The sequence below is a fragment of the Sminthopsis crassicaudata genome, chromosome 3 (assembly GCF_048593235.1).
Source record: "Sminthopsis crassicaudata isolate SCR6 chromosome 3, ASM4859323v1, whole genome shotgun sequence".
Lineage (NCBI taxonomy): Eukaryota > Metazoa > Chordata > Mammalia > Dasyuromorphia > Dasyuridae > Sminthopsis > Sminthopsis crassicaudata.
In genome coordinates, this window is record NC_133619.1 from 569,584,480 (window position 1) to 569,722,848 (window position 138,369).

General features: G+C 35.4%; 2 protein-coding genes across 5 annotated transcripts; both read right to left on the reverse strand.

Annotated features, from left to right (window-relative positions):
* Nucleotides 1-4,511: 4,511 nt before the first annotated feature.
* NEK5 (NIMA related kinase 5) lies at nt 4,512-92,220 on the reverse strand. Its single transcript, XM_074304803.1, is given in 24 exon segments — nt 4,512-6,055; nt 7,717-7,831; nt 21,373-21,510; nt 23,436-23,561; nt 25,869-25,995; nt 27,971-28,039; nt 28,260-28,340; nt 34,486-34,581; nt 35,171-35,257; nt 46,306-46,419; nt 46,934-47,000; nt 56,179-56,378; nt 60,460-60,590; nt 69,387-69,468; nt 69,557-69,757; nt 72,670-72,723; nt 78,569-78,628; nt 78,630-78,657; nt 79,646-79,716; nt 79,798-79,881; nt 82,013-82,110; nt 84,597-84,693; nt 89,534-89,655; nt 91,784-92,220. Coding segments are annotated over 23 exon segments (2,433 nt in total). The 5' UTR covers nt 89,651-89,655; nt 91,784-92,220; the 3' UTR covers nt 4,512-5,865.
* A 2,831-nt stretch (nt 92,221-95,051) lies between these two features.
* Nucleotides 95,052-126,126, reverse strand: NEK3 (NIMA related kinase 3). Of its 4 annotated transcripts, none has more exons than XM_074304804.1 (16): nt 126,001-126,126; nt 123,654-123,788; nt 120,655-120,748; nt 120,459-120,556; nt 119,147-119,230; nt 115,761-115,828; nt 115,582-115,668; nt 112,683-112,737; nt 108,268-108,468; nt 108,017-108,089; nt 105,728-105,771; nt 103,020-103,122; nt 102,053-102,196; nt 100,555-100,689; nt 97,537-97,660; nt 95,052-97,065 (listed from the first exon to the last, which is right to left on the reverse strand). In XM_074304804.1, exons 1-16 carry the CDS (start codon nt 126,004-126,006, stop codon nt 96,981-96,983), a joined length of 1,536 nt encoding a protein of 511 aa, XP_074160905.1. In that variant the 5' UTR covers nt 126,007-126,126; the 3' UTR covers nt 95,052-96,980. The 4 variants fall into 4 exon arrangements, with proteins under 4 accessions (XP_074160905.1, XP_074160906.1, XP_074160908.1 ...); XM_074304805.1 differs by having other exon boundaries at nt 123,654-123,834; nt 126,001-126,098; XM_074304807.1 differs by lacking the exon at nt 126,001-126,126 and adding an exon at nt 125,554-125,985.
* Between the last annotated feature and the right edge of the window lie 12,243 nt (nt 126,127-138,369).

Consider the following 138,369-nt stretch of genomic DNA (forward strand, 5'->3'; position numbering starts at 1 on the left):
AGCAGAATAATTAAGAACAGAAAGGTAGGCAGGAGCCAAATTGTGGAGGGTCTTAAGTGCTAGATTGAGCAATGGGAAACAATTTGAGTTTAGAAGGGGGGAGTTACCTATATCTTGTGAAGATTATTCTTTAGATTCTATCTATGCAAAAAAGTAAGGAGCCAAGCTTTCCCTCAATTCTCCCATATACTCAAGGTTAGCAGCTTCAAAGAGCTGGGAGAGGAGGGGAGGGGAGGTGCACTCATAGGTGCAAATTCTGAAGATTTTTAGCATGCTATATGACTCAATATTATTAAAATATGAAAATATCTATCATTCTACCCTCTGACTAGCCTCTGGGAGATTTCCTGATCCCTGTTCATCTTATAAATTGATAGTTCATAGGCAATTGACTTTTTGTAACTACGTGGTTCAATAAACATATAAAATAAAATTGCAAAAAGGCTGTCACAGATTCCACCAGAGTGGATCAACATGGTTCCCTAGTCACCTCCAAATCTCTTCCTGCTTAGCCTCCTCCCATTTTGGGGAGCGTGGGGGTGGGGAGGGAGCCCTGAGGAACAATCCCACACTCCTGGCTCTCAGTATAACATCAGGAATTAAGGAGTTGGAAATTAAGGCTCTCTCTTGGGGTGAGGAACTATAACCAACACTGGAAAGCAGGGTAAATGTGATAACTAGTACTGGAGAACAGGGTCTCCTGATCTTCTTTTAGGAAAAGGGCTCTCCACCCAGTCTGAACTCAGCTCTCAGAACACTAGGCCCACTATTTTAAAAGCAAACTTCCAAAATTTGTCAACAAATTCATTTTGATCTCTTAGGTTCCATAGTAAAAATTCCAGGTTTTGTGATCTAATCCAGTTTTCCTGCTATTCCTTCCAGTTTCCACAGATGGGAATTCAGGTTTGGGCATCTACTCAGTTGTCCGGGAGTTCCCAGCCCGATTTCTGCAATTTTTCTTGCCCGTGTAATGGCTTGGCAGCCAGAAAGTCCCCCTGAGATTGTAATTCCACAGTTCCACTCCCCAGAATCATTTGTGGTTAACTTGCCTGGCAGTCAGTCACCCCAGCATCACTGGGCAGCAATCAAACTCGCCAACACTCCCCAGCCTGAATTTCAGAGCCAGAGAGGGAGACAGCATCCAAGATGGTACACACATGCATGATCTTGTCACCAGAGTTTTGTATACAGCCTCCTACCCCAGAGTGAGCATGTATTCCCCAAGGGGTAGAAAAATAGCAAGTCAGAGATGAATAGGACCATAATGAAAGTGGAGAGGAAGTGATCCTCTACATACTTCATCAGTCATATTTTGTTCCTCCCCACAATAAATCATAAGATAGATGGGAAAATTGGGAGGAGCACCTTAGCACAGGCAAAGGTAATAATTATAACTAATATATAGTGCTTTAAGGTTTGTAAAGTACGTATTATCTCATTGATCCTCACAACCACTTTGGGAAGTAAGTGCTATTATCTACATTTTACAAGAGACTAAGGGTAAAAGAGATTAAAAATAACTTTTCCAAGATCACACAGGTAAAGTAAAGTATCTTGGGCAGGACCTGAATCCAGATCTTCCCTGATTCCAAATCTAGCATTCTATCCACTGTACCACCTAGATGCCACATGTACTTATGAAAGTTGACAAGCACAGATGTTTGAGTTATCTAGTTCAAATTAGACCATCTATGGATGGTCTGGGGAGTACAGGACAACTGAGAAGAGCACAATTAATGTGTAGAAAGATGAAGCTATGGAGAGAAATGCAGCACTACTAAAACTAGTTGGTCCTGTCTGCAGTCTTGAGATAGTTGGCAAGAGTGTCAACTACTTTTAGCATTCCAAAGAATACTCTTTCAGAAATTTTTTCATGAGAAAATTTCAGATCACTCTATGTGGAGTCCAAGTTATTTTTTTTAAATAAATGCTTCATGTTTAACATATATTGGATTACTTGCTGTTTAGGGGAGAGGAAGGAGAAAAAGGGAGGGGAAAAATTGAAACACAAAGTTTTGCAAGAGTGAATGTTGAAAATTATCCATGAATTATGCCCAAAGGGTTATCAAACTGTGCATACTCTTTGCTCCAGTAGTGTTTCTACTGGGCTTATATCCCAAAGGTATCTTAAAGGAAGGAAAGAGACCCACATGTGAAAAATGTTTGTGGCAACTCTTTTTTGTAGTGGCAAGAAACTGGAAACTGAGTAGATGTCCATCAATTGGAGAATGGCTGAATAAACTGTGGCATACAACTATTATGGAATATTATTGTTCTATAAGAAATGACCACAGGATGATTTCAGAAAGATCTGGAGAGACTTACATGAACTCTTACTAAGTGAAATGAGCAGAACCAGGAGATCATCATACACAGCAACAACAAGACTATATGATGATCAATTCTGATGGACATGACTCATCAACAGTGAGATGATTCAAACCAATTCCACTTGTTCAATGATGAAGAGAGTCATCTACACCCAGAGAGAGGACTATGGGAACTGAGTATGTATCACAACATAACAAACATTGTCTCTCTTTTTGTTGTGGTTTATTTGCATTTTATTTTCTTTCTCATTTTTCTTCCTTTTTGAGAAGATTTTTCTTGTGCATCAAGATAATTGTATAAATATATGCCTATATTCAATTTACATATATTTTACCATGTTTTACATATATTGAATTACTTGCCATCTAGAGGAGGGAGTGGGGAGGAGAGAAAATTGGAACACAAGGTTTTGCAAGAATCAATGTTGAAAAATTATCCCTGCATATGTTTTGAAAATAAAAGGCTTTAATTTAAAATATGCTTATTGAGATCTTTGGTTTCTGTATAACAAACATTTCCCTTCCCAAAAGTCATCTCTTAACAAAGAATAGAAAAAAGGAGGAGAGGAGGAGAGGAAAAAATTACTAAACCTAATCAAAATATTTTTAAAAGTCTGACATTATATTCAATGTTCCACACCCATGATCTCATACCTCTCCAAAAAGGTAAGTGAAATGCTTTCTTATCATTTGATTATTATAATTTTATATCCTCCAGAATCATTTTGTAGTGGTAGTTATTTCTACTTATGTTACTATGGTCATGGTGTATAGTGTTTTCTTAAAGCTTACTTAATTTTTCATTTGTCCATATGTCTTCCTATGCTTCTCTGTATTTGTCATGTACATCATTTCTCATGGCACTGTAGTATTCAGATTTGAGCCTGAATTTAGCTTAATCTGTTAAGAATTGATAAAGTGCTTATTATGTGCTAGGTGCTAAATAGAAGGCAAAGGTAACAATGAAAACAGTACTATTTTATAGAACTTACATTTTGCTAAAAGTAAACCAAAGCAGTACTACCTTTTAAGATTTGCAAAACACTTGCTATATAAATCTCATTTGACTTTCACATCAGACCTATGAAAGCAATACCATAAATATGATCATCATCTTTTTACAGATAAAGATTCAGATAGAGGAAATGATTTGCCAATGGCCACAATACTGACAAAGTGCCAGAGGTAAAATATGAATCCATTTCTGACCTGAATCCAAGACCAGAAGTCTTTCCATTGTACCACACTGCCTCTCTAAGACAATAGGACTCCATGGTCATGACTAGGGTTTCCCAAAGATTTTCCTAGAAATGTTTCAGGATGTTAGGTCAATTCTTTCAAGTAGTAATTCTAATAAGAATCAATGCTGAGGAAGAAGAAGAGATAGAGAGAGATAAAGATAATTGGCTCTATTTACTTTTTGGTATATCTCTTTTTAAGGTATATTTTTATTTCTTTTATTAAATGCAATTACACATATGATTTTTTACATTAATTTGTAAAGTCTTTCCATTTCACCCCTCCTTTATCACTTGAGAAGGCAAGCAGTATAGATATAAATTTTTGAGGAAAGATGGAGCTTTCATTTATATGTGTGTATATGTTTGTCTATTTGTGTGTATATATATATATATATATATATATATATATATATATATGTATGTATACATACATATATGTGTGTATATACATATATATGTATGTATAGTTTATAGAGATACACATGAGAGGACAAGATATCTGAATTAGATATGAGGCTGGATGGATACCCATGTGGATATCCCCTGGATATTAGAGAGGACTGGAAGCACTAATAACAAGGTAAAATCATGGAAATAAGATGCATATACTCATGGTATAGACTGTTGGATAGCTGTATAAACAGTTGGTTAGCTACCCCTTATTTTTGTGTTGTTGTTGCTAACAATATTTGATAGATCAATATATTATTGAATATTTTGAATTCTGCTTTGGCTTCTAAGATCTGACCCCTGCCACAATTTTATGTCATCTCCAAAAGTAAATACTCCTTGTCTTGCCATATTTGATTAAAGATAAATTTCCATTATATATGAGCATTTACTTATGTTTTTGGACAGTTGTTTCGACAGGATCCTGCTTGTACTAATCCAACAATTAAAATCACCAACCTCATTCTTTTCACCAAACTTCACAACTTCAGACAGAAACATATATTTATTTAGCCTCTGTTATCTAATCAGGAGTTTTAGACAAGAGCTGAGTACTGTAAAGGTATTGCAGGGAAGAGACAAAGAGACATAAAGGCATGTTCCCTGCCTTCACAATGTAATGCTGGAGAAACTGAAGAAAGACAGAAATTAGGTTTTTGGTATTTTAATAGTGGAGAATTTGGGCTAGCAAAAACTAGCCTACTGGATGGGACTCTTGTCTCAAAGCATCCAGCACCGAGCAGTTAATTCCAGAGATGTTTATAGGGCTCCAGCTATTAGGGTAACAAAGGCAAGAGGGCAGAGCACTGGGTGAGTGGATGAGCTATAATTTTAGGAAAGGATCATAATTCAGTTCTGACAGGTTGGGGCTTAAGAAGGTAGGGGGCAGGAGACAGAAGTCTGGGGCAAAAGATATCCAGGCTTTTGAAATAAGCCATCTGGAGTTTTGTGACTCACTGGGATTTGAGAGTGACCAGAGCTTAATGGGGTACAGAAAGGGGAGGTGGCCACAATATTTTATTCAGAGTACAACATAATAATTTAGGGAAATTGAGTCAGGGAAACTGAGGCATTACAACAGTGTTTACAATCTAATAGGAGAAACAAGATTAACACATAAAAAACCCCAAACCAAACAGAAAACACTATGAGTATCTGACAAGGAGTTTTATAATTAATGTGTGGGTGGCAGGTGTATCAGATATATATCAGATAAATATTGACCTCATTTCTAGCCCAGCTGACCAAAATATTTGTTCATTCCCAAAGAATCAACCCCTCCCTTGGAACTGACTTTGGTGACCCACATTAGCTGGTTGTCATTATATTAATTAGAATTTATCATATTGTCTGAAGAGAATTTTAATCTGAAAATTTCTAAACTACAAAGGTGTGATTTTCTAGATTTTCATCTGATAGAAGAAGGGAAATAATCTCCCATTTAGGATTTATAGATAATTAGGGACTATATTTGAGATCTCATGGATTTAAGGAGCTCCTGGTGCTTAACCAAGAAAAATCAGTGGGACTTCTCTCCTCCTTATAGAATTAGAGAAGTGGCCAAAGGTTGAACAACTTGCCCTAGATCTCATTGTCAATAAGTGTCAGAGGTATCTGAACACAAATCTTCCTGATCCACAGATTGGCTCTCTATATACTACTCCACATTCTCTTTTCATTAGAGAGCTAATGAAGCAAAAATAATGTCTGTGACATACATTTCAAATTACATAGCAGAATTGAGATGCTAAATATTATTTCAGAAATGACTCTGTCATCACTATATTCTTGGGTTAATTGTTCCTTCCTTCATCTACAATTCAAATTTTGGCAGTAGATGGAACTCAGGTCTCCTCAACATGTTGATTTGGGGTCTCTGATGTCTGGTCACTCACAAGGTCTCCCTCTGACTTTTCTTCATTCTTAGGGGGATCTGCCGTCTTTTCTTTCTCTTCTTCATCTCTGGAAATTGCAAGCTTTTCTAGAGATGCCATCACTTCATTTCTCAACTCATCTTCAGATTCTTCAAAATTTCTGAAGTGTTCAAAAGAAAAGATAATTTTATCATGTTAAAGCATTGAGGAATAAGTATCCATTCATACTTGAAAGGAATGAGACACTTCTTTTTTTTATTTGAAGGAGTTGCTTCTATTCACTCTCCTCCCAATTTGGAAAAACCCTAATCTTTCCTCCAATTAGAAATCAGATTACCTAATTTTGTATCCTAATTAATTTTTCCTTTGAATTAATTGGTCTTATTTGATTATTTTTAATGTATAAACGTGTCTCTTCCTGTAATGGAATTCAGTGCCAAAGCTAAGGAAGACTACTGGTCCTAATTTGTTGGTCAGTTACTTGCATTGTTTTGTAAATCTAAATTTTCAGAAGCCCGAACCTTTGTTTTCTTAATCATTTTATCTTTTACCCATCATACTACACTAAGACTTTTGAAATACCTTGTATACATACAAGATATATTTAATTATTCCTTTGAGAACTTCATAGCATTCCTCGACAGAACTGGAAACATGCCAGAATATCAAAAACCCAGCCTGGGAATCACTTAGCTGGGTTGAAAGTTCACTTTACTAAATGACACACAAATGGCTCAAATTAATTTTTTAAAATTTCCAACCATACCTAAGCTCTATTCATGGTAATGACAACAGCAACAATAATAACAATGGCATGTTTTTACATATATACATATATATATATTATATATGCCACTGTTGTTAGTTTATATATTGTATATATATATATAATATAATGTATATTATATATATATATCACTACTTAAGGTATGCAATGTTTCATCTATATATTTGATTCTCACAATAGCTGGGTGGTGTGGGTATTATCCTCACTTTACAGATGAAAAAAACTAAGGGTTATAGAGATAAACTGATTTGCCAAAGATCAGAAAGTTAACGTCTTTGGAAAGTTGTCTCAATTTTCCCAACTTACAGATAGGGACAATAATGCTTATGATACATTTCAAGGGGTTTTCTTCGAAGGCTCAATGAGATAATCTGCAAAACACTACATAAATGTTAGTTTTTGCTATTGTCCATCAGAGAAATCATCTGTAGTAATGGATCAGCTACTAATTAGTTGCATAGTCTTAGATGAATCACTTTTTTCTGGGTCTGTTTTTTATCTATAAATTGAAGAATTGTATTAGGTAAACTCCAAGGTCCCCATTTTCTCTTTTAAAAAATTCTTTTGCATATATTTAACCTATATCCTATATGCTTGCTGCTGGTCACAGAAGGAAGAGAGAGAAAAATTTGAAACACAAGGTTTTTCAAAAGTGAATTTTGAAAACTATCTTTGCATATATTTGGAAAAATAAAATACTATTAAAATTTTTTTAAACCTTTGAATTTTGATTCATAAAATGTACATTTTGGAAGAGGTGAGCTTTCCTTCCTCATTTATCAATGAATCAGTATTTTAAATTTAGTCATTAAATAGGCAAAGACCCAACTATTCTTACATTTTTCAGATGTGCAGTAAAACTCCTTGAAACAATGTACAGACTAATCTGGGTAACAATGTTTAAAATTACTAAATGGATGTTTTTTTAAAGGGAAAGGAAAAGAGGAAAACATTCCTTCAGTTAGAGGTATTCTTTTCTCTTCCAAAGATGTTGATTTAACTTTTTATAGCAGTCTTTCATTTCATTCACTTACGTGTCATCATCATCGGATTTGGGCTCCAAACGTTCTTCATCTACATCTGTAGCAGAGATTGGTTCCATCTTTCCCTCCTCTTCATCAATGGGAAGCCAGTATTTTAATGTTTCCACTAATTAAACATACAAGGAGATTAAAACAAGGGAGATTCTCTAAGATTTCCTATTGTTCGCATAATTTTACTGATGACATCATATTAATTAATGACCAAGAAGAGTCTTCCTCTCTCTCACCCAGATCCTGGCCATACTATTTTTTCTGTGCTTATTTTGTAGATTTTTAAAAAGCATTTCTTTCCAACTAGCAAAGATAGGAAAGTAAGTAATGGAGACTAAAAGCAACCCAAAATGCAATTTTCAATAATTTGTAAGAAGTATCTTGGCTACCACCATTTACTTAGATTAAAGCATTTCCATAAGAGGTAGAATGTTTATCACAGAATCCCCATTTATCAATTTATTAGATTTTATGACAGCATTTTTAATCAGCATGTTGCATTAGAAAAAAACACTAAGGTAAAAGGCTCCTTGCAAAGAACTTAAGAGATGCTATACATAAAACACTTCAAGACACTTTTAACAAACTATAGAAATATGAGCTACTGTGATTTTGTGTTAGTTTAAATATTAATATTTTCTATGAGTCAATCACTGTTAAACCCCATGTGACATAATCTTTATTTGGTTCTTGTAGTAGGTAGCAACTATTACAGCACTTCGATATCCCAAAGCAATATTATTGGAACGTTAATATTCACATGCAGAACCTCCCCTGAACGGGTTAAATGTGTTAGACGTTTAATCCCACGGTAGTTCTGCCACCAAACAAAAGTGCAAGTCACTCTTCCTTATCCTTAGATATTGTGTGCTCAGAAAATGAAGAATACTTTTAATGCACTAATTAAAATCAATTTGAAATACGAATCTGGTATAGAAAAAACTTTTCCGAGGGTAAACGTAAATTATGGCTTAACTATCTTCCGTACTTGTCTCAATCTGTACAGTTAGTCAAGAGCTGACAACACCTCATTTAAATACATTTTATGTAGAAAGGCAGTTGTTCTGTTGCTGGGAGACAGGGGGGGAAGTAGAGCAGCTATGACTAACCCTTTCAGTCTCCTCCCTCTATCCCCTGCGATTTGCATAGAATCCAAGGGGCAAGCTAGGGGTTTGAGAGGAAAATCCTGACTTCATTCAACTTCATTCAACTGTTTCGCTGTTTTATTAAATGAATCACGCTGGGAGTGATTCGCCAAGACCAGATCATGATAGAAATGGAAAGGAATTTTCTGACCATAACTAAGGTATGAATTAGACTAAGAGAGTCCAAACGAATGAGAACACCGCTTTCAGTTCAAAGGGATTGACATGACTACGTAAGCGCTCTGCTAGCTGCATAGCACTCCGTGTGACAAAAATAGTCTGCCAGATAGTCTTCCGCTGTGTCCCCGCTAAGATTCCACCTTGAGTCTGATTCCTAGCGGGGCCAACAGCAGCTCGGTTAAAAAAAAATAAATTAAAAAAAAAAAAAAAAAGGGGTGGTGTGTGAGGATTGGTGCAACGGAGTAGTTCACTGGCGACTCCTAGTGGCGAAAGGCAACTATGCAAAAAGCAATGTTTAATTTGAAGTACAGAACTAACTACGTATCAGTCAGTCAGTGTACCTTGGAGTCTCTTATGATTAACTTAGCAAGTTTTTTTCTTCCCCTCAAATACGTGTTTCAATCTGTATTTAATATGGTCACCGTCTATGTAAAGAAGTTCTTGCCACTTATTCACTCCCATGGTTATTATCACTCTCATGGTTCGGGCTCAAGGAAAACCTTGGATATTACTTAGTATAGTTCCCACGTTTTCCATGTCACTTTTTAGGACGTTTCTTCCTTCTCTTGAGCTAATTTTGAAATGATGGAGAAAGGAAAGTAAAATGCAATCTCAGGTTTTGAGAAGCACATTGTGATTAAAAACTTTTTTATATATTAACCAATAAGTTCAACACCAACTGGATTACTTTTTTTATTATTATTATTTTATGTTATATAAATTTCCTGAAGTAGAGTGAAAACTCTATAGACCAAGGGAAAGACCAAGGGAAAGGAATCAGACATGTTTCATTTTTACTTTTAGGAAGATGAATTTTAGTGGTTCATGAGATACACAAGTAAATGAACTACTGATTAGCTATAGAAATGCAAAATTCTTTCCTTTTCATTTTAAAATAATTCCTGTTTTTGCTATGTATTCGGGCCTTCATAATAAAAAGTCTCAGTCTTTTTGTGTCAAAAATACCTCTGGAACTTAGACAAAGTGAATAAAATAAAATACAAAGGAAACTAAATATCCTGAAATAAAATTATCAAAATAGTTTTTTAAAAAACTATGCTGGACTCCTTAAAATACCTATGGGCTAAGAACTCATGCTAAGAAAGCAGAATTAGCAGAATTAAAATACAAGTGTGAATATAATTCCTGTTTTAGCTATATATTCTGGCAGAGGAAATAGCTCTGTGGAACTTAGATAAGGTGAATGAAATAAAATACAAAGGAAACCTGAAATAAATATCCTGAAATCAAATTATCAAAATGTTAAAAAAAAAAAAAAAAAAAAAAAAAAAATCCCAGGAGCAGCTAGGTTGCACAGTGGATAGAGAGCACCAGTCCTAAAGTAAGGAGGACCTGAGTCCAAATGTGACCTCAGATACTTAACACTTCCTAGCTGTGTGACCCTGGGCAAGTCACTTAACCCCAATTGCCTCAGCAAAAATAAATAAATAAATAAGTTAAAAACAAAAATCAAAAACAACTTCCTGGATTCCTGAAATGTACCTATGGGTTAAGAACCCTTGCTAAGAAAGCAGAATTAATAGAATAAAAATACAAGTGTAAACTATAATTCCTGTGTTAGCTATATATTATGACAGAGAACATATATATATATATATATATATATATATATATATATATATATATATATATATATATATATATATATATATATATATATTCCACAAGAATAGCTCTGTGGAACTTAGACAAGGTGAATAAACAAAATACGAAAGAAAATAAATATCCTGAAAGAAAATTATCAACATTTTTTTTAAACAGTATCCTGGACTCCTGAAATGTACCTAAGGGTTAAGAACCTCAGCTAAGAAAGATTTCTTTAGCAGAATTAAAACACAGGTGTCAACTATAAACAGCAATTGTCAAGGTTGATGAGTATAGTTATCACCAATAAGATTCAGGTATATAAAAACGGTCCTTGAACATTTAAAAATTATAATAGTAAATGTACAAATAGGATAGAAACAAAGGTGAAAAGCACATGAAGATAATGATGGACACAATCTGAACACCACTGACCAAATATTCAAAATTTGACATTAATAGATAAGTTCTATTTGGCAATCAAATATCAAAATGTCCGTAAAAACATTTTCTGGAATATCATTGGAATTCCCAATATAATTTCCATTTTCTACAAGTACAGAGGCAGGTTGGTGCTCCCCACTGCCCTGTCCTGTCTGCCCCTTCCTCTTTGGTAATTGAAATTATATTCTCAGAACATTTCAAATCTAAATCTATTTGAGCTGTCACAGGAGTAGTTAGCTAGCATTTACATATCGGTTTAAGTTTTGCAAAGAACTTTACATATGCTACTTTCTTTAATTATCATATTCCTGTGAAGTAGATGATATTATTATCTTCATTTTCATATGAGGTAACTAAGACTGGCCAGATTAATTACTTTGCCTAAGGTCATACAGCTAGTGTCTGAAGAAGATTTTGAAATCAGGTCTTCCTGACTCCAAATTCAGAATTCTATCCATTGTACCACCTAGCCATTTGGCAAAGAAGGCCTTCAACTATGGCATTTAAATCCTTTGGCATTTAAAGTTAAAATTTTAAAAGGCTTTTGACACAGAGGTCTGGGAGGGATTTGAAAAAAATCGTAATTCTATATATGGAAGGGACCTCAGAGACCTTTCTAGTCCAATCCCCTAATTTTACAAATGAGGAAATGACTCAGGGAAGTTAATGTGATTTACTCAATCTCACCTTGGTAGATGGATTCTCTGGCATCAGAACTTTTTCCATTGGGCATACTCAAGTTCAGCTGTGAGATTTCACTTTATTAGAAATTCATCAATTCTGATTTGTTTGTTGAACATACTGAGCAATGGAAAACTTTTTTTGTTGTTTAGGTGTTAGTTAGTCTTTGGACCATAGCACACTGGGTCCTTCCATCCCTCACTATCTCTTGAACTCTTTCAAACTTCATATTTGTTTTCCCATGATAGTACTTGTCCTTCTCATTCTTGCCTTCAATCTTTTTCATTATCAGGGTCTTTTCCAATGAGCCTAATCTTCTCATTATGTGGCCAAAAATTTAAGCTCCAGTATTTGACTTCTAGTGAGTACCCTGAATTATTCTTTAAGTATTAAGTGATTTGACCTCCTTGTTGTCCAAGGGACTCTTAAAAGCCTCCTCCAGCAGCACAATTTGATAGCATCAGTTCTGTGGTACTCAGCTTTCCCAACAATCCAACTCTCACAATCATTCATTACTACTGGAAAAACTATAGTTTTGACTATACAGACTTTGTAAGCAAGGTCAATTTCCTCTAACACTCATTTCAGGGCTTCTTAAATGGTCTGCAACTTCCTTTGGTCTCATCAGTTGTCAGGTCAAGTCAACAAGCACTTCTGAATGTATCTACTCTGTGGCAGACACTGTTCGGGGATTCAAAGAAAGAAAACAAACAAAAAACCCAGTTTTTGCTCAAAACAAGCTCTGGAAGGGAAGACAACATGCAAACTACCATATACATCCAATATATTTAGAGAATAACTTGAAGATTAATCTTAGAAGGAAAGCACTAAATTTAAGGAAAATTAAGAGGACTGCATGCTACAAAGTACTTTTGACAGAAGATAAGTCTTTGGCTGAAACTTGAAGGAAATTTAGGAGCAGAAATAAGGAGGAAGAAAATGCTAAGCATGGCAGACATCTAGTAAAAATATGTCTTGAGATCAGGAGATGTGAGGAACAGAAAGGAGGCCAATATCACTGAATTTCAAAGTACTTGGAGGAGAATAAGATGTAAGAAGACCAGAGAGTTAGGAATGGGCCAGGTGTGAAAAGCTTTAAAAGACAAATAGAAGAGTTTATCTTTGATCTTGGAGTTAGGGGAAATTGTGGAAGATGGTGATATTTTAGAACCTAGAAGGAGCAGTTTTCCCACAAATATCCCAGTGAAAGCTCTAAAATGGTACTAAAAGGAACAATTAAAAAAAAAAAAAAAAAAAGAATCAGCTACAATACTCCCCATGCAGTCCACAAAAGGATTCAAAAGATGCTTTTTGAAGTAGAATGGAAATAGAGTATATCAGGTGAAAAAAACAAAGTGGGGGCAGCTAAGTGGCACAGTGGATAGAGCACCAGCCCTGAATTCAGGAGGACCTGAGTTCAAATGTGACCTCAGACACTCAACACTTCCTAGCTGTGTGACCCTGGGCAAGTCACTTAACCCCAGCCTCAAAAACAAAACAAAACAAAAAAAACAAAGTGAAAATCAGCCCAGTTCCACAAGTCTCAGGAACAAACCAGCATCATGAAATGTGACACAGGAGTCTTATCCATTACAAAAGACAGAGCTGGATCATTATTTTGTTTTGTTTTTTCCTGAGGCTTTTGGGATTAAGTAACTTGGCCAGGGTCACACGGGAAGTGTTAAGTGTCTGAGGTCACATTTGAACTCAGGTCCTCCTGACTTCAAGGACTGGGATTCTATCCACTGGGCCACCTAACTGTCCCAGCTGGGCCCTTCTTGATCCAGGGAGAAGGAAGCCAGATGTAGCAATAATCTCAGTCACCTGGCCTTGGAAGTGATGGTTAGAAATGATGTATTTCTTTCCCTAAGCTATCCTTCACTGCTGAGCCCACAAATATTTCCTCTCATCCTCCATCTTTCCATGTTTGTTAACTTCCCTATTGCCTACTGATCTCAGCTCTCCTGTGTCCTAGAAATCTCTTCACTTGGACTTACTCCCCCTCCAATTACCCACCTCTGTCTTTCTTGCCCTTTACTTCTAAAAGTCTCCAGAAGTCCTCTCTACAACCTCCTTCTATTTCCCTCTGCAATCTGGCTTTCCTGTAAATGAGTTAGTGACAGCTGTATGTCACTGGCCTCCAGGGATGACATACTGAGTCAAGTAGAACAAGGAGCTTTCATCCATTAAGAGGTATTAATTTTGGAGCAGGATTCCTGGCATCCTAGTGAGAAATTTGACTTCCTGCTTTCACACAGATCTGGTGAGAACAGAATAGTACCTGGGCTGAACCATAGATTCCAATAGTATAAATAATAATGGATTTGTACTATTAGAAGTTATAATCATGTAAAATATGGTAATTGATTCCAGTCCAATGGAAATATGAAGTATGAATTTGAATAATTTTACTTCAGGGTATTAATTATTCACATTAATCAGGAACTAGTTGTACCATCACTTTTACTTTATAGCCAAAGTTCAACAAGGGCCTAAAGCTCAGTTTTTAATCTGGAGCTTGGAAGAAGGAAAAAAAAATCACATATTTATTTAAAATAAATATTTTCCTTTGTAATTCTATACATTTTTGTGATTTTAAAATATTATTCTAAGGGGTCCATATACTTCACTGAACTTCCAAAAGGGTCCTATAATAACAACAAAAAAGGTTAGGAATCTTTGGCCTACAGGTATATAGACATCCAATTAATTAGGACTTTATCCAGAAAGAAAAAAACTCTCTGAAAATCCTGTTTTCTTCCAGCTTCACAACCCTTGTTATTATTATTATTAAAGATTCATAAATACACACACATACACACACACACACACACCCTGCAGAGAGAAATAGAGAAAATCATCCTAGTAACTGATTTTTAAGAAAAATGCTTTAAGCATCATTTCATCAGATAAATTAGTTTGAATGAAGTGTGAAATTTTCTCTTTAGTTTTTGGGGAAAACTCAGCCTGCAGTTCCAACACATCTAATTAAAGAAAAAGTAAATTTTTAGAAAAAGGGATGCAGATCAGCATGCCTAATTTCAGAAAGATGACACTCTGGTCTTTTACCTGTAGACAATAAATAAAGAGGTTTTCAGGAGTAGCTAAGGATCCAGGAATTAAATATGTACAGTCATTGCTTGCCCATGATGCGCAGAGACTTATAATTATCCTAAGCAGCTATCAAAAAAAATCCATATGGTTGTATTCTTTCATCAAAATGCCTTTAGAGAAATTGTTAGGAAATAATCCATATGAAGATTTAGGATTATTGATTAATTCATTTCATGGGTATCTGATACAAATATGAACACCTGGAATAATGAATCCAGTAGAGATTTTTTTTTCCCCCTCTAGACTTTTTCTAAAAACTATAAGGTCTGGAAGTCAATGGTGAACATTGGGGCAGGATAGGAAATTATTCACATTATCCCTTGAAAGTATGTTGTTACTTTCTCAGGTTTTTGCAAGAAACATGTGCTTTTATGATACTGATTTTTTTCCTCTTTTCCCTATCCCATTGATCTTTCTTGAAACAAACTCGATACTTGATTTTGAAGGCTACAAGTCACCACCACAAGAAAAATTTAATGTTGATCTATCTCTTCTGATTCCCTTATTTTCTGTTCAATCTCTACTCAACACACACAACAAAACATTAGATCAGATTCTAAGAATACTAACCAAATTCTGTCAGTTATAGTTTTGCATTGGAGCTGAAAAGTTACTAATGAATCAAAATTCCTAATGTTTTCTTTTTTAAAAAAATCAAATAAACTGAATGCTAACTCAAGTCAGAATATATAAGAACTTTATATTAGAAGGACAGTTTTTTTTGTTCTAGTTCTAGTAACTATGTATAGCAAGGGAATCAGAATTTATATTTTTATTTATATTATATATATTATATATATATATCATATAATATATATATATATATAACATGTTTTTTATATTTATATATTTATGTACCTACATATTATTATTATTATTATTATTATTACTACTACGCGATATATGTTATGAGAGAGAATAATAATTTAAATTTGCCATCAAAAGATCTGGTTTGAAATTGTAATTTCTGGGCTTACTAGGGATATGATCAGAGTTAAATCCCTTAAATTTGCAGGGCTTCAGTTTTCTTATTTTTAAATGTGATTTGACACTTTCTAAGGTACATTTAAGCTTTATAATTCTCTTTTTTTCTCTGAAAATTCACTCCAGCTATATTGGCTTATTCACCACCCCCAGAGAACACCTGAAGGCAGCCTGGAGGCAGAGGAATGGCTCCTACTTCAGGAAATCTTCCTAACATCTGAGTTGTGATCAAGAATAAGCCTTTGCTATAATAGTTGTTGATTCTTCATGACATAATTTGGGATTTTCTTAGCAAAGATAATGGAATGGTTGGCCATTTCCTTACCCGCTCATTTTACAGGTGAGGAAATTGAGGCAAAGTTAAATGACTTGCCCATGTTCACAAAGTTAATGTCTGAGGCCAAATTTGATTCCAGGCCCAATGTTCTATCTATTCACTGAGCCATCTACTACTTTACTACTACCATTATTGTACTAGTGTATAATATTTACAATATTATTTCAAGATAGAGAGAACTGAGGCTGAAATGTAAGATTTTGTGTGAAATCTGGAAACTAAGGACTTCTCAGAATAATAACCTTGGGTAATTCACGACTCAACACCAGGGATCTGTTAATCATTAGGCTCTGGGAAGAAGAGCAATGACTTGCTCTTCCTGCAGAAAACATCAGAGATAACCCCCTTGACCTCTATTCAACTGCTTAGAGAAAAACCTGACCAATTATTTAATGGCCTGGAGATATTCAAGAAGCCTCCAAACTAGCTTTCTTTATTTGTTGCTTGAGAAAGCCTGAGGTAAAAGAAGTCTCCCTAGTTATTTTAGAAACCTTTAACCTCTCTGGCTTAATTAATTACCTCTAAATGAATCTCCTTATTGTGAGGGATTATGTGGTTTCTCATATAATCATTAACTAAGGTAGATTGAACCTATAACCTAAATTTTAGTATATAAAGGTCTAGTGGGTTTGGGGAAAAATGAAATTCTTTTTACAAACATTAGAATAGAGTGCCCATATCAGCTCAAGCAAGCATTTGTAAACATTGTAACAAACTGACCACAATAAACTTAGGCAAACACATTTGCAATCAGTCAACTATATTGGCTTAACTAGAATTTAGCAAACCTTTGCTACTTCCACTTGTGCAGGCAGTGAAAATTAACCAAATAAGGGGAGGGGGTCATTGGTTCCTGTGGTTTTGACTATTTAAATCACCTCTAAGCTTTTGTAAAATTGGCCTCCTCTGTCTGAGACCCCAGTGAGTGGACTGCCTGCTTTTTGTGAGATTCTAATAAAACTTCTGATCTTCACCTTAAGACATCTCCGAGTATTCGTTTTGAGTAAGGGGTTGCCATCCCACACAATTTCTTTCCCTAGACAATAAGGTTCACAAAAATCAAATACACACATGTGTATATGTAGATATATATGTGTACATATATCTTATGGGTATATGTAGATGATGGGGGTTGAGGTCCCTTTAAGATTCCTCTCTGACTGCCCATGGCTGACCTTGATTCACAAATCCTGATCAAAAGAACACTTTTGGATATCCGGGCCCAGCCCCACTAGCAGCTCATCTTCCCCCAACCCTCACCTGATCTGAGCTAACTAAAAAGCCCGCCAAGAACTTGGGTACCGCCCATCTTCTAGGTATAAAAGAGGTGAGCAGGAATTCCCTCTTTGCAGGAGCCCTCCCCGCCAACACATGGTATGTGTTCTAGCCATGTAAGGGTTCCTGCCTGCCCAGCAGCCACCTTTGGTCTTTCTAACTGAACTTTATTTTCAAATTTCTACAATAAACCATTTATTTATCAATCTAAGTTTTCATGCCTGTAAATTCCTTTAGAGGGGACACTGCACCTCATGGGATTATCTATGCACCAAGAAATGGGGTTCCCCCTTTCTTTTCCCTCTTTATAGATATAATCTATGTATATGTATATAGATGTAAATATAAAATCTGTATCTTTAAAAGAAAACAAAAACTATCAATTTGTAGAAAAAAAAAAACATTCAGAATATTATGAAAGGAAATCAACATCAAAGAAGGGACAGCTATACCGGAAGCTGGTTGGCACATATAGGGCACTGGGCCTGGAATAAGAGTGAGTTCAAATAATACTTCAGATACTTATCAGCTATGTTATCCTCAACAAATCATTTAATCCACGTTTGCCTTAATTTTCTCATTTATAATGTGGAGAAAATAATAGCACCCACATCTGAGGGTTGTTGTGAGGATTAAATGAAATAATTGTAAAGTGCTTGGTACAGTGCCTGGCACATTGTAATGTATTAACTCCCTTAAGTGATTGGCAGCCTGATTTTTCAATAAGACCAAGAATGTGCACTGAGAACAAATATTAGGAATTCCTGAAGCCACTTATCGCTTCCTCAAAATAAATCTCTTTGTATCTTATATCTTATGTATAAGGTTTTATCAAAGAGACCCCAGGAGTAGCATCTAAGGGGGTGATGAGGTACTATGAGTTCTTGGACTTAGGAGTGAACATGTGGACCAGAAACAGGAAGGGCCACAACATGGAAGAGCAAAAAGACCTTAAACTTTACTTTCAGATAGTATTAAAATAAAATTACAGAATAAACAAGAGTTAATTGGACAGTACAGATTTGATGGGAAAAGAATTACCTCTTTACCAACCCCAAATTAATTTTCTTCCTCAACAGGAGACTAAATCACAGGTTCATTCTAATATTCTGAAAGACAATATAAACTCCCTAGGAAGAAGGTAGGATTTAAAGGAAAAGAAAAATAATATATAACCCTGCTTTATTCTCAGCTACAATGTAAAGGACTCAGTCTATTCCCTATAGATGTCCCTTAGAAGCTCTCACTCAGAGACAAGATGATGAGAGGGCCTGTGTTGTTGGTTCCATTGCCACAACAGGGCCTGAAGTAGGACAAGAGGGATTCAGAAGAAGAACTGTGAGGAAATATGAATGAGGAGACATCCCTGGGCCTCTTAATCCACAGAGATCTATTTTTGCATAGGATTAACAAGTAATAAGAGAATGAATATTATAATGAAAGGCAGGCTTATTCTAATGAGGGTCTGAGGGATATGACTGATCACTCTTGTCCTGATCAAAGAGGCCTATCTTTACCCCATTATAGAATAATAGGTAAAGGATAATCTAGACAAAAGGGGAATCTAGGTTTACTCAGACTTATCTGAATGAAACTCAATGGGCTGGAATACATCAATTCACTGAAACTGAAATTTCTTTACTTTTTGAACAGATCTGAGTTTTCTAATTGGGTCAGTTTTGCCCAAAATTTTATCTCATGTGAACCCTACACTTGAAAGGCTGCCTGACTAATCAACAAGAGTTGATTTCTAAATGAGTTAAAAAAAAGGGGAAAAACTTTAGTGCTGATTCAATAATTGGCTATTAATATAAAAGAGAAATAACCATTTCTTTCACTTCAGACATTTACTATGTTTTCTTGACCAAATCACTTGAAAACCTCCTTGGACTCTGCCTCTGGGAGAGGACTCCACCCTAAGCACAAACAGTTTCATCTTTGTTATCTGGATGGGGCTGGCTCAGTCCCAAAACCCATTGAATTCAATTCAAATTCTAACCCTGGCTAATACCAGCTAGGAGCCAATCTGGAACTCTACCCACAAGCCCCCTTCAGCTTGTAGCCAAAGCCCCCTATTATAAAAGAGCCAGACTGGAGCCCTCTCTTTGCAGAGGGTCTAAACATGCCAGCACCATTCCTGGCACCAAAGACTCTCTGCCCATTGGAATCCTATTTCCGGTGCCCTTTTATCTCTACCTTCACCTTTTACTACCTAGACTTTAACTTTACTTCCAAATCCCAAAATAAACCTCTTTTATCAATCTAGGGTTTTGGGTCTGTAAATTCATTTACAGGGGACTCTTGTGCCACTATTAGACCTCATTTAACTCTGTATCCTTGCGCCGAATCCAAAAGGGGTCTGGAGAGCTCTATTTGACTCCCTGTACCCCGAACCTGCCACTAGACCTCAATTAAATCCTAATTTCATTTAGGTACCCCAATTCTAGACCTCATCAGTAGGATATACAGAGTCTCAAAGAGTCAGACATAACTGAATGATTAAATAACAATTAAATCAAAGGTTAATAACAAAGGGCAAATAACTCCAGTAGACTCTCTAGAGAAGAGGCTACAGGAAGATGGGCCAGGAGATAAAAGAAAGGGAGGGGAGGGGCAAAAGTCTGGTTTTAGTGGTGGGAAGAGATAACATTGAAGAATGTTACCTTGGGAGAAGAGAGGTATTCTATAAAGGGAGATGGGGAGTATAATTGGGTTTAATTTGAAAGAACAAGATGCTTAGAAAAGAAAAGAAAAAAAAAAAAAAAAGATGCCTCATGATAAGGGGAATCAGGGCTGTTGGGGATAGTTGGTATTCAGAACGTAGGAAAGCATGGACCCAGGGAGGAGATTCAAGGCAAATGTGGAAAAAAATTACCAAAAGAAGGGCAAAGGTCTGTAAAGAATTACATAATCGGGGAGAAAATGCCTGTAATGAGGTAATAATCCTCTTTATCTTTGGAAGAAATGGTAATTCTAAGAATGAGACACGACCAACAAAAATGGGGTGGATAAGAGGAGCAAGATCTATGAGTTAATAACAGAAACTGTCTAGAAGATGGAAATCAAAATAGATTCCTTAGAAGATTTACTAATTTATGGGCTACTGTGAATCTTTTGTGTTTTATGCATTCAATCTGTGACAAAATAAAGGAATCATATTTGAAATGCAAGTATCTTATATCTTACCTTCAGTATTTATGATTGCTGAGGTCCCTTTACCTATATCTGTAGAGACCTAGACACAAACTTAAATTCTAAAATTCCCAGAAGAAATTCTGCATGTAGGCAAAATGCATCAGTTATGATTTAGGGCACAGATCACTTAGACTGAATTCAGATCATGTAAGTCTTAGAGCCACAGGTTATATTTGTTTACTAACTTGCCTATCCTAAATAAGAAGGGCTAGAATAGGGAATCAAACTCCCATTGTTAGCTGAAATCCCTTTAAACATGGGGAAGGAAAAATTACTTTCCTAAAAATAAATTGAAGTGCTAAATAAAAGCTATACAGAACATAGGCTCAGATTCTTGTTAAGAACTGCTGGGAGAAATTCTGGGCATCATGATAGATTTATTTTGCTCATTGGAAGGTAATTTGAGATCATTCAGTGGCTCCCAGAATATCAATTAAACTCTAAACCATCAAATACAAGATCACCAATTCTATTTATCCTACTAATCATAATCTTGTCATTTTATTAGACAAAAAGGGAAGAAACCCAACCTACTTCTAAATTCACAGGTATATTATACAATGCTTAGCAAAGGACATTTCCATTTTCTCACTTGTTTTTCCACGACATAGATTTTTTAAAAATCACATTATTCTCACAGTACTCTGCCCAAAGTCCAAAAGGGGGCAATTATGAATTTAATAATAAACTTCATACCAAACTCTTGTTCATTTGCAGAAAAGGAGTCACTGGCTAGCTCTGCTGCTGCTAACATATTCATTAGTGTCCCTGGTGATTCCTGATTCCAATGTTTCCTATTTTCTGAAGCATCTTCAGTTATAACAACCTGGCCATCTAGAAGACAAAATGTTAATAAATAAAAAAAAAAAATAAATGACTTTTTTTTGGCTTTTAAATAGAACCACAAAATGTTAGAACTGGAAAGGGTCCTGAGAGAGCATCTAGTTCAACTTTGTTATTTTATAGAATAGCAAGCCAGGTACAAGGAAGTAAAGTGATTTAGCAAAACACACACACACACACACACACACACACACACACACACACACACACACACAGAGTGCTAAAACCCTCTCTCCATTTGTTTGCATTGTAAATTTAATTATTTTTTCATTATAAAAACTTTTCTCATATTTAAATTTTAAAGTAGATGTATTTATTGTATTTATCTTTCTAGTTTATTTACTTGGTTCATTAATCAGCAATAAATTGTGTAGTCCCTTTAATCTCTCCTGATATCCTATTCCAGTGCTTCATCATAGCATGAAAATGAGCCTGAGTTCTCAAGGTATATTGCATTTACACTCTTGCCAATCTTCCAAACCAAAAAGCATTGGATTATGGGTGCTAACTCTTGTCTAAGGACCATCCTAGTTAAGTTCATAGAAGCATAGGGTCATAGATTTATTGCTAACATGAAAGCTCTTTGAGGACAAGAAGTCTGTCACTTTGATATCTGTATTCTCAACACTGAGTAGACAGTCTGGCACATAGTAAGTAGGCACTTAATAAATGTCTGGCAGTTGTTGGGAAGGGATTTTAGAAATTGTCTATTCCAATTCTTTTATTTTACAAATGAGGAAACCAAGGTTCAAAAAAATGGAAGAGTTGACATGTGAACCCAGATCTTCTGTACCCAAATACAGTAATCTTTCTACTTCAGTATTGTTCACTTCCCAGATTGATCATGGAATGACAGACTTATCAGTCAAAAGGACTCAGCAAGACTATGTCCTAAAGCATAGAAGGTTGTGATCTGTGCCAGGGAAAGGAATATCCACACCCACAAAACTACAGATTCTTGATATATTTCTAAATTTCCTTTTTGTGCAGGTATTTTACATACAGGTAGGGTGATGTTTCACTGTAGTATGGATGCAGAAAATTATCCCCTCCCCCAATCTAACTTTAAATTTTCTCTGGAAAACATAGAAAAACAGTATACTATGGTGACAAGACCACTAGAATGGGATCAGGGTTAGATAATGTAGGGTTTGCCCTTGCTCTGTTACTACTTGTCTGGGCAATCTTTGGCAGACTGAGTAATTTCTCTGGACTTCAGTTTCTTTATTTGCAAAATGAACAGATTAAACTGGATTGTTGCTAATATCCCTTTCAATCCTTTTTTTCTATGAAAAATTTAAGATGAGGGAGATAAATAATCTATCTTAGACAATATGAATGATGATTATGATGATGCTAATTCACAGCTATATAGCAATATAAAACATTTTCCTTATAATAAATCTGTAAGATCATGTATGCATTATTATCCCTAAGTTTCAGATGAAGAAACTAAGGACCAGAAAAATCAAATTATCTGCTTGGGAGTCACATGGCTAATAAATAGTAGAGTAGGATCTATAACCCAGTTGTCCTGATTCAGAGCCCACTATATTATCACACTGGGTACAATCCATTATAGAGAGAAAGTGAATAAACCAGATGATACCCTAAAGAGCTAGGATTCTGAACTTATTTTTATGTCATGGACTCCTTGGGCAGTTTAGTGAAACTAGACTCAGAATGTTTTTAAATGTGTAGGATTATGAAGGAAACCAAATATATCGAAATGTAGCAATCAAAATATGAAAATAATTGATAGACCCAAACCTAAGAGTCCCCATCCTGAAGACAGTTTCTCTTCATAATTTTGTATCAGATTCTATAGAAATTCTTCTGAAAAGGATGAAGTATAAAATGTGCCCTAGTAGTTCAGCTTCCCTTGGTTTACTATCCGTGTTGACCACTGGACTCACCTTCAGCACTGGTAGAGCAGACTGAAGTGATGTTTGCTCCCTCAATCATATGTAGCAGTGTCTGAGGAGTTCGAACACTCCAGTGCCTTCTCTTTTCTCCAGTAACAACATCTTGCTTGGGAGCAGCTGAAACAGGAAAATAATAAAATAATTCATTAGCTAAAGTAGCTAAATTGTGGATTTGCATGTCTTATGATATGTTCAAAAACTGGAAACACATCCTAGAGTTGGAAAAACCAGAAATAGGTCTATTCTCATTTTACTTTACATCATGGGGATCTGCCCATAACTCCAATACAACCTCATTTGCTAATACGGCTGAAGCAAGGGAGCCTCCATTAGAGAAAGCATGAGAATTTCAGAATTCCAAGAGACCAATGATTGGACTGCAGTGATTGCATCAAAAGCCACTGGCTAGGTAGAAGAATAGTTACAACAGCAATAGCTAACATATATTGCACATATATAGCACTTTAAGATTTTCAAAATGCTTTGCAAATAATACCACATTTGATCTTCATAAAAACCCTGGAAAGTGTAGAGACAAGGAACTGGAAACTGAGTGGATGCCCATCAGTTGGAGAATGGCTGAATAAGTTATGGTATATGAATGCTATGAAATATTATTGTTCTATAAGAAACAATCAGCAAGATGATTTCAGAGAGGCCTGGAGAGACTTATATGAACTGATGCTGAGTGAAGTGAGTAGAACCAAGAGATCATTGTACATGGCAACAAGAAGATTATATGATGATCAGTTCTGATGGATGTGGCTCTCTTCAACAGAGATGATTCAGGCCAGTTCCAGTAGACTTGTAATGGAAAGGGCTATCTGTACCCAGAGAGAAAACTGTGGGAACTGAGTATGGATCTCAACATAGCATTTTCACCCTTGTTGTTTGCTTGCATTCTCTTTTCTTTCTCATTTTTTCATTTTTGATCAGATTTTTCTTGTGCAGCATGATAAAAATAGAAATATGTGTAGAAGAATTGCACTGTTTAACATATATTGGATTACTCACTGTCTAAGTGGGATGAAGGGGGGGAGAAACATTTGGAACGCAAGGTTTTGCAAGGGTGAATATTGAAAACTATCTATGCATATATTTTGAATATAAAAAAAACTAAAAAAAAACTCACAAAAAACCCTGGGAGGTAGGTGCTATTATTCTGTCCATTTCACAGATGAGGAAATTGAGGCAGGTAGAGATTATATGACTTGGCCAGAGTCACACAATTAGTATTAGAAGTTTACAATCCCTTATTTTGTTCCAGTATTTTCTCCAATACCTTCCTTTATCCCAGGTTGTCCCATACTCCCAGATCCCTTGGACCATCATTTATGGATTCTATATTTTAAATATTCCATGATTAAATTAACATGGGAAAAGCTGGGCTGGGAAAGGAAAATTTAAGGATAAAAGTTGAAATGTGGTCTTTAAAGGTTATAAGTTAGAGAAAAATAATAGCAATCACTGTCAATATGTATATTTATTACATCTCTCTCTAGTTTAGCCAGTATATCAAAGTTAATTATTTTTTTGAGTATCATCTAAACCTCAAACCTCTATACCCTTTTAAAATAATGATATTAACAGTTACTATGTAGAATCATTGACTCTTTAAAGTAGAACTGCCCTCCAGGGGACATCTAGTCCAACTCCTACTCTTTTTTGTAGACCTGAAGTGATGGAGATCTCACTATTTTCTAAGGCAGAGCATTTCATTATTGGATAGCTCTGACTGTCAGTAAAGTTTTTTTTATTATATATCACTCAGCAAATATTTATTAAATGCTTATATGTACTCTAAGTTTGCTACCCTATAATTCCATCCGTTATTGCTAGATCTGTTGTTAGTGCTAAGTAGTACAAGCCTAATTCTTTCCTAACCACAAATCTTCATATTTTTAAGGATTATTATTTAGGAAACACTCATCCTTTTGGATGTCCTATAAAATTAATGTTAGCTGTTTTTAAGTAAATCCTGTCAGGGCTTGTCCTAGCTTATGTGTGTAGAAGGGAAATAATAAGAAAAGGATAAGTAGGAATGTAGGAGACTTTGATACACACTAGGTCACTATTAGGGTGAATGTGAAAAGAGCGGGGATGATCAATCAAAACAGAACTGTGGCCTATTTGGAGATAAGCTTTGTGGAGTGCCTTTGATAAAGTGAGAAACCATTTTCTTGACACCTGCAAAGGACTATTCTCTAGGTTCTAGGGCTCTCAAACAGAAAGGAATGGTTATCCTAAAGGCTAATAAACTCTTTCTTTCATGGGTGAATAAGTAAGCTACACTGAAAATTACATTAATTTCTTCAGGAATTAATAGCATTTTGTTTTAGTTCATTGAATTATTCTCAGTGGATCCATATTTTTTAAAAGGCCAACATACCAATTTCTGCCTGTATTTTCTTTAAAAAAAAATACCTGCTTCTGGATGATATATTTTTTCCAAAAGTTGGTCTGTATCATCTTCAGATTCATTTATAAGCTGCTTTTCCTTAAGCTTCATACCATCCTCAAAAGTCAAAGTTTCATTCAATGCATCTATTTCCTGAAAGAAAACCAGAATTTAATGAGAGACACAACAAATCTTCAGAAAAAAAGTTATGAATCCCTTATCAATATCATTAGGTATATCAAGAACACAGTATCAATCAATTAATAAGCATTAAGTGCTTACTATGTGCTGCACATTGTGCTTAGACATAGACAAAAATGAAATAGTCTCTCTCTTCAATAAGTTTCAAGTCTAATAGAGGAGGGGGAAAAATATATATATATATTTATATTTATATATATATTTATATTTATACACACATGTCCCAGCCACCAGAGGCTACAATCTGTCCTTAAAATGGACAAAGGCAGATGGGAATTTAAGATCCAGGGTTCCTTGCCTTTTTTTAAATTCTTCAGGCATTCAAGTATAATATTCAGATACAGTCCCATTTCTAAGAGAAACAATACCAAAGATCCCAGGAAACAATAAGAAAACATTTGCTACTGTATTCCTACATAGGCCAGTACTATTTAATATGAGTCACAAGTATCTGCGTAAGGTAGGACTGATTATACTGTTTAGAATACAGAATTAACAATCTCATTTTAACTACTGAAATGTGAAAATTAGGTGAAAAGATAAGTTTCAAATAAACAATAAAATCTTAATCAAGTTTGTTTTACTCAAGCCACTTTTCCACTGACTTTTCACTGTTCCACCTAAAGATTAACTTTAGCTAATTAAATCTGAGAGAAGCAGCATGGAATAGTGAATAGAAAGCAGGCCTTGGAGTAATATGGTACCTTGTCTTACTTTTAATTAAATATACAAAGTACTAATTATTCATCCTAACGTGTTTTGATTTAATCTTATTAGAAAACTCATCATAAAAAGAAAATACCTATGTATTGAGTGTGTGTGTGTGTGTGTGGGAATCAAATGAGAGAATTCATTCAAGAAGATTATCTTTTTTAAAAAGGTGATTTTTTTTTGGCACAGAATCCCAGAATTCAACAGGATCCCCAAATAAATTTGTTATAATCATTCTTTTAAAAAAGACAACAACTCAGTTCTACATTAGTCATGTTGTGAAAGAAGAAAAAGTTTGCAAAAGGGAAAAAACACATGAAAAAAATTAAGAAAATGAAAACCAATATGCTTTAGTCTGTATTCAGACTCCATCAGTTCTTTCTCTGGATGTGGTTGACATTTTCCATCATGAGTCTTTTGGAATCGTCTTGGATTATTTGTATTGCTGAGAAGAACTAAGTCATAGTTGATCCAGGCACAATACTACTATTAATGGGTACAATGTTCTCCTGGTTTTGTTTCATTTATATTAGTTCGTGTAAATTATGGCAGGTGTTATATTTATCCTAGATTGCTAGTCCCTTTAGCATATGAGACAAATGGTCATCCAACAATGATGATTTCCATTAAGGAGGAATCATCCATCTCCTAAGGAAGTCTCTTTCATTTGGGGAACATTTTCCCCAAATCAAATGTAAATCTGTTTTTTCAACTTTTACCCATTGTTTTTAGTTTAGTTTTAGTTTAGAACAAATTTAATTCCTTTTCTACATAATAGCCTTTTAAAATTTTCATTTTTTTGTGAGGCAATTGGGGTTAAGTAACTTGCCCAGAGTCACATAGTACAATAGCTTAAATACTTGAACATTGCAATACCGTCCCTTCCTCCCACAAGTCTTCTCTTCTCCAGGGGAAACAACCCCAGCTTCTTCAAATTATTGTCCTAATGTATGATGTCAAAGCTCTTCACCATTTTGGTTTCCTTCCTCTGAACATTTTCCATCTTACAAATGCCCTTCCTAAAATGAGGCACATAAAACTGAATATAATATTCCAAATGTGGCCTAACAAGGGGAAGATATATTTCAATTTTTAAAAATGGGAATTTAAAAAATGTTTTTATTTCCTATATATTGTTTCATGAGAATATTTATCAAAATACTCTTTGTAAGATTAACAGATGTAAAACAGAAGTGTATAATAATTAAAGTCATACCTCTTCCTCTTGCATGATGTTTTCATCAGTAACACATTTGTTTAGATTTATTTCAAACTTCACTCCTCCCTAAAATTAAAAAATATATATATATCTTTACTTTTTAATATTCTATTGAATTTCACAATTATAACTAAAGTAATTCTCTTTGAAGAGAAAGAGTTTAAAGATACTTTCAAACTCTGAGACAACTCCATAATAGCACAGTTAAAAAACAAACAAATCTTTAAGCAAACCAAGCTGTAAAGATGGAAGCCCATGGTGAAAAAGAGATAACAAAGCCTATTACCTTAGCCTTGTATTTCTGTTCTAGCATTTTTCCTTCCTGTTTGCTTTGTAGCCTAATTTGTTCCAATTTTCTTTCAATGTCCTGAAAGGGCAGAGAAAATAGGAGAATTTTAAAAGCACAATTGTATATACACAAGCCCTAAAAGTATAATGCACTTTTAAAATGAACTGCCTTATAGACTGAATCCAATTGTAGATTCCCTGGTAAACAGTGCCCCTTGAAAGTGATTTACTAGACATTTGTGCCTCTAAGTAATGTCAACATCTGTTATGCTGATTGGGAACTTCAGCTTAGCATAACCATGAATAAGTCACTCTAGTTTTTCCTATACAAAGGTCTGTAATAAGATATTGCTAATCCCCTGTCTCCTAAAAAGCTTTCCATTTTATAGATGTGACACACTCTAAGAAAAGCAATAAATGAAAATAAGAATTTATAAAACAGAAAAATTGGGCATGATTATTTGCTTCACAGAACATTCACTGGAGGGTTCAGTTAAAAAGAAAGCTCTTTTAGTGTATTTAAAATACAATTCTCTTTAGAAATATTTGGTTTAAATACACATAATATCATATTAAACCCATTTCTTTTCTTCCTTCTTTCCCTCAAGAATCAGCTGAGTCAATTTCTGTATTAACAGAAATACAGGAAGGTTTCTTAAAAACTTCAATGAATCTATTTACATCTAAAACATTAAATACTCAAATGGATGTGACGATTAAATGAGATATTTGTAAAGCACTTAAGTAGCACAGTGCCTGGCCCATGATGTTTAGTTGTTCAGTCATGTCTGAGTCTTTAGAAGCCTGTATGGAATTTTCTTGGCAATGATATTGGAGTTGTTTCTCCAGTGTACTAAGGCAGACAGTAGTTAAGTGACTTGTCTGGCACCACACAGCTATGAAGTGTTAAAGGCCAGATTTAGCCTCAGGTTTTCTCATATGTAGGTATATATATTCCTTCCAATGACAGATCTTAATTACTTTTGACTGCCCAATCTGTATAACTCTTATCTATGTCCCATAATTCAGTGTGGGAGCTTCCACCCAATGTATTAAGCATCTTTCTCTTCATGTCATTGTAGGACTAGCGATGGAGCACTGGTTATTTCTTGGTCTCTCCACAGGACCAGCCTGTTTTCATTACTTTGATAGTATCCCCTATTCTAGCTGTTTTTTGAGGTTTCAGCATGCTCACTCCCATTGTACATATTTAAGTTATCCTCTGAGTAATATTCATTTTAAACTTTTTTGTGACTATATTTCTTAACTCACAGTTATCAATTCTACCAGTAGAATAATGGTATTAAAATTTTTTTTCCAAAATAAGTTTAAAGTCTTCAAATTTCCCAAAGACAATTCAGTCTATTTTCCTTCTACTTAATTCTAGACCCAAAAAATTTCCCACTTACAGTATCTGTGTATGTGTATACATATCTATGCACATGTATATATATATATACATACAGATGATATATAAACACACATGTGTATATATCAATGAGAAAACTCTGTATGTTGTTCATTTAATATCATGTCAAAGTCTGAACAATGGGCATTTTTCATTCACTTGTTTTTTTTCAGTGTGGATAGTTAGACCAAACTTTTTAAAAGTAGTTACAGATTTCATCAGGGAGGCTCTGCAATGTGCCATGGTTTGATGTCATTGCAATATTATGAGTTGTTTTCCACGGACAAAGACACTTGGAGTACATCACCATCTCTAGGGAATCCTTCACTGCATACTCCACACTGGATCTTCTCAAGGATTATGGTGAATCCTTTTGGCAAGCATTTATTTCCGTTTTATGCCTCACCTAATACAGAATATGGTGAACAAGTTTATCTCTACCACTGTGTTATTGAGGGACTGTCATGTAAAAATTGGCACATTGGTGTACTTTCAATTCTCTTGTTGAAAGGGATCTTTACAGTAGCATTTTGCTCTACCAAACAAAATGCTATTTATGACCAACTAACAAAAATCACAATGGGATTCTGTATTCTCTACCTTTTTAGTCAATTGTATAATTTGTCTACTGCGAAATATTGCTTGCAAAAGCTTGCCTGTTCCTCACTAATACCCTCATTGATAATGGCTTTGATATGAGTACAGACAATCCTCAAAAAATTATACACACTTGGGATAGTCAGTACAAAGGACAGTAGTTATTGGAATTCTAAGAGTCTCCTTTTTAAGGAGTCCTAATATCTTTTGTATCTTTCCTTACTTCAGCTATCATGTTAATTATTTCCTCAGCATCATCACAACTGTTTCAATACAAGACTCTTGGCCTAATCCAGCTGCATTTCCTACCTTTGCTCTCCATGCTAAGCCCACCTCCTTTGTCAGTCCTTTTGGGACAGTGATGCCAGAATCCTACCTGGATTCTAGTACTTCTTCTGTCCACTCCATCAATTCCTCTACTTCCTACAATTCCTCTCCAAGAAATTCCTTTCTATAATTTCCTACAAATTCCTTTCTACAATTCCTCTCTAAGAAAGACTTATGAGCCATCCTTCCACTGAGCTTTCTTTTTTCTTCTGGTTTTGTTTTCAACAAGAATGTCAAACTTGATCCTTCAGTCCTTCAGTGCTATGTCCATTCATTCATTCAAGAGCATTTATTAAACTCCATAGTGATTGCATAAAGATCTAATCTTTGGAGTCCCAGTAGGAAAGCTAAGTTTATAGATTATCTAAAAACTCTGTGAATGATTACACAGAAGTCTCTGCCCCTTTTAGCACTATATACTTTCACTGAAAAAATAGGAAAGGGCTACACAGGAATGAAGGCCACTTAGTTTTTAGTATTTTTCTTTTGCATGTTTGCCATGCCCAAAGAATTCATTATTGAGCAGCTAGCTTACAAGTGATAAGCCTCTCCTGATTTAGCTTTGCTGGTTCTCAGAAAAGTCAAGTCAATCTGTTTCCAGTGCAATATTCAAATCCTTTCTAGCAAGGGAGAGCTTGCCACAGCTGCCACAGCTCTCAAAAACCTAGCATCCCCTGCACAATATAAGACATTACAATAGGACTTTGGAAGTGATTACAGGATTTTCTGGTTTTTTAAATATGGTGTTTTGTTTCAGGACAAGTTCAGGGGACTCTTTAACAGGAAGCTGTGTCAGGACATTTCATTTGCTGCTCAATTTATCAAATTCAATCCAGCCTTTTCGCCCTCATCTAGTTTAAAATTCTGATCCCAACACATTGTCAGTCTGTGTCCCTTATTCAAGATAAACACATTAACAAACAAGCTTGAATGGCTCCATATATGATTGCTTACCATATCCTGGAAGGAAGGGACTTTTCATCCACTTGTTTTTTCCTATGTGGATTATTAGGCCAAATTCCTTTAAGTGATTATGGCTCTTATTAAGATGTTTGATACACAAGATATTGGGAGATATTTCAATATATCATTTATCTGTGATGTCATCAATATGAACACTAACTCATCATGGCCACTCATCTATGCCCTTTTTCCTCTAAATCTTCTCTAAGAGGCTCATTCAGTGTGTGGAACTCCTCCATCTAGACATTTTGCTATTGCGTGGATGCCAGTGGCACACAAAGGCTGCCTTCAATTTTACTACACTAGTCACAGACAGCTTTGATGACATCTATGATCTCACCCTTCCCGTGCAAATCCCCCTTTCATTGTCTTTTGGGTAATTCTTCAGAGGCTGTGGGGACTACATGGCCTGAAGCAACTTAGCATCTCTAGATAAATATTGTAAGAAAGATAAGCCTTTGCTTCAAAGAGAAGCATGAGATCATTCTAAGCAATACATATTTTTATAAATGCAATCCATCTTTTTCTCTTCTTTCATAATTTACTTTAGGATCCAGTCCTTTGATTCTCAGCAATATCTATCCAAGGTAAATATGCTGATGGACTAGTTCCATAGTTTGTACGGCCAAATAAACTCAAAGGAAAAAAACAAGCATTTAAGGGCCTGCTATATTCCAGGCACTCCATCTTCACGCTTTATTAATCTATCTCATTTGATACTTACAATCTATCTGAAGGGTAAGTACTGTTAATATTCCCCATTTTTTACAGTTGAAGAAACCAAGGAAAACAAAAGCTAAGTGATTTAGCCAGAATCGCATGGCTAGTCAATGGTGGAGGCCAAAATTAAATTCAGGTTTTTCTGGCACCAGACCCAGCATGCTATCCACTGTGACCTAGCCATCTCCAAAAACCCTAGGCGTTCTTCCTCCACGTAATTCTGTGTGGTCATCCTGTGCTAAATGATTATAGATGTCACAGAGTGAGTTCTGCATTGTTCCAAGGCTTGATCCTATTGAACCGTCATTTGTAAACAGACATTTTTCCTACCCAGCACTAGAAATCCTCCATTATAATGGCAACAGCTTTGGCAAGAATAAGTCTTCTTGTTTTTTTACCTGAAAGGGTTGTTAGTCTATACACGTGCACTGAAGGCACTTGGATAAAGCTATGTGTGAGAGGCAAAGCAGCAGGCTTTCATAAATGATATTCTATAACAGGTCACATCTTCACAGTCACAAAATTGATTGAATGTTGAGGACAAAACAAGATCTCACTGTGCCTATTATTTGTCAAGTATAAAACAAGCCTTTGATTTGGCAGAATAACATGTCTCCAGAGGCCCTGCTGTTCATGTCTCTCATGCATATTTTTAAATTATACAAGACTTCTTGCAAGACATAGCAGAGATAGTTTTACTTTCTCATCTCTATAAAATCTTTATAAAAATAATCCAGATTTTAAAATACACATTGGGAAACATCCAAAGGGACTGCCTCTGGAAACATTTTATTCTGCCAAACCAACATATAAATAATAAGCACAGTGAGATTTTGTTTCTTCCACACCTTTTAATTAATTGTATGACTGTGAAGATGTGACTGGTTGAAGAATAACATTCTCACATATAATTCATCAAACTTCCTTTGATACTTGTATAGATTATTTTAATAAAGATTTTATAGAGATGGGAAAGTAGAAATGAGGTTTAGTAATTACTAACAATTCGTCTGGTCATTTTTTTTATAAAAATAAGAATAAGGTCCAAGATTTCTCTCCTTTGCATCAAAGTCTCTACTATGCTTCTATTTTTTAATTTGAAAAATCAAACCTATAACTCTCAAAACTGCCTCCAGCACAGAACTTCACTGATTATACTTGGTTGAATTCAGCAGCTTTTCCCATATTTGTTTTCTTAAATTCCATCTAATTCTAAGGCAGCCCACTAGAGACTGTTGAAGTCAAATATGATATGTGGCTTCACTGTCATTAATGGAGAAAAGGGTTTGCTTATCCTTATTCATCATTTTTATTCTCTTCCAGTTTCCTTTATAATGCCTCCAAGATGATTTTATTTAGTTGTGCCTCTAGCCAAGCTGTCTGCAATTTTGTTTTTCCCTCACTATTTCTTATTATTTTATGAAGTGATACTGTTTATAATCTTCCAGTGATTTTTTCATAACATTTTACAAATGAGTTTATAGTCTAATCTCATGTTGTATTTGGCATCCATATCTCTCTGCTTGGCAACATCAAGTCCTAGAGGAGAGATCCTGAAAAACATCATCTTAGTTGCAAAAAAAATATATAACTAGAAAATTTGTCAAAGAAAAATTAAGAGATGGAAACCATTTATTTCTGTAAATATATTCTAATTCATTTCAATTCAAATAAAAATGTTAAAACATTTATTTGGCATCTACTATGAGCAAGGTACTGTGTAATGAATGCACTGAGATACAAGGACAGTTCTTGAGGCGTTTATAATCAAATAGAAGGAAGGAGGAAATATGTACATAAATAAGTATAAGGAATGTGATTCAAATTAATTCAATCTTTTTAAAGACCCATGGTGTACAAGGCATTGTAATAAGTGTCCCTCTGAAAGGAAAACCTAATATTGAAAGTTAAATAGATGATTTCTTTACTGTAAGATCTCAATGACAGGTTTTATGTAGTTAAGAAATTGACACATAAAACTTTCTTTTTTTTTGGAAGGCAGTTGGGGTAAGGGACTTACTAGGGTCACATTGTTAGTAAATGTTGAATATAAGAACCACATTTGAACTTAGATCTTTCTGACTTCAGGGCTGATTGTCTATCCACTGCACCATATAGCTGCTTTTAAGTAGAACTGATCTTGTACACTAGGAGGAAATCTTTATGAAAATGTTACAATAAAACTCTATTCACAGACAACAATCAGTACCTCTACTGGTTCTCCTATCTCCTTGGGCTCATCTTGGTGAGTATGTGTGTTTTTCTGCTTCACAAAATAAGTCTTGTGATTTACATTTGAATCCACCTTTAACACAAAACACTCATGATTAATTCTGAATCAACATTGTAAAAATTTAGGCAATACCCTGATAAAAGTTAGTCATGTCATCTTATGAAACTAATTAACGAAACATATTTATATAAGATTTTGATGCTTACGTAGTTCTTTGCACGTAAAATATTTAATAACACTCATAACCTAATGATGGAGATAGTAATGCAAGTATTATATCCATTTTACAGATCAATCAATCAGAAAACATTTATTTATCTATGATCACACAACTATTTAATGTCTGAATGTGGGTTTCAAACTATATCTATCTTTTTATTAAACCATACATAATGGAGGCTTTCAAGATTTATGATAATACAATGATAATAATCAATGATGATTTTGTTAAATTCCCCTATTATCTGAGATAATTTCAGTGTATTCCGAATTTTTCTCTCCAAAGAAATGGTACATTACTATTCCTGTCAGGAATCTCACCCCCATTTTTTTTAAGGAAACAATTAATTTTGTTAGCTGTTTTATCTATCTATCTATCTATCTATCTTTCTATTTTAAATAAAAAATTGATCACTTTGAGAGAAATTGATTTTTTTTTTACCTCAAGTTCTCTTCCAACCTTCTTTCTAATAGCTTTCATGTCATTGTGGTACTGCTGGCGTATTTTCTCTAGTTGTTTCCGATATTCCTATTAAGTAAATAAACATTTTTATTGTTTGTGATAAAAATAACCTAATTGTAACAATAAAAGATTCAGTATTGGAAAAGAACCTTTAAGGCAATGTTTTGTTCTACTAAATCAAATGCTTTTTCATGCTCAGCAAACAATAGGTACAATGAGATCTTATATTCTTTACATCTTTCCGTTAAGTGTGAAATGGTAAAGATGCAGTACCATTGAATAGCAAATGCAAAAGTCTATTTGTTCCTCATAAATACTTTTATCAAAGATGAACTTTATGTATGACATAAAAAATTTTGTCCAGTTAGGAGAGTCAGCATATGATACAAAAAACTCTCTGATTACAATAAATGAGAGACAAGACATAAAGCAGGGAGATATATGTTTCCCAGCAGTCTTCACCACTGATGGAATAGATTCTGCACAGAACTCAAATCAAAGCAGATTCTTTATGGATGGTGAGGTCCTTCCAAGAGAATTGTGATAAAGTGGAATAGAAATGCCTTGGAGAAACTGAGGGCCATTTTGCAATTGGTTCTGGTCTGCCAAGCGGTGAAGAGAAACGTTTTCTGATTGATTGGGTCACTGGAACTATGGGTATCATCAAGAAGGTCCTAGTTGATGTTGGCCATTCTCCTCAAAGCATCCTATTTTATCATTCTGCTCTTGGTTTGATTCCTCTGCTGGTGTCTGATGAGACAGTGATATAAGGGGCACAGTGTTAGATCTCCCCAATAAGGGCAAAATGTAGCCATGTAAAACAGGCCAGTCTTTGGTCTTTCTTTTGGTTTCTTTCACTCCTATGAACGAATTGGAGACTTCAACCTTGTGAGTTTTGGACAGTCAGGAAAGCAAGTGTCCCAATGCCCAGGTTTTATAGCCTGCTTAGAATCAATGCCTTTAGAAGCAAAGGGTGACCTTCAGGAATGACCTCTGAGCCAAACTCAACAATACTGAGATAAGGACTCAGCTGACAATCAGGCTGCATCCTGACATGAATATGATGGGATCTGTGTTACCTGGGAATCAAATTAAGAGTGAGCACACTCTTCTCCAGAGACTAAGATGATATAAGAGAAGAGGCACGGAACTTTTGCTCTCTCATGTCTTTAAGAAACATATTCCTTTGTAAAAGCTACTGGTGTTAAGTGGTTAAATAGAACTGAGATATTAATCGCTGGTATCTAACAGTGGGAAGAAACAAAGTCAGTTAGGTATAGAGCGATGGGAGAGAAAAAAAGACATACATTCCTGGGCCCTCAATGTATCCTAGGACCCTAAAGGACAGATGGAATCAGCCTGTCTCTGGGAGAGAAGGGTCACAGAATACTTGTTACATGTATTTTAAATTATATATACTATTATGGCAATATATCATCTACAAAAATAGGAATTAAAAGGAATGAGGCAAAAATAAAATAAACAATATATTTAAAATTTTATTAATGATACAAAAGCCCTTTTTATTCTTAGGAGCAATATTTTTATTATATGTTTCATTGTTTTTTTAAGTCCTATAAATGGTCTGGAGTATAGATTACCAGGAAATAATAATTGTTAGAAATTATTCAGTTACTTTGATAATAATAATACTTAATATTTGTGTAATTTTAAAGCTTGCACAGCATATATAGTTTTATATTTTATCCTCACAACAACTCTGGGAAGTAAATGCTATTAATAACCCCATTTCATAAATGAGGAAGCTAAGGCAGATAGGTTAAATACCCAGAGTTACTTTTATTTTTGTATTTGAGACAGCATTTGAATGCCCATGTGTCCTGACACTGGGCCCAGTGTGCTCTTCACTTGGCCTACAGCTAGCCAAACCAGTGAATTTTTCTTCTTCTCCTCTTCTTCTTCTTCTTCTTCTTCTTCTTCTTCTTCTTCTTCTTCTTCTTCTTCTTCTTCTTCTTCTTCTTCTTCTTCTTCTTCTTCTTCTTCTTCTTCTTCTTCTTCTTCTTCTTCTTCTTCTTCTTCTTCTTCTTCTTCTTCTTCTTCTTCTTCTTCTTCTTCTTCTTCTTCTTCTTCTTCTTCTTCTTCTTCTTCTTCTTCTTCTTCTTCTTCTTCTTCTTCTTCTTCTTCTTCTTCTTCTTCTTCTTCTTCTTCTTCTTCTTCTTCTTCTTCTTCTTCTTCTTCTTCTTCTTCTTCTTCTTCTTCTTCTTCTTCTTCTTCTTCTTCTTCTTCTTCTTCTTCTTCTTCTTCTTCTTCTTCTTCTTCTTCTTCTTCTTCTTCTTCTTCTTCTTCTTCTTCTCTTCTTCTTCTTCTTCTTCTTCTTCTTCTTCTTCTTCTTCTTCTTCTTCTTCTTCTTTTTTTTTGAAACTTTTTATTTTTATTTTTAAATTTAATTTTAATTTAATTTTATTATTATAACTTTTTATTTACAAAACATATTCATGGGTAATTTTTCAACATTGACTCTTGCAAAACCTTCTGTGGAAACTTTTTATTAAAAATATCCAATTAAAAAAATGGGTCAAAGCAATAGTGACCATAATAGTCCTTCTGCAGAAATCATGTTTCTCTGTGTGTAGATACTGACTATAAACCAAGCAAAAACAATTTTTTAAAAAGTGAATTATCTCTGATTTCAACCTATTAGGAAGTTTTCAATATAAATCTAATTTTCCTTTCTTCATGTGACTCTGCTTATGAAAGGTATCATACTTTAATTTCAATTTACTTATAGCTGTCTTAGTTGTGTTTTTGTATGAGTACAAGGAAAATCCAAAGGCCAATTTTATTGGACCACAGAGTATGAGAAGTGAAGTAATAAAGCTAGAAAGATAGACTGGTGTTAGGCTGGGAGGGCCTCTGCATACCAAAGAGGAATTTATATTTGATCCTTGTGGTAATAGTGAATCCCAGAAGTTTCTTGATTGAGGAGTCACCAGATCAGGTACATTTTAGAAAGATCATTTGGGCATGAATGTGAAGGTGACAACTGCAAATGAGAGGAGATGTGGTATTGAACCTGATGTCTAGTGAGTAGGAAGAAGGAAGTCCATGCAAGTGATGCTGAGGAGTTAAAAACAAAAAGATTTGGAGCTGCTTGGATATATGAGGAGGTAAAAATAATACTGAGATTGAACACTGGGTGAATGAAATGATGATGGGACCCTCAATAGAAATGAGGAAGTTCAATAGAGGAGTGAGTTTGGTGGGAAAAAATAAAATGAGGTCATGATATAGATTGTAACTCATCAATTCCACTCAAAAGAGGGAGAAGAGGGGGGCAGTGATGTGGAAAGCAGGGGGTCAGTACACGGGATGTGCTGGGAAGTGGGAGGATTTTTCCTGCAGGGACCTAGGTAGCTGCTATTGTTGATGTCTGAGTTGAGGTCATTATTCCCCCAAGGGACCACAATTAGTACAATAGAAAGAAAGTTGGGAGCTTGAACAGTCCAGGAGATACTGAAGCTGGGGAGTGGTGCTGACTGTTGGGTTGGTTGCTGGAGACAAGCCATGCCAGTGACTCTTGTAGAGAAGGTAGGGTGTAGTTCCTCTCCCACTGATGGATGGTAGACTACCTGGAGTCATGCCAGAACCTCCCAGAAAACCTCAGAGCCTGTGTGGAGACCATAGCTCCATGCAACCAATCCACAATCACCAGGAGTGGGGAAAGCTTCAAGCTACAGCTCAGGATTTGAATGAAGGCACTCAAGGTTACTGTAGTTGGTACAGATGTGTTGCCACTTTCACTAAAGGTGGTGGCTCTATAGTTCATTTTGGCTTTGACCATACACAGCTTCTTATCCCATATTGAGTATTTCTTCTTTGTGTTGCTCACCCTATAAAATAAGTTCATGCATGCCTTTTCCATTTATATGGAAAGTAATGTTGAAACGGATATTCTCTTATAAATTAAAAGAAGATGACAGGACTTCCGGCCAAGATGGCAGCGTGGAGGCAGACAGCTGCTTGAGCTCCGCATTTTCTCTCAGGACTTACTTCATGACAAGCCTCGGAATTAATGCTTGACCCAGAAAGAAATCCACAAATAATCACCAAGAGAAGACATCCTTGAAATTCACCAGAGAAGGTCTGTGTTTGCTTGTGGGAGGGTCAATCAGATTGGGCGCAGACTGAGGGCAGGCAGCCAGAGAGACAGGCAGCTCACACAGCTCAGACCAGAGGGGGAGGGGTACCATCTCTGCCGTTTCTGGGAAAAGGCTTTTACCCTGTGGATACTCCGTCTTGGCAGCAAGCCGGGAGCAGCGGAGAGGGTGTAAACACCGGAGGTGAAGATTAAAACCCCGGAAAGCTAGCATCTCTCAGAACCTGGCCACCCCCAACCCCCACCTGGACTGAGTCAGTGCGTTCTCAGAGCCTCAGAGTGCAGACTCAGTACAGTCATTGCTGTCCTGTTAGTGGCTCACTGCTGCCCTACCCCCAGTCTGTAGAGGAAGCCCATTAATACCATCCAGCCCCATACCCCCCAAAACAGACCAATTGTTTTCTTGTCAATTTGCTTTCTTCAATTCCTACTCTGACAAAATGAACAAAAAATTCAAAAGGGCTCTAACCATTGACAGCTTCTGTATGGAGAGAGAGCAGACTTCAAACACTGAGGAGACTAAAAACAGACTGTCCCCAGAGGAATCCCCTAATGGGGATATGAGCTGCTCCTCGATACAAAAGAATCTCATAGAGAAAATCAAAAAGGCTCTCACAACAGATCTGGAAGAGAAATGGGAAAAGGAAAGGGAAGCTTGGCAAGAGAGCCTGGAAAAGTCATCCCATGCATTCAAAGACAGAGTGGATAAAGAAATCAAATCATTGAGAAACAGGATTAGTGAGCTGGAAAAGGTAAACAACTCCAAGGAGAACAGGATTAGTGAGCTGGAAAAAGAAAACAGCTCTCTAAAAAATAAAATGGATAAAATGGAAAAAAATTCCATAGAAGATAAAAACTCAATTGGACAATTACAAAGAGATATAAAAAAAATGAATGAAGAAAATACATCATTGAAAATTAGACTCAAACAAGTAGAAATGAATGACTCAAGGAGAAACCAAGAGGGAGTCAAGCAAAACCAGAGAAATGAAACAATTGAAAAGAATGTCAAGCACCTTACTAGAAAGACAACAGACCTGGAAAACAGATCCAGGAGAGACAATTTGAGAATAATCAGACTCCCTGAAAAATGGGAGGAAAAAAAGATCTTGGACACTATTTTCAAGGAAATTATCAAAGAGAACTGCCCAGACGTACCCTAAAATCAAAACGCCAAGAAATATAGTGGCCAAGTTCAAGAACCATCAGACAAAGGAAAAGATATTGGAAGCTGCTAGAAAAAAGCAATTCAGATATGGAGGATCCACAATAAGGATAACCCAGGATCTAGCAGCATCCACATTAAAAGAACGAAGGGCCTGGAACATGATATTCTGAAAGGCTAAGGAACTTGGTATGCAGCCAAGAATAACTTACCCAGCAAGAATGAGCATCGTTTTCCAGGAAAGAAGATGGACATTTAACGAAATAAATGAATTCCATCTATTTTTGATGAAAAAACCAGACCTACATAAAATGTTTGATCTTTAAGCACAGAACTCAAGAGATTTCTAAAAAGGTAAAAAGAAATCTTGAGAACTATACTTCTGCCAAAAAAATATGTAAAGAACATATGTACAATTTGTCTTAGAAACTAGAGGTGGAAAGGAAATTATATCATAAAAAAGTATAAAGTGGTGGTACTGCATCTCATGAAGAGGCAAAGGTAACTTATTATATCTGAGAGAAAGAAAGGAGGGAGATGAACATAGTGTGTATCAATAGACATATTCGATTTATGGTGAAACTTCTTCCACTTCATTGAAAAGTGAGAGGGAAGGAGTAAGCTAAGGGGAAGGGAATACAGAAATTGTGAGGAAAAGGGGTAAAATAAGGGGAGGAACTTTAAGGTGGGGGAGGGATCCTAAAAAGGGAGGGCTGTGAAAAGCAAGTGGTGTTCACAAGTTTAATACTGGGTAGGGGGTAAGGGGGAAGGAAAGGGGAAAAGCATAAGCATAATAGGATGGCAAGCAATATAGAATTAGTCCTTCTAACCATAAATGTGAATGGGGCAAACTGCCTCATAAAGAGGAAACAATTAGTAGACTGTGTTAAAAGTCAGAATCCTACTATATGTTGTTTACAGGAAACATACCTGAAACAGGGTGATACATTCAAACTAAAAGTAAAAGGGTGGAGCAGAATCTATTATGCTTCAGGCAAAACCAAAAAAGCAGGAGTAGCCATCCTCATCTCAGATCAAGCAAAAAAAAAATTGATCTAATTAAAAGAGATAAGGTAGGGCATTATCCTACTAAAGGGCATCAATAATGAAGCAGTACCAATATTAAACATATATGCACCAAGTGGTGCATCATCTAAATTCTTAAAAGAGAAATTAAGAGAGCTGCAAGAGGAAATAGATAGCAAAACTATAATAGTGGGAGATCTCAATCTTGCACTCTCAGAATTAGATAAATCAAACCACAAAATAAATAAGAAAGAAGTCAAAGAGGTAAATAGAATACTAGAAAAGTTTGATATGATAGATCTTTGGCGAAAGCTAAATGGAGACAGAAAGGAGTATACTTTCTTTTCAGCAGTTCATGGAACCTATACAAAAATTGATCATATACTAGGGCATAAAAACCTCAAAATTAAATGCAGTAAGGCAGAAATAGTAAATGTGTCCTTTGCAGAACACAATGCAATCAAAATTACATTTAATAAAAAGCCAGGGGAAAATAGACCAAAAAATAATTGGAAACTAAATAATCTTATACTAAAGAATGATTGGGTAAAACAGCAAATCATAGACATAATTAATAACTTCACCCAAGAAAATGACAATAATGAGACATCATACCAAAATGTGTGGGATACAGCCAAAGCAGTAATAAGGGGAAGTTTTATATTTCTATAGGCCTACTTGCATAAAATAGAGAAAGAGAGGGCCAACAAATTGGGCTTACAACTAAAATTGCTAGAAAAGGAACAAATTAAAACCCCCCAGACAAACACAAAACTTGAAATTCAAAAAATAAAAGGTGAGATTAATAAAATTGAAAGTAAAAAAACTATTGAATTAATTAACAAAACTAAGAGTTAGTTCTATGAAAAAACCAACAAAATAGACAAACCCTTAGTAAACCTGATTAAAAAAAGGAAAGAGAAAAAGCAAATTGATAGTCTTGAAAATGAAAAGGGTGAACTCACCACTAAAAAAGAGGAAATTAGAACAATAGTTAGGAGCTACTTTGCTCAACTTTATGCCGATAAATTCGATAACTTAAATGAAATGGAAGAATACCTTCAAAAATATAGCTTGCCCAGATGAACAGAGGAAGAAGTAAGTAGTCTAAATAGTCCCATCTCAGAAAAAGAAATAGACCAAGCTATTAACCAACTTCCTAAGAAAAAGTCCCCAGCACCAGATGGATTTACATGTGAATTCTACCAAACATTTAAAGAACAACTAACTCCAATGCTATGTAAACTATTTGAAAAAATAGGGATTGAAGGAGTCCTACCAAATTCCTTCTATGACACAGACATGGCACTGATACCTAAACCAGGTAGATCGAAAACAGAGAAAGAAAACTATAGACCAATTTCCTTAATGAATATTGATGTTAAAATCTTAAATAAGATATTAGCAAATAGACTTCAGAAAATCATCCCCAGGATAATACACTATGACCAAGTGGGATTTATATCAGGAATGCAGGGCTGGTTTAATATTAGGAAAACTATTAGTATAATTGACCATATTAATAATCAAATTAATAAAAACCATATGATCATCTCAACAGATGCAGAAAAAGCATTTGATAAAATCCAAATCCATTCCTACTAAAAACGCTTGAGAGTATAGGAATAAATGGACTATTCCTTAAAATAATAAGGAGCATATATTTAAAACCTTCAGTAAACATCATATGTAATGGCGATAAACTAGAACCTTTACCTGTAAGATCAGGAGTGAAACAAGGTTGCCCACTATCACCATTACTATTCAATATAGTACTAGAAACTCTAGCCTCGGCAATAAGAGCCGAGAAAGAGATTCAAGGAATTAGAGTAGGAAATGAGGAAATCAAATTATCACTTTTCGCAAATAACATGATGGTATACTTAGAGAACCCCAAAGACTCTGCTAAAAAGCTATAAGAAATAATTCAGAACTTTAGCAAAGTTGCAGGATACAAAATAAATCCACATAAATCCTCAGTATTTTTATACATCACCAACACAATCCAAGAGCAAGAGATACAAAGAGAAATTCCATTCAAAATAACTGTTGATAGCATAAAATATTTGGGAATATATCTACCAAAGGAGAGTCAGGAATTATATGAACAAAATTATGAAACACTTGCCACAAAAATAAAGTCAGATTTAAATAACTGGAAAGACATTCAGTGCTCTTGGATAGGCCGAGCAAATATAATTAAGATGACAATACTCCCTAAACTTATCTATTTATTTAGTGCTATACCAATCAGACTCCCAAGAAACTATTTTAATAACCTAGAAAAAATAACAACAGAATTCATATGGAACAACAAAAGGTCAAGAATTTCAAGGGAAGTAATGAAAAAAAAAATTAAGTGAAGGTGGTCTAGCTGTACCTGATCTAGAACTGTATTATAAAGCAACAGTCACCAAAACCATTTGGTATTGGCTAAGAAATAGACTAGTTGATCAGTGGCATAGGTTAGGTTCACAGGGCAAGATAGTGAATAAAAATAGCAATCTAGTGTTTGACAAACCCAAAGATCCCAAATTTTGGGATAAGAATTCATTATTTGACAAAAACTGCTGGGAAAACTGGAAATTAGTATGGCAGAAACTAGGCATGGACCCACATTTAACACCACATACTAAGATAAGATCAAAATGGGTCCAAGATTTAGGCATAAAGAACGAAATCATAAATAAATTGGAGGAACATGGGATAATTTACCTCTCAGACTTGTGGAGGAGGAAGGAGTTTGTGTCCAAGGGAGAACTAGAGACCATTATTGATCACAAAATAGAATATTTTGATTCCACCAAATTAAAAAGTTTCTGCACAAACAACACTAATGCATACAAGATTAGAAGGGAAGTAACAAATTGGGAAAACATTTTTACAGTTAAAGGTTCTGATAAAGGCCTCATCTCCAAAATATACAAAGAACTGACTTTAATTTATAAGAAATCAAGCCATTCTCCAATTGACAAATGGTCAAAGGATATGAACAGACAATTTTCAGATGATGAAATTAAAACTATTTCCATTCATATGAAAGAGTTTTCCAAATCACTATTGATCAGAGAAATGCAAATTAAGACAACTCTGAGATATCATTACACACCTGTCAGATTGGCTAAGATGACAGGAACAAATAACAATGAATGTTGGAGGGGATGTGGGAAAATTGGGACACTGATGCATTGTTGGTGGAGTTGTGAAAGAATTCAACCATTCTGGAGAGCAATATGGAATTATGCCCAAAAAGTTATCAAAATGTGCATACCCTTTGACTCAGCAGTGCTACTACTGGGCTTATATCCCAAGGAAATACTAAAGAAGGGAAAGGGACCTGTATGTGCCAAAACGTTTGTGGCAGCCCTTTTCATAGTGGCTAGAAGCTGGAAGATGAATGGATGTCCATCAATTGGAGAATGGTTGGGTAAATTGTGGTATATGAATGTTATGGAATATTATTGTTCTGTAAGAAATGACCAACAGGAGAAATACCGAGAGGCTTGGAGAGACTTACATCAACTGATGCTAAGTGAAACGAGCAGAACCAGAAGATCATTATACACTTCAACAATGATACTGTATGAGGATGTATTCTGATGGAAGTGGATATCTTCAACATAGAGAAGAGCTAATCCAATTCCAATTGATCAATGATGGACAGAATCAGCTACATCCAGAAAAGGAACACTGGGAAATGAGTGTAAACTGTTATTTTTACCTTCTGAATCCAATTCTTCCTGTGCAACAAGAAATTTGGTTCTACACACATATATTGTATCTAGAATATATTATAATATATTTAACATGTATAAGACTGCCTGCCATCTGGGGGAGGGGGTTGGGGGAGGAAGGGAAAAAATCTGAACAGAAGTAAGTGCAAGGGATAATGTTGTAAAAAATTACCCATGCATATGTACTGTCAAAAAAAAGTTATAATTATAAAATAAAATAAAATAAAAAGAAGATGACAGGTAATTATTATTGATTTGCAAGATATGAGCATTTTTAAAACTTTCATTTACACTGTATGTGTGAGAAATAATTCATTTGGACCCTACTCGGTTCCACTCAGTATTAATAAGTTTTCCATGATTCCATAATAAGTTCTGTATATTAGGCCCCAAAGCTACGAACTGCAGGTTGTAAGTTCATTTGCTTACTCATAATAAGTTAACTAGAGATCTTCCACTCTTTTTTTTCCTTGTTATGGTGCCCAAGCCCAGCATGGTAAAGGTGACTCAACTCCATGGAAAGTCCTTCAATTTATTTTTGTACCTTTGTTTCATTCTTTCTCCTCTAGCATGAGCAAATTAACCATCTTAGAACCATCTTAAAACCATTCAGTTACTATTTTCCTTATGCTTCATCCAACCTGTGAGCCCCTGCTGATAATTCAGTTTGGGCCCACAAAGCAAAGTCTATCCACAAATGGGACTCTATACTTTGTATAGTCTCTCTAGAGAGTTCAGGTATCAAATCTGGTATTGAGCCTTATGAAAATAAGGCCCTGGATAAAGGGAGTAAATCAGATTGTGAGGAAAATCTGAGCTCCACTTCATTAGGAGAAGATCAGGAACTCTTTAATAAAGGGCCATCAGTTCTGAGCTCTGCCCTAGTCTCTAGTACTGTAGGTTGGACTATTTTAATTCACACATATGTACAGTTATTTTCATATTGTCTTCTCATTAGTATATGAACTCTTTGAGAGCAAAGGTGATTTTTTGTTTTTCTCTGTATCCCCAGAGCTTAGTAAAATGCCTGCCATACAGTAGGCACTTAATAAATGCTAGTTGACTGACTAACCTCTTGCTTAATTTCATTCTTCTTAGATTGTAGATCATGGAATTTGGGTTGTTCTTCCTTTCTTTCCAGCACTTGTAATTGGTTATTTGGCTCAGCTGAACATGGACGAAGACCCTATTAATGAATAATAAATAAAAATGATAAAATGAAAAATAGTTTTTATTTTTAAAATATGCTTTTCTGATGATACAAAGAGCCTATTTGAAACATCATTTATAAAGCAAAATAAATGTTATTTTTAAAAAAAGTTCTCCTTTAATGTGTTCTCTTACTAAAAAAAAAAAAAAAGCTCATCTTGAATTGAACTCAATGTTTAGGGGTATTAGAAGCCAGAAGCTTCTAATAGTAGTTAATGGAAGGAAAGTGTAGTAGGTAGAAAAATAATATTCTGTGGTGCCATGTGAGACATCTACTTTCATTTTCTCAATGGACAAATGATAAGGGAAATGTGAGAAATCTGATGTTTAATACCCTTGGGGATGGAATATAGAATGGAATTGCCTTTGATGTTGTAAGAGGAAAAAAAATCAGGAAACTTTGTTCAAGTAATAGGCACAGAAAGACATAGAAAGCAAAATCTCTGAGTTAGATGTATTGATTTCCTTCCAGAATTTGGCATTTTACTTACCAATTGTTTTTCCACTTTCAGCTTATACTGTTGAGCTTCCAATCTTCTCTGAAGGTACTCAGCAGGCCTTAAGAAAAACAACAGTTTTTCAGCTACAGAAACAATTTAGAATAATTTCAGGAAACCTGATTGACATTTGGCAGATCTTAGTGCATAGATGAAAATCCAATTTCATTTTACTTTTATAAAGTAGAAGGAAAAAAAAAAGTAGAAAGGGCAACTCCAAGGTCAAGGAATAAGAGGAGGTTCATGGAGTGTTTCCATGGGAAATATCCATAGAACTGAGAATGAATAATAGCAACCAGGTGGAGGGGCAGGGAACAGTAGGAAAGAAGGGTCTAATCCAAGATTACTTTTTTGAACAGATAACTGAGTGTTTTTGCAGAAAAATCAATTCACAATCTATTTATGCCACAAGAATGATGTCTCTATAATGGGCATAGCTTTTAGAGAAAATTGATAACCAGTCTCTAATTTTACATATGAACATTAAAAAAACCCAAACCCAACAATACATATTTACCTGCATGATTGTATACAAAATTTTTAATGATTTATTATTTAATGTCACTGATTCATAACTGCATACCTTGCAGTTTATTTAATGTCACTGATTCATAACTGCATACCTTGCACTGAAGGGCAGTATAACATACTGAGTAGAGAGGCAGAAAGTCTGAGTTCAAGTCTCCTCTCTTCCCTGATTCTGCCTGCTGTGACCCTAAGCAAATCGTTTAACTTATTTTGCAACTCTCTAAGATTTAAAACTGCAGAAAAGGTCCCAGTCTGCATTTTTGGAGGAAATGCTTCACTAGTGGCTTTTTAATTGGTTGAAAGCATGGACAGATCCAGTTGAAATAGAATTAATGTTATTTCAAGATTTAAGGAACAAACTATCTTGTGTGATTAAAAAGTTCTTTCATGTGAAATAGGTTCTCTTACACTCAACTTTAATTATCAGTGTTCCCTATTTCAATAGGAAAGTTAATTACTTATTTATTAAACAAATGATTTTCAGAGGACTATTTTCATGAGGCACAGTGACTAAAGTGCTAGATCTGAAATCCTGACTTCAAATACATCCTCTAACACAGATTGTTCCATCTCTTTTTCAGTTTCCTCTGCTGAAAAATAGGGATAATAATAGCATATATCTCTCAGGATTGTTGTGAGGTTCAAAGGAGAAAATATTTGTAAGCTGTTTAGCACAATGGCCTGGCACATAATAGGTGCTTAAGATTTAAAATAGGATATGAGATAATCACAAACAATTATAATATAAAACATGATAGGGAGGTGTAAGAGATGCCAGAAGAGGGGGAAAATCAAGGGTATGTTGGTAAATGTTTAACAACCAACTCACCAGGGTGAAACAGTATACCCAATGTGCACTTTTAAGTTTAATCTACATTGCTAATATTTATTCATCATTTTCCTAAATAAAGATAATCAGTAAAAAATAAATAAATAAATAAATCAAACTCTAATTTCTTTGGTTATTTCCTAGGTAAATTTCACCCTGAAAATTTAATAATCAGCTTTTTCTTGCATATGGGAGCCTAATGGGCATTCAATACATGGAAAATGATATGAAGAATAGAACTAATGAAAAAAAAACACCTCTGGGTAAGTAATGGGGTGGCAAGAAATTTAATTTGGCAGAAGTTTTCATTCTACATGGAAATGAGTATTATGAGATAAGCTTAGAAAGGTAGGGTGGCCTTAGGTTATAGAAATACTTGACTACCATGATCAGGATTTTACTTGGTAGACAACAGGAAACTAATGAAAGGTACTAAGCCTAGGAGTAATATGATGAGATTTTTTGTTGATTTGAAGTGGGCTAGGTGACAAAGAAAGTCTGAGCCAGGTTGCAGGCAGTATAGTACTTTACTGTAGGAATAAGAAATATTACAGAGGTAAAAGTGATAGGACTTAGCAGTAGATTGGATTTTGGAGATGGAAAAAAGAAGAGTTAAAAGTAATCTGAAAAAAAAATTTAACAGAAGACCAAATAATATTCTGATGAATAAAAATCATGAAGTCAGGAGGAGATTTGAGGCAGTGGAAATAACAACTGTATTTAGACATTCTGATTTTGAGATCCTGGTAAAATATTCAGGTAGAAATGTCCTGAGAAATATGACTCCAGAATACAAGATAGACTACAGGGCCTGTGAAAAATATATTTTAAATTACCTGTGCAAAAATATAAAGTAAATAAAAATTTCTAAGGGAGATAGTCTAGAAAGAATTGAGAATAGATCCCTATAGGAAAAAAAAAACAGTTTAAGAAAGTGGGAAAGAAGAGGGTACAGCAAAAAAGAGACAAAGGAAGGGCTGGTTCAAAAAATATTGAGAATGCAGTCTCAAAAATTAAAGAAAAAATATGCAGAAGAGATGAAGGAGAATGTCAATAGCATGAAATGTTAGATCAAAGAGATTGTTTACTGAAAAAGACTATTGGATTCAGTAATAAGGAGACTGGATGAGCAATAAAGAGATTCACTTCTGTGAGTGGAGAAGGAACTGTCAATTGAGAGAGAATGGGAAGGAAATTGAAGCACGAAAAAAAGACTTTCTTTAAAAATTTAGCAGTCTCATTTCTATAATATATAGAGAACTGACTCAAATTTATAAGAATATTGTCATTTCCCAATTGATAAATGGTCAAATGATATGAACAATTTTCAGATGAAAAAATTAAAGCCATTTATAGTCTTATGAAAAAATGCTTTAAATCACTATTGATCAGAGAAATGCAAATTAAGACCTCTGAAGTACTACTTTATACTTCTCAGATTGGTTAAGATGACAAGAAAATTTAATAATATATGTTGGAGAGGATGTGGAAAAACTGAGGCACTAATGCATTGTTGATGGAGTTATGAAAAGATCCAAACATTCTGGAGAGCAATTTGAACTGTGCCTAAAAGGCTATAAAACTGTGCATATCCTTTGATCCAGCAATATCACTACTAGGTCACTATCCCAAAGAGATCTTAAAGAGGGCTGTTTGTGGCAGCCCTTTTAGTAGTGACAAGGAACTGGAAACTGAGTGGATGCCCATCAGTTAGAGAATGGCTGAATAAGTTATAGTATAAGAATGTAATAGAATATTATTGTTCTATAAGAAATGATGAACAGGCTGATTTCAGAAAAGTCTGAAAACATTTACATGAAGTGATGATAAAAACAAGATTACTCGATGATCAACTATGATGATCTTGGCTCTTCTCAGGGGTGATTCAAGACAATTCCAGTAGACTTGAGATAGAAAATGCCATTTGCATCCAGAGAGGAAACTATGGAGGCTGAATGTGAATCAAAGTATAATATTTTCATCTTTGTCTTTTCTTTCTTTTCCCTTTTAGTCTGATTTTCCTGGTTTCCCTGGTTTTTCCTTTTTGGTCTGATTTTTCACGCAATGTGATAGATATGGAAATTTTTTAATTTAAAGGTTTAAAGGATTAAAAGTTTAAAAGGATCATACATATTTAATCTATATCAAATGGTTTTCTGTCTTGGGGAGAGGGGAAGGAAAGAAAGGAGGGAGAAAAATTTGGGACACAAAATCTTACAAAAATGAATGTTGAAAACTATATATACATATATTTAGAAAAATAAAATACTATTGAGATGGAAAACAAAATTTGTCATTCAAGAGGAAAGAGTTGGAGTAGCAGCTAGACAGGGTATGGGTGAAGGAAGACTCCTCCTTAAAAAGGAAAGAACCCAGTTTGAAAAAATCAATATAGACAAATTCCCTTCTTATAAACTGATTGTTTCCTCAATGTATGTAATTTGGTTGTTTGGAATATGGAACACATTTCCCCAAAGAATAAAAAGTCTAATCTCTCATCCAAGTGATAAATGTTCACATGCTTATGAAAAACCAAACCAAAATAAAATAAAAAATCCAACTATAAATCACTTCTGTCTTCTTTTTTTTTCATGCCAAATATTATCATATCTTTCAACTGATATGGCATGAATTCTAAGACCTTAATCATCCATTTTTCCTTTCTCTGGGCACACTCAAGCTTATTAATGTTTTTCCTAAAATATGTTGTCCAGAACTGAATACAGTGTTCCAAGTTGCCAAGCCAGACTCCACAGAGTTATCACTTCCTTTATCCTGGATCCTGTAGGTGACACAGTGGATAGAGTGCTGGGCCTAGAATCAGGAGTACACATCTTCCTGAATTCAAATCCAGCTTACTTAGTACTGGTAAGTAGTACTTACTACCTGAGTGACCCTGGGCAAGTCACTTAACCCTGTCTGCCTCAGTTTCCTCATATGTAAAATGATCTAGAAAAGGAAATGGCAAATGATTCTGGTATCTTTCCCAAGAAAAACCTAAATAAGGCCACAAAGAGTCAGATGTGACCAAACAGCAAATACTTCTCTTAATTCAGTTTAGGGTTTTAATAGCTTTCTTGCCTCTTTCTTTCCTTAAAATTATATTACCTTTCATCATATTGTTGACTAGTTTTGAGCTTATAATATATTAGAACTCTGAGATCTAGTTATGCTTCTTCAATCTCATATTTGTGAAGTTGATTTTTAAGAGCCTATAGAGACTATAAATCTTTACATTTAAATTTCATTAAATTTCTTTTAAATTTCATCCTCACTCAATTTGGTCCATTGTCCTAGTCTATAAAAAAGAAATTCTTTTGAATCCTTACTTTGTCATTCAGGGTTTTACCTAACTCTTCCAGATGTAGTTAATCTTTTTACATTACATTTCATTCCAACTCACAATATTGAGCCATTAATAATAATAATAATTAATAATAAGCCATTTTATGCTGTCCTTTCTCATCCAAAGACTCTTCTCATCAGAGATAAGAGCAGTATTATTTTCTCTGTCTCATAAGTTAACAGCATTCCATTTACTACTATTAAATGTCTTATTTCTCCTTTAAGCCTCCTCTTTAACCCCAATAAAGTTCATACACACACACACACACACACACACACACACACACACACACACACACACACCCCTTTCTTTTTTTAATTTAGCTTTCTTTTCTAGTCTTAGCATATTTTGAACTTTACCACCCCTAACACAGGACCACATCACTCTGTTGTACTTCTCCATTACTTGTCCTTTTTTCCATCTTCTGAATGTCTTTAAAAAAAAAAATCTCCAAGATGTTGGGTTTTTGCATCCAAACCAATATGTTTAAGACCAAGCAAACATAAAAAAACCCTCCCCTTTTCCTCCTCACTGGAATTGTTCCATTGTGTCTTGTGGAAAAAGCACTGAATGTTGAGTCAGTTGAGGCTCGATCCCAGCCTGTTCTTAGCATGGAAAGCTGGTTGTTAAATTTTCAGTATGAACATTTACACCTTGGAAACTGACAAATGCTACAAATCAAAGTTTTATTTATTTTCTTGGTTGATTAACTAGCCCTAAGAAAATGATGGAGAAAGTATTGATAATGCAGACTAAACTTTAAAATATGTCCTGGGTATATTGATTGTTAAATATTTGCCAGCACATCCCTGCAGACAACTGTTATTCAAAACCCAGCTCTGCTGACCTTTAGCAGCTCTCTGGAGCAATTTCCATGAGCCACAGTTTCTTCATCTGTAGATGAAGGTGTAGAGAGGCTCTAAGTAGATCAGCTCTCAGGTCCTTTTCAGCTCTAAATTATATGCTGTCTTGTTGGACCAACTTAATTTACTTTTTTGAAAGAGTTACTAGGCTGTAAAATCAATATTTCTACACACAGTATTTCCAAAAGGCATGTGACAAAATCTCACAATAGCCTTTTGAACAAGAAATTGAAATCTAAGTTGAATTTGGAACTAGTTGAGTGGCTACACATAAAGAATGTGGAATAGTAGATTAAGGTCATTCTAGAAAAAAGACTCTCTTTTGTTCAATATTTTTATCAATGATTCAATTACCTGCTTATCAAATTTACTGATGACACAAAGCTTGGAGGTATAGTTAATATAATAGATCATGGAATCAAAATCCAAAAAGATTTCAATAGATTGGATTGATGGCCTGAATCTAATAAAATGAAATGTAATAGGAAATAATATAAATTCTGCACTGGGTAGTGTAGAAAAAAAAAATAAGAAGAACTACTACAAAGTTACAGAGTGGAAAAGAGTTATATAAACTCCATTGTTTAAACACTGAGAAAATACCTGGAGGACCAAATTACATTATATGAATTTAATGGAATATTATTGTTCAGTCATATCCAACTCTCCATGACCCTATTTGGGATTTTCTTGGCAAAGGCACTGGATAGTGATTTGATATTTCCTTCTCTAGCTCATTTTCAAGATAAAGATAGTGAGGCAAATAGGGCTAAGTCAGATGCCCAGGGTCACAGAGGTAGTAAGTGTATGAAGCCAGATTTGAACTCAAGAAGTTGAGTATTGCTGACTCCAGGACCAGTGCTCTATCTACAATGCTACCTAGCTGTCCCCATTGTGCCATGAGGAATAATGAAGATGAGGGATTCAGGGAAATGGGGAAAATTTATATGAATACATATCCAAGGAAATAACTTGAGAACTTGAGATACATATGGATATACACATATGCATATTTATATATAGATACACATATGTGTGTCTATAGATATATGCATTGAAACATGGCTCATGTAGTAATGTAATGTACATGACTATATGTATAATGGGAATTGTATTTCTTGCTTTCTCAATGAGTAGGAGGGAGGGAATTTGGAAAGAGAATTTGGTACTAAGAATAATTTTTTAAAATGAAAAAAAAATTTAAAACATCAATAAAATATCATAAAATTTTAAAAAGAATTTTGTGGGTCAAAATGATAAAAATTAAAACAGTACTAAACAATTGAAATTCAGATTAAATGTAGTAGGCAATCTTTGTTCCTGAGGCCCAGTGAAAAAAAAATACAATTCTCTTTTGGATAAAGAAGTGGTGAACCACAGGTTCAGATTGTTTTATATCCTTTTAGATTCAACTACTGTTTATATTGCTTAATTGTTTTTCTTCCTTACTAGGGAGAATTCTGCAGTGTTTGAAGGGTTTATTGGGAATTGACAGTAAAATTAAAAATATATATATGTAAAATATTTTAAACACTTAGAGGCTTCAATTGACTGTAAACTGACTATGATTAATTATAACAACTAAAATATGCTTTTTTTTTTACATAGTGCTAAAAAGCTATGTTAAGTGCTTTACAATTACTATCTCATTTGATGCTCAGAACAACCCTGAAAGGTAGGTACCACTATTATCCCCATTTTCAAGAGGGTCCCACAGCTAATACATATCTGAAGCTAGATTTGAATTTAGATTTTCCTGATTCCAGACTTCATACTCTATCCACTGTACCACCGAGCTGTCTATAAGAAAAGTCAGTTTAATATTACTTCCATCATAAATAATACTACAAAAAAGTGCAATGTCCAAAATGACAAAGATGAAAGTATTGGGTACTAGGTCCACCATAACTGGAGAATGTATTCAATTCTAAGCATCATCATTATCACCAAAGCTAACATTTCCATAACACTTTAAGGTCTGCAAACATTGTAGTAGTAACACTAATAACAATGTAACAATATGAATGATAACACAACAAAAATGGTTATTGTTATTAGATTGAATAGACTGAACCTTTTTGTATTTGAGAAGAAGGGGAGTCATATGCTCCAAGTTATATTTAAATTTTTTGTCTCCTCTAAATTCCTAATATTTATTATATTAATGGCATAATAATACTCTATTAAGAAATTTAAATCTCTTCCTCATTCTGACATGATTCCAGTTTGTTTAAATCTCTCTTAAAATTATTCTGAGAAGGCAAAACATTTCATATTTCATTTGATCTTCACAACTAACCTGAAAATGAAATGTTATTATTATCCCTCCCTACAAATGAGGAAACTGAATCTGAGAGAAATAAAATGGCTTGCCCAGGTTCATGTTGCTAAGATGTAACTGAGACAGGATTGGAACCCTGACCTAGAATTCAACACTTAATCTGATGCTCCATCTAACCTGGACACCTCAAGACAATTTTCAAAGGCATGTTGACTAACTGGCATAGTGTCAGGATAGATTCAAATCTCTTACTGGAATATTAATATGACATTATTAATAATTAATATAAGAAATTAAAGAGAAATAGGGGATAAGAAAAATGTAAATATTATCATAGCATTTTTCTTAGATATGAGAGATTTAATTTATTTTTATTGTTATTAGACATTATTACTGTTATTACAATGTTATAGATCTATTAGTACTACTGTCTATCTACCCAGGTTACTTATATCTTCGGAATCCAATACTTAATGTGCAACCAGAAAATTGGATTTACACACATATATTATATCTAGGTTATACTGTAACACATGTAAAATGTATGGGATTGCCTGTCATCTAGGGGAGGGAGTAGAGGGAGGGAGGGGAAAATCTGGAGCAATGAATATTATAAAAAAATTATTCGTGCATATATACTGTCAAAAAAAAGTATAATTATAAAATTAATAAAATAAAAAAAAACAATGTTATTAGATCTAGCCCTTCTATAAATTTATTAATAACTGAGAAAAAATAAGTGTAAATTCTATGGACTGACCAGTAGGAGCTTTTACACTTTTACATGTTTTTTAACCTACCTTCAAGATTGTACTGTTTTCTATACCCTGCATAGGCCAAAAGACAAAATTACAAATGAGATCTTTTGTATCCTGAAAAAGTCCATTCTATTTTTAAATAGTTCTAATTGTTTAATGTTGGTTTTTTTCCCCCTCACATTGAGCCTAAAGTTACTTCTCTTCAACTTTCACCCATTGCTTTTGTTCTGTCCTTGGGGTCATGCAGAACTAACTAAATCCCTTTTATATCTGAGAAATACTTCATGTTTTTGAAGTCAGCTATCATGTTCCCTTACTCCCTAATGGCTTACTTTTCCAGGATTAAATATCCCAAGAGTCCTAAAGATGATTTTCTTATGTCAGTGTCTCAAAACCTTTCACTATTTAGGTCACCCTTCAATTTTTTGATGTCCTAGTACAGCTACAACTGGCTAGTGACAGAAGAGAGTAAAAAAAAATAACAAATGAGATGAAAAGTAAGTGAAAAATGGGGATTTTAGACCTTCTTGTTTTATCATTTACTTTTGGAGAAGTTGTAAATATTACAAAATAAAGAAGGTTAGGTCAATCAAAATATTATTAGAATATTAAAGTGTAAGTTTGAAGTTATTACCATTGAGGTGGAGGTGAAGTAGAGCCTTCTATCTGATTATGATATCTATCAACTCTTCTGCTGATTCCAGAAACATACTGATACCTTGGATCATAAGCTCTCTTTTGTAAAATGTCCAGTTGAGCATTAAAATGGCCATAAAGTCTGCAATCTGGAGTAACTTCTGGTCTTTTTACCATCTTTTTCTTGGGGCTTTGATACTAAAAATAACATATAGTTAAGAAAATTAAAACAATGAATTACTATGTAATGTGTCAAAGAAAGAAAAAGTTGAAAAGTATTTTTAAAAATGCATTTGTCTTTTTCTGATAAATTATCATAGAATTATTGAATCCATTAATTTTTTCAATTAATATCAGTCTTCTTTCCTTCTCTTTTTCTTTCTTCATCCATTCAAAAAAAACTCCAAACAAAGAAAAACAAGACCCCTGTAATAAACTCAGTCAAGCAAAATATGTTCCCACATTGACCATATCTAAAAATGCATATCCCTCTCTACATATATAGTTCAACACCTCTCTATTGGGAGATAAGCAACATTCTAAATCATCAATGTACTGCAATCATCACTAATAACTATGTTAATCAGAGTTCTTAAGTCTTTCAAGATTATTAGCCTTTACAATGTTGTTATAGTATAAATTATTCTCCTGGTTCTACTTACCTCTTTCTTCATTAGTTCAAAGTAATGTTCAAGGATGAGCACTCTCTCCATTCCTTCATTTTATAGATTTCTACTGATAAATTCCCCCCAACACCATTACAATGATTTTCTTTCCAATTGTACCTTTTCCTTTCCCATTCCTTTTTTTCCCCTTTTAAGATCATCAAAACAAAACCTCTCCATCTAATTTGACTTCTTTTATAAATTCCATTGGATATTAGTTCCTAAAGGATGCTTTTATCACTCCATTAAAATGGAAGAACTTCATCCTTATAAAATCTTTTCTGATTTCTTGCTTGTATTTACCTTTTTATGTTTTTTTTGCTTCCATGTATTTCACTCAAAGTTTCTACTCAGTTCTGTCTTTTCATAAGAATATTTGAAAATCCTTTATTTCATTAAACTCCATTCCCATCCTATTCCCTGCAATTTTCTGGGTAAATTATTCTTCCTTGTAAGACTGTAAGAGCAAAAGTAATCTTTTGTTTTTGATAATATTGTGTTCCATAATCTCTGTTCCTATATATTAGTAGCTATTAAATCTTGTGTGATCCTGATTGTGGTTCCTGGGTACTTAAGCTTTTTCTTTCTGGCTGCTTGCAGTAATTTTTTTTTAACCTGGAAGTTCTGGTTTTATGCTATGAAGTTCCTAAGAGTTTTCATTTTAGAGTTTCAAGTGTTTATAAATAGTCTTTCCATATCCACTGTGCTCTCTAAACATCATCTTCTCATGCTTGGGATTAATACCTTAGCCTGCTGGTTGATCTAACTGCCTCTCCCCACTCCACTACATCATCCCTTTAATGATTTTCCTAAAATGCAGGTTTGGTCATGTTATCTCCCTACTTAGTAAATTCCAGTAGCTTTCTTTCACCTTCCAGACCAAATATAAAATCCTCTGCTTGGCATCCAAAGGACTTTATTACTCAGCCTTCCTCCTGACCATTCTAATCTGTTTTCCTCCTACAGTCTGGTATTCCTGCCTTGCTTATTTTTAAAAATTTATTTATTTTAAACTTAAATACAAAATAGAAAAAAAGATTATTAAAAAATTGCTCATGCATATATACTGTCAAAATTTTTATAATTATAAAATTAATTTAAAAAAAAAGAAAAAAAGAAAAATCATTGCCATATGTACAGCAGAACTGAGAGGATTCAAAATATGAAACAATAAATTTTCATTTCAATAAAGTCTACATAATAAATACTACACATTGCATTCACAGCTTTCTATCTTTTTTCTTTTGCTTCCTTAAAGGTTTAATTTTGTTTTCTGTTGTGCTTTTTTACTTATTCTTTTTTCCCTTCTCCCCCCCCCCAGTCTTCTTATACAATTTAAATTCTTCCCTTCCATGTACTCTTAGATCCAGTGATGCTGGCTTTCTTGATGTTCCTCAAACAAGAAACTCCAAGTATTTTCACTGGCTGTCTTTCATAACTTTACCTCATACCTTCTTTAGTTTCATTCAAGTCCCAGCTAAAATTCCATCTTCTATAAGAAGTCTTTCTCAATCTGACTTCATTCTAGTGCTTTCTCTCTATTGATTATTCTTATTTATCCCATATATAATTTCTTTGAACATAGATTTTTGTTGTTGTTTCCCCCATTAGATTGTGAGTACCTTGTAAACAAGAACTCTCTTTTGCCTTTATTTGTAGCCCTAGCAATTAGCACAATGTTTAGCAAATAGTAGGAGCTTAATGTTTATTGAGTCATAATTTTTTCACGATTTCTTGGAATATATTTATTCTCTTTTTAAAAATCATGACTTTCAGGTAGTCCAATAATTCTTGAATTTTTCCCCCAAGTCTCTTCCCAAGAAAATTTATATTTTCCTCTATTGTTTTTTGTTTTAATGCTTAGTTCATTCTAATCTTAAAGTATACAGTACTTAGTTTTGCATCTTTTATACTAAAATGCTAATTGATCCCCCTTCCAAGTCTCTCTTCCATAGCTCTTTTTTTCCCCAATTCGTTCCTCTATTACTCCCATTTCAATTATATTATAGTTTTAATTCATTTTAAAAACATTTACATCATTTCTACTTGGAAATCTAATTGATCTTGCAGACAAAAGAAATTAGTAAAACCTAAGACACTAGCTGTGTGATACTCAGAAAGACATCTGACAGTTTCTTGTCCTCAGTTTCCTTACCTGTAAAGTGAGGATAATATTTAAATACCCCATGGAATTATTATAGAGATTCAATAAGATTACATATGTAAAATGTTTTTCCAACCTTATAGTACTATATAAATACCACCTGCTATTATTCTATTATTATTCTGATAATATTTATTCAACTTATGCTTTTCATCCCTCTTGCTAGAATGTGGTCTCCTTGTAAGAGCTAGTGGATGAAAATTGTTTTATTCTTTGTTTTTGTATCTCTATCACTTAGTACAGCTCCTGGCATACAAAAGGCATTTAATAACTATTTATTCATTGCAAGGGAATGCTCTTGACAATAATAGGAAAGTTCAGAAAAGAAAAGGGTTTATAGGAAAGATAATGAGTTCAGTTTTACCTAAGTTGAGTAAAATATCACATGACTATTAAGTATCAAAGCTAGGGTTTGAAACTAGATTCTTCTGGGTCTATTCAATCTATCCCTAACAAAAAATTTACCAATGGACATTGATTCAAAAATACCTTTTAGGAATAATTCAAATAATATTAATAATTAGTATTTAAATCCCAGATATTCCTTGTTATTTTGTGCGATCAAATACAATTTCCTCTGGCTACCTTGGACCTTCCTCTAATTTTTTTTGGTTCCTACCAAAATCTCCATTTTAAGGAGAATTCCTGGGATAGCTATGACTTCATTGTCTTCGGGTTTTTGTCTTGACTCTTTAAACTTTCTCTACTATGCTCCAAACAGGTTTTTATGTGCTCTCTCCTTCATGAGAATGTAAGATCTTGAGGAGCTTTCTTTCTGCTTGTCTATGTAAACCCAGGACTCAGCACAGGGTCTGACACATGGTAAGAATTTAATAGCTGCATTTTGACTTAACTTGACTTGGTCTTTTATAAACCAAATCCAGTCCATCATTGTAGTCTTTTCATGCATTTCACCCCTTCATGCCCAAGGAACCTAACTTTCTTACAATTCCTCACATCTAACAATCTATCTCTCCCCTCTCCATATACTCACACCTCACTTTTACCTCTTGGAATCCCTAATTTCCTTCAAAAATCTACATAGAGTGTTTCCTAATTCACTCAGCTTCTAGTAATTCCCCTCCCAAATGTACTATATGTACACACATAATGTGTGTTTATGTTTATATATATATGCACATGTACAGATGTAGATATACATATATGTATCTTTGTATTATTGTGTGTTCATATGTCTATATAATATATGTGTATGTATATATATATCCACATATGGGTCTATGGATATACATATGTGTGTTTGTGTGTGTGTGTGTGTGTGTTTGTGTCTGTGTGTATGTTTCTTTTCCATGTAAACTTCTTAGATGCAGTTGGTTGGTTCATTTTCTCACTAGCACAGTGCCTGGAATACAGTGGACATTTAATAAATGTTTGTAGATCAAATAGACAAAGTCCCTTAGGATAAAGACTTATTGGGAGGGTAACTCACCAATATTGGCTTCTGAACTCTAGGAGGTATCCATTCTTTTTTAGGTGGCAATTCCCTTCTCTTTGGAGGTATCAGGATCTTACATTTTGGTGGATGATTACCCTGGAATCTCTTTTTCTGCATTATTGGACCTTTTTTTTTTTTTTTTTTTTAAGAAAAAAGAGGCAATTAGGACACAGTATATTTTACACTAATTATTATATTAATAATACAATGATTATATTGATAAATTTATATTTATGTAAATTAATACTTTGCCATAGAGTAATAACAATTTGCATTCCACAGCATTACAAATTTATTGAAGCCCTTGTGAGCACTGTACTACACACACTGTGCTACAGAAATATAATCCCTCAAGAAGGTTATATTCTAAAGGGGAAAGAGACACAGAAAAGGGAGTTGAAAACCAAGGTGGGGATATGGTAGAGAAAGTTTAGAATAAGAGGTGAAACTGTGCTGAGCATTTTCTTTCCATGCTCTGTTGATTCCAAAGAGAACATGTTACACATTTCTCAGCAAACCAAAAAATACAATAACTATCCTGAAATTCTGGCCCTCTTAGAAAATGCAAAGATAGAATATATAAATTCTTTTAAGGCAATTTTCACCCCAGCATAAGGTATTTTTTTGTTTTTATTAAAGCTTTTTATTTTTAAAACATATACATGAATAATTTTTTAATATTGGCCTTTGCAAAACCTTGTGTTCCAAATTTTTCCCTCCCTTCTCCTCATCCTCTCCCCTAGATGGCAAGTAACCTAATATATGTTAAACATGTACAATTCTATACATAGTTCTACAATTATTGTGCTGCACAAGAAAAAATCAGATTTAAAATGAGAAAAAAATGAGAAAGAAAATAAAATGCAAACAATAGCAAAAAGAGTAAAAATGCTATGTTGCGGTCCACACTCAGTTCCCCCAGTCTTCTCTCTGGGTACAGATGGCTCTCTTCATCACAAAATCATTGGAACTGGCCTGAATCACCTCATTATTGAAAAGAGCCATGTTCATCAGAATTGATCATCATATAGTCTTGCTGTTGCCTAGTATACTGATCTCCTGGTTTAGCTGATTTTACTTAGCATCAGTTCATCTAAGTGTCTCTAGGCTTCTCTGAAATCATCCTACTGGTCGTTTCTTACAGAACAATAATATTCCATAACATTCATATACCATAACTTATTCAGTCATTCTCCAAATGGTGGGCATCCACTTTGTTTCCAGTTTCTAGCCACTATAAAAAGGGCTGCCACAAACATTTTTGCACATGTTGGGTCCCTTTCTCTCCTTTATGATTTCTTTGGGACATAAGCCCAGTAGAAACACTGCTAGATCAAAGGATATGCACAGTTTGATAGACTTTTGGGCATAGTCAGGATAAAGTATTAATGAATGAAATCATTTTGGAGGAAGACACAGAGTATAATAAGTACCATAGAAATGTAGAAGATAGAAGTAATTGACTTCTGCTTAATGCTCTCTGATAGTTTTTTTTTTTTAATTAGGATTTTAACAGGAATTTGTTAATATTCAGTATCTTAATCCATGAGAATGCTAAGAAGTCATACACATAAAAGTACTGATATTTTCCTTGTCAAGGCCAGCCTCTTTACCTGGACAAAGAATCTCATTCCATCCTCCATCTTTCAATAAATTGCCCCAAAGGTAATCCCCAATATCTCACCTATTTTCAATCTCTCTCTGTGTTTATTAGCTGCTTCTCTACTGCCTACAAATATGCCTATTCCTTCACCATCCTCATAAAACCCCAAAATACAACAAAACCTCACCTGATCCATCTATTCCTTACTAATTACTGTCCTATCTCTCCTGTCCCTTATGGCTGAACTCCTTGAGACTGCCATCTTTAATAGGAGTCTTCAATTTCTTTCCTTCCACTTTTTTTTCCCTCCATGATGTAGTTTGTAACCACATTATTTTATCAATGTTGCCCTCTCAAAAGCTACTGAAAAGTTCTTGAATTTTTAAACCTAATGAACTTTTCTCACCCCTCATTCTTCTTGACTTCTGAGCAGCCTTTGCCCCTCTTCTGAAGACTCTCTTCTCTCTAGGTGTTCAGGCCATTGCCTTCTCCTGGCTGTCCTACCTGATTGTTCTTCCTTCATCTCCTTTGCTGGATCTTCATCTGGAGCATGCATATCAACTGTGAATGTTTTTATTATCTTTCCCCTCAAACCATCTTTTTTTTTTTTAAACTTCCCTACTGTCAAGGGTACCACCATGCTCCCAATCACCCAGGCTTGTAATCTAGGGATTATCCTTTACTCATCTCTCACCTCCCTCATATCCAATCAGTCTCAAATCCTGTCATTTCTATTTTTTAAATTTATTTTAACATGATGGTATACTTAGAGAACCTCAAAGACTCTGCTAAAAAGCTATTAGAAATAATTCAGAACTTTAGCAAAGTTGCAGGATACAAAATAAATCCACATAAATACTCAGCATTTTTATACATTACCAACACAATCCAAGAGCAAGAGATACAAAGAGAAATTCCATTCAAAATAACTGTTGATAGCATAAAATATTTGGGAATATATCTACCAAAGGAAAATCAGGAATTATATGAACAAAATTATGAAACACTTGCCACAAAAATAAAATCAGATTTAAATAATTGGAAAGACATTCATTGCTCTTGGATAGGCCGAGCAAATATAATTAAGATGACAATACTCCCTAAACTTATCTATTTATTTAGTGCTATACCAATCAGACTCCCAAGAAACTATTTTAATGACCTAGAAAAAATAACAACAGAATTCATATGGAACAACAAAAGGTCGAGAATTTCAAGGGAAATAATGAAAAAAAAATTAAATGAAGGTGGTCTAGCTGTACCTGATCTAGAACTGTATTATAAAGCAACAGTCACCAAAACCATTTGGTATTGGCTAAGAAATAGACTAGCTGATCAGTGGCATAGGTTAGGTTCACAGGGCAAGATAGTGAATAAAAATAGCAATCTAGTGTTTGACAAACCCAAAGATCCCAAATTTTGGGATAAGAATTCATTATTTGACAAAAACTGCTGGGAAAACTGGAAATTAGTATGGCAGAAACTAGGCATGGACCCACATTTAACACCACATACTAAGATAAGATCAAAATGGGTCCAAGATTTAGGCATAAAGAACGAACTCATAAATAAATTAGAGGAACATAGGATAATTTACCTCTCAGACTTGTGGAGGAGGAAGGAATTTGTGTCCAAAGGAGAACTAGAGACCCATTATTGATCATGAAATAGAAAATTTTGATTCCACCAAATTAAAAAGTTTCTGCACAAACAAAACTAATGCATACAAGATTAGAAGGGAAGTAACAAATTGGGAAAACATTTTTACAGGTAAAGGTTCTGATAAAGGCCTCATCTCCAAAATATACAAAGAATTGACTTTAATTTATAAGAAATCAAGCCATTCTCCAATTGACAAATGGTCAAAGGATATGAACAGACAATTTTCAGATGATGAAATTAAAACTATTTCCACTCATATGAAAGAGTGTTCCAAATCACTATTGATCAGAGAAATGCAAATTAAGACAACTCTGAGATATCATTACACACCTGTCAGATTGGCTAAGATGACAGGAACAAATAACAATGAATGTTGGAGGGGATGTGGGAAAATTGGGACACTGATGCATTGTTGGTGGAGTTGTGAAAGAATTCAACCATTCTGGAGAGCAATATGGAATTATGCCCAAAAAGTTATCCAAAATGTGCATACCCTTTGACTCAGCAGTGCTACTACTGGGCTTATATCCCAAGGAAATACTAAAGAAGGGAAAGGGACCTGTGTGTGCCAACATGTTTGTGGCAGCCCTTTTTGTAGTGGCTAGAAACTGGAAAATGAATGGATGCCCATCATTTGGAGAGTGGTTGGGTAAATTATGGTATATGAATGTTATGGAATATTATCGTTCTGTAAGAAATGACCAACAGGAGGAATACAGAGAGGCTTGGAGAGACTTACATCAACTGATGCTGAGTGAAATGAGCAGAACTAGATCATTATACACTTCAACAATGATACTGTATGAGGATGTATTCTGATGGAAGTAGATATCTTCAACATAGAGAAGAGCTAATCCAATTCCAATTGATCAATGATGGACAGAATCAGCTACATCCAGAAAAGGAACACTGGGAAATGAGTGTAAACTATGAGCATTTTTTTTGTTTGTTTGTTTGTTTTGTTTTTCTTCCCAGATTATTTTTACCTTCCGAATACAATTCTTCCTTTGCAACAACAACAACAACAACAAAATTCGGTTCTGCACATATATATTGTGCCTAGGATATACTATAAGATATTTAATATGTATAGGAATGCCCGCCATCTAGGGGAGGGGGTGGAGGGAAGGAGGGGAAAAATTTGGAACAGAAGGGAGTACAAGGGATAATGTAAAAAAAATTACCTATGCATATGTACTGTCAAAAAATGTTATAATTATAAAAATTAATAAAAATAATAAAAATAATAAATTTATTTTATATGACCTCTTTTCTCCTCTGACTCTTGGAACCAGCCTTCAGTACCTCACCCCTAGACCATTCCAACATCTTATTGTTTGGTCTCTCTACCTCAAGTCTCTCCCCACACTAATCTATCCTTTGTTCAACTGGCAAATCTTTTTAAAGTCTTTACTTTAAAGTTTGACTCTTCCATCTATATCCAGAAGGAACTGAACGTGAATCACAGCACAATATTTTCACCTTTTTTGTTGTTTGCTTGCTTTTTATTTTCTTTCTCATTCCCCCAAGAATTGCATATGTTTAACACATATTGGATTACTCTGTCTAGGAGAAGTAGAGTATAGGAGAGAGAAAAAATTTTTGAACACAAGGCTTTGTAAGGGTGAATATTGAAAACCATCTTTGCATATATTTTGAAAATAAAAAGTTATTATTAAAGTCTTTCTTTAGCACACTCCCTTCTCCCATTCAATAAACACTAGTTTATTAGCTTCCTATCACCTCTAAGATAAAAAAAAAAAATCTGTTTGGCTTTTGAAGTCCTTTACACCTGGTCCCCTCACAGTGTTTTTACACTTTATTCACTCCAGCATACTTTGTAGATACAATGGCAATGACCAACTAGCTGAACACAAGGTTCAGCATCCTGACTCAGGAGTATTTTCATTGGTTTTCTGAGGCCTGAAACACTCTCCCTCCTCTCTCTGCCTCCTGGCTTCCTTGGTTCCCTTTAAGTGTCTCTTAAAACCTCACCTTCTGTAAAATGATTTACCCATTGCTCCTTAATCTTAGTGCCTTCCCTCTGAGACTAGCCTCCCCTTATTTTTTATACATAAAACAGTTTTTTAACTGCTGTCCATTACACTGTGAGATTCTCAGGTTCAGGAGCTATCTTTGGCCCTTCTTTGTATCTGTAGTGATTAGTGCCTAGTAGATAGTATGGGTTTCATAAATGCTAGGTGGCACAGTGGGTAAGCTCTAGGCTTGGAATCAGGAAGACGCATCTTCTTAATTCAAGCTGAGAATTATGGGCAGTGCCCTTAACTCTGTTTCCCACAGTTTCCTCATCTATAGGATCGCTGGAGAAGGACATGGCCAACCCCTCCAATGTCTTTGCCAAGCAAACCCCAAAGGGGTCAAGAAGAATTGGGTGTGACTGATACAACAACAAAACCACTGATTAGAGTGTCACCTGAATGTTGTAGGTGGGATTGTAGGGAAGAAGCAGAGATGAAGGCAGCCATGCTAGAAAGGTCGAATCCATTTCACCCAGCTCTTAACTGCTTACAACTCAGAGCAAGTCAGTGGTTGTGGATGAATATGCTATGGCTCAGTTGAAGAGAACAGTTCTCAATACTGATGGGCATTAGCAAGTTATAAAGAGGAGGGCTAGATGTAGGTCGAATGGCTGAAGTGCTGAAGGCCTTCAGCACTTTAGAAGGATCTGCTTGGTGGGAGGCCTTCTCCACAAAAAACATGGTAGCTATTGGCATGGATGGGCACCCAGGTGCATACCTGAACAGAAGCTGGCCTTGGAACTTGCTGGCTAATGTCACCCCCAAAGCCTAAACAGCATGGAATGAGCAGTGAGGAGAACTGTCAGATCTCAGTTAACCTCTGAATTGTGCACAGGTAAGCTTGCCTCCATAAGGCAAGTAATAGTAGTATTATATAACCTCTCTCACAGGGCTGTTTTGAGGAAAGTACTCAACACACCTTATGATATTATTTAAATATGAGTTATTTTTATTAAGAAGGCTCTCTCAATTAACATTGCTAATAATAATAATTCAGGGAGAACTGCTATTTTTAAGCCTGTTTTTACTTAGACATTTGTCTTTATTTACGTCTGTCCAAAGGAGAGCCTCATGGTCTCCTGCTCCTTCTAACCCTCATACCAAAAAAAAAAAAAAATTGGTGCTTTTATCTCTAATTCCTCCACTTGCTCACTTTTCAATGTTTCCATTCAAGCCAGTCAGACAAAGCAATCTGTCTTTGGGATATTCTGAACTAGATTTCCTAATGCTAACCCAAATTAAGCCTGACAGAGCAAGACAGATAATGATTTTCCCCTATGACTTTCTTTCTGCTTAATTCCTGTATGACAGAGTATATATCACTACTATATCACTGACTTCAGTGTCAGCCTTGATTCAACTCTCTCTCATTCCCCCCATCCAATTTTCTGCTCTTTGCTGCCTTTCAACTCTATAATTTCAAGCTAAAGAGACACCCCACTACTTTCTCTTTTACAATATCTTCAGCATTTACTCTTCTTTCTAACTGGATAACCAAACGTCTCTTGCTTGAACCAAATAAAAAAAAAAATTACTTCTTGAGTCCTTCTCCCTTACAATCAATCCTTTGTACCCCAATTAATTTTTCATGTCCACATTAAAGCTATATTATCAGATGATCATTTCAACAATCATTTATTACAACCCTTCCAGGTGCAAAGTACTATAAAGAGCTTATGAAAAGCTTATTACAAGACCTTGGGGGGGGGGGAATACATTGTTTAAGTATCTTCTCACAATGACTTTGATCTGCCACAAATGAGGCCCAGAATTCTCTAACCCTAGTTTCAAAATCTTTTAGCCCATTGTTCTACAGTTCTGCTCAAGAGGATTATCTCCCTTTGCTTAACTTTGATGTTCCCAAGTTTATCTTTTGTGCGAACTCCAGACAGATTAATTCAGTGTTACTCCATTCCAACAACCTGTCCGTCTGTGCATTTTCTCTCATCATACCCTCTTCTTAGTCTTAAAACACACAAACTCTCCCTCTTCCTCTCTCTTTCCTTCCATCTCCCCCTTCCTCCTTCCCCCCCACACCCACACACACCCACACACACATATACACACACACACACCCTCCAGAAGTCCTAGAAGGAGAGCTTCACGGCCTCAGCTGCAGGCAATCTCACGCCTTCATGGGTTGCTGGACTCTCAAGGTCCCAAAGCCTCAGTTATGGAGAGCCAATGACTGAAATTCTCAATGAAGGGGAGAATCATATCCCCAAGTGGAAGGGATGGCTGCATTTCAGTTTTCTAGAGAAGTGGTGATAGCTCCTGAACTGTGAACTGAAACAGAAGGAGCAACAAGGGACTAAGCCATAATGAAAACAGCAAAATTTAGACTTTGCCTTCCACGAGTACTGCCAGTTATTTGGATAGTGTTATCCATCCCAAGTTTATTTCTCAGAGGAGTCCAAACTCTTAAAATAGTCTATATAAGACCAAAGGACTAAGTATTTTCCTAGATGGAAAGTAAGACTCACCAAATAAAAAGTGAATATCTTGACTATCATATCCTATTCCTCTGAGTCCTTTATCTTATTTTGCATTTTCTAAGAGATTAAATTAAATCTGTTTTGTACTTGATATTGTTATTTTGAATGCCTGAATAGGAATTCCATGTCCTTTAACCACATCAATAAATCTAGACCCAGCTATATTCCAAGTTTCCCAAAGGAAACTCTGGGTGTGAGTAAAATGAGTCAATGAGATAATAATATATAGTAGCATAAATTGTCCAAATACAAGTTGGTATGCCATGAAGTGTCACATATACTCTACCATTCCTCTATGTTTCCTATGTTGGAGCTACAACCAAGAGAATAAAAAAAAATCATCAAAAACATGTGATGGATAATATGGTACAGTAGAAAGAGTGCTAACGTAGGAATCAGAAGATCTGTATTCAAATCCTGACTCTCTTAAATACCAGGATATGACAATGGACAAGACTTTTAACTTCTCTGGGTCTCCATTTTCTCATGTTAAAAATGAGAAAATTAGTTAATCTCAAAATTCCCTTCAAGTTTTAAAGGTACAATCCTTTATGAAAGAATCTCTGACACAAAGAGTACAATTGTGTGGCCCTAGCTCACAAATCTCTCAAAACTTTTAATTCTTCTTTTATCAATGGGTGTACTAATTCTTGTATTCCCCCCAATACCTCAAAGTGTCACATCACTAAGCATTCATTAATCACCTACTATGTGCTAGAAACTGCTAAGTGCTGAAGATACAAAGAAAGGGAAAAAAATAACCAGTTATTGTTCTGAAGAATTTTACAGTCTATTAAGGGAGACAACATGCAAACAACCATATCTAAACAAGCTGTATGCAGGACATACTGAAGGTGTATTCAGAGGGAAGATTAAAGAACAAGAAAGGCTAGGAAAAAGATGGTATAAGAAGGAAAGGTAGCAAGAAGCTAGGCCATAATGTGTCACTGAAGTATCAAAGTACCTAAACTTAAAGATTATATTAATGTGAGCCATTTCTTTAAACTCCATAAAGATAGAAACAGTATACTTTAATTCATTATGTACCATTTAGTGTAGTAATATCATCTGCAGAAAACCCTTAAAAATGCTTTTTGATAATTATGAGTAAAAACCTCTTACCTTGGGCTGGATTAGTTACAGGTTGTGCTGCTGGTGGTCTCTTTATATGTATTAGTGTGTGACTGAATTCTTCTTGCATTACCTAAAAATGAAATCCATAAAGTATGGTTATCTCAGATAGTTTATCAAAACATTGGTCAAAATCCAAAGAGACTGGCCAAGAAACTCACTGCAGGAGTCAAATATTTGGCAATGAGCTTCTTCAAGAAGGGCTTTTTCAAGATGGAATTGATTGATGGTCGATTTCGAGGAGGTATGTTAAAAAGTTGAGTTACTAGAATCTGTAGGTCAGAAGAAAACTTTGGAGAGATTGGTTCAAAATGTGCTTGACAAATCTTAAGCACCAGCTGGTGTAAGTTGCTTCCTTCAAACTGAAAAATCAGAGAAGAAATAATACTGGGTAAGAAAAACATATTTTCCATAGCTGCCTAAATATAGCTCTTTCTATATTATTTTTAATAATCACCAAATTATCATAGAAATGAAGCAATATCAGATTTTACATTTGTGGACTCAAAGATCATTGCAGACAGTGATTGCAGCCATGAAATTAAAAGACACTTGTTCCTTGGAAGGAAAGCTGTAGCAAATCTGGGCAGCATACTAAAAAGCAGAGATGTCACCTTGCTGACAAAGGTCTGTTAGTCAAAGCTATAGTTTTTCCAGTAGCAATGTACATCTGGGAGAATTAGACTATAAGGAAAGCTGAGCACTACAGAACTGATGCTTTCAAATTGTGGTGCTGAAGAGTTTTGAGAATCCCTTAGACAGCAAAAAGATCCATCTACTCAATACTTAAAGGAATTAATTCAGGCCATTCACTGGAAGATCAAATACTGAAGCTGAAGCTTAAATACTTTGGCCACAGAATAAGAAGATGGACCCTGGAAAAGACCTTGATGTTGGGAAAGGTTGGAAGCAAAAGGTTAAAAGGGACAGCAGAGGATGAAATAGATAAGAGTATCATGGAAACAAGGGAGATGACTTTGGACAGACTTCAAGAGATAGAGGAGAACAGAAGCGCTTGACGTGCTATGGTCCATGAGCTCACATAGAATCAGACACAACAAAAGGATTGAACAACACAACAATGATGACTCTGGGCAAGTCATTCTCTTTGCTTCAATTTCTCTATCTGTAAAATAAGAGTAATAATAGTCCCTTGCTTCAGTTGTGAAGAACAAATTACATGAGATACATAAAGTACTTTTCAAATTTAAAATTGCCATGTAAATGCTAATAATAATTGTGATTATTATCTGCTTAAGACCAGCTTCGCTAATAATATAAAAAGAGCTTCACCAGAAAGTTTAGCCACTAAACAATGAATTCTTTGACCATGGGAAAACTATGAGACAAATCAAAATCACTGGTTTTAATCATTGATATCAGGGCTAAAATACTACTGTTTATCTACTAGAGATATAGAAAGGTAGGCATCTCCATTGGGGGGTAGTCACATCATGAAACCATTAGTTCTTGGAATTCTGATATATTTGTATTGAGAAGAAGAGGAATTTTCTTTAATAAAGGGATATCTATATAATATAAATAAGTAATGATCTCATTATAAAGGTCCTTCTGAGATATTTTGGATTTGACAAATTGTTTTTGATGACTTTAAACAACAAAAATGGCAAGCAAACTAGCTCCCACTTGGGAAGAGTTTATTTCAAGGCAGAATTAATATTCCTAAATGGTAATCCTCCATTATAAGCAAGATAGTGTAACCTTTTAAAAATAGGTATGCCCATCTGAAGGTGGGTCAAATATATAACCAATATATAACCATTTTTAACCAAGCAATGAAGCTTTTTGTGAAGCTATATACTTGAACTACTATCTAACTAGTCTCTCTTAATATATAATAAATATATAGCATTATTCTAAATTATCAAGTCTGATTACTAAGTTACAAACACTCATATCACAAAAATTCAGTCTCATTTCTTTGTAGTCAACATTATATATCACCTCTTAAACTGATATCAAATAATTGGAATTTTTGCTACTGTGTCTTTTACCTCATGTCCGCCAGGCTCATAATTTCCCAAGAGGAGAGGAAACAAATAATTAAGTGATTTATCACCATTTTGAATTATTGAAGTGTAGTCTGCATTCCCTGCAGCACTTTATATTCATCCTCAGAATTCAAAGAAATGGTACCCCACTTTCCATGTTAACTTCAGAACCCACCCTCAGCATATTTCCTCAGTCCTCCAGAGGTCCACATCAGAACTCACCCGCATGACCCACTGACATATAACTGACACTCTACTAGCACAGTATTAATTCCTAATTATTCATCTCTGCTTTCATATTTTGGGCATTCTTTGCACACTCAAATTGGGGTATTTAAAGAGGTAGGTGACTCAGTAGATGGAGGCTTGGGTCTAAAATCAGGAAGCCCTGAATTCAAATTTTACTCTGTCACAAATATGAACTCTGCCTATTCCTCTGGTTTCAGTTTATTGGTGTTATTTTATAGCCTGGGCAGCTAAGGATATAGCAGCTACCACCAGAAAATCTACCACCATGAGCCATATTTTCCTCATCTGGAAAATCGGGACACTATCTAACATATAGAAGGGTTGTGAGGAAACCTTAAAGCATTATAAAAATGTGCTCTCCCCTTCTCCCTTTAGGGAATTCTTCTTGAAGCTTCCATCTTTGGAAAGGGCCCAGCCCAGTCAAGCCTCTCTGTACTTCAAAACTACATAGATAGGAGGCAGCTAGGGGGCAGCTAGGGGGCAGCTAGGGGGCAGCTAGGTGGCGCAGTGGATAGAGCACCAGCCCTGAAGTCAAGAGGACCTGAGTTCAAATGTTGTTTCAGACACTTACTATTTCCTAGCTGTGTGACCCTGGGTAAGTCACTTAACCCTAATTGCCTCAGGGGTAAAAACAAAACAAAATAAAACAAAAAAACTATATAGGTCCTAGAGCATCCCTCAGTGCCTGGGACTTCCTTACATGGATGTTCATCCTGGAATATCACTCTACATGATCCCTTTTCACATTCTTGCCTATTCAAGGAGACTTTCTATACTTCCAAACTGCCTCATGCTTTGCTTATATTTGAATTGCCAGTAGTTATCACAGTACCTTCACACAGTCAGCACCTACTAAATGCTTATTTCCTTTCTTCCTAAGTAAATGTAATTATTATTGTATTACATTATTATTGTTGTTGTTGTAATTATTTGAGACTGGAACTTTTTTCCTTTCACAATAGTTAAAATTATTTTTATGTCTTTGAGTAGTTTAAAATTAATCTGATACTTACAGGATGTCTTAATGTGCACAGTTCATATAAGACACAGCCAAGAGACCAAATATCCCTGTGAAAAAATAAGATTAAATTTATATACCAAGAACATATTTATTTTTTCTAAAATGCTTCAACGATGGAAATTATAAAAATAAATTACTTCTCTTTGCAAAGCACTTTACAGTTTTTCAAAGTGTTTTCACATATGTGAAAATTTATTCTTGCTCAAATGAAAACAGGCCAATTCTATGAGATATAAGTAACAGTAAAACAAAATTTCTTCTATTAGTTTTCTGGAATGGGAAAAATATGTAAAATCTGCTACCGGTTTTATAGTTCTGTACATCTAGAACCAGCAGGGTTTTGAAACAATTTGAGGCTTAAATCTTCCTTTAACATTTAACATTTTCATGAATTATACAGATATGTCTTAATCAAGTCTGGAGATCTAGGTTGAATTAAACACGGTTTGAGAAGATAAGGAAAAAGCCCATTTTTTAATCTTCTTTAATGATATAATTATTTTCATAGAATACTGACCAAATAAATATTAATGCTTTGCCAAAGATTGTCTCACATTTTTGCAGTTCTCATGATGCAATATTTCATTACATTAATATACTACAATTTATTCAGCTATTCATTCTTCCATTAATTCTTCCCATCCCCTCTTCTGCCCACTCCCACTTATCTTCCATTTCTTTGCTTGTCTCTTTCCCTTCTTCTAATATCTTCTTTAGGATCAAGAACTTTGATTTGTTTGTAATACCTCCTTGGTATTACCCTTCTGTTTTAACCTTTCTCCATTTTAGCCCCTGTTTCCCAGCTTAGTTTAATGTATTTCTACACTAAAGTCTCCCTTTTTGCATGTATACAACCCTCCTTTGTTGGCTAAGTGAGCTTCTGATGTGTACTGCTCCTCCTTTTGCCATGTTTTTATACTCTCCTCACATACTAAATTATGAGAAATAGCAAATTGTATCTTCTTTCTCTTTTTGACATTAATGTATCCCTTTTACCTTCCCTTCTCTTTCTTCTCTTAAAATCCATAGAAAAAACCCAATACGTGCCCAGTCTCTTTTTCTAATTTAAATCCCTTGATATATTTAGAAAACATTAATCTGAATTCTGATCTAAAAGAATAATTGTTGGTTTTCTCCCTATTAAAATGTTAACCCTTCACCATTGTACAACTACTTCAACTGTTCCAATAAATTTGTCTTTATAGCTTCCCTTACCTCTTTTGTTGGCATTTCTGAGTTACTACTGAGATGTGTAGTCTTTTCAAGAGGAATGCTTGAAAGTCCTCTATTTCACTGAATATCCATTTTCCTCCTATAGGATTATATTTACTTCTAAGATTTTAATTTTTGCCTTTGGGAATTTTGAACTCCAAAGTCTTCTCCCATTTTATAAGCTTTCAGGTCTTACATGATCATGACTGTGATTCTTTGATACTTAATACTTCTTTCAGCAGGCTTGCAATATACAGATATGGAAAGTTTGGATTTTGGTTATGATATGAACTTTTTTTCTCTTTGAGACTTATTTTAGGATGGAATTGGCAGGTTCTTTATATTTTTATTCTATTCTCTGGTATCTAAAATATCTAGGAAGTTTTAATTTATGATTTCTGAAAATATAGTCCCCAGGTTTTTTTAAAATTACAGTTTCTAAATAGTCCAATTTAAATTATATCTCCTTGTTTTCCTGGCCAGTTATTTTTAATAGCAGATATGTTACTTTTTTTCTATTTTCTATTTTCTATTTTGTTTTTAAAAGTTCTTGCATTGTCATAGAATCACTGATTTCCACTTAGGTTATTCTAATTTCCAAGGAATCTGTTGCATGGAAAAATTATGCCACTTTCTGTTCTAAGCCAGGAGAAAAATATCCCTGGATAAAATATTTTAAAATGGATCCAAAAAAGAATAAATCAAATGTTCAGTCATCAGAATAACCAAAAATTTAATACCTCAGTTATAGCAAAGTGGGAGGGAAGTATACATAAAGAATAAAATAGAATAGAAATATATAATTTTTTTTGCAACTTCCTCTCGTTATTCTCAGCAATCTTCTAGCCAAGACTATTACTTTTTTCCCTCATTCTTCATACTTCATCATTCCTTTATCTTTTCTTTTTTTCTTGTTTTTTTCCTCTCTCTCTCGTTTACTTTCATCTTTCTCATCCTTTTCCCTTTCTTTGAACTCCCTCTCTCCTTACTCATTCTTCCTCTCTTTGTTGGTCAAAGGCAAGAATCTAACAAGGGCCTAGTATGGAGTATTTCCTGTGCTCCAGACATGAGAATCCCAAATAAGAAACAATTCCAAGCCATCATGACCACTTAGTCCCCACTTGGCTTTAGTAATGCTCTCCTTTCTCTATCTTTATGGTCACCAGTTAAGACTATATTTCAAAAGATAATATTCTAATATTCGGTTGGGGGGGGGGAAGAGGATATATTTTATAATCATCATCAAATAATACTAATTACCAAGATTCACATGAAAGGTTCTGTCACAGACACAAGTTATCATTAATTTATTTTTAACCATATATTTTTCTTTGGGTAAGAAGCTCTAAAGGGTCAGGTGTTTTTTTTTTTTCTGTTTCCTCAGTGATTTGACGGCACTACTAGATTTTTAGGGGATAATCTGAAAAACTTCTAATTCATATAACTTAGAAGATGCTTTTTTTCCAGATAGATTTGTCCACTCCAGGAAGAGATTAATTTTACAAAGCATAATATCATATCTTAGAGGGTCATTATGAAGAATATTTACTTATGCAATACAATGGAAGCATAGCCAAATTAAATACAGCATATATTAGGTATTACAGAAAAGAATTATAATTCTTCAAACTGTTCTAGTGATGATCCAATTATAAAGACAGCATTATCTGTTCTGGTACTAACAACAATAAAGAAGTCTCTATACTATCATTTCCCAACTCTGCTGCTCATTGTAATAACTCAATCTCATTCTATTATAGCAATAGTAGAAATAGGAGTAGCAGGCATTGGGAGGCATTCAGAGTGTATGGAAGGAATGACTGTGAAATGAGAGGTCTAACCCCAAAACAAAATAGTTAATGTGTCCTTTGTTGACATGTAATTGTAGGTTTTTCCAGTATTTCCAAATATATCAGAAAGAATACTGACTCTAGAGCTAAAGAATTTCACCCATAATCCTTATGTGAAATAATGTTTATTTGAAAAAATTTAGGAATCACTGGAATACCCCAAAGCCACAACCAATTAAAAAAAAAAAGCCTAAACAACATAGTTCAAGAAATCATTAAAAAGAAAAAAACAAAACAAAACTACTCATAGTGCCTTGGGTGTTAGCCACTTTCAAGGAGCAGAAGGAGGAAGAGCTAGAAAAGAAACAGAGATATAGGAGAAGGAAGATGTTATAGTCACACACACACACACACACACACACACACACACACACACACACACACACCCCTAAGAATACTTTAAGAAAGAGCAGGGCTTCCATCTTAGACTGGAGAGAGGAAACAGACATGATCAGATTCCTTGAGATCAGAATCAGATGTAAATTAATTTGACATTGTTCTTGATATTAAAAAAATTATTGCAGTTAGCCATGGTGTCAGCGTGGTCTTGCCCAGAACTTAGCCACTGTGCTACTCAGCTGCCAAATTCACTACATTCTTATTCAGTTTTCAGCACTGCTAAATTAGACCTGGTGGTCTTTATCAGAAGTCTCCCCTTAGGGAAGACTGTAGTCTTATAGAGCAGTCATGGAAAAATACTGACAATAACATTTTTCAAAGATTAGAACAGCTCTGCCTTCCAAATAATATTTTGCTTACCACTGTTTTTCTCTGATATGCAAACCTCTACAATAATATTTTTTTCTACCACCAACTTGTTTTTTTTCTCTGATAAATACTATATTTCCCCCACACCCCTGACAAGCAATTCAGCCAGTTTCAGGGAGACCTGCTAAGATCACAGAACCCCACTCTCAGAAAGGCACTCTGGAGCACCCCCCTCCTCCACAGTGGAGCACACTAGAAGCACGCCTTCTTCCTGCTGAATGGAACCATGTCTCTGGGCCTTCCCCAATGCAGTGCTGCTCTCATGTGAGCTTCACAGTTAGTGTGTATGCCTGAGAGGTAAATTGGGTTCCCTTTTTCCTTTTTTCTCTTACCCATCACTTGCACTGATTCCCATGGTTTTACATGCCAGTTTTAGCATCCAAACTCATGGGTTTTCCCCAGGCCTCTGGCAACCCCACGGGCCTTTTTTTAGATAGACTAGGAACCTGAATAAGGGCTCAATCTATTAACAATCCTACACCAACACTGGAGGAGGAGGGCACTATCAGCCCAGTTGTAGAAAATGAGGGTCAACAGAGCGAGGGAAATTATTATTTCTTTCACATCAACAGCAATTATTAAAACTGGGGAGACCTGAGATTTTTTTTCCCCCTCTGTCCCATTTATTGGTCCAATTTCTCAGGGAAGGGGCTGATGGAAGATTGGACTACCATTCAGGCATGAGTGGGAAATAGCGATTCTTTGTCTAGAATTGTCCAAGGCTGGGGGAGGGCTGGGTGTAGGGCTAGAGACCTGATGGGATTCTAAACTCCTCATTGGAACCTCCTCTCATTAAATTGTTGACCAATCAGAGTTGAGGTCCCCCCTCAGGAACCCTCCTCTTCCCAAAAGGTATATAAGGTATGTGCCTGAGAATCTTTGGTCTAAGGGAGAGATGATCAGTGGACCATCCTTTTATTAGAGTGCTGTCGTTACTAGTAACACTATTAAATTACCCAGAAATTATGTCTCTTGAATGTTTTAAAACATCACAACAGGAATCTTATGTCCTCAGTCCTCTTGCCAGAGAACCTATCACAAAATAAGTGCTTTCATCCTAGCGCAGGCAATAACTTGAAGTCGGGGAGGAGAAGAAGGGGACTATCCTGAGCAAAACAATGAACACTTTGCATGCCTTTGTTTCCTGCTTTTAAAAATGGTGATAATAATAGCATCTACCTCCTGAGGGTGTTGTGAGAATCAAATAAAATTTGTAAATTTCTTTTAAAACTTTAATACAAATGCTAGCTATCCAAATATTATATTATATTGATTATTTTAATATATTAATATAATATATTAATAAAATATATTAAACAGATGGTATGTGCAGTATATACCATGACAAGAAAGATCACTCTTCTATATGTGTTGTTAGACATAGAGCTGGAATATTTCTACTCTGCCTACTGACTTCCTTGACTTCCTTTAAATCCCAACTAAAATCCCTTTTTTTTATTGGAAGCCTTTCCCACCCTCTCTTAATTCTAATGCTCTCATTATTTCCTATTTATCCTGTAGATAGCTTGCTTGTATATACTTGTTTGCATGGTATCTCCATTAGATTATAAACTTCTTAAGGGTAGGGCTGAATTTCACTTCTTTTTGTATTCTCAGAGTTTAGTACCATGCCTGTTGAAAAGGAAGGCACTTAACAAATTAATTGACTTATTGATCAGAAGTATTAATAGAGTCTTTAACAAGTAACCAAAGGGCAATGCATTCACAAGTATCAATCCCAGAGATCGTTTACAACCCATAACCAAAATTCCCAACTTGCCATATGGCATCACAGAATAACAAGATCTTCAGTGTCTATGATGACTTTTCTACAAATGGATTCAACCCTGTATGGTGTAAAAATTAAAAAAGGTGTAAAAATATCTTTACAAATCTTTACAATATCCTTTACAAAGGAGCTCTATCTTACAGACATTGAGATACAAAGCTATAATCAACAGAATGGCTAGGATGACTCTAAGTTCCTGGAATTCCTATAGAATTCTTTAAAATAGACTTGACAGCTAATTTCAAATGAGTCAGTTGATAGCAAGAACTCACGTTTTTGTTGTTGTAGGGTTTATTCTGGCAAATCTCTGGAGATAGATAGTAAGGTGTCCCCAACACACGTCCGAGCAAGTTCCATTGTACTAAAAATATTTTGAATAAAATAATAAAGTTGTTTATTCTCATGGAAACAAGAAAATTAGACTCTATTGGGAAGTCATTATATAACAGAAAAAAATATTTCATTAGAAAAGGAAACAAAACTACTTTGAAAATAACAAAAGGAAGGAAAACAATTTTTGATTATCATTTCCTCTCTAACTTTCAAACTCCAAAGACAACTAAGTGAAACACTGGATAGAGCTCAGGATCCTTATTAGCTCTGTGTTTCTGAGTAAGTCACTTAACTTTTCTGTGCCCCAATTTCCCAAATGTAAAGTCTCCCAGGGTTGTTAGGATACAATGGGTTACCATGTATAAAGTGCTTTGCAAACCTACATAAATACTAGCTGTTACTGCCAGATCAATATTATAAAAATGAACAATTCTGAATAGTTCATGAAATGATCAATGATGATTCCATAGGGACAGCTAGATGGCACAGTGGATAGAGTCCAGCCCTGAAGTCAGGAGGATCTGAGTTCAAATCTGACCTCAGACACTTAATACTTCCTAGCTGTGTGACCCTGGGCAAATCACTTAATCCCAATTGCCTCAGCAAAAAAAATAAATAAAAATGATTCCACAGGATTGATGAAACAGAACATTTCATGTCAAAGAGATGATGGACTATGTAGATAGAGAAATTTATTTTTGGTTGTGGCCAATGTGGGAATGTTGTTTTTTTTTGATCCTGCTGACTATATGATACAATGGGTTTTTTCTTTCTTCTTTTGCTTCTTCCTTCCTTTTCCTTTCCTTCTTTCTTTTTTCATTCTTTTCTTTCCTTTCCTTTCCTTCCTTTCTTCACTTCCAATTATTTATTTGGTATGCCTCAGTGATCCAAGTATCACCTCAGAGTCTGCATCTAAAAATTTATCTAAAATATTAGATAATAGTAGTTTTCATACCTAAACAAATACATATATGACCATTTTGAACAGGAAAAAAATATATTTAAAAGCGACTTACTTGTTCAATACTCTTGCTATGCCAAAGTCCCCAAGCTTTGCAACCATTTCATTATTGCTAAGAAAAATATTCTATAAACAAAGAAAAAGCTATGTAAGTTAAGTCAAGAAAAAGATTCTGCTTTTCTAAGTCACTTTTCCTGGGTTATTTACCTGTGTTTTTATGTCTCTGTGTAAAATCTTCCTATCATGAATATGTTTCAATCCCAGAGAGATCTGCACAAACCAACCCAGAATCTACAATGAAAGAGAAGTTACTCTGTCAGTCTGACAGCTGTAATTTCAGTGAAATGTCCCAGTGATAAGATGCAAAAACAAAGTAAATTACCTGGATCAAATAAATTTACTGAAATACCCACTTTCATCTTTAATTCTGTTCATTTTCTGACAAGGAAAAGTGAGGCACAAAGAGCTATATAGCTTTGTCAGATGAGTTCTTCTTCTTCTTCTTCTTCTTCTTCTTCTTCTTCTTCTTCATCATCATCATCATCAATGGATAGCATCTATATAGTACTTACTATGTCCAAGAAGCTATATCAAGTGCTTTACAATTATTACTTCATTTGATCCTCACAACAACCCTGGGAGGTAGCTGCCATTCTTAATCTCATTTTACAGATTGAGAAAGTTTAGGCAGACAAGATTAAGTGATTTGCTCAGGGTAACACATGTAGTAAGTATCTGAGAATGGATATGAACTCAGTTCTTCTTGACATCAGGCCCAGCCTTCTATCTACTGTGCCCTTTTAAGTCAGTGAGAATTCAATATAATTCAAAGATAAATGGTTAGAAGTAAAGAAAGGAATGAGATGGTTCCTAATTTTGTTTTTCTTACTGAACATTTGAATGAACAAGATGTTGGGCATTTCACATGTATTTTCTTTTTCCAGATAAAATTTTGATGATTTTGCTACTCCTTTTGGAGTAGGAGAAAATATAAAGAGCAAGAATGGAAGTTTTTAGAATCTGGTTTCATCTTGCTTTTTAACAACTCATTTAGCTTTTTTTTTTTTTTTTTTTTTTTTTTGGCAATTTCTTGTCATAAAATCCAGCGTCCTTTTCAGTATGCACTTCAAATTTATGCAGATAACATTCAAATTTTACTAATTCACAAGTGTTTGTTTGTTTCTTTGTCGTACTAAATACAGAAAAGGGGGGATGTATGCAGGTGTTCTCCTGAGACAAAATGTTAAATTATAATTCTGGAGGCTCTTTTATGGAGATGAAATGTAGCCCAAACTTTAATAGCAAAGGGAAGTCATATAAATATAGAAGAAATAGCACACGGAGGAGAAGAGGAGACATGTTTCCCATAAATCCAGAAACATGTTCCTGCATGAACATAGGAGGAATGCTTGAATAAATTCACAACGGTTTGAAATTTGTGGATTGCTTATTCATATTTGAAATATTTAACAACAAAACTAGAGGTAATGTATAGGATCATGATGGTTTTAAATAGCAAATTATAACACAAAGATCTCAGGAAAGATGAAGGTGGTAACATGATGGCGGAGTGCTTTAATCCAGAACATTAAGGGCATCCATCATCCTGGCTCTGATTCTTATTCCTTTCCATAGAGGAACATATCTCTTCCATGATCGGAGTTCCCAAATGGACTTCAACAAAAGCTCTTTATATATTGGAAATATGTGGTTGCACAGATGGTGGATGAGAAAGGAAGTCATTTTTCACTCATTCTCTCTCTTCTCTTAATAACCAGTGTAAGTAAAATGAAATTTTCTAAAAACAAGGTTTTTTCCTCCTCATTAGCAAGATTACATAGATATTATAAGGCAGTTGCCCCAATGAAAAAAGGATAAAACCAAGTCAAGATGTTAATATGTTGCATATATAATGTTTTATTTTTAAATGCTTCCAGATTCTGACTTTAAAAGGGAAGTAACTATCTTTTTCTCAATAGTATTTAATTTTTTCAAATACATGTAGATAGTGTTCATCATTCATTTTTGTAAGATTTTGTGTTCCAAATTTTTTTCCTCCTTCCCTTAATCCATCTCTCCCCAAGACAGCAAGCAATCAATAAGTTATACATATGCAATACTTTAAAGTATACAAATGTTTATCTTAATAGCACATATAGACTTGGGCAGGGGAAGGAGATGCTGGAAGTTCCGAGAATGCTAACATTCTTTCTCTCAAGATGATTTCACTTTCAATGGGAGATTGTGAATGTATTCTCAGTCTGGAATATGGACTAATTCAGTGTATTCTAATTTGAGGAATCATCTACAAATATCATGAATAATAACCCAGTTTTGGAATAATAATTGTATTTTTTCTCTCTCCTAGATACTAGCTGTTGGTAACATACCTACTAGAGTAGCACTAATTAGAATTCTTTACCTTGTCCTCATCAAAGAGTACTCCATGTTGCCTACTGATCCTCTTCATAAGATCTCCTCCATCACAATATTCCATCACAATGTATAATTTATTCATCTCTATAAGAAAAAAGGGGCATTATTACATTTACTAGAATGACTTTCCTATATGTATCGTTTCTTTAAAAATAAAGTATTCTAAATATAAGTACAATATTCTTCTATATAATGGGTTAGAAATCTAATTCCCAAAATAATTCACAAAAATACCTAAGATTTACCTTCCATTTTAAAATCAATAAATATGATTTGTCAATATTTTTTAAAAAGTTATTTTATCTGTATGTATTTCCCTATACTAGAGTAGTTCAAAATCATTTCCTACTTTATTAAAAAAGGTTTAATTACTGGTTTGGGTCAAAAATATCTGATACCTATTAGCCAACCATGTAATGCTAATCTTCTATGAACTCGGTTTGGTCTTTAAATCTAATAGACATACAGTCTACATACATCTATATGTACATCTACATCATAAATCTACAGATGGACATACAAATTCTATATGTAATTTAAGATCTGCAAAGCGTATATTATTTCTCATGATTCTTACAATAGCCTTAGGAAGTAGATGCTTTTATCATCCCAATTTTACAGCTAAAAAATTGAGATTGAGTAAGTAAATGGTTTGCAGAAAGTTAGACCTAGGAAGTATAGGAGATAGGATTCAAATCCATGTCTGCTACTCCCAAAACCAACCAACCATCTACTGTGCACTCTGGCTCAAATTGGACAGGAAGTGCTATAGAAGTTCAGAAGAGATACTGTTTTAGGCCAGAGAGGTAAAAAAAAAAAAAAAAAGGATTCCTGGAAAATGTGGCATTTAAATTGGATCTTAAAAAGATTTGGAAGCAAAAAGAAGGGGGAAGTATTATAAAGGTATGGATGGATACATGAAATTCCAGGACACAAGTAGAATGTCTAAAGTCTAAAGAGAGAGGTAGAAAGATAGTTTAGAAAAATTATAGGGCTGAAGCCAAATGGTGGAGGGCTTTGAATACTAGGCTAACAAGCTTGGACTTTATGTTCTAGTCCATGGCTTCTTAACTTTTTTGTGGCATGGATTCCTTGGGGAGTTTGGTGAAACCTATGGATCCTTTATCAGAATAATATTTTTAATATGTAGAATAAAATATATAGAATTATAAAGGAATAATGATTACAAAGGAATTTTCAACTATATTGAAAAGTAAGTATCAAAATATTTTTTAAAAAATCAAATTCTTGAAATCCAAGTTAAGAACCTCTACTTAAGCAAAGGGTCTCCAATCTTTTATCAAAGAAGAATTACTTTTAAGTTATGTAAATTTTCGTGATTAACCAATAAAGATATATGTGTGGGAATGATCAATACAGATGGAAGGGTGAAAATGTTCAGAAAATTAATCCTGTTGCCTCCATATTAAAAAAAGTTTAATATAAATAAAAGTTTGCATTAATCAGACACTCAGCATTATACGTCATCAAACATTTTGCTCAATTTTATTGTATTTACCAAGAACAAATCTCAAGCAGAAGGAACATCAGGAGGAAGAGAAAGAATAGAATAGAAATACATTCTAATAGAAAATAATAGAAAAGAAAGAAAATAATAATAGAGAATAGAGAATAATAATATAATAGAATAATAGAGAAGAAGCCAATTGCCTCTTTGGTTCTCTACCATCTCATTGTACAGATAGGAAAACTGAGGCTGAAAAAAGGTTAGATAACTTGCCTAATTTGTAAATAAGTGGTCAAGTTCTTATTTAAGCCCATATTTCTGACTCTAAATCCAGTTCATGAACCACCATATATTGTTGAATGAATGAATAAGGTGGGAGTTTCAAAAGAGCTCTAAGTTTTTGTTGTTCATTTGTTTCAATCATGTTCAACTTTATATAACAGCATCCCATAGAATGTTTAAGTTTTTAATAATAATGATAATTAATATTTATATCATATTTACCTTCTACCAGGTACTATGCTAAGTTTCACAATTATTATGTCATTTGATCTTCACAACAAGGCTGGGAGATAGGGACTATTTGACAGAGGTTGAATGACTTGCCTCAGAATCATAAGGTTAGTGTGCCGAGGCTAGTTTGGAACTTGAGTGCTTTATCTACTATGTTAGATGGTTATTCCGTGTTTGTTCAATGTACATTTATTAAGTGACTTTTGTGTGAGAAGCACTATGCTTAGTATTTACTGAAGTCAGAAGGCAGCATAGAAATTTAGAATTAAAAAACACTAGGAACTGCTGCCAACTGAAAGTAACTCTTGAAATGTAAGAGAAGTGGGAGAAATTATTTAACTAATAAAAACTTGATTGTCACAGTTTTCAAAAACTACTGCCTACTGGGCAGCTAGGTGGTGCAGTGGATAGAGCACCAGCCCTGAATTCAGGAGGACCCCAGTTCAAATCTGGTCTCAGACACTTAACACTTCCTAGCTGTGTGACCCTGGGCAAATCACTTAACCCCAGACTCAGGAAGAAAAAAAAAAAAACAAAACTATTGCCTAAACAATACAATATATATGCATCTATAAATCAGAAAACAAACCTTGAAGAGATGTGAAGAATTTGACAATATTTGGATGTTTCATCTTTGCCAAAAGAATGACTTCTTTCTTTGAAGCTTCTTTTTCTCGATGAGGCATCTAAATTAGATTTTTTTAAAAATAAATTTTTGGGTGTTTGGTTTTTTGTTTATATTAAATGAAAAGAAAACACCAGGAAGAAATATGGTTTAGAGATATTACAAGGGCTTATTCCCTGTCACACCCCTAGTCAGCATACTGTGGATTGTGTCCCTTTTAATTTGCAAAAGCTAGGATATTGGCTGACCCATAGTAGGCAAATAGATAAATATTTGTTATAGTTATCGTGAAGAAAACTAATATTTCTGGAGAAGTCTTTTATATTGCTATGAATATTAATAAGCAGATATTGCATCTGCTGTAGTTATTTCTGTTCTTGCACATCTTGTGCAAACAAAAAATAATTTTTGTAAAAAAAATATAACACACACACACACACACACACACACACACACACACACACACACACACACACACACACACAGAAAGAGAAAGACTGCTGAAAATGGCAGATAACAACCCAGATCCTGGTGGCTGTTATCTCTTAACCTTCGTGACATTCTCTCTTCCTCAATGAGTTCAGTGACTGACTTGCAGTTCTTTAGGTGTCCCCATTTCTTGTCTTTAAAATAGGGGACTTGAAGTCTTCAGGCTATTTTATACTTTACTCTCCCAAGCACTTAATTTCGCTCTGTGATCCAACAATGCTGGACTACTTAAAGTTTTTCTTCCTTGAAAAAGGCTTATTCTTCTCCCTTCATGTCTTTTCACAGACTATTTCTCATGCTGAGTCAATTCTGCCTTGGTTTCTCTGTCTCTTTGAAGATTCAGCTCAAAATCATCTTCTGCAGGAGCCTTTCCTGTTGCTATTTTTCTCCCCATCTGCTAGCACTTTCTCTTCTAAGATTGAGTGTTTGTCATCTCTTTATATATCTTGTATGTAAATAGCTATTTGTGTGTTATTTCTATCATTAGAATATATTCTCCTTGAGGGCAAGGTCAGTGATTTTGTCTTTCTTTATATCCATATAGTGCCTGGCACACAGTAAGCACTTAATAAATATTTGTTGTTGACAGGAAAAAGATTAGTATTGTATATAAATATGAATATGAGATGATTATTTAACTCCTGACAAAATTTTCATGTTTATTATTAAAGAGTGGTTTGTGAGTCCCCAAAATGAAGTAGTAATCACTATGATCCAGCTTGGATTGATCAACAAAAAGTTAGACTTATACTGGTACAACCAAGGAATGCCACAGATGTTCTATGATTAGATTTCAGCAGAGCATTTTACAAGTCTACATTTCATCTTTTCAAGCCAGATGGAACGTGGGTTAGATGTTAATTTAGTTAAGTGGATTCAAAACTATTTGAACAACTATACCCCATTGTTTTTGTCCATTGTTATTGTTTTCACATTGTTATTAATGACTTGGGTGAAATTGTAAATGGTGCAGATGGTACAAATCATAGATGGTGAATATCAAATTTGCAGATGGCATAAGGCTGGGATAAATGCTGGATAAAAGAACTGAGATCTAGGAAGAGCTCATTTGGCTAGAACAATGAGCTGAATCTAAGAAAAGGAAAGCTAAAAGAGAAAGGTACAAATTTCCAAACCTGGACTCAAAACCCCAAGCATACAAAGTGCAAGATGAATTAGGTATGACTAGATGATAGTTTGTGTGCAAAAGATCATAGGACTTTTAATCAACTGCCAATCAATTGATCAAGCAACAGGCATTTATCAAGTATCTACTATGTGCCAGGAAATGCATATAAAAAAATGAAAATGTGCCTTCCTCTTAGGTTGAATATTATGCTGCTAGGCTCCCCCCCCCCCCGAAAAAAAAAAAAGGTGACCAGGATGGTGAGGGAACTTGAAACCATGCTAACAGGTTTAAAACCATAGTAGTGTTTAGCCAGGAGAAGATAAGACTTGGATGGTACAAACTGCTGCTTTCAAATAGAGCATCACCATGTCAAAAAAGGATAATTATTTTTGCTTGGCCACAAGAGACAGAATTGTGAAGAGGCAAATTTCACTCAACATAAAGGAAAAAAGTGACAATTAAAGCTAAACATATTCCAAATGGGCTATCCCAAGAGGTGCTGAGGTCCCCATCACTTAAAAGCCTTTAAGAAAAGACTAGAGGAAGTCTGTAAAGTATGTCAAGGATAATTCTTGTTCAGATTTGATTGGATTGGATGGCCTCCAAGATCCTTTCAAATGCTAAGAATATGGCATTCTTCATCTAGATTTTCTTGCCTGAGATTAAAATGTCTCTCATTATCTTACTTTAGCCCTCTCTTTAATCTTTGCTTCACAGAATAGTGATTCTGTTCTATATTTACAAACAGATGTTTTACAATCATTGGCCTCCAAAGATTTTTCATTCTTATCTTAATGACTTTAGCTGAGCATTTTTTCAATCAGTCTTTATTGTAACATAATACATTGAAATAAGTAAAAATCTGTGTTTTGGAATGTGGGAGTAAAATTCAGCCTGTTACTGGTAACATTCATATGAACTTTGGGGAAATAACAGAGCTAGAGTTTTCCTAATTATTGGAATAAGATTACACAGGTGTTTCTTCCAAAGTAAGAACAATTGGTCTGGGCTTGCCCTATAAGAGACACACAGCTTGTATGTGCTCAGGGCATTCTATTAAGTCACTAACATAACATGGAAGAAATTTTCATTACTGTGAACAATGCATTTCCTACCAACCAAAATAAACTATTTAGGAACAAAAATATTATGACAAAGCTAACAATCACCAATGACTAATCTCTCACAGATTAAGTATAAAAAAGCAATTCAACCCTATTTAGTACAACATTAAAAAATTGTAACCCAAAATATTTTATTTAATTGAAAACTACCTAATTAAAATATCAATAATAAAAAAGAAATAAATAAAAAATTTAGATGTAAGGAGATATAGTTTCAGTGAAACTGAAAAATTGAAGAAAAGGCAATCAAGAGGAACCAAGGAAGCAACAGCTAGGACAATGAGTATAATGAGTCAAAATTCAGTTCATAGTAAATATAAAGTTTGGCTCTACACCCAGAAAAGCCTGAATTCAAATCCTGGCTCTGAAACATATTAGTTGAATGACCCTAGGCAAAGCACTTAATTTAATTTATCAATTACTCTCTGAGACTATAAACTGCAAAAATGATACCAATCCACACTGTTAAGGGGCAGGTCAATTCTCCCAGAGCCCCCACAGCTGTGAATCATAACATCTGAATGAGTTGCAAGGCAGCCTTTGCCGACACAGGTGTTAAGGACTGGGAATGAGATAAACTGGAGGCAGAGGGAAGAGGAGGGAAGTCAGAGAACAGCAACTGCCTCTCAGTCTCCTAGTATCATCCTCTCACAAGAGGAGATCCATTCTGGGTTGGATCTCCAACAGCCACTGTCAGGTGGCTCCTGTGTATTCCAACAGCTACCATATATTCCAATACACACTAGTAGCGCCCATAACATCCCTATTCCTGACCTATATCAGGACAGAAAGAAACCAGAATGAAAGAAAAAGTACCTTGTGTCCTCAAAAATTTATACCAACTTGGACAATGATAGAGTGCATTCTAGGTATAAGGAATGACCTAGATTAAGTTAGAAAGAAAAGAAAAGAAATAGAATGCCATAATGCACATACTATGTAGTATATGAAGGGGAAAGATGTGAAATAAATCCAGGAAAGTAATCTAGAGCCAGAATAAGAAGGATTTTAAATGTGGAATAGAAGAGTCTGAGAGTTATATTTGTATGTGTGTATATATATATATACATATACATATATATATGTATATGTATATATATATATATATATATATATATATAATATTAAAATAACTGAATCCACACAATTTGATGCGATCATCAAAAGAGAGAGTCTATAGGGAAAAGAAAAAAAGCTAACAGGGCAGAACTTTGGGGCAGACCCCTGATTGGAAGGAGTGACAGTTAATAAATAATACAGCAAAAGGGACTGAGGGGGAACAACAGTGAGAAAGGTAAGAGGAGGACAAGAAAGTATCAAAAGTGGCTGTAGTTAAGGATGAGGTCATCATATAGAAAAGGTCATCAGAATCAATAGTGACAAGATCACTGGCAATCTTTGGAAGAACACTTTCAGGCTCTCTCTAAGTGAGGTGAGAAGAGAATAATTTTAAAATGAACTATCTATGAATAATCAATGTTTTCTATACTTCCATCACTCCACTGGAGCCTTTTAATAACTGTCCCAGGAAGTCCATGCTCCAAAATTATTAGAAGGAGATGCTGCTTCTCCTTGCAGTAACAAGCTGCATGCACTGGGGCTAGCTTATGTCTATCTTCTAACAACAGGACAAAAGGAAGAAACATTTGAAGAATGAAATAAATAGATTATAAGTCTAGCAGAAAGCTATGATTTAGGAGTCATTCTAGATGTCAATCACTTGGACAACTGCTAGAGTACTTTCTCTGCCTTTTAAAAACAGAGAATAAATTACTGGTTTGTTTTAAGTAGAGAAAAATTTCATCCTTCAAAAATGTAGAGAAAGCAGTGAAGTGGAAAAGTAAATATGGACTGGATTCTGGCCATTAAGTTGAAATTCACTGCAATAGAAATAATGGAAATCTTGAGAGAAAATACTCCCCTGTCTTATAATTTGTGAGAGATAATAATAAAAATAGCATTAAGACTTGCAAGCCTTATGAACTCATTTGATCCTCATAACTACCTGGGAGATAGGTGATATGTAAAACACATATTATACAGTTATTTCTCAGTTAAGTATTGAAATACATGATAAAAAATTCTTTTGATGCTATATTACTAAATACTGTCAATAACAGCATATAAATTAAAAATAGGTTTTTATTTTATAAATTTACCTTTGTTAAATTGATTTCCTTTATAACACATTGCTGGTTGTCTGCCTTTCCTTTTGCCAAGAATGCTTTCCCAAAGGCTCCTTCCCCAATCATTTTAATTATATCATATTTATCCATGGTTTCTGGTGTAGAAAAATGTCTAGAATTAAAAGATCTTAAAAATAATTCACATATGTCTTATAGTGATTAAATTAGAAATTAATACGATTTTAGCAATAATCATCATGAGAATCATTAGTAAGCAAATTAAGGGCATCTATTTTATGGGAAACTTAGTGAAGACTTAAGATTTTCCCTCTCTGATGAGTGGCCTGGTTAATGTACTTAAAAACTGATTTTTTTTTTTTTTGCCAAAATGTCTTTCCTCCCAAAGTTGAATTTTAGTCTAACTTTAAGTTGTTTTATGGAAATAAAAATTTATTTCCATAAAGAAAGTTAGTTACATAAGCTTAAGAGATAGATATATACACATATTATATATATGCATATAAAAGAAAAAAAAAATATATATATATAAACACACTTATACACACATATGTATCTCCAGGGCTTACAAAAGCATCTGGCAAATCACAGATGTTTAATAAAGGTTTCCTAATTGATGTATATATATATATATATATATATATATATATATATATATATATATATATATATATATATATATATATATATATATATATATATATACATACATATATATATATATATATATATATATATATATATATATATATATATACACACACATACACATCTGTACACACAGATATGTACATATATTAGTACAGGGAATGCCAAGTCATTTATCAGAACAGGGGAGTCAGCTGGCCTCTTCCAGTTTTCAGTCCCCTTTGGGGCTTTTCTTGTCAATAATACTAACATGGCTTGTCATTCTCTTCTCCAATGAATTAAGGCAAATTAAAGCCTGAGTAAGTGCCTGAGATCATATTTGAACTCAGACCTTCCTGACTCCAGGCCCATCCTCTCCTCTGAGCCATCTAGCTGCCCTTATTTTACCGAGTTCCTAAAGAACTTCCTCAGCTTGATGATTCTCATGATAATTTCTGCATCTATATCTTACATACACACATATAACTACTACATAGCACAGAGGATCAGAGTGCCAGGCCTGGAGTCAGGAAGTCTCATTTTCTGAGTTAAAATCTGACTTCAGATACTTATTGTGAGTCCTGGTAAATCACTTAATCTTTTAGACTCGGTTTGCTTGTCTGTAGGGTGATCTGGAGAAGGAAATGGCAAACCAGTGTCTTTGCCAGGAAAATACCAAATGGGGTTGGAGGGAGTTGGATAGGCCTGAGATGTGTTTGTACATATGTGGGTGTGGATAGAGAGAGACAAAAGAAACAGAGACACAGAGATACAGAGAATGAGACAGAGAAACAGAGACAAAGATAAGAGACAGAGATAGACACATAGAGACGGAGACAGAGAGACAGACACAAAGATAAGAGACACCTAGTCAGAGACAGAGAGACAGATAGAAACTGAGACAGAGACAAAGATAAGAGACTGAGATAGACGAATAGTCAGAGACAGGGACACAGACACAGAGACAAAGATAAGAGACAGAGTTAGACGAATAGTCAGAGACTGACAGCCACACAGGTAGAGACACACAAAGACAGAGAATTGGGGTGGATATTTTCATCTTTTTATTGTTCTCCTGCATTCTTCTAAACAATCCCCTTTGGGCACGGGCGCTGCCCGGGTGCTCGGTGGGTATTTGCGGTTTCCGGCGCTGTGTGTGGGCGAGCCCCGAGCCCCGCGCGGGTTTGCAGATACCCAGCCCAGCAGATCCGGCAGCACGGGCACCCACCAGAGCGCACCTTAACCACGCCCACAACCACATCCAGGCTGCTTTCGGAGGGGAATCTTCCTGTGGAATTCATCATTTCTTTGGGATTGCCCTTTTCCCTCCCAGGAATTTGCTGGAAGCCAATCTGAGCTTCCTTATCAGTATGGGGGAAAAGAGGGATCTCTCTCTCTCTCGGCAAAGATGACTCCAGCACCGGGCGGCCCCAGAAGCAGCCCTCGCTAGCTACAGAGGACGCTATTTCCCGTTGCCATGGAGACCGAGCGCGGCTGCCTCCCAGCCTCCTTTTGGAGGCGCGACCCTCGCCTGTTTCCTTCCCACTCCCACCCCCGCTCCACCTTTCAACCCAGCGAGAGCGCGCGCGTCTCCCCCTCGCCCCCACCACGCAAACGGCGGGCTCGCCCCCAGTTCACCTGCTCTGCTTCTCTCGGAGGCGGCTGCGGCAGCGCCCCAGGAACCCCGCGCCTGGCCGCTTGGCTTGCCCCACAGCGCCCCCGTGTGGCTGTGGGAAGGATCACGACGAGGTGATGCGCTCGGATCAAGGGCGGAAGAGGGCTTAGACCAGAGCCAACGGCGTCATCCTGCCCGGGAGCGCGCATTGGTGCACCTGCTCAGGGAGTGCCGGTCCCCAGGGCCCGTGCTCATCCGCCGCTGGGCAAACTTTGCAAAGCACCCACCCGGCCTGGGCTCCCGAGGGAGGGTGGTGAATCAGGCAGAATTGTATCCGTCCTCCTCCATTCCTACCCCAACACCTTCCAGGCTCTTCTGGAACGCTTTCGGTGAAAAGTTAGACGCGGGGTCAGCCTTTCCTTAGTTCCTCATCTGTAAAATGACGTTTGACTAGATGGCCTAGCCAGCTCTCTTCCATCTCCCAATCTGTAATCTTAGACCTCCCCGGTTCTTGTAAAAAAAAAAAAAAAAAAAAAAAAAAAAAAAAAAAAAAGTTACACCTATAATGACCCTCAGATTTACATTTCAGTAGGGCACACACACTCCCGAGATCTTAAACCCCAAAAGAATGGAGGCTACGCGGGATTGTAAATAAAGTGATCTACACGTAACGAAGACATTTTTGGTTAATAATCTATATTCTTTCTCTCACTACATTCTCTGCCCTCTCTCCCTTTTCAGTCACTTGTTTCATTTATAGTAAAACTGCCAATAGGAATGTGATTCTGTTATTTTAGTAACATCTCTGTTACACAGTTAAACCAAGCACCTGGGGGAAAGATGAGTTAGGCAAGCACCCACGCATGTAAAAAAAAAAAAAAAAAAAAAAAAAGCTGATTCTTAACACCTTTCTACCCAACGGCACTTGGGATTGTGGGCTTTTTTTTTTTTTTCTGAGGCTGGGGTTAAGTGACTTGCCCAGGGTCACCCAGCTAGGAAGTGTTAAGTGTCTGAGATTAGATTTGAACTCGGGTCCTCCTGACTTCAGGGCTGGTGCTCTCTCCACTGCGTCACCTAGCTGCCCCCAAAGGAAGCACATTTTTAAATATAACATCTTTAGCTGTGTCAAGGAGAACCTACCCATTCCCCTCGGGACATATTTCATGGTAATTGTCCAAATTTATATTGAACGTAAGTTCTGAATATCTCCATAATCAATCTGGTTTTCCATCTTTCAAGTTGTAGGCTTCCTTTTTAAGGCAATGGGAAACACTTCAAATGAACAATTCTATAAAATATATGAAGTGATTATTATATACTAAGTGCTGTGCTAGACAGTTTATAAAGACAAATAGGACTCCTCCTCTGGTGGGGGAAAGAAGAAAAGATGCACAATATAACACAAATTAGAATATAAATACATAGGAGAGTTATAAACAAAGTCATGAGAGAGTGATTGCAGTAGAGACAAGTAGATGGAGTAGTCTATGCTGAATCACCAAGCTATGATGAACTATATCCTGAAATCCTCAAAGAACAGGAAGCTATCAGTGATTGCTGAGTCATGGACTGATCTTTGAAAGATTACAGAGAAAGGGAAAGGTGTCACAGAAACGGAATAGGAAAAATGCCCCTGAATTCACAAAGATTATGGCATCTGCAATACAGGTCAGTGAGCTTTGTTTCCAAATCCTGGCAAAATTTTAATGAGTTATGATTACTGACAACCTTGAACATGAAATAGTGCTCACAGAGCCACTATGGCTCCATCAAAGGCAAGTCATAAGAAACTCACTTTTTATTTTATTTTCTCACATAATTATAAAGTGGAATAATAGTTTCCTCAGATTTTACATATTTTTACAAAGCATTTGGCAGAATGACTTATTCCTTCCCCAGTATTGTCAATTTCAACTCTTCCCCTTCCCTTTCTCTGCTTCATTTATTTCTATACTAAATTGTATTTAACTCTTTGCTCAGTTCAGATGAGTGAAGTTCATCTGATGCCATCTTTCCATTCCTTTCCTTTATTTTCTCACATAGGCTAATTATAAGCACAAATTCTTCCTTTCTACTCTTGTAAACTCCTTGCCCTCCCCCCCCCCCTAAAAACTCTCAGACTAGAATCAATACATCCCAAGCCACATTTGTCTTAACTCATTCAATACTCTGAACACATTAAGGTTTTGAAAAGACATTTCTTCTAATAATGGAATGCTTGCTCTTTTCAACTGTTCGGATATTTCTATCTCAAAGTTCTTATCAGCTCTGGTTTTTCTATTAGAAATGTCAAAATGTCTTCTATTCCATTAAAGATCCATTTTCTTCCTGTAGGAAGAAATACTCAGCTTTGCAAGGTAATTTTTTCTTGGTGATGGTACTTCTCTTTTTGCTTTTTGGAATACTGTAATCAAATATCTCCTCTGGTTTTTAGGAGCTATCTTGTCTTGTGTGATCTTAAATATAAGATGTGAGTATTTGAACTGCTTCCTTCTGTCTACTCTGATTCGTCTCTCAGAGGCAGTGTCATAGTGGCAGTAGATCAAATACTGGAATTGGAGTCCATTAAGACTTAATTCAAATACCTCTGATTCAGGTTAGTTGTGATATCCTAGAAATCACTTACCTTTGTGCCTCATTTCCTCAATTATAAACTGAAGATAATAAATAGAACCTTTATCATAGAGTTGTGAGAACTGAATGAGATGTTATTTATATAGTTCTCAGCAGTTTTTTTCATGGTAATTGTCCAAATTTATATTGAACATAAGTTCTGAATATCTCCATAATCAATCTGGTTTTCCATCTCTCTCTCTCTCTCTCTCAAGTTGTAGGCTTCCTTTTTAAGGCAGTAGTGGGAAATGGGAAACACTTCAAATGAACAATTCTATAAAATATATGTAGATACTTAATAAAGGCATATTCCCTACCTCCCTTTCCTCTAAAGAAATTCTCCACTCTTGCTGCCTTCTGACAGAATCAGATTATATATGCTCTCTCTTCAAGTTAGTACATTCTGCTAGAGGGGCCTGCCTTGGGCTTCTGATTCAATTTTTGGAGTTCTGCTATGATTTACTATAATAGTTTTCCATCAGGTTGCTTTAACATACATTTGGTGTAAATCTAAGGGTTTTAGACTAGGTGTGGAGTTGAGTGGTCTGTCTCCTGCAGCCATCTCAGTAGGAAGCTAGATGATCTTAAAAGATTTGGTTTTTAATTAGCCTTACTGAAATAACACTTTGGAAATAAATAGCAAAATGTGCACAAAAATAAACAACTCCACAATTATTCTAATGCAAGAAAGAAACTTTTATTATGAAAAAATTATGAAAAGGTAACCAGATATTTTCAGAAAAATCATGAAAATTATGATTTTTTCCAAAGAAGTATGACTCCTGACATTAGACACCTTAAGATTACAAAACAGAAAAACAGGTCCTGGTCACAAATAAAATGAGGGCATTATGTTGAAATTTTGCATACCTTTAAATAATTTTTATTAAAAAAAAAAAAAGAAAGCTATAAGCTACATAGTCGTCACAGCCTAATTATATATTCCTAATTCTTAATTATCTCCTATCTACTTCAGATTCACCATGAAATCTCCCCTAATTCCTTGATCCTCAGCTTAAATAGTGTTTCTGCCTCATCAATTCTCTGTGCCATCTCAGACTTGCTTTTGTTCCTACTTGTAAGCCAAAGTTTAGCACCATCTGCTTTGTTCTGATACCTCATAACATCCTTTTTCTGTCCTATTCTTTCTTATGAGTCACCCTTGATCTCTGATCTGATTGAGAAATTCTACTCATTCTCATCCTATTTCTGTTCCATCCCATATATTAATAAAGTAATTAATTTTATAGCAGCCTTTGCACCCAAAAACATAGCACAGTACTTTGTACCTCAATGAACCATTAGATCATTTGAGAAAAACATATACAGTGGAAAGAACACTGGAATACCTTGTATGTACCTATTTCTTCATATGCTGTCTTCCCCATAAGTATGGGAACACCTTGAGGGCAGGGATGGTTTCTGCCTAGAACTTAGCACAATGCCTGGTATGTAATAAGCACTTCATAAATACTTGCTGACTGACTGACATGGTGACATTATAGTTCTAAACCTGCTACTGTGCAGTCTTGCCCAAATCACAAACTCTCTGAGCTAGTTTCTTGATCTATAAAATAGTCTAGTCTAGGTCTCCTTAGTCATTCCCAAGATCAAAAAGTTCTACAATTTTGTTGACATTAACATTTTTAGGAAGTTATATTTAAATTACATATTAAGCAAAACCGTAATAATTATTACAGTGATGATCACATACGGATTCTGATGGCTTCTCTATTCTTGTCACATTCCTTGCTCAGTCTTTATCAGTTTTTTTTCCTATTGTCATATTTCCTGTAAACACCAGGAAAAAAAATAGACTACCCAAGCAATTTAAAGCAAATGTCTATCATGTGCCTATCATATGCCAGGAATTGTAGATAATAAATATAGAGTCTCTGCCTTCATATAACTTACATTCTACCAAAGAATACTGCAGTCAAAGAACTGTCCAACCTCAAAATATTTTGTCTCTAAAGAATTGACATTAAAACAGAGCTTGAATTTCTTCTCAAGGATCTGCTCTTCCTTATTCTACTTCACTGGTGATACTCAAGTCCTATTCTTATCACTCATGCCTGACCTCTGGTATGATCTAGAAACTCAACCCACTCTCACCTTCCTATTTCTGTTCCATCTCCTTTGTCAATCAGTGGAAAAAGATCCTACTATGTAAGAAGTCCCACTAATATTTCCACTCATAAAAAATGGTAAGGAGTATAATTATATTATATGTCAAAACCTTGTGAATAAGCAGTAACAACCATCAAGGTACAGGGCTCTCCTCTATAAAGTATTTTAGGATTAAAAGTACATTAAATATTAGAAAAGAAATTTCAAGATCTTTTCCCGGAATGGCACCACTTCTTTCTGATCTATAAAGAAAACAATTTACACAATGCTATTCCAATTAGCGGATTAATATAGAACTAATATCTACTTCAAAAACCCACTGGGGTTCTAGATGTATTTCCTGGTGATTTTCATCAAACCCCTCATCTTTAATATTCACAGCTTTTATCTATTCTGTTGCCAAAGTAAACTTCCACAGTGTTGATTACTTAATTTAAAAATTCTTCTGAATGTGCTTAAGAAACATTTCTTTTGGAATTATTCATGAGCCACACACTTTAATTCAGCTCTCCTCTTCAGTTCAGATACCCAATCTGGATCATCATCTTCTTCTTCAAAATCCCTACATGTGAGAAATGAAAAATAAAGTCTTCATCACAGACACTCAAATATTTGTCGACTTAACACAAAATAACACAATCACTAAAAAACAAAACAAAAAAAAAAAAACTTTCTCTCATCTTTTATTTTCCCCTGTCCTAATCATTAAATGGGTTTTGAAGAGAAGAGGATGATAGGAAACTACACTAAAATTCATTTTACTATTTCTAGTATAGTTTTTTAAGTTCCTAAATATTTAGCATGAAAAAATTAGTAAGGGGTAGAAGATTTTAAAAATTAGATACACAAATCCCAATCAACAATGGAATGAAATTCTGTATCTCAGAATTTTAAAATTTCTACAGGACAAAATGCCTGTATTCAACCAGGGTGAAAAATATAAAATCCTCATATTCAACATGAATTATTAGGTAGTGATTCTGTTAGAGCAAACACAAGCTAACAAAAATTTTCTAGATTTATTTAAACATACGTGTCTTCTTCATCTAATCTAGGTTCAAGTCTTTCAGGATCCAAGATGATATCATTATCTCCATCTATACAATCCGATCTTTCTTCTTCATCAGAAAGAGGTCCTTTCAGGAAATTACCTGAGCCTTCAAAAGATTAAAAGAGTATCAACAAAAAAATTCTTAATCTTGCACACACATATGTGAATATATATTTAGATGTACACACATATTTAGATATATACACAGAGACACAGATATACATCATATAGATACAAAATATAAATACATCATTTAGATACGACATATATTCCCAACTAGACTATAAGCTTCATGAGAATAGAAATCATGTCCTTAACTTCTCTCACATTAGAGTGATGAGCACATAGTAGGTACTTAACTAAACACTTGAATTGATTGAGGAATGTTATTTTCCCCCAATAAATGACTCAGTTGTGTTTCCATGACAGTTTCTTAGTCAATTTTTTCCTTTCAGTGTTCTGCTTATACAAACATTAAAGTAAAAAAAAAAAAAAGGTTGTAAGAATATATCATAACTGCCTAGTATCTATAACATGTAACTCACAATGATCATTTCTGCTTAAGTTCCTTCAACTAAGAATTTTGAAGAATCATTTTAACATGGAGATCTTTGTTTAAAAGATGAGAATGATGAAATAGAACACAGTTCAATGTCTTCCTTAAATTATATAATATGGGTATATGACCAGGAATAAAATCTTGGGCTCCTTGAGTGTTAGTTCAAGTTTTCTAACTACTGCATAACAAAAAAATCCAGCCTGATAAAAGGCAAATCCTATTACAAACAATACAACAAAGAGTTGCTATGTCATTACCCACTCTAGCATGGAACTTGATATAATAACAACCTAGCTTGGACTCTGTCCAGAGAGTTTTAGTTACTGGAATAGGGGAAAAAAAATTCTTCCTTGTAATATCATCTCACCTATACAGAATCAACAATACACAGAATTTTAATGAGCCTTCAAAAATCATTTAGTTGAATCCCACCCTCACACCCCTGCCCCACTTTACTTATTCAGGAAATAAAATGATTTGTTCATAAGGCTAAAACTCTGACTCCTTATCAAGGCTTTAAATTTCTTTTTCTGATCTTCTATTCCCTTATCTTGATCCACTGGTGAACCGATTCAACTTTACGGTATCCCAGTCTCCTTATCCTAATGAAGATCTCAGCCTTGGATTTCTCACTCCATCTGCTGCTACCTTTGCTCCCAATCAAGTGCTGCTGAATGAAGCTAGAGAAAATACTGAAAAATGCCAAAGAGATAATATGGAGACTGAATGTGGATCGAAGCATAGTATTTTCACCTTTTTTTCTTTGTTTGCTTTTTCTTTAGTGTTTTTTTTTCTTTTGATCTTATTTTTCTCGTACAACATGACAAATATGGAAATATGTTTAAAATAATTGTACATGTTTAACCTATATCAGATTGCTTGCTATCTTGGGGAAGAAGAAAATTTTGGAACATAAAATCTTACAAAATGGATGTTGGAAAATAAAGAAAATCCTGAAATTATGCTGATTGAATCTACAACAAATTTATATTACATAATCTCAAGTGGGCCCTCATTGCAGCAATACAATCCTTGTTAGATTCATTGTCCAACTTTCCACAGCTCTTCCAATTTTCATCTCTCCTCAAGCCTCTTAATGGCTCACTCTACCCCCACCCTTTCAGCTGAGAACCTTGCCTCATATTTCACTGAAAAAAAATGGGGCTGTTCACTGAGAGCTCCCTCTTATCTCATATCACTCTGATGACTTCCAACAGATGCTATCTCCTCCTTCAATCTTGACTCGAATCCAGAAGTAGCCTCTCTCTCTGCCAAGGTAAATCCCTTCACATGTACAAGTGATGCTATTCTACCATTCTCCAGCAGCTCGTCGTCTTTATCATCCCTATTATCTCATTTGTCTCTAATCTATCCCTGGCTACTGACTGTTCCTTCAAACATACTTATGTCTCCCCCATCCTTTAAAAACCACATCATTTGATGCATCCATCCCCTTTTGCTGTCATTTAACTATCATCCTCTATCTCTCCTCCCTTTTAGGACCACACTCATTAAGAATGTCATCTACAAATGGAGCCCTTACATCCTTTCCTCTTATTCTCTTCTTATTCTCTGCAGTCTGGCTTCCAATCTAATCAACTGAAATTCATCTCTCCAATTTACCATTACTACTTGTTCACTTATTCTCAGTCATGTCCAACTCTTCATAACTCCATTTGGTGTGTTCTTGGCAAAGATACTGAAGTGGATTGCCATTTCCTTCTACAGTTCATTTTACTGATGAGGAAACTGAGGCAAAAAGGGTTAAACAACTTGCTCAGGATCACCTGGTAGTGTCTGAAGGTGCTCCCAAATAATCTCTTCACTGCCAGGGTTAGAGTCTTGGCTCAGTCTTCATCCTATGGATTAGGGTCTCCTGAAGCCAGCCCATCCTTCCCTCAACTGTCAAGCTGATCTTCCTTAAAACTCAGGTCTGATCATCCTCCTCTCCCATTAAATTAATTTCAGGGGCTCCCTACTGCATCCAAGATCAGATACAAAGTCTATTCTTTGTTTTTTAAAGATAATTCATAACCTATTCTCTTAATTCCCTCTCCAGTCTTCTTTCCCGAGTTTCTATTTTTGGATTACTATTTCAAACAGTATTCAATAAAATTCCAGTAAAATAAAATAAATTGGATTATCCCTTGAAGTTCACAATACTTTGTTCTGAATTGTAAAATAGTAATATTAAGGCAATTAAAGTTTTATTTGTTAAATAAGAGGGATTAACATATATATCCTCTTAAAATAGCATCAATTTTATGATCCATTTAATCAATGTAAATTTGTAACAAATTTTCTTGAAAATCTGATAATTTCTTACTACATTTTAACTGGAATAGGAAAATAGTCCCTAAAATTTTTAAAATATTAAACAAAATTCTAACATTTAATTTTTAAGTATTTATGTGAATGCATGAAGAATAGTCATTATTTACCTGATTTATATATTGTATATGTCTGAAATGCCAAGCTCAGGTCGGCATTCTTAAGGATATTCAACAAAGTTTCTGGAGATTCTTTGAGCCATTGCTTCCTGGTATTATTTTCACTGTACTTTATTACAGAACCACCTAGTTAGGGCATGACCAAAGAATTAGTATGCAATAAAACAATTGCCTGACATGGAACATAAAATGTATCTTTCAAATCATATATCAAATCAAAATTTAAAAAAGCACTGTTTATTTCCTACACATTTAAAAACTTGTTTGATTTCCATGAGCCTTAAGTTGAATGGCCATTAACTATTATCCACACACTACCAGCAGGTTACCAAAGAATTCTTAGAAAGTTCTACATAAAAATGGCTAATTTTGATTACATTAAATTGAAAAGGTTTTGCATAAATAGAACCAATGAAATAAAGATTAGAAGGAAATAGAAATGCGGGGAAATTTTACAGCAAGTTTCTTTGATAAAGGCCTCACTTCTCAAATATATGGGGAACTGAGTCAAATTTATAAAAATACAAGTCATTCTCCAATTGATATATGGTCAAAGAGTATGGACAGGCAGTTTTCAGAAGAAATTAAAGCTATTAATCGCCACACAAGGATGCTCTAAATTACTACTGATTAGAGAAATTCAAATTAAAATAAATCTAATATATCACTTTTGATCTATTCACATCAGATTGACAGAAAAGGAAAATGAAAAATGTTGGAATGGATGAGGGAAAATAAGTACATTAATGCACTACTGAGGAACTTGTGAACTGACCTAATCATTCTGAAGAACAATTCGGCACTATACCCTTTTACACTACTAGATTTGTACCCCAAAGAGATTTTTTTTCTTAAAAAGGAAAAGGAGCTCTATGAACAAAAATATCTATAGTAGCTGTTTTTATGGTGGCAAGAAATTAGAAATTAAGGGAATGTCCATTAGTTAGGAAATGGCTAAATACATTGTGGTATCTGATTGTGATGGAATCCTATTGTGCAGTAGGAAATGTCAAGCAGGAGGCTTTCATAAAAACCTAGAGAGACTTACATGAACTGGTACAAAGTGAAGGAGCAGAAGTACACAGAACAGTAATATTGTATAATGGTCAACTGTGGATGACTTGGCTATTCTCAATAATACAAGGACTAGGTCAATTCTGAAGGGCTTATGATGAAAAGAACTGATGGAATCTGAATGCAGATCAAAACATACATTTCTTATTTTCTTGGGGTTTGTTTTGGTTTGTTTTCTCTTTTCCAGCATGACTAATAGGCAAATAAGTTTTGCATGACTGAATAAGTAAATCTCTCTCAAATTGCTTGCTGTCTCTGGGAGGGTGGAGAAAGAAGGCAGAAAATCTGGAACTCCAAAAATGTTTAAAAATGAATGTCAAATAACTGTTACATATACTTAGAAAAATATTTTTAAAAATAAAAAGGAGAGTTGTACATAATGAAATTAAATACATTCAATATTATCTTTACACACCTCTATCCTCCTCTGATGCTAAACTGGAGGAGAGTATTGATGCATTTTCCAAGGCATTTACGGCTGTATTAGATATTTTCTTCTCCCACTGTCGCCTCTGAGGGCTTGGCGAGTTATCTTTCTTCAGATGGACTAATTTATTTTCTTATTTATAGAATAAAAGAAGGAATATTAGTATGCTATTTATACAGTTATCTAACTAACATAACACAATAAAAATGCTGTAATATCTTCTTAACTCTCAAATAAGGACTGGAGCAATGAAAAACAAATTTTTGACCTTTCAAGGCTAACAAAAATAAAAAAATAACGTATGTATTAAAGTATTTGATATATTTTACAGTATATATATGTATCAGTATAGCTTGGTTAATGTTATATAACCCAGAATTTAAGTTCAAAGAAAACTTATCAAATAATTGTTCTGCATTGCTCTTAATCCAATGTAGATAGTCAATAAATAGTAAATCATAAAAAAAACAAATTCTATCAAAAAGAGTAGAATTATTTGGAAGTTGTGTGAAAGTATTACTACTTTATAATTGAAACAAATATAGAAAAAATTAGATTGCTTATTCCAGCATATGGATCACAAAAGAAAATCAAAAGACCTCTAATTCAGACTCATTAATTCACAAATGCTAATCTTCTAAAACATAAATTAAAAATACACATATATGTACATTGTATAATTTGTACATTATACAAATGTAAAATTGTGTGCTTTGTAAATTTTTGTACAAAATATTTGTTTATGAATATATAATCATATATACACAAATATATTTAGATATACTAAAAACTCTGAGGCTATTGGAAAGACATGAAAAAATCTGTCCAGTTGTCCTGGCAAGATATACCTAAGCATTTCCTCCCCCAAGATAAACAGAGATTTACCCCTTCCCTCTCCCAAGGAGAATAAATACAGTAATTACAGAATTATAGCATTAGAACTTCAATAGTTTACCTTTTTCCTCATTGCTTATTCGCTTCAATGCATTTTCAGCCAAATTTTTATTAATGTTCTCTAAGTCAGCATGGCTACACTTTTTACCTTGTTCTTCCCCTTCCTTTCAAAAAAAAGAAAAGAAAAACACAATTGTCACATAAAAACACGAAAAAACCACAGAATCATGGATTAGGGGGAACCTTGTAAGTTCACTTGTCCAGCCTTACCTAAAGTATGGATCCATATGCTTAAAGATGTACATGGATGAGAAACTTACTATCTTATACTCTTATCTTTTAATATATTCAACAATGAAAAAGTTTTTCTTTATATCAAATCAAAATCTACTCCCATGTAATTTCTAACCACTAGTCCTAGTCCTAGGATCAGGGACAAGCCAGAAGTCTAACCTTTCTTCTATAGTTTAACATTAAAAATATTTAACAACCACCATCATCGACCCCAAATCTTTTCTTTTCTAAGCAAATCAGCCCAAGTTCTCTCATCCAATCTTCATATAACATTGTCTCTTGAGTCCCTTTACCATTCTGGTCATGTTGCAGATCATCAATGTTGGTCCTAGAATCCAAAATGAACACAGTATTCCAGAGAGAATTCATATTGTGACCTTTCTGACCAACCAATCTGGGAAGAGCAGGTCCAGCTTTCCTGGACTTTCTCTACAGTGTTCCAGAATGCCCTCACAGATTTTGATTACAACGACAGCCTCTCTCTCTGACAGGATGGTTCTTCCCAGAATCTTTATTGTTAAAGAGGTCCAGCCAGCATTCGCCCCAGGATGCACTCCCACTTTCCATTTTTCTGCCATACCTTCCATCCCAGGTACTTTAATCTCTTCATCTTCCCTTGAGATTCCTTTTATGTGCTGTCTTCCCCCATCAGAATGTAAGCTCCTGGAGGGTAGGGGCTGTCTTTCTGTTTATATTTGTATTTCCAGCATTTAGCATAATTCCTAGCACATGGTAAGTAGTAGCTGAACAATTAATGACTCAATAAAAATTTGCTAAATACAAACTTTTTGCCAGGCACCACAATGGGCTCGGGAATAACAAAGATGAAGATGAAATGGTCCTTGCCTTCATTCCATCAGGAGAGATATCATGTACACATAATCATAGGCAATATAAAAGCAATATGATTGGAGGAGGCAACAGCAGGTGGGAGATGCTAGAAAGCCTTCGTGTAAAAGGGGCCCAAATTGAATTTTGAAGGAAATAAGATTCTAAAAGACCATGGGCGTTTACTGAGCAAGACAGATGTAAGAAGGGCAGGCCAAAATCCAGCAGAACCCTCCATGTTCTTGTTACAAATGGAACTTATTATGCTAGAAGGAAGTTTGTACTGAGCAAAGGACTTGAATGTCCAACAGATCTGGGTTCATATACTGACCCAGAATCTTACTAGCTGGGTAAGTGACCTAATTAATTCCCTATTTAGGGTTCAATCTCTTAATTCATAAGATGAGGAGGTTGGACTAAATGGTCTCTTTCAGCAAAAACGATATGTGATCCTATGCTAATGCACTCTCTTTCCCTTGTTTGGCTTAGAACTCTCTAATGGGAGAATTCTTGAGTGAGAGGGGGAAGGGAGGGAAGGAAGAAAGGAGGGAGAGGAGAAGAAGGAGGGAGATACAGAGAGACAGACAGACACAGAGAAACAGAAAGAGAGAGACAGAAAGAGAGATGGAGAAAGACAGAGTATGAGTGAGAAAGAGAGAGAGAGAGACAAGAGACAGAGAGGAAGGGGAAGAAAGAGAGAGAGAGACAGAGCAAAAGAGAAAGACAGAGACAAACAGAGAAGAGGAAAGAGGGAGGGAAGAAGGAAGGGAGGGTGAAAGAAAGAGAGAGAGGGAGAGAGAGAGAGAGAGAAAGGACAAAGGAGGGAGCAAGAGACAGATAATTATAAAAGGTAAAACAAAACAAAAATTCCATTAAATGAAAAGTTTTTTCATGAGCAATATCAATACATATAGGCTGACGAGTGTTTTCTATGCAGTTTCTCTCTCATATAATACCAATTACCCTTTTACCTTCTTTTTCCAGCTACTACTCCAACTACCCTCTAAATAAACTCCCTCCCCTGCCCCAAGACCCAATCTCTAGGGTATTTAGGAAATGAGAACAGAGAACTCGTCTTAGATCTGACTCAGGCTCTTATAATACAAATGCCTTGCTTTTTTTTTTTTACCCATGGGGCCAAATCTGTTGTTAACACTGAAGATTTGAGGCAAGAAAGGCTAAAATGGGAGGTTGGGATCAGATCAGGGAAATCCCTACATACTGGGCTAAGGAGTTTATTCAGTAGACAATGGAGAATCACCATCAGTTTTTTAGCTGTGGAATCTCTGTTTAAAATATCCTTTAGGAAGCACAACTTAGCAATGGTACCTGGGATAGAATGGAAGGCAGAGAGCCTGAAGACAGCTCAGATATTTTTCTTTTATGAATTCAAATCTTATTTATCTCAAAGTAAAAAGATATTTGAGAGAAAAGAGGACATCATTTTACAGATTTTTACACAGATGAGAAACCAGGATTGAGTGACTTGGCCAGGGTCACGCAGCTAGTAAGTCTCTGAGGCCAAATTTGAACTCAAGAAGGGTAAGCCTTGCTAATTCCAGGTTTGGTACTCTATCCATTGAGTCACCTAGCTTCCCTGGTAGGTATTCAATAAACACTTATTATATTGGATTTTAAGATACTTACCACAGTAACTGCCTCATTTCCTGAGATATTTGTTTTGGCAGGGCCTAAGGGAGAAAGAAAAATAAAACATACTTTAAAGTATTCACATAACTCAATGTCAACTTCAATTTTTATAAGGTTTTATATGAAACTAAAACATTTGTTGGAATAAGTGGTGCAAAGTTTTAACCACCCTAAAACACATCTCAACTCTTAAAGGAACACTTCTGCTATTTTGCTCCATACCTGTTTCTACTGAGTAAATAGTTAAAAGGAGTTCAACTATTTCTTCTATGGAGAAACCAGTAGGAGCAAAAAGAACACTTAGAGAGACTAGATGTGGGACCATAGGCAAGTCTTTAACCTTTGTGAAACTCAGTTCCCTTATCAACAAAATGGAGGAATAATACTGCCCATAGCACCTTGGCCTTCAGGGATTAAAGCATTTTATAAGGCTTGAAACACTATATTTGTATTAATTATCACTATTATTCCAAGGTATATAATATCAATGAAAGACTGTGAATGTTAAATTGATGTGTTTCATCAATTCTGATGGACGTGGCTCTTTCCTGCACTGAGGTGATTCAGGCCAGTTCCAATGGATGTGATGGAAAGAGCCATATGCACCCAGAGAGAGCACTGTGGGAAGTAAGTGTGGACCACAACATAGCATTTTCACTTTTTTGTTGTTGTTTGCTTGCATTTTGTTTTCTTTCTCATTTTTTTTCCTTTTTGATCTGACTTTTCTTGGGCAGCAAGATTATTGTGGAAATACATTTAGAAGAATTGTTCATGTTTAATATATTGGATTACTTGCCATTTAGATTGGTTGGGGGGAGAGGAGGGAGAAAAAAATTTGGAACACAAGGTTGTGCAAAGGTGAATGCTGAAAACAGTTTATGCACGTGTTTTGAAAATAAAAAAGCTTTATAAAAAAGAAAGAAAACATTAAAAAATAAAATAAAATGATGCATTTCTGTGTCATTAAGAATCAGTAAGCAATTATGGAATGGGGGGGGTGATAAGGTCAGACCTATGCTTTAGGAAACGTGGCTTGTTGTGATACAAAAATGGACTCTGTCCTGAGCCCCAAACTGAGATGCTGCAAATCAATACTGCAACATTTAATAAAGCAAACAGGAGCCACTATCACTGTATTCCTATATAGTTTTCACTCCAGTGTCTCTCCAGCCATTCTCTGAGGCTTGATTTTGGTGTTGGAGACTTAGGACAATGGGGAGTTAATGAAAAGGGACAGAAAAATCAAGAAAGGACAATGCTCAGAAAATCTATGGGATCAGATTTTAGATAACACTTAAGAGATCAACTAGCAGGATCAGTTAGGTGGCTCAGTGCATAGAGCCTGGAGTCAGAACCTGAGTTCAAATATAGTCTCAGATACTTACTAGCTGTGTGACCCTAAGCAACTCACTTAAGCCAGATCACCTCTTAAAAATGGAAGGGAAAAACACTGTTTTGCCTGAAAACCCACTATAAAATCTTTGTAGACATACATTTTCACACCAATACTGTATTTCTATGGCCTTTGGGAAAAACTGTCCAGAACACTTTATGAGGTCTTCAATTTAACAGGCTACACTTTAATTTGCTAAATCAAAATCACTATTAAAGTTGTCAAACATAAGTTCTGTGATTCCTAAACATGTCAACTATTTACATCAAACTCATAAAATAAAATAGCTTGAAATGCAAAAACCAGACAAAGAAACAAACCCAAATTGAAAATCGATTTTGATTTCCAATGCCTGATAATTATTTCACATTCATTTGAGATATACTTTTCTTCTTTAACAAAAATAAGAATTTTTTTATTAACAAAAATAGAATTTTTAAGCTCTCACTCTCCCTGTTGATGTTGTTCAGTCTTGCCTGACTCTTCATCACCTCATTTGAGGTTTTCCCTGCAAAGATACTGGTATGGTTTGCCATTTCCTTCTCCAGCTCATTTTACTGATGAGGAAACTGAAATAAAAAGTTAAGTGACTTGCTCAGGGTCACACAGCTAGTAAATATCTGAAGTCAGATTTGAATTCACCTTTTCCTGACTCTGCACTCTTATCTATTGGGCTACCTCTTCCTTAGCAACAATTAAATTAACATTTTTAGATGATTTAGAAACAGTGTTCTCTGAATCCTTTTCTACCAGTCATCATAAGCCCACCTAAGGAGGTTGCATTAGGTTAAGGGTGATTTCATAGGAGGGAGCAACCATGTAAATTAAATGACCACTTCACCAAGGTCTACTTGGAAAAACATTCTTTAAGAATAAAATTCTAAAACTCTTACCCATTTTCCTTAGTGTTTCATTCTTTGACTTTCTAGTTTCCTCTATGACTTGCTCACCATACTCTTTGACTATCTGTAAATTAAAATAAAATATTAGAAAATGTGATGTAAATAATCTATCTTCCCCTTAGTCACTATCATAATGATGTCCATTTACCAATTATCAATATGAGTGCCTGAAGCTGAAAAAGTACAAAGGTCAGTTTATCACGTTTAAAAAAACCAACTCATGGCTCAGCTACACATGTTACCTCTGGTGATAAGTGCTTCTGGATAAGCTTCACTAAAGAGCTTCTGGAGAGAATTGTAGTAGCTGAAGGACGACTCACAGGATCTCTCTTAAACATCTGTTTTATCAGATAGTGAAGTTCATAGGAGTAATGAGATGGGAGGGGCCTGTAGGAGCCTTTGCATATCTTGAGGATAAGATTTTTCCAGCTATTGGCCTGAAACTAAAATATTAAAATTAGCTTTATTTTCAAAAACATTTTATTTTTTACAAATTACATAGAAAGACAATTTTTAACATTCATTATTTTAAAATTCTGATTTTTAACTCCCTCATTCTCTCATTTCCCCCCTCCCTAAAAGGGTAAGCAATTTAATATAGATTACACATGTGCAATCATGCAAAATATATTTCCATATTAGTCATGTTGTGAAAAAAGACATAGACCAAAAGGGAAAAAACACAAGTCAAGAAAATGAAAAATATGCTTTGAACTGAATTCAGATTCTACCAGTGATTTCTCTGGATGTGATTAGCATAAAATGAACTTTAAAAGAGGACAAAGGGAACCTTTAAAAGGAAACCTATGCGGATGGAAAAATAAAGACTGAAATCTATCTTGCTATCACAATTTGACAATTTAAAAAACATTCCTGCTGACCCCATCTGCTCATTCACAAGAAGTTCCAAAATAGGCATCATTCTAATACTTGATGACTAGTTCCAAATGGTTTTAATAGAAATCCAAAGGGATATGTGAGAATATTTAAAAAGAAAAAAAAAAAAAAACAACCTAAGCTTTTACTCTTCCTTTTTACTCTCAGGATAGTCAGGATAAACAGCATCATTGTCTATTTCCTGCCCCTCTTTTTTTTTTCCTTAGAGTCATAGGTCAAAAAATAGAGCTCATGAAGACCAGTCATTCATTTATTATTTCAATATTTAACAAAAACATTACATATGTCACATACTAAATATGTTATGAACCCCAGACTAGACATTTCATTCCCCCTTCCTACAGTAGGGACTATCCGAGAACACCTTCTGTTTCCCAAAGATAATGAAATGAACTATTTATTTAGCAAGCAAGTGACAAGCATTTTTATTGCTAAATACTAAACTCCATGACATTTTGAGTCTATGTATAATTAAGAATCAGTTTTTTCATTTGTAAAATGGGGACAAGGGGGGAAGATTCCTGCAAGCTCTGAGAGTTAGGATTCTATGAACCACTTCACAAAAGGAAAAATGACTTGTCAACAGTATGTCCTCTAAAATAATGAGACTACAGCTCCAACATGTTTCACCTATATCTTATCCCATTTTCATTTATTTTTTTTGATAAAATATATATGTGTATGTATAAATATATATATGTATATTAAGAGACACACCCATACATGTAAACATTGATACACATATACATACACATATGTGGGTTCGTATGGAGAGAGAAACAGAGAGAGAGAGAGAGAGAGAGAGAGAGAGAGAGAGAGAGAACAGAGAGAGAGAAAGAGAGAAACAGAGAGAGAAAAAAAAACAGAGAGAAACAGAGAGAGAAAAAAACAGAGAGAGAGAGAAACAGAGAGAGAGAAAAAAAACAGAGAGAGAAAGAGAGGAGAGAGAGAGAAAAACAGAGAGAGAAACAGAGAAACACAGAGAGAGAGAAAGAGAAAGAGAGAGAGAGAGAAACAGAGAAACGGAGAGAGAGGGAAAAAACAGAGAGAGAAACAGAGAGAGAGAAAAAAACAGAGAGAGAGAAACAGAGAGAGAGAAAAAAAACAGAAACAGAGAGAGAGAAAAAAACAGAGAAACAGAGAGAGAAACAGAGAGAGAGAGAGAGAGAGAGAGGAGAGAGAGAGAAAAAAAACAGAGAAACAGAGAGAGAAACAGAGAGAGAGAAAAAAAACAGAAACAGAGAGAGAAACAGAGAGAGAAAAATATAGAGAGAAACAGAGAGAAAAAAACAGAGAGAGAGAAACAGAGAAAAAACAGAGAAACAGAGAGAGAAACAGAGAGAGAAAAGAAACAGAGAGAAACAGAGAGAGAAACAGAGAGAAAAAAACAGAGAAAGAGAGAGAGAAAAAGAAACAGAGACAGAGAAGTGGACAGAAAGACACACACACACACACACACACACAGAGCCAGAGAGAGGGGGGGAGAGAAAGAGAGACAGAGACAGAAAGAGAGACACAAAGAATAGACAAAGAGACAGAGACAAGAGACACAGAAAGAAAGATTTTTTTTTTTTAAGATTTTTAAACCATTCTTCTGGGAAAGCTAAATCTTTTAAACTTGTATATATTGTAGAATTTTACCTAGAAATGGAGAATGAGATTGCAACTTAATGTGTCACAATAGAAGTAAAATTTAAACCTATTCTTATTTAATGGACTAAAAATAGGGATGAACATCCTGACAACCAACTTATATGAAGTTTTTTTTTTTTTTAATTTCCTTAAAAATGGAAAATGCCTTAAAGAGATAAGAATAGTTAGGGCCTTTTCCCCCCCTATAATTAGATATGAACATGAAAAAATAAAAGGAAAAATGTATACCCAACAAATGTAAAATAAGTAAAAAAAATCTGGCTGAGCTACGAAAGAACAGATTTTCTTTGATTCTGAAGTTAATGCTAATCAGTTGCTATATTTGAATGTCTATAATCTCCAAAGGATCAAGAATGAATTAGGAGAAAATAAAGGCAATATATCACAGGTTTCTAATTATTATTCACTACATTGCAGTTCTCAATACATGTTCTTTCTTCAAAAAGAGACAACTCAGGCTTTGATAGATTTTTTTATTTCATTTAAAAATGAAGTTTGAAAGATCAAGGATATTCATCAAAAATCTGCTGCTAAAATCAAACATATCCTGGGTCTTTTACCATGGGATGATGCTAATGACTCTTCATTACAAAAACACATATAAATGGGTGACATTTCCCCCCTCCCCTCCCGTGCCAGGATAAAGCTTTTCTTCAGAATCACTCAAAACAAGTATCTCAAACACTCCCACATTAGTGAGCTAGAGTTTTTTAGGGTTCAATTAGTAGCAATAAAATGTTATTTTTTCTGTTTGTAAATCTAAAAAGCTTTAAAAGGATTCATTCTCCTCCTGGGATACTCAATTTCCCCCCCACACACACATCACCCCTACACCATTCCACTGCCTGTCCAATTCTTGGCTACTCTTCACAGGAAGCCTTGCCTTCTCAAAACATTTTACCCATCCATATACTAATGTGCCATTTTTTATCATCATTATTATACATTTACATTGATTGTGGTTAACTGTGTAAAGCTGTAGCATTCTGTCTGCAAACCTCCTGAAAATAAGGAAATGTGTCTGCTGTGAATCCTTCATATTATCTAATGCAGTACTTGGTACATAGGATTTGATATTTGCCAAATATTTGTTTAAGTAATAAACGAATGACCTAGTTTTATCAGAACTATGATCTAACCCAAAGTTCTCAAAGTATCTGAAGACTGCTGGGGGAGATCTCTGAGAACACTGCTAGGAGTACACAAACTCAAAATGATTTTCATAATAATAAAATGCTTTAATATCCAATACAGTAAATATTGGTAGATATAACCCACAAAACCAAAAACTTTTTGGGAGATTCTCAATAAATTCTGAGTGCAAAAGGTCCCAGAGACCAAAAAATTTGAGAACCTTTGGTTAAAATAAAGTTTGGGTAATATTAAAAATTACTTAATCTCTTTTTGTTAATCTCTCAATAAAATCATGACCATTTCTTACATCTTTTTTCCTTTCTTTGTATCCCAAGTGCTTAACACAGTGAATAAGAGAGAGTAAATGCTTAATAAATGTTGGTTGACTAACTAGAAATTATAAGGAATAAACACATTTGTAAAACATGGCGAAACTGTTTCAAAGTATACATGTTTGGACATATATACATATATTGTATTTAACTTATACTTTAACATATTTAACATGTATTGGTCAACTTGCCATCTGGGGGAAGGGTGGGGGGAAGGAGGGGAAAAGTTGAAACAAAAGGTTTTGCAATTGTCAATGCTGGAAAATTATCTATGCATAAAATTTTTGTAAAATTTAATTAAATTAATTATTTAATTAATTTTTAAAAACATGGTTAAAATACGTAAGAATTATCAGAGAAACTCCTTTCCCGATGTTTTTTCAATTAGAGAAGAGACTAAAAGATAAAATCTGACTACTCATAGAAAACTAGAAAGATGAAATAGATATTTCATACTTCTATTTTCTGCTAAATTATCTTTAAATAAAAATTCAGAATCATGAAAATATGTGGAAATTTTCCTAATCTATCCATTTCAAGGAATAAAGCCTCCTATTATAATGGTGTATGCCTTAAAACTTAAGCATAGCAAAGACCAATTAATAATGGTTTGAAGGTTCTACTTTGTATAGCATACTTACTGGATGTTTAAGGGTACAGAGTTCATACAATATGCATCCCAGGGACCATATATCACTGAAACATAAAAAAATTAAAGTTACCAAATGATCATATAAATTAAGGTTATTCAAATACAAAAAGTTCTTTTTAATCCCTCTTTTAAGATAGACAGATATCACACTTACTATTAAGGCAATTTACTTTTTTAAAATTATCTTTTAATCTGAGGAATAAAATAAGCATAACTGTATAATAAAAAAATCACTCATGAAATTTAAATCTAATTGAATATTTTGTTAACTAAGTAGAATACTGCTTTTATTAGGTCTATATATTCTCCTGCTTCTTTTCTGGAACCATCACAATCAGATACTACAGCTTCTTCAGCCATACCCTATAGATAGGCATCCCTTCAGTTTCCACAAAAAAAGAGCTGCTATAAATATTTTTATACACATGGGTCTTTCCTTTTTCTTTGATCTCTCTAGAGTCCAGATCTAATAGAAGTATTGCTGGGTCAAAAGGTATATAGTTTATAGCCTTTGGTTGTAGCCTCAAATTGCTCTCTGCAAATGGTTGGATCAATTCAAACTTTATCACAGTGCAAAAGTATTCCTATTTTTTCCATATTCCTTCCAATCTTTGTCATTTTACTTTCCTGTCAGAATATGAGCCAATATGGCTCTCAGAGGGTTTTTTAAATTTCCATTTCTCTAATCAATAGTGATTTAGAATTTTTTTATGATTATTGACAGTTTTGATTTTTTCTTCTGAAAACTGCCTAATAATATCCTTTGATCATTTCTCAATTGAGGAAGAACTCTTTTTTTAAATTAATTTTATAATTATAACATTTTTTGACAGTACATATGCATAGGTAATTTTTTACAACATTATCCCTTGTACTCCCTTCTGTTCCGAATTTTTCCCCTCCTTCCCTCCACCCCCTTCCCTAGATGGCAGGCATTCCCATACATAATAAATATGTTATAGTATATCCTAGGTACAATATATATGTGCAGAACCGAGTTTTGTTGTTGTTGTTGTTGCAAAGGAAGAATTGGATTCAGAAGGTAAAAATAACCTGGGGAGAAAAATAAAAGATGCTAACAGTTTACACTCATTTCCCAGTGTTCCTTCTCTGGGTGTAGCTGATTCTGTCCATCATTGATCAATGGGAAGTGGATTAGCTCTTCTCTAAGTTGAAGATTTCCACTTCCATCAGAATACATCCTCATACAGTATCATTGTTGAAGTGTATAATGATCTAGTTCTGCTCATTTCACTCAGCATCAGTTGATGTAAGTCTCTCCAAGCCTCTCTGTATTCCTTCTGTTGGTCACTTCTTACAGAGCAATAATATTCCATAACATTCATATACCATAATTTACCCAACCATTCTCCAATTGATGGACATCCATTCATTTTCCAGCTTCTAGCCACTACAAAAAGGGCTGCCACATTTTGGTACATACAGGTAGGTCCCTTTCCCTTCTTTAGTATTTCCTTGGGATATAAGCACAATAGCAGCACTGCTGGGTCAAAGGGTATGCACAGTTTGATAACTTTTTGGGCATAATTCCAGATTGCTCTCCAGAATGGTTGGATTCTTTCACAACTCCACCAATAATGTATCAGTGTCCCGTTTTCCCACAGCCCCTCCAACATTCTGCATTATTTGTTCCTGTCATCTTAGCCAATCTGACAGGTGTGTAGTATATCTCAGAGTTGTCTTAATTTGCATTTCTCTGATCAATAGTGATTTGGAACACTCTTTCATATGAGTGGAAATAGTTTCAATTTCATCATCTGAAAATTGTCTGTTCATATTCTTTGACCACTTATCAATTGGAGAATGGTTTGATTTCTTATAAATTAAAGTCAATTCTCTGTATATTTTGGAGATGAGGCCTTTATCAGAACCTTTAACTGTAAAAATGTTTTCCCAATTTGTTACTCCCTTCTAATCTTGTTTGCATTAGTTCTGGGTTTGTACAAAAGCTTTTTAATTTGATGTAATCAAAATTTTCTATTTTGTGATCAATAATGGTCTCTAGTTCTCCTGTGGTCACAAATTCGAGGAAGCACTCTTACTCTTATAAATTAGGCTTAGTCTCTAGATATTAGACTTTTATCAGAGAAACTTGCTATAAAGCACCCCACCAAAACCAACTTCCTGCTTTCCTTCTAACTTTAGCTGCATTGATTTTTTTGTGTGTTAAATCTAATTTAATGTAATGTAATCAAAGTCATCCATTTTACCTCTCCATGATTCTCTCTAGCTCTAGTTTGGTTATGAACTCTCAAAAATGTTCTTAACGTGGGGTCTGTGAACTTGATTAAAAATATATATACACACACACACCCACACACATATATGTATATGTATATGGGTGTGTGTGTTTGTGTGTGTACACACATATTATAGATAGATAGAAACTACACTTCAATAGTTGGTTTCCTCTTTAATGGTACAATTATCCCTTCCACAACTATGTCTTTCTCCATTGTGTTTTTAATATTTAGGGGGTCAATATAAGAAATTAAGTGGGAATTTGGGGAGGGGTTTGTGGAAGCTGCAGACAACATCCAAAGACTGGCAGAGGACACAAAGCCTATGACCAAATCCTTAACCCAAATTTTGCAATAAAGTATAAACACGCCGTAATTGAAAAAGAAAAAATTCAAACTTCTTCTCTGATACAAAGAAAGGGCCAAAAAATTTCACATAGATTTTCCAGATCTATGGAGTATCACACTCCTAAATCTTGTGATGTGGAAGGATAATTATATTACCTTTTATACAATTAAAAACATAGGTCTGACAAAAAGTCCATAGCCTTTACCAGGCCACCAAAAAGATGGAAAAAATTCTCTTCTAAGAGTTTTATCTTTTTATCAGATGGATGAATCACATACCTTTTATTGTTATAAGGCATATTCTCCCAGATTTCCGGAGGCACATAATAAGGTGTTCCCACATATGTACAAGCATATGCCATAGGCCTGAAGGAACAATGAGAAATGATGTTTTTTCAGACTGTTACTGAATGGCAGATGCTTTGGCCACTGAACTCCCAAAGAAGAGAAGTACATACTTGGAGAGAAGTCGGGCTGATCCAAAGTCTCCCAATTTTATGTGTCCATTTTGGGTGAGGAAGACATTCTGCATTAACAAAAAGAAAGAGATATCAGATTGTCACGTTAACAAATACTCTATTGTTTATCAAAAGACAGGCGTCCACAACCGTTGCAGGAAAAAGGATCTAATTTCCACTTCTCAGAGACCTTGCATTCAATAGTAGAGAGAGTACAAGTGTGTTAGTTAATAGTAACATCTTTGTGCAGAACAGGACATTGGGAGTAACAGATAAATCCTGGCAAGGACTGTGGGCTTAGTAGGGTATAGGATGACTGGGAGATGGGAATGTCCCAGTGAGACCCTATTTAATATACTTATTGAGCAAGGTTTTCAGGCAAGACAGACCTGCCAGGTAAGGCTTCATTCAAATTGGAGAAACCAGATAGGAGAGGCTAAAATTCCTTTAGGGTAAAATGGAGAAGTAACAAGAGAAGGTCAGGAAGTTTTTCTAGTTCCACATTTTTGGTATTTTCAAAAACTCATTTCTTAAAATTATTTTTAAACTAGGTAGCCACATGAAGGAAGTACTGAAGTCAAAATCAGGATGACCTGAATTCAAAATCAGTTGAGGTCTGAAGGAACAGTGTAGATGTGTTTAAATGTTAATGGTTAAAGTGTTGAGAGGGGGCAGGGAAATTTTTCTAAATCCATCTGTGGCTTTCAGTCCTGCTCCAGAGTTCATGGAGAGCTCCATAGAAGTCCCCTGAGGTGATGGCAACATAGCAGACCCCTGAGGGGATGGCAACATAGCAGACCCCTGAGGGGATGGCAACATAGCAGACCCCTGAGGGGATGGCAACATAGCAGACCCCAGAGGTGATGGCAATGTAGCAGACCACTGAGGTGATGGCAAACCCAGCGGAGGAATGCCTGCTGGAATTTCAGCAGCTGAGCTTTCACCCAGCTTCCTATGCTTCTGGAAGGCAACAGCAAGGGAGGAACGGAGTGTTTCTAGAACATCAGATAAGGGGGGATGGTAATAAAACATACAATGTCAAGTCATTCGGTTCTTAGGAGTAAATACTTGCTATTATTTATTTTCCTCAGAAGCATAATAGGACAGTGGGGGAAAAGGTGATTCAAGGAGTCAGAACAACTGGTTCTAATTTTTATCTTAACATTGTGAGCTCTTGGAGGGCAGGTTCTGTCTTTTTAACCCAAGCCATCAGCCCAGTGCCTAGCACATAGTAGGCACTTCATGAATAACTGACTGACCAACTAGTTCTGGCTATGTATCTGGCAGATGTGTGATATGGAACCAGTCACATAATCTCTCTCTGAACTAAATTTCTTCATCTATAAAAAGGAGGTATTAATTCCTGCCCTGCAAATCTCAAAAAGTAGTTGTGAGGGAGCAGATAACATAATTTATGTGAAAGCATGTTGGCAAGTGCCATTAGTGTTGCTATTTGATGGGAAGAAGAGGTAATTGGATGGGAGAGCGATGCAGACCTAAAATGGGAAGAGGAGTTCATCTCCGAGGTGGTCAGTCAGTTATTCATGAAGTGCCCACTATGTGCTAGGCATTGGGTCGATGGCTTGGGTTAAAAAGACAGAACCTGCCCTCCAAGAGCTCACAATGTTAAGATAAAAATTAGAACCAGTTGTTCTGACTCCTGGAATCAGGAGAGGATGATATTGGCTCAATTTCCTTCCTTTTCTCCTTCCTTCTTTCCCTCATTTTCTTTGTTCTTCCCCCTTTTTCTTACTTTTATCTCTTCCTCTCTCTTTTTTTCCCTTCCATATCTCCCTCCTTCCTTCTTTTACTTCTCCCTTTTTCTTTCTCTTCCTTTCTCTTTTCTCCCTTCCCATTTTTTTGTGCTTCCCTTTTTTTCCCTTCTATCTTTTCCTTCTGGCTTTCCTTTCTTCCTTACTTTTTCCTTCCTCCTTCCTTCCCTTCTTCCCCTCCTTCTCTCTGTTTTCTCCTTTTCTTCCTTCTACCCCATCCTCCCTCCTTTCTTCCCATCTATTTCTCCTTTCCTTCTTCTCTTCCATTTTTCCCTCCCTCCTTTTTTTTCCTTCCTTCCTTCCTTCTTTCTACACTGAGTCTTCCTAACTTCGCTAGGCTGGAAGTACAAGGATCATTCATTGTTTTGATTTCATTCCAGTTAGCACAGTAGCTTTCCCCTGCTCCATTTCTGACCTGTAACTGTTTATTCCTCATTAGGCAGCTTAATTGTCTCCTGCTACCCAGGGTTTACTATATTAATGCCAAATTTGTGTTTATCCCACTGTAGCTCAGAACTCCTTGAGCACTAAAGATCCACCAGCCTCGGCTTCTCTTATAGCTGAGAACACAGTAATATACCATCAGGTTCAGCTCAATTTTCTTTCAATGGGGAAAAGTCAAAAAGGTGTTATTGAGGTCTCTTTGCCACACAGCTTGTTATTCAGCTGTGTCTGATTCTTTCTGATCCCATTTAGGGTTTTCTTAGCAAAGGTATTAGAGTGGCTCACCATTTCTTTCTCCAGATTATTAAACAGGGTTAAGAGACTTGTCCAGAGCAATAAAGATAGTGTCAGAGGCTGGATTTCAACTAAGATATTTCTGACTCCAGGACTGGCATTCTAATCACTGTGCCATCTAGCTCCACAAAGGTAAGTGTCTCTGCTTCCTTTGTTCTACAGAGGTGATAAAGGGAATTAGGTGACTTTGCTCCTAAGGTATGCATTAAGTTCTGAACATAACTGGAGTGATAATGCTAGTCTGTTACAAATATTAGCATCTTCCTGTGCTTACATGCCCTCAGGGGCTTTAAGGTTCAGAGAACTATTTGCCCTGAACCTAACTAGCTTATCTTACTACTTCCTAGCCTTCATTAATGTTCTTATCAGTAATAGTTACTATGGATTATTATATGAAAAGACTCCCTCTTCTGATTTACTACTTTTTATCTACTGTGAGCTAGAAAAATATAATCAATTTTGATAATACTATATGTAAAGTAAAAGTCTACAGACTCTAAGCAAGCCCTCATCTACAGAGTGGAATATAAGAGGCTGCTAGAAGACTAATATCTAATTAAGTCATCTCTTTGTCTCAATTGAGATGGAATACGACCTATTGCTCTACCTACCTCACACTGATGTTCTGTGAATAAACTAAGCAGGAAGACAGGAAAGCACTTTGAAAAGTTAAGAATTGTACACAATTATAAGAAACTGTTATAGTTTTAATAAGTGATGTGCTCAACTAATATGCTTAATCCAAGTTCATCTGTAAGGAGGAAGATATTTGCAAAATAAATGATATAAAGTCCCCAAACTGTTCAAAGAGACTAACATTTCCAGGTAGAACTTTTGTTTTAATTGAAGAAAAAATTTTAATAAAAATCCACTCACCTTGGATTTGATATCTCTATGTAACACCCTTTTTTTGTGAATGTGATTCACTCCCAGACACATCTGTGTAAACCAGTGAAGTATCTATGAGGAAAAGAAAAAAAAAAAAAATCTGAGTCATGGGGTGCTTTTTTCTTAACAAATTTTTCAAAAATCCACTTATGTTGTATTTTCAGAACTTGGGCAAATTAAAATACTGTAAAAATAAAAATATGAGAAGAGGAATGATGATGTAGAGAGCTGACTTCAGAGAAAGAAAAATATGACTTATAGACCCATACCCTGGCCATAATCTCTCAGTGCCCTTGGGCAATCAAAGGCAGAACAGGTATCAATATTCATCAGTAAGGGAATTTCTTCTACCAATAAATCAGGAAACTAGGCATCATCACCATCATCATCATCTTACCACCACTTTCACAATTGTGATCATTTCATCATTATCACCGTCACCTTCACCACCATCACCATCTTCATCATTATCATCATTAATATAGGATTATAGATCTAATGCTACAAGGAATCTTAGTAGCTACCAAGTCTTGCTCTTCATTTTTCAGGAAAAAAAACCTGATGGCCAAGCAGGTTACCTAGGTGGTCTTGGGAAAGACTTTCAATGTCAGAAGCAAAATTTGAACCTAAAGCTCACATCTACAAAGTCAGTGCTTTTCCCCCTACTATATCACAATGTTTTGCCATCACCAAATGTCAAAAAACTACTAGCTCATCTATTAAAATATTCAGACGTGATTATTTTACATGTGATGACAATAACTACTTCATTTCAAAACTTGTTTGTTTTTCTTTCATTTGACCAAATCCAATTAGTTTTTAAATGTCTATTTAGTATTACCATTCACAGAAATATAAACATGAAATGCATATCATAAATACAAAAAATAAAATTTCACTGCTCTTTTGGGAGTTTAATGATCACGTTCATCCCCAGTTGCTTCAGGTTAACATTATTTCATATTTTAAAGACATATATGTCTTTATAAAATCATTTACATTATAGTGCCCTAAAACACCATGACAAATATAAGCTAATTAAATGGATTTCCTTTTTATTCTATTGTTCTATGAAAATTTGATTAATTAAAATCAGTCTATATATTAAGTGCCTATTATGTGTAAGATTATGCTTTAGAAGCAAATATGCAAAGAACAAAAGATACAAAGGATGTAAAGAACATTTATGATATAGGCCATGGTTGCTTTCAGGGAGCTTACATTTAATGAGACTGAAAACCCAGCAAAGAAGGCAGCCAAATTAAGTGCAAGTGAGACATTTAAGAAAATTTTCTCTTACCGTATCCTCAGGGAATAATTTTCCTCTTTGATATTTAATCTTTTGCATGAGATCACCTTCATCACAATATTCCATCACAATATATAGGTGTCCATCAGCTTGAATAAATTTAAGATTACTTAGTTAATTATTTCATAAACAATAATACTCAGAAAGGTGGACACTGTATGTAAGAATGAAATAAATTGTTATTTACCTTCAAATGACTCTTTAAATGCAACAATATTGGGATGTTTCATTTTAGCCAATAGAATGGCTTCCTTCCTAGAGTTCTTTACATCAGAGGAAGACTGGAAAAAATGATTTGAAAAGTATGATTCTACAAATATAATCACAAGATGTTTAGTAATGATAATTCACATAATAAAGTACAACAACTATATTAAGATAGGTAAAGAAATTGATGCAAAGGGGGATAAAATGACATTACTATTTGGTAAATATCTTTGCAAGGATTGGAATCACAGATCTCTCAACTCCACAGTCAAAGCTCTTTCTCCTATGAGGTCCTCATATAATGCATTTATATTCTTTAACTAGTTTAGAATCACAGAGCTAATTTAAATGACTTTATACAAATCTACTCATGAGGTCTCCTATGAATTTAATACACGAGGTGCTCTGCGACCGGCATAATAAAACGATAATTCATATATATATTGTGCTTCATGAAGTTGTACAAATATTATCTCTGGGAACAGGCTCAGATTAAATAATTTGTCTTTGGCCATGTACCTAGGTCAAGGGAGGAACTTAAAGCAGTCATAGGTGAATATTAGAACTAGAGCTGGGAGAGAAAAGTATAAAACCTTCATTTTTTAGATGAAATCCTAAGGTCACATAAACTATATAAAGTGGGATTGCAGCCCAGCTTCTCCAACTCCAGAACTAATATTCTTTTTGCTATATCAAGTGAGTGATACCCTGACTCCAAGTCTGGAAGCAGCCTGTGGTAAACTGTGTACTTTAGATAGAATTCACCCATCATACTATATACCTCTGGGATTTTCTCTGCAATAACCAACCAGTGTGTTTTCAGAAAAAAACATGAAGCAATTTTGAATAGTCTGAGCACAACATAAAGGGTAAAGGAAATAATAATGATAATATTAATAAAATCTAGAATTTATATAGCTCTTTAAAGTCTGCAAAGCACTTCCTGGATATATGGTGTCCCAAATGTCTTAGTGAAGTTTTAGGTTATCAAAGCTTAATTTTAAGTTATTAAAGCCTAAAACCGCCTTAAAACATTTGAGACAGCCTGTATTAGCTCATCTGACTCTCATAGCAATTTTGGGAAGATAATTGCTAATATTGTCCCCATTTTATAGATGATGAAACTGAGGCTCATAAAAGTTAAGTGCCTTGCCTATGACCGTGAAACTAGAAAGTATCAGGGGCAATGAAGTAGAATTTGGACTTGGGTCTCCTGATTCTAGTTTTAGTATTCCATCTACTGTGCCATCCTGATGCTATAAATATATACCAAAACATATATGCACACACATATACATACATATATATGTATACATACATAGCTATGCATAATTCCAGTATGCAACATAAATGATGTTAGGATTCTGTATTTTGTGTTTTACATTTTGCATCTCTTCCTTTCACATAGATAATACTGAATTAGCTAGACACCATATAGCACGCTGGTATTTAACACGGCAACACAAACATGCAAAAGAATGTGTTTCCCATAAAGTATTCTAATATCTTCTTAGGAAAAAGAGATGTAAAATCTATATGATGTATCTTACCATTATGAATCTGGCAGTGATTGCCTATTAATAGTCTTACACTAATAACATATTATATATATACACATACACACATATATACATATATATATATAATAAAATGTCAGCAAATGCATATTTTAAATCCACGTAGAGTAAAACACCATTATAAAATACTTCCCATATCCTAATTCCTTTATGCTGTGGGTCAAACACACCATCCCATTGTATCAGGACAAAGTCTATAGAAAACAACCATGTGTTCTCCTTGCTCACCCACTTCAAGATCACAATCGGATGGTGCTATTGGGCAGCACATGTACTGAGTGACCTCTTGCAAGGTCAGGACACAGGACAGCTGGCACAAAGATGGTCATCTGCATCACTGTAGGGAGCATCTACATTGATAAGATCATAGCTCCAGCAGAGTTCTAACTTATTTCCAGGAGTAATTATACTTGAAAAATATTTGCCAAAAATTTCACAAATCTCCAAGTAAAGAATTTAGGAATTCTTATAAGTTACTCTCACTTATGTCCATAATCAAAGTAATAATTTTCCCCTCACCTGTTGATTTTATTACCACACTGTACCTGTCCAACTCATAAAAATTTTATATTAATAAGGCCCAAGAATAGTTATGGGGCATATCAAAATGTAGAGTCAGTTAAGTGGTAAAATAGACAAAGAGCAAGTCTAGAGTCAGGAAAATCTGAGTTCAAATCCAGGCACTTACTGTGCATCCTTAGAAAAGTCACTTAATTCCATTTACCTCAGCTTCTTTATTTGTAAAATGAACTAGAGAAGGAAACAGCAAACTACTCCAGTATTTTTGCCAAGAAAACTCCATATAATCAGACAAGACTGAAATGACTGAACAACACAATACTGAGGCCTATAGAGAAGAAAATTACTTACCCAGCATTAAAAAAAAAGGGGGGGGGTAAGAGTTAAGGAACCCATCACTAATGGCTCCTGCTTCCATTACAGTTACTTCTTTCCACTAACCCACTCCCATGCTGCCTCCCTTAGACTTTCTCTATCTGGCCAGGTACCACTTAAATAAATATATTAACCCTGCTCTTAATTTTTCAACTTAATGAGGAGGTTGGTGACAGCAGGTCACCTCCATACAGCATACACTTTGGTTCTCAAAGCACTCTCACCAGTGTCAGGAAATTTTGGGGGTTTGATCATTCTTTTGTTTCCTTCTGCTACAGCTGAAACACTGAGCAAACCAACAATGGTGGTTTTTTCAGTAAGTTGTGTAAAGGCCACTTTGTAACCATCTACATCCAGATTGATGACATTGTTTTAAAGACACAGCATATATAGAGACCATTTTTTTAACTTTGACACTCATCTTGGGTTCTATTATAAATCTTATTCAATGTAAGTTTGGGGAGTATGAGCCCTTCCAAATATGAGAGTTCATTTCTTAAATAGTTACCTTAGGAAGCCTTATTTCCTTCATCGCATAGTTCTGGTTGCTGTTTTCTTGTCGAACTAAAAGAGCCCGGCCGAAGGAACCCTCCCCGATCACCTTCAGTATTGTGTAGTTATCCATAATGCAGCAGGAGTTGGCCTTGTGAAGATTACATTTCATAGATTATTATCCCAAATCTTACAGACTATTAAAAAAACAACAAAATATAAGAACCAGGACTCAGGTTAAAACTAAAAAACAACAAAAAGCAAATAATGGTCAAGTATGATCCCCCTTGGTGGGTACAGTGAATAATCATCAGGCCTGAATCAAGAATACCAGAGTTCAAATGTGACCTTATACTTCACTGAATCCTGTGTGTTTCCATTTTTGCACATACTAAGCTGGAGAAGAAAATAGTAAACCTCTCCAGTATCTTTGCCAAAAAAAGAAACCCAAATTACAAAGAGTCAGATATAACTAAATTGCAAAACATGATCCCTTTTATAAGATAAAATTACCTTGAATGGAAGAAAAATGCTATTGAAATTTTAAATATAACCAAAAAAGTGAGATTTTTTCTCACTCATTTTTCTTCAAGGTTAATAAGTTCAATAATTTTTTTTTTTTTTTATTTCATGTGATCTATTTTCTATTAGAATTTAGGGATGCTGCTGGGGACTGGACTTGTGATTCTACCAGAATAGGAAGCTCCAAGTCTCAATCCAAAAAGCATTTATTATGCACCTACTATGTGTAAAGCAATATTTTAGATGCTGGGAATATATAAGTTTCAAAACAACTCTTGTCCTTTTGAGGATCCATTCTGATGGAGGAAAAATGTATAAACAAGTCAAGTCTAAGTTCATGATAATTAGAGGAAGGAAGGAGTATGAACAAGTAGGAATTCATGGATGACTTCCCCCAAGAAATGGCACATAAACTGAGACTACAGGATTCTCACGGAGATGAGGAGGAAGAGAAGGGGCAATTGGCATTGGTACACTAAGCCTATACAAAGGAATAGACATGGGAACTAGAAACCCAAGTTCAAGAACAGCAATTGGCTAGAATACAGGATATGCAAAAGATAGTAGTAATGTACAATAAATTTAGAGATACTAGGAAAATCCCTAGAAAAATATATGTAATTTTATTTTATTAAGGACTAATCAGCCAACCAATAGAACTTTCCTATGTATCCTGAGGCAAATTTATCAATGCCCAATGATCAAGGGCTATATACCCACTAACAACTTTTGATTTGGGAGACGATCATTAGATTAAGATTACTAATTTATTTAGGTTTTTTAGGAGTTGGCAACAATTCTAGCAATCAATAATAGAGGGGAATGTCTACTACTGTCACTCTAGCATTCACTTCAACCTTTCAAATGGAACATTAATAATCCTTAAAATGAGGGCCTGGGGGACTGAGAACCAAAGAATCTCTTCGAGAGTCATGAATTCAACATCTGGCCCAGTGAAGGAAGCCCCTTTATGTAATCCCGGGGCGCTGGATTTTAACATCCCTAGAGACTGAATTAACCTCCTCACAAAGGGGTCTTCATCAGTCAAATAGTTTCAAAATTTTTACTACTGATCGAGCCTCCTGTAACTTCACCCCATATTTGCTAATTCTGTCCTGGGAAAATTAGGCAGAATAAATTTAACCCCTCTTCGACAAGGCAGTCCTTAAAATATTTGAAGACATTTATTAAAATGCAATAATTTCACTTTTTAAGGCTCCAGCCTTAGCCTGGAAATCTTTTCTATTATCACTAAGCTTCGTAATTTTTAGGGGGGAAAAAAATCCTTACCATTCCACCATAGGCTCTTACCATTAAACACTAATCGCCGAAAAAATAAAAAAAGGAGGGAGGGGGCTAGGACCTGGGGGTGTGCCTGGAAGCTTGCACCTTACCTCTCAATGCGGAGTTATGGGGCCCGCTGAGGGGGACCACGTAGGACGCTTAAGGTTGTTTAGGAACTTACGTGGGTTTTTTACCCTTTTGTATCACTGTTCAAGGGACCCCCAAGCACTACTTAAAAAAAAAGAAAGAAGAGACCCTCGGGTTTCACTGAGCCGTGCAGACGGTCTCGGAGGCCGCTTCTCGCAGAGCTCACAGGTGCCAAAGTGAAGGGACTCACTCCTGCGGGGCTGCAAGGAGCGGGTGTGGGGGAGGCCGGGAAGGCTGGCTGCAGCCGCAGCCCAGGTCTGGTGCAGGGAGGCTGGCTACATCCGACCGGCCCAGCCAGGAAGGGCCGGCACGCGCTCTCACCCCTTTGTTTCCCCTAGAGAGCTCCAGCGGCCATAAGGCCATTGCTGCAGCTCGTCCTCCCCTCTCTCCCAGGAAGCATCTTTATATACCCTCATGCATCTGCAGCCGAGCTTCCCCAAGGCCGGCGACCCGTAGCCCCTGGCAGCGCTCACGCAGAACCTTCCCAGCTGCGGAGAGATACCTCCCGGTCCGCCAACGGGGCGCGGAGGCGGGAACAGAAGCATCCAGTAGATAGGGGCACAATACTAGTGCGGCCGGGCCCTCGGTGAATTGGCTTTGTGTTTTTTGGATCAAAATCGAACACAAACACAAAAGCGGTAGGGTACTTGTCTTTGAACTAGAACGATTCCGGTATTCCGTGCTGGGTTTAAAGAAAGTACTTCGTATTTTTGCTCAAAAATACCAAATGCCTTTTTAATGTACACAATAATAGCTTAAATTTTAAAGTAGCATTGATGTTGAGTGTTTTAATTGTTTATTACTAGTAATAACAATATTAAATACAATAATATAAAATACAATAATAATTTGTAAATAGTTTCATGTAGTGGGAACTCTCAGAACTCCTGTTCAATTAGATGAGTGCCTGAGACAATAAGCATTTATTAAGCTGTTACTATGTGCCCAGCACTGTGCTAGGTGCTGGGGAATCAAGGAGCTCACAATCCCCAGGAGGAAACAACGTGTAAATTACTAAATACAAACAAGTTCTACACAAAGATACTAACACGAAATTACAGGAAATAGACCTTGGTCAGAACTATCACAGGTGAAAATTTTTCCACGCAGGGAAGCATCGTATTTTCACGTTTTTGTTTGTTTCTTTTTCTCATATTTTCCCCCCTTTTGGTCTGACTTGTCTTGCACATGACAAAAGTGGAAATAGGTTGAAAAGGATAGCACATATTTAATCTATATCAGTTTACTTCCTGTCCTGAGGAAAGGGGAAGTTAAGAGGGAAGGAGAAAAATCTGGAACACAAAATTTTAGAAAAATGAATGTAGAAAACTATCTTTACGTGTATTTAGAAAAATAAAATGCTAATGGGAAAAAAAGAAAGTTTTTCCATGGATTCCTGCAGAATATAGAGGAATTCTGCAATAATCTCTGCAGTGCACAGAGCAGCAGTCCACATAGCAATCTGGCCTCACTCCAACATAGGACAAGCAGCCTAGCTCAAAAATAAGATAGTGAATGAAAAGGATTGCCTTGCCACAGTGAAAACCCAGTCGAGGTCATGTGTATTACATCACTTGTAGGGATTTCACTCAGCACAGTTTCAGGATTTTCTCCAGCAGCAGGTAAGAAGGGGCAAAGACAGCTGTGGTGGGAAAAGATCCAAGGCTGAGGCTTGATAAAATCTTTGATGGGATTCAAAAGAAAAGGATAATGTAGAATTGAACTGGTCTGCCAGTTTCACTTAAACAAAACTATCTTTTTTATCTTTAGTGATTGTTTCTCTCCCTTATTTAGTGAAGAATATAACTTTTCACATATCTGCAAAAGAAATATGATCTACTTACAATTTTTTACAGATATGACCTCTTATAATAGGATCCTGTATGGAATGTATTGTGGGATACGATGTGGAATTAAGATATTGACTTAATTTCCACCAGAATGCCTCCCAGTTTTTCCAGCATTGCCATTACCACGTCTCAGGTCAGGCTCTCATGCCTTGGACTACTGCAATAACCTGTTGGTTGTTCAGCCTATTCCCCACTCCAATTCATCATCCACTTAGCTCAATGTGGACTTCCCAAGGCAGAGATTTGATCAGCACCCTCTTCACTTAACTCCAGTGACTCCTTATTATGTCCAAGACCAAATATGACACTGGCCTTCTTGCTGTTCACTAGACAAGGCAGTCCATCTCCCAATTACTGTTTTCTTAAGTTATCCCTCATTCTTGGAATGTTCTCCTTCATCTCTGCCTCTTGACTTCCTTGGCTTCCTTCAAGTCCTAGCTAAATAAAGTTCCATCTTCTACAGAAAGCTTTCTGCTACCTATTAATTCTAGTGCATTTCTTCTATTATCAATTTATTTTTGAATATAGCTTGTTTGTTCATAGTAATTTGCATGAGGTCTCCATTTGGTTGTGAGGTTCTCTCCTCAAGGATAGGGACTATCTTTTCCCCTTCTTTGTATCCTCAGCATTTAGTGTAGTGTCTGACATGTAGGCATTTAATTGACTAACATGACTGATTGGTATTGAGTAATACATATATTTTTAATAGTGATATGCCATTCGTTTCTTAGCTCTAGTTTCTTCAGTTGTTTAATTTTACATTACCCATCTTATGTTATATTTGTGTAAAACTGAGAGTTTAAAATATCTTGAAACTGTTGTATTATTTTCTATACTTTGTAATTCAGTTAATTTTCCCTTTATGAATTTTTTATGTAAAGGCATTTAGAACATGTAACTTTATTATTGATATTGATTTGTTATCTATGGTTTCTTTCAATATGATGTAGTTTCTTTATCTCCTTTTATGTTGTGAATTTGTTTTTGCTTTGTCTGGTAGCATAGTGGCAGCTGGACAGCTCAGAGGCCAGAACCTTGATTCAGGAAGACCCCAGTTCAAATGTGGCTTCAGACCACTTACTAGCCATAAGACTTTGGGCAGCTATTTAAGCTATTTGCCCTAATTCCTTGAAGGAAATAGCAAATCATTATGATAGGGGTTGAGGTCCCTTTAAGATTCCTTTCTGATTCCCAACCCCCCCCATAGCTGAAGAAGCTAGGATCTTTGATTCACAAATCCTGGTCAAAAGCACCCTTTTGAATTCCAGTGATATTCAGGCTTTCTCAGCCTCCACTGGATCTGAGCTAACTTGAGTTTTCCCAGCCCCCCACTATCTGCTCAGGTTTCCCCAAACCCCACAAAGAGCTTCTTCCTTATCTAAAAACCCATCGAATTCTATTCAATGCTAACCCTGGCCTAAACCATCCAGGAGCCTAGGATTCCATCCATCTTCAAGATCACCAAGACCCCCCATTATAAAAAAGAAAACCCTGGAGTCCACTCTTTGCAGGAGCCTTAATACATGGTGTCCTTACACTGGCCATGTAAGGATTCCTGTCCACCCGGCAACCAGCTCTGGTCCTGGCATATTTCTACCTTTACTCTTACTTCCAAGTCCCTACAATAAACCGTTTTTATCAATCTAGATTTTCGGGCCTGTAAATTCCTTTACAGGGGACTCTGTGCTGTCACTAGACTGCATTTAACTAAGAAACCTTGTGCCAAACCAAAAAGGGTTCCCCCTTTCCTAACTCTCATCAATTACAGCATCTTTGCCAAAAAAAATCCCATGGACAATATCGTCTGTGGAGTCACAAAGAATCAGATATGATCAAATAACAAGAGTATGATAACCCCTGTTTTGTTTTGTTTTGTTTTGGTTTTTTTTATTCACTTAACACATAGTAGATTTTGTTCCAGTCAATTTTTGTTGTTTTTTAAGCTGTATTTCTTGTAAGCAACTAGTTTTTGTTTTCTTATTGAATTATCAATTTTTTTCATTTTATTAGATTGTTTACTCTATTTATATTTAAAGTTATGAGTTAGTCTTATATTTTCTTCTATTTGTTTCTAATGTATTTCCCCCCCCCCTAAATTAGAAAATTCTTTGTTATGCTTCCTTTGTAAATATTATACTTATTGCTTCAATTATTTTGGCTTAAATTACTTTAAAGCAATCCTATTTCTATAGTTTCTCTTTCCTCTCACCCTCAAACTGCCCCTTCCATTTTCTATTCTTTTCCCTAATTTTGGAATTTTAATTCCTTTTTCTTCCTTTTATCTACTCATTTAATTTATCTCTTTTCTGTTAGTCAAGTAAAAGTCAATTCTGATGGACTTGGCTATCTTCAACAATGACGATGATTCATACCAGTTCTAATTGTTCAGTAATAAAGAGAACCGTCTACACCCAGAGAGAGGACTACCGGAACTAGTTACCTTTCTATTTCTCTTGCAAGGCAAATAAACTGTTCACCCCTGGTTTTATTTGTAAGAATGTTTCAAGTGCTTCTTTTTGAATGTCTTCCCTCACCCCACCCTCATTATTAGATTTGCAAAAGTATCTCATCATGGGTTGCATCTTGAGCTCCTTTGTGTTTTGGAATACTTTATTCTATCCTTACCTCATAACTTTTAGTGGGTATATTTTTCAGATTTCCTTTCCTTTATAACTAACTCTTATTTGTAACCAGAATTTTTATATTCTACTTTTTGAGTTTGCAGCAAGCTGTAGATACCACACACTCCATCCCCTGCCAAACCTATAGAAATCTCTTTTCAGTGAGTTTTTAATGTTTAGGAGTTTTGCAATTTTCTTGAGTTCTTCTAGATATATAATCTGTAAATTGTCTTCATGTCATGTGTCAAGATCAATGTTTTTTCTTGTATGAAATATTTTATTTTTACATTATTTCTTTTAAAAATTTTATAGTATTTTATTTTTCCAAATACATGTAGTTTTTAAAGTTAATTTTTCTAAGATTTTGAGTTCCCATTTTTATTCCCTCCTCCCCAAGAGAGCAAACAATCTGATATAAGCTATATGTGTAAGTGATTTTTAAACGTATTTGTAAAAGAAAAATCAGAACTAAAGGAAAAAGCCAGGAGGGGAAAAAAGCAAAAAAAAAGAAAAAAAAAAAGGTAAAAATAGTATACTTTGATCCACACTGAGTCTCTATAGTTCTCTGTCTGAACACCGTTGGCATTTTCTATCCCAAGTCTATTGGAATTATCTTGGATCACTGTGTTGTTGAGAAGAACTAAGTCTATCATAGTCCATCATTACATAATCTTGTTGGATTAATTTCATTTAGCATTAATTCATATAAGTCTCTCCAGGCTTCTCTTAAGTCATCCTATTGATTGTTTCTTTTTTTGCTGAGACAATTAGGATTAAGTGACTTGCCCAGGGTCACACAGCTAGGAAGTATTAAGTATCTGAGATCACATTTGAACTCAGATCCTCTTGCCTTTAGGGCTGGCACTCTATCCATTGCACCATCTTGCTGCCTCTTGATTATTTCTTATAGAACAGTAATGTTTCACAACATTTATATACCATAACTTATTCAGCCACTCTCCAACTAATGGGCATCCACTCAGTTTCCAGTTTCTTGCCACTATAAAAAAGGCTACCACAAACATTTTTACACATGTGAGTCCTTTCCCTTCTCTTACAATCTCTTTAGAATACAGATTCAGCAGTGATAATATTGGGCATGCATAGTTTTAAAGTCCTTTGGACACATATGAACTTAATTTTCTTCTTGGGTTTCTAAGTTGTATCTTTTCATTTTTTTTTTATAAGATTTGCCATTATGGATTCTATTCTGTCAATTATTTCTGATGGACAGGCCATAAATTCTGCTTTCTTGGCTTTTTCTTTCTGGAACCATTTGTGAATATCCTGCGCTTTGGTTATATTTTTGGCAATCTACAAAGTTTTTTTTTTTTTTTTAATTAGATGTTTGTAAAGGGCTAGAACTGAGCAATGCACTTAGATAACCAAGCACTTGCGGCTAATTACCAATTGAACAATACTCTATAAACATATGCTTGGAGGATAACCCTACTCAACTCTGTGCTGGTTTGATCTGTGGCTGTGGACAGAGAAGGGGAGAGAGATCAGAGGTGGAGTAGCTCAAGCAGATTCATTCTTTGGCAGTGGAGAGAGAGAAAGGAAGTGGGGAGATTATATCTATTCCCCTGATTGCGACCCCAAAAGACCAAGAATAAAGAGTTTTGCTTATTCTGACTCTGGTTGATTCTAAGATGTCCAGGGTACTAACACAGTCACTACAATTGGCCCCCAATGTGGGCAAAAGACCCTACTTTCACTGAAGAAGTCCTCTGGTGACCAGGAAATTAGGTGAGTATTTTAATAGACAAAGAGGGAACTTACTTTGTTAAGGGCTAAACTAGTAACCTTTTCTAGATGAAATGGGGCAGATGTTAGGAAAATATTCTCCCCCTTCCCCCTCTCCCCCCTCCCCCCCCTTCCTACCCCCACCCCCGCCACAAAGGGGCGCTATAGAAAGCATGCTTAAGTTGATTGAGGGGCAAGGTTTAATTATAACCTGGGAACAGATTGCTAGTCTTTTAGGTCATTAGGACACAGGTCCCCTTAGTTCTTAGAGGAAGAAGAAATAAATGCAGATAATTAGGAACTTGTGGGAGAACAATTCTGCTAATACTACAACAATAGAGGTCCTCATTCAATTTCCACAGAAGCATTCTATATATACAACATAATTCAATTGGCCTTAAAGAATCTTATAAGTTATAGAAAAAGGAAAAGTTTTAGAAACATCCAGATGAGGAAGTGTGAGGAAAAAGAGGAAGACAATGAACAGTCTAAAGACCATATAGCCAGAGGGCATGGGGACTTAAATAAGGTTCAAAGAGTGGTGATTCTGGCTCTCAAGAGGCAGCTTCAACCCCACCTAGGGAGAAGATTATAGACAGGCCTCCATCAACTCCACCTTCCAGGATGGAGGCAGGAGGAGTAGTGGGAGGGGCGGTGATATCACCCCTTCCTACATCTAGATTGCAAAAAGCAGTACTTAAAGCTACAGAAGACTGGAAGGATATAGGTGATTTGAAGCTCCAAATATATCTCGTGATTCAACAGTTTAATTCTTCAAGTCAAAAGAGTACAAAATACACTCCTTTTGATATAGACATCCTCAAAGACCTGAAAAAGGCTTGGTCTCCTTATGGGGATCCATCAGCTCATGTTAAGATGTTATTACAAAATTTGGCTTATGAAGTCTTAACCCTAGGGACTGGAAATCTATAGCAAGGGTATGCTTAGAACCTGGACAAAACTTGTTGTGGCTTTCTGAATATAGTGAGCTCTGTAGGATACAAGCCCAATGAAATAGGCAAAGTGGAGTTAATCCTCCAATCACCTATGACCAACTAACAGGTGTAGGTTCTTATACAGAAATTTCAGTACAGATTAATTACTCAATAGCAGCATATGAGCAAATTGCTGCTGCTGCTATCAAAGCATGGGCTTCCCTCCCCAATAAAAATGACAAGGGCGAGAGCTTCACAAAAATTGTACAAGGATCAAATGAACCCTTTGCTGATTTTGTGGGACGTTTGCAGACAGATGTCATATGGACTAATGGTGAAAATACAGTAACAGACATTTTGATAAAGCAACTTGCTAAAGAAAATGCTAATGAGGTTCACAGAAGAATTATACTAGGACTACACAAGGATGCTCCTTTAGAGGAGATCATAAGATGCTCTGCCACGGTGCCACAAATGCCTTTTATAGCCAGGCTGTGATGCAGACTTCCCAAGATCCCAACATGGGAAGACAGGGTCCCTTTTGGCAAGGGACTTCCAGAGAGACTCCTCAAGGCTTTCAATGTGGTAAAGTAGGGTATCTGAAAGCTCAATGTTGGCATAGAATCAGAGTGAGAAAATAGGATGAGAGAATAAGATCCAATACTCCATGTCCAAAATGCAACAGAAGCTTCCATTGGGCATCAGAATGTAGACTGATTCAGGGAAACGGGATGAGGGGCCCAGCCCCAGGGGCTTGGAGCATGATGGCAGCCGATGCTACACCCAGAGAGTGCCTAGAAGTTCAGTACCCAGACATGACCAATCAACCAGGAAGCAATCTGATGGGAAAAAGGGATTATACAATCAATCAGCCAGGAAGCAACCTGATGAGAGAAAGGGATGACAATTGGGGAGAATAGAGTTGTATGCAGCTGGGACAACAATCTGTTCCTCTCCAGCCTATGTATCTCTTGCCTCCAGACTTAGTAGGCTTGACCATTTCAACTCCTGAGAGTAATTACAAAACAGTGTCCATCTATACACTGATGTGGGAAACTGGGGAATGTGTAGATAAAATCCCAGTCACTAATACAGGTAGATGATGTGTGACTTATTATAATGTCACACATTATTATGTGAAAGGGGAAATAGTGGCATCAGGTTTACTGATACAGACTCCTAATAAGAAACCTGGTGATAGTCGCCCAGATTCTGACCCCCCAAGCAGCAAAATCCACGAATATACTGGATAGCAGCTGTGACAGCTGACCGACCTATGCTCACTATCTATATAAATGGCATACCATTAGAAAGACTGGTAGACACAGGTGGAGATTGCACAGTCATTAGAGGTGCCAACTGGCCCAGTCACTGGCCCAAGATTAAGGCAGACACCTACATGTCTGGTATAGAAGGGTCAATAGCAACTGAAGTTAATACTACCCCTTTGCTACCACATTGACTTTTAAAGGCGAAACAGGAGTTTTTACTCCTTTTATACTTGAAAAAATCCCCTTCAATCTGTGGGGAAGAGACATTTCACAACAATTAGGATTAAAAATGAATACTTTGGTTTTTTTAGACAGGGCTGCTGTTGAAGGCCTGCCTACACTTTCACCTGTTCCTATGCAATGGAAAACTGATACACCAGTATGGATAGAACAGTAACCCTTAGCCAAAAATAAAAAAAATCAGGCCTTATTAGATATAGTACAGGAACAACTTGACCAAGGACACTTACAACCTTCTCTAAGTCCTTAGAATTCCCCAGTATTTGTTGTAAAAAAGAAATCTGGAAAATGGAGGATGTTGACTAATTTAAGAAAGGTAGATGAACAGATGGAAACTATGGGAAATCTTCAGGCTGGACTTCCATCTCCTATTCAGTTGCCAGGAGAATGGCCTCCTTGGGTTATAGACATTAAGGATTGTTTTTATTCTATCCCTCCAGATAAGGAGGATATGAAAAGATTTGCCTTTTCAGTACCCAGTGTTAACTTAGCTGAGCCTTATAAAAGATATGAATGGACAGTTTTGACACAGGGAATGAAAAACAGCACTACTATGTGTCAAATGTATGTCGCTGCTGCTCTTACTTCAGTAAGAAAAGCATTTCCAAAAGTAATGTTATTACATTACATGGATGATATATTGGGATGTGCACCTGAGGAACAAATATTAGAAGCATGTCTACAAAAAACCATAGAAACACTAAGGAATTATAAATTGTACATAGTTCCAGGAAAATTTCAAAGACATGCTCCTTTTCAATATTTAGGATATGAAGTATACCCTAAGGTGCTTACAGTACAAAAACTCTCCTTAAGAACAGAGAAGCTAAACACCTTAAATGACTTCCAGAAATTGATAGGAGATATCCAATGGATGCGTCCAGTATTAGGTTTGACTACCTATCAGTTGCAACCATTATATGACATTTTAAGGGGAGACAGTGCTTTAAACTCACCACACCAGCTTACAAAAGAAGCTCAACAGGCTTTGAGAGAAGTTGAACTGGCTTTATCCACTGTGGTTGAGTCACTCAAAAACCCTTGGAAATATTAGTTTATGCTACACAAGAAGCACCCACAGCAGTCCTTCATCAAGGAGACAGTGTGATAGAGTGGATGAACCTTCCAGCACAACCAGAACAAAGCCTTACTACTTACCCAGTTCTTGTGGCTAGAATTTTATTAAAGGCTTTATTAAAATCTAGCATTACAATTATCTAGGATAAGACCTAACAAGATATACACCTTTTATACTAATGCACAAATTAATGTATGCTGTGAAACCATCACAGAGTGGCAAATTTTATTAGCCATGGCTCCAAATGTTACACACGGCTCTCCATTAAAGATAACCAGACTATTACATAATTGGCGATGGATTCTTGAAGAAAAGTTTTCTAAAGTTCCTCTTAAAGGACCAACTATCTTTACAGATGCATACAAATATAATATTTGTGCTGCATATTCTCGTGACTTAACTATAAAGAGAGTAGTCAGAACTCCTTTTTAGTCCACTCAGCAGAATGAATTGTATGCAATCATTCAAGCTCTTACTTATTATTGGGGAGACATAAATATAATACCTGATTTGGCCTACTCAGTAGGTGTGGTATAAAGAATTGCCACAGCCCAAATAAAATTTGTAGCCTTCAACATATATCACCTCTTTAAGGAACTTCAAGAGCAAGTGAGAAAGCATCCAGGTAAGATTTATATCTTGCATGTCCACTCTCATAGTGGACTTCCAGGTCTTATTTTTGATGGTAATTCAAAGGCAGATAGCCTCCTAACTATGTTGGCCAATATTCTTTTATTTCAAAAAGCCCAAGAATCTCATTTTAAATATTATCAGGCTGCCCGAGCTTTACGTTTACAATTTGGAATAACAAGAGAAGCTAGCTGCATAGTAAAAGTCTGTCCAGCTTTCCATGCTCCAGGGAAGAACCCTAGTGGTTTGAGACCCAATGAAATTTGGCAAACGGATGTGACCCATTATAAATCTTTTGGTCATCTGTCTTTCATCCATGTTGTGATAGACACCTTTTCAGGATTCACTTTTGCAATACCAGCAGCAAAAGAGACAGCCTGAGTGGTTACTGAATATACAAGTATTTGCGATTATGGGTGTGCCACAAGCAATAAAATAAAAACAATGGACCTGCATATACTTCTAAACATTTTGCACACTTTTGTACATAGTAGAAGATTTTACATACCACTGGCATACCTTTTAATCCTCAAGAACAGGCAATAGTAGAGAGGAGAAACAGAAACATTAAGACACTCCTCCAAAAACAAAAGGGGAGCCATGGGTAACACTAGAGAACTTCTAAATTTAGTTCTCTATACCATTAACTTTTTAATTTTTGACAAAGATGCACTGGCTCTGGCAGACAGGTTTTATAACCCACTGGAAGGACACTGTCCAGTATGAGCAGCTCCACTGTCTTTAGATGATAGCCAGGTCATGTGAAGAAACCCAGAAAGTGGTGAATGGAAGGAACCAGATAGGTTAACTGCTTGGGGGAGAGGGTTTGCATGTATCTCTACAGATGGAGAAGTAATCAGATGGGTGCCAACGAGCTGTATTCACCTTGTCCATCGGAGACAGAGCAGATGTTTGAAACGAAGGAGAAGACCCAAGAAACATCGGGTGGTTCTGTTGCTGACTGTGCCCACCACTGAAAGAGCCTGGCAGTTATGGCGTTTGACTCATGGACATCAAAAATTGTTGGACTTCAAAATCCTCAGGAATCATTGGATTCTCTGAGACATAAAAAACAGCAGGACTTCAAAAACTTGTGGGGATTGGATTCCCTGACACGTGAAGCAATGGACAATAGATTGGTTTTGGACTATATCTTGGCTGCTAAAGAAGGCATATGTGTGACTGATGTTTACATACCCTCCTTCTAGGACTTCTGGAAATCTTTTACAAGACTGTTGATTTATATTCTTTGTTATATCACTACTTGCATGTTCAATTCATGTTTGTTACACCACATTGAGCCTGCACTGGCTGTGGGGAAAGTCATCACTAATAGCCTGTGTGTTATTGCTATGTGCTTGTGTAATACCTCCCATGCTGATGGGTTTGTGCATACCTGTCTCTAAAAAGACCCTTCAGCCCAGAAACCTGCTAGCAATCCCCACTTCTTTTTGGTGCTTTTCATCTCCCTTCCTGAGAAGTCAGGGATGGCATGACCACCAGTGCTCTAAAACAAAAGAAAGCAGGAGATGTAAAGGGCTAGAACTGAGCAGATACACTTCATTGTTATAACCTAGCACTTGAGGCTAATTACCAATTGGACAATACTCTATTAACATCCTTGGAGGATGACCCTACTCAACTCTGTGCTGGCTTGACCTGTGGGTGTGGACAGAGAAGGGGAGAAAGAACAGAGGGTAGAGTAGGACAAGCAGGATTTTTCTTTGGCAATGGAGAGAAAGGTGTGGAGATTCCTAGATCTATTCCCCTGATTGCAACCCTAAAAGACCAAGAATAAAGACTTTTGCTTATCCTGACTCTGGCTGATTCTAAGATATCCAGGGTACTAACGCAGTCACATTTTTCTGTCTCGCAATATTTATTAAGAAATGTTCAAATTTATTCAGGTGTGCTGGGAGTCCCTTCCCTTCTGTTATTATGTTCCTTATTATATTATCTATTTGTTTCAAGGTTTTATTCGAATTTTCTTCCTCCTAAAATCTTTAGTAATGTTTTTTATTTCTTATACTCTCCTTGGCTCATTATATTTCATCCTTGATTGCAAATATCAGAAGGGTCCTCTATCTCGTTAATTACATGAGCACATGACTTGGAAGTCTGGTCAAAAGTATCATTGGGGCAGCTAGGTAGCACAGTGAATAGAGCACCAGCCCTGAATTCAGGAGGACCAGAGTTCAAATGTGATCACTTCCTAGCTGTGTGACCCTGGGCAAGTCACTTAACCCCAGCCTCAGGGGGGAAAAAAAAGTATCATACAGAAGCACTAAGAACAATAAAGACTGAGAAAAGGCCATTAATTATATTTAGCAATTAAGGGTCAATTGGTGGTCTTGTGTTAATAGTTTCAGTGAAGTAGTGGGACCAAAAGACTAAATAGTAAAAGAATA

What these genes read in the sequence shown, in the direction of transcription:
- NEK3 (XM_074304805.1), bottom strand. Translation starts at nt 123,809, where the DNA reads ATGAAATGTAATCTTCACAAGGCCAACTCCTGCTGCATTATGGATAAC. An exon ending in AATTATTCCCTGAGGATACG is followed by an intron (nt 119,231 to 120,458) that starts GTAAGAGAAAAT and finishes TTTTCCTCATAG; the next exon opens with ATACTTCACTGGTTTACACA. An exon ending in AGATTAGATGAAGAAGACAC is followed by an intron (nt 97,066 to 97,536) that starts GTATGTTTAAAT and finishes TCTCACATGTAG; the next exon opens with GGATTTTGAAGAAGAAGATG.